The sequence below is a fragment of the Perna viridis genome, chromosome 14 (assembly GCF_037379345.1).
Source record: "Perna viridis isolate PV_CMFRI_1.1 ecotype Kerala chromosome 14, ASM3737934v1, whole genome shotgun sequence".
NCBI lineage: Eukaryota > Metazoa > Mollusca > Bivalvia > Mytilida > Mytilidae > Perna > Perna viridis.
This window is the reverse complement of record NC_142458.1, coordinates 15,463,081-15,594,985: the sequence shown is the minus strand read 5'-3', so window position 1 is coordinate 15,594,985 and position 131,905 is coordinate 15,463,081. Positions and strand designations below refer to the sequence as shown.

The window sequence follows — 131,905 nt, the reverse complement described above, 5'->3', positions numbered from 1 at the left end:
GGTGCTTCCTACCATTGATGACATCTTTTAATCTCAGTTTCCGATATATAGTTATTTATATATAGACGCTATATAGACGTATTATCTTTAAACAATCCGAATTTAGGGGATTTGATACATTGCATCTACCCCAAAAGAACTCGAGATAAAGAATAATACAGACACTGTGAAGTCAGCCTCATATCTTGACATACACTTAGAAATCGATGGTAAAGGAAAATTATTTACCAAACTTTACGACAAACGTGATGAATTTTCATTCAGAATGGTCAACTTTCTTTTCGTCTGTGGCATTATCCCTTCAACATCTGCGTATGGAGTGTTCATATCACAATTCATACGTTCTGCAAGAGCTTACCGAAACTACGCAGATTTTTTTTGTATCGTGCTAGAATTCTAATAAATAGGCTTCTGGGAACAGGGTTATGTCAAAGTCATCAATACAGACGTTTTATGGTCATCATCATGAACTCGTGGGTCGTTATGATGTATCCATCTGCGCCATGAAAACTGATTTATTCAACGTGCCATAGTTTTCCTTTTCCCTTTGTCTACCCCAGACTCGACTTTTTATGAGCAGCTCGGCGGGTGTTTCTAGAAAAGCAGAGGACGCTTACCCTATCCGTGCACCTGGCCCATGCTCCCATTTATTAATGGAATCAGAGTTGCTCATTCATGCTTTTGTTACTTTGTATGTACGATTTTATCTACTTCATGTTCTTTGTTGTGTATGTTTGTTTTCCATGTCTGGTCTTTGTCCTTGGATTACATTCTTTTGATTACTGTTATAACCTTGGTTCCCTTGATTACTCTTTGAATACCTTAGAAACTTGGTTCCCTTGATTATTCTTTAACTTTGAGGTTGATATATTGATTTTTACATGGTAGTCTCTCGTCCCGGCAGTGACTTTTTGTCTTATGACGTAGGATTTTGATTTTTTGCATGGGGGGTAGAACACCTCCAGATGAGGTGTCACATACTATAGTGGATTAGCCTGAGCTTTGAACTTTGACCTTAAGGTCAAATTATTTTATTTTCCATTCCTTTTTTATTTTCAAAATATTTCCTCTCACACTAATCCACAATGGTATGCATGTGACAAATATATATTATCTATCCACCATGTTGTGCAGGTGACAAAGACAAATAGTGAGTAGATATTGGTCATCCATTGGCGGGGCCCGCAGAGAATGTGGCAATCCCATCGCTCTCTAGTTGTGTTTAATGGGTTGTGAGGGAATAGACAATGGGTTATGGGGTAATGTTGGAATGAGGATTGTGGCATAAGGAAACGGTCATGGGGAATCGTTATTGGTTAGGCAAACATTGATGATAAACATTCGTTTTTGTTAAACAAATATGGTAAGCTATATGGTAACACACTCTCGGTGCGGTTTAACGGCCGCTTTAGCTGTGTTCGCTACAAATCTAAAACATTATATCAAATAAATATTAATAATACAATTTTTGTGAATCAGGTTATGCATTATCTGTTTTAATGTAAATGGGGTGAATGTGAATATGAATAGACAATACAGTATAGGATATCAGGCATAAACGTATTGAAATGGGGTGAGGAATTAGATTATGGTGACAGTGTCGAATTTACCCCAAAGAATTTTACATATAATAGATTATAGTTTGTGATGTATCATATTCTACCTGTATGTTTTACATCATGTAAACAAATCATGCTCACCGTGGTTGAATTGTTTTAGGAGCGCAGTTTACCAGAAGCCTTGCACTTCATGACTACTACGGATGTAGAAGACATACAATGTCTATTTGACACCACACCTAACTGCTGGAAAAGAGCCTATATCAATGATTTGGCTGATGATCTTGAAAAGATAGGACAAATTTTTGCAAAGCTGAAATCATGTAAGTATTGCATGTGTGCAAGGGTAAGAAAGCAGCAGGTGTGTCTTCAATTTCTATTTTGGGAACATGGTTGCTGCAATTTCAGGAAGTCTACTTTACTAACAGAAATTTTACAATTTATGTAATGTCAATATGTAGAAGTAAACGAACTTGAAACATTTTAAATATAATAACTAAGAGAGGAAAGATGAATAAACAATTAATTTGTATTTTGTATGCATTTTTCTTATTGTGAAATTTACAAATTGCGAATCAATGGGGTTTATCGATGCATAAGAAAATACTTGTTAAATACTGGACACAGTGGTTTATCATTTAAAGTAATTTAGAGAGTAATTTTAGGAAGCACAGGTCACCAAGTTTATATATCGAGGAAATGCACCGTTTGTGCATTTGGTTTTTTAATGTCATGTAGACTTTTTTTTTACGTTTAGTGCATAAAGTGTTGGCCTTTTATTTATGTGATACAAGCCCATAATCTGGGGGAATTGATCAGTGACAACACTCCTACTATCACCCTTGAATATAGTAAAGAACTAATGAAGTCAGGAACATTTTCTTCAAATTACCCACCCTGACACCTTAAAAAACTCATGCGGCTACGCTTCTGTACTAAGGTCTTTCATTTGTATGTTCATTTCTAATTTGGTTAATTTAAAATTAGGTTCATTTACAATTTGGTTCATTTCCAATTTGGTTCATTTACAAGTAGGTTCATTTCCAATATGACACAAACGGATGCTCATTTTGGGAGATCTTAAGTTTATCAAACTAATAGCTAAAAAACTGTTTTTTATACGTTTGAATTGTTCTATTCCAAATAATGTCTATCCAAATCTAAATTCAGTTAACTGGTTTACCGAAAAAGACAAAATACCAAAATTTGAAGAATACGAGAGAGAACTAGGAGAGGATATTAAGAAAATACTAAAACTACTTCCTAAATCTGTGGGTTTTAATGGTACGTATCCTAAATGGGAACAACCGTATGATTTCTATGTGTGTTTTCAGTATGATTTCTGACTATTTTTTTATTTTGTATTCTTGCCTGTTTAGATTTACCAAATTGTTTCGTCTTGGATTTTGTTTAACCAAACATTATAATTCTGCATTTTTATATCCAATTTGATGCGGACCTTGCCTCCCAAATAAAAATCAAATGGTTGCTCCCTATTTTAATGAAGACTTTGTGCCTATGCAGGACAAAAAAGAGTAACATTTGACTTGTAGATTATGTACTGCAATATTGATAAATAGATGATGTTCTCGAGACTTCCCTATAACAAACGCTTTTCGTCTTCGTTAAAGTCCAAACAATCACTTCTTAAGAAGATAGACCTAGAGTAAGGCACACAACTGTTACACATCATTGTAACGCGTGTATTCACAACTTTACATCAATCTTACGTAAGCATCAAAGTAACTCGGACTGATTTCATTCTGTTTCAAAGGAAAGCTTGAAAGTCTTTGGTGAAATTGAATATGATACAAACATATCAGTGATTGAAAGAGTTATTTCCTTTACCTTAGGTCTACCTCCTTTAAATGTAATTGTATATATCGTTTTCTTAATACGCTACTTTCGACAGAACGATTTTGAGCCGTTCATGAAACTACATAAATTGGACGTCACTATAAAGTGCTCATGTAGCGTCCTCTACAATGGTAGGTAATGTAACTGATAACTTGTATTGTGCCTATGTGACAATAGTTCTGAACCATACGTCTCGATCAATTACTTGGGTTTTTTAAACTGTACATGGCGTACATATATATATAATGTATACATTAACATATGCATGTGTGCATTAAGATTGTATAAACTGTTATTCTTCAACAACCCAAATGCAATAGAGGGGGAATCCATTAACCGAATATGTATTTCCTAATTTTTATTTAGGTCTATCATCATATATCAATTTCACTTTCAGAGGAAACTCAACAGCATGAATATTTGTTCAATCGCGTGAATGTACCCTGCATTAGAGGTAAGTTTTTCGTAAAAGCGCGTAATTGAAATTCATCAATAAGTTCGATATATCCATTAAATTAGTTATGCTTATTCTTAATCCTCAAGTGTACCACCTCGATACATGGTCTCGTTGCAGAGTGGTTGTTGCATGAGACAATGGATCCGATCACGGCTGAGTTGAATATATCAAAATAGGTAGTAACTACTTCATTATTGGAGATACCTACGGAATGTTCTTCTGTGAACCACACATTAAAATCTAAATCAATTTGTCGGACTGGTACAAAGTAGGGTCGGTTCCATTGATCGAACGCTCTCATTATGAAACGCATGAAATATTTGAAACGGATCATAATCATTTAAGCAATTAATCCACTTTCATGATTGCCGTTGTTATTATGATAGGACAGTGCTTAGACATTATTGATTAAATTGTCATGCATGTAATTCAATTTATAGTTAACGTAGACAATATTAATTCTTAAAGTCATTATACATTCCTCCCTTTCTCAAAAATAACAATTTAATCAATAATGTCTAAGCACTGTCCTATCACATTATGTTTTAGTGATGAACACCAGATGAGGAACATAATCGCTGCTTCTTTATTTTTCAGAATACTTGAAAATAGATTTCAATGACAACTCTCTAGCCGATTTTGAAGCTGCAAGGAACAAAGCTATTCAACACTTTCTTAAATGTGAAAGTGATGGTTATGACAGGGCAAAGGAAGAATTAGAAAATATTTGTACGTATACATTACTCGAGACTGACTGTAAAAAATAACATGTTTGTAGGGGACTGTTGGAATCAAGACTTTAATAGGGCCGCTAGAAAAAAAAGTACTAGACTGAGACATTCAGGACTAACATAGTCTGAAACAGTTTAATTACAAAAAAGGAGCTCTTGTCTGAAGTATAATACAACATGGAAACTATGAAAACAAATTTGTAGCAGAGAAATTTAAGACTAGTATCTAAACGTTAAAAAGATGACAAAAGGTTTTACTTATAGCAGAGATATTATGGACTATGATATAGAATGTGACAAGGTCGTTAGAAAGAAAGGCTCTATATTGTACTGAACAAAATTAGCTGAAGAATGTTTCTTGTGTGTCGCGTAGAAAGGACCGTGGCTATTTTTCCAGAATTCCGACCACAAGTAGGGCCATTTAAAAAAAAATCATCAAATGTTCGAAATTTTCATGAGTATCTGTTTATTAAAAACATTTTTGTTACAAAAAATTGCAAATTGTGAAAAAAAGGAAAGGAACAAAAATTCGCCGCAAAATTTGTAGCAACCGTATTTCCGACATTTCTCAATATTTAAAAAAAAAACCACTTTAAGTCAAAAACTAACATATGACCTACACGATCGATGTTACATGACAAATATTGACAAAACTATAAACCCAATACTTTTCATTCAGTATTGTCAATTTTCCTTTCATCTGTGGCAACATCGCTTCGGCACTTTCGTATGGAATTTTCATATTACAACTCATACGTTATGATAAAGCTTGCTGCGACAACGTAGACTTTTTGTCTCGTGCTAGACTCCTTAGAATAAGGCTTCTGGATTAGGGTTATGTTACTGCAAGATTGAAGTCATCGATACATTGCTAGCAGTGTTATGACTGTCATCATGGACTCTTGGGTCTTTACTGTGTATCCATCTACACCATGAGGACAGATTTGTTTAACGTTTCATAGTTTTCCTTTCCTCTTCCGGTGCTCCTGGTCCATACTCCCAGTTTTAGTTGAGTTCGAGTTGCTCATTTACTTTTAGTAATTTGTTTGTAAAACATAAAACTCAGAAACAGTAAACAGTAAACATTATTTGAATTATTATGACATCATATTATATAGTACGTATATTCTCAGCCCAATTAATTCAACAGTTATAAACAGGTACTCTGCATTAATTTGTAAACCGTTTTTGGTTCGAGTTTAGTCATATGTTTTACTTATCTTGTTTTTATTTTTTTTTAATTAAAATGATATTTAATGTGTATTTTATCGTTATATCTGTTTTAAAAAGTTTAATTTGATTGTTTATTTCTCATCCGGGCAGAATAGGGTTACCTATAAACTAACTTAGTTCTAAGATGTTTCAATACATCAAATTTCGCCAAAATTTAGCCAACGCTCTTTGAATCTAAACTTTAATAGGTAGACTTGAAAACAAGTTCTTACTTGTAACAGAGTTTCAGACTATGTTCCAATCTGAAAAAAAAATCGTGACTATGCAAATATTATTTAGATTATCACAGAGGACTACGATGATGTATTGACGAAAGAAATATTCATTGTAACAAGAAAACAAACAAAATTCGTTTTCAACTTTAGTTCATTGTTTATGTTACTTGAGTATATAGGGGCAGCTCTTCCACTGTACCTGTGTATAATGATGTTTCGTGGATGTTTCAAACTTTCCGTTTTTAAATTGATATTGTCATTTTTATACGTGTTTTCATTTTTTGATTATCCATGTTGACTGTTGCGTAGAGTTAATCGGTTCGGTGATATTTTTATTACCATTTTAAAAGTTATCTACTTCAAAAGAAGTATATAAGTCTGTAGACTTTAAGTTTTAATTATGACGTACAATCTTTGCCGAGGCCAGCATCAAGAGAGAGAGTAACAAAAAAAAAATGGGTAGAAATTATTGGTTCAAGATTATTTAAAGGTATCACGATATTATGATCTAGACTGTCATGAATAGAATAGTGTGATAGTATAGGCAGTAACAGGAAAACCAGGCTAATGATTATAAGAGGGATACAAGGGTGATAAGTCAGGCGATAACAGGAGGATTTGGGCAATGATGAACACTATGGCAAGAACGTTAGGGTACATGTAATAATTTATACTAAACTAAAGAGACCAGGATAATGACCACGTATATAAGAGGGAAACAGGAGTAGGATTAAATAAGGTATCAGGGAGATTAGGGCATTGATGGACACTGCAGTGACAAACAATATAAAGTTGATGATTTGGACGGAAAGGGAAGACTAGAGTGACGATTTATAATATAACAGGGATTATAGGAAAATAATAATAAAAAAACAAATTAAAAGCCTCTGATCCACATTTGTAATAAGATACTACAGGTTGAATTATACATGCACTTTCACAGGGAGCAGGCTTATATGGAAACTGCTACTCTACGTGTTCTACACAAACAAACAAAAATAAGACAAGTGATGATTTGTGTAGTTCTTGTATTCTTGAAATACATTTTTAAGTTTATTTTCAGGTCTAAGTAATGCAAATGACGCTATGAAAAAGATGAATCTGATTTTGGAACTCATGTCCGAGTTGAGGGATCTGAATGTACTTGTGTGGTCAATTATGTACTTAGACTCAAGTAATTATTCTTCTTCAGGTATGTATATATTTAAGGTAAAACTTTGATTATGAAAGTTCAACAACTCAGGAAATTCTGCTCAGGGAACCTAATTTCGCAAAGCAAAATATTTTGCAATTTTATGCAATGACCATCGAAATAAACCACAGAAACTTCATTGTACCAATAAGTATCTGGACCATTAAATTTCGTTAACCTTACTTACAGGTCTACGCATTTTGTACGTTCATAAAATAAAAGTCATGAACCAGCATAATTGTTAGCTTAGCTTGTAAATACAAAGTACTAACTCAGTTACGAATTGCATTCAATGCATCTTATTAGATGCAAGAGTTTCGAATAATATGTTTTTTTTTAAATTTGATTAAAGCCTCAGAAGAATGGAATACAGCCTTGAAAGAGGACGCGTTTGACCCACAAAATGTTAAGGATGCTGCCAAAATTATCGCCAATCCGTCGGTGCCTGGAACATCCGGTAATTCAGAAAAGCGTGGTGTCAACATACAACAACTTGTTTCAAAAATTGAAAATGCGAAGGAAACGTCATCTGCTGTACGAAATACCTATCTTTCTTCAAGAAAGAGGACAGAGGACGACTATTCATTCAAAAGGGATAATCATATCAGGGGTGACCATTCCTTCAACAGAAAGAATCTGAACAAGGCCGACTACTCTCTAAAGAGGGGGAAGCAGAATCAGGCAAACGTTGCATCAGAAAATTCTGCTAGGATAAAACAACGACTGGAAGAATTACTTAGAGAAAACAGTCGAAGAGGTTATTTCTGAAATGATTTAGTTATTATCGTATATGCGCTGTTATCACTTGCTTCTCACAAACCTAGATATTATTCGCAAAATCGAAATTCAAAACAATCTCTTTAAATACATTGATATTGTAAACTATATTTATTGCTAATTTGGTTTTTAGGTCAAGTAGATTTTGATTTTTAATTTAGCAAATATGACAGCTTCGAATATCAAGCATAATAATTCTCCTATTTTTCATACAATGCAGCATTTTCTTGGCAAGATTCATTTTTTCTTAGATATATTTCGAAAATTTTAGCACCGTTTTGACTCTTTTATATAAGCACACAATGTATACATACACTTAATTCTTTTTTTTTCTTTTTTTCTTTTTTTTTCTGTTCCACGGAAACTAACTTAAGCGCAGCCATATTTCTTTTTTTATATACATTGCAACAAAGTTAAGTTCTTGTAGATGTAATCTGTTTGTATAATGACAATAAAAACTATCTCCTGTATTATCTAGTGTCTGTTTTGTAATGGCCTATAATAAGATTAAGTTTATTAAACGATATCACATTTAAAACAAAAATGAACCATGGAACAAAGACTAGACCAAGAAAACATATCAAACAAAACACCATAAATAGCACAAAATATCCGAAAGAATACACAGAATCCTAAAAAAAACCCACAAATATAAACAACCCGGACGCCATTTAAAATAGGAGTTTTGGTACATAGGTATCCGTCCTTTGTTTTTCGGGTTAATGTCGAGTTACTCATATTGTGGTAAATCCAGGTTGGAACGAATAAAAATACCTACTATACGCCTCCAGTGTTTACGTGGCCACACCAACGATCAATAATTTCGTAGTAACAACCGTATAAGACATAACCTTTTTCGCGTAGGTTATTTTAAATAATTTGAGCGGTTAAAAAATTAAGGTAAACACATCGATGTTGTTACGGTAGACACTGGTATAATGTATGGGCTGTGATACAGATAAATTCCACACTGACCATGAGGGGCTTAAGGAATGTTACCACAGACAAAAAGGAAATGTATTAATTTAAATTAAAAGTCATCACGATTATTTTTTAGTAAATCCATGAGTCATCTGCCTTCATCGGTCACTTGTAGGAGGTTAATACACGAGACAGTCTTATCGATGTCTGTAGTGTCCTTTATCTTAAGTACTTTGTGGTAGATGCGAAGTAAAAATCATCACACAATGATAAAACGCCATCTTTATAGCGAAGAGTGAGGTGAAAGAACATTGTCAAGCTCCATTTTGTGTTAACTATCTTTTACGAAGTCTGCCTGAAAGCAGTGAAAAAAGGGAGGCGGAAGAGCACAATTAGTTTTAATCAATACGACGGTCTGTTAAAAGGCATGACCATATGGACAAATATGTTGTCAGACAAAAAATTAACATATCTAACACATGTTCGGTGTATTAAGAAAATCATTTAGACTCATTTGAACAAAGGAAAAACAAGAATATATGCAAATTACTATACTATTATTCGTAATTGGGTGTTCAATTTCGTTTTGGGTAACAGTGATATAAGACGTTTCTGAGTCTTGATTTCATCTGCTGATATAGAATTGTAGTGCAACATGATGACGAATTGAAGGTTTGCAGTTGTATTTGGATAAAACCCTGAACCGAGATTTTTTTTTTATTTTTATAATCCACATTTAAATTATACATTTACAATGTATCGTGGAAAATCCGCACACAATTGTTAGATTGGATAGAAGATTGCTAGTTCATTTTGTTGGTCCGATCCAGCTATAAAGCTTCGTGTGTACACATTCTGGAAATATTAAGATATCTAATGCATTCGTGTGAGATCACAATCGTCAACTTTGTAGAGAAATGGAGATAAATAGCTACTGTTTATCGAAAATCTGCTCCCTTAATAGCATATTGGCAGGGTGAATTTTGTTATTATCTGTTTTTTTGCACTTTTCTCCGGTACTTAACACTGGTGAATATACTTTAACAAAATCGATGTTATTTGGTGATTTGTCTGCTTGTACAGTGTACAACGGCTGAAGTATAATGACATAGCTTCTGCTTTTTTTAGATCGTTGAAAGTCTCATATGTTATTCAGCGCCCGTATTACTTTTAACACGTGTACTAAAGTTCGCTATTTGCGTGGTAGACTAAAATTAATTTGTATCCTTGTTTAATGTTTATCATGTTTTGAAGCTGAGAATACGTGTAATTTTGGTTAATCTATGTTCTTCATTGCGTGTGTATTTTCCCTGTCTAATCTTTATCCTGGGAATATTTTTTGCTAATTAACGCTCGAATCTTGTTTTCCCTAATTACTCTTCCAGACTATAATATGCTCGTATTTAGGCAAATTCTATACAAAGTAATAAAAAAGGATTTATTTCAACAAATGCGGCTCTAACTTGAATGATTTGACAGACAGTTTCGACTTGGAGTACGCCAAATTGAATTTGACTTGAAAATGTAGAAACTGAAAAAAGTATGCAGGATGTCGCTGAGTTTTGTGAGATCATTCATGCAAGTGTTCCATGTAAACCGTCTTCGAACCTGAGTAGTACTCAAAATGGCGTACTGCTGTGGTGCCACATGAAATATTATGTGACGCCTTAAAGATAAATTTGATGCTATTCGTAATCAGAATGGTGAATTCAAATGTAAGAGTATAGCATTAACAAATGCACAAACAAGTGCGCAAAAGAAAGCTAAATAAAAGGAAAAGAAAAATTATCATGCTTTAATATATATATTCAGCAGGTGATATCCCGAAACAGGATATAACATGAATTATTTTGAATGCATTGATAATTTTAATGGCGTTTTTGCACTTGTTAGTATTACATGAAAAAAATAAATAAAGAGATAAAGCTTGAAAATATCGCCCTGCACATCCCTTATAAAGTTCAATTATTTGTTAATAAAAACTATGCTCAAGATAACGTTATTTAAATAGTATTGCAGACTAAATGCATATAGAAAATCAACAAATTAAACAAAAAAATAAAAAAAAGCAGTTATATAATGACAACTTTATGTAATGTTGCATCACGTGTTGTATAGAATTGAACTGATGCATATATTCACCCGTAGCAACTATTTTTTAAATACTTACGGCTAATAAGCAACAATAAATCCTGGCTGTTTAGAACAGACAGCAGACAACAATGAGTTTCTATCTTACTTTGGTGTATGGGCTTGTGTATGTCCTTTTGGTAACGGGAAAACGACACAAGAGGAATTTCTCAGTATGTATATATCATAATCTATAAGTCATTTGAAATAGTTTCAGTTATTTCTAAATACAAACTGAATACAAATTATTTTTGAATATATATTTTTTTCTTTTGAGCATGACGTTTTGGCAACGTGTGGATTGTCCATGCTCCCAGTTTTGATTGGCGTCCGAGTTGCTCATTTGCTTTTGTTACTTTGTATGTATGATTTTTGTTGCTATAAGATTGAAATCATCACTACAGATGTTTTATGGTCGTCATCATGAACTGGTGGATCGTTATGGTGTATCCATCTGCACCATGAAAACTGATTTATTCAACGGGTCATAGTTTTCCTTTCCTCGTTTGTCTACCCCGACTTGACTTTTTATGAGCAACTCGGTGGGTGTTTCTAGAAAAGCAGAGGACGCTTACCCTACCGATGCACATGATCCATGCTCCAAGTTTTTAGTGGAGTCCGAGTTGCTCATTTGCTTTTGTTACTTTGTATGTATGTTTTGGTTACTTTATGTTCTTTGTTGTGTATGTCTGTTTTCCATGTCTGGTCTTTGTCCTTGGATTACATTCTTTTGATTACCGCTATAACCTTAGTTCCCTTGATAACTCTTAAAAATGTTTAAACTACATCATAATAAATAGAAAATGCATCATATCCATTTAACTACAATTAGCAGAATCCAACTTATAATACTATTTTCCATATCTAGTAGTAATTCACTCAAATTATCTGCATGTGTTGCTGACTACTGTCTATGCGCAAATATTATTCATCAAAATGTTCAATAATACAATTACCAAAATTCATAAAACACAGAGTTTTCATTCCTTATGTTGCACAAGGTTGAACTTCCAAGTGCTGGATTTAACTACTTATTTCGATATTTCTGGTTTTGAATACTTATTGATCTTCCTATGTATGTATTTTTTTCAGATTCTGCTGATGATAGGTTACTCCTTGATATGCTTGTACAGCTGATCTTAATCTGAAATATTAATATGATTGGCATTTTGGTAGTAAATACATTATATAACCTTGTTAAATTTTACATATTATCATAGACAATGTTAATGAAAGAAGAGAAGTTATAGTTTTTAGACATAAATTCTTATTTAGGCGTATGAAATGAATTTCAGGAGCGTAGTTTATCCGAAGCAATCTTCTTTATGAAAAATACAGATGTTGAAGATATACAGTGTATATTAGATACGACTCCAAATTGCTTGAAACGAATCTACGTCAAGGATTTGGCAGATGAGCTGGACAGATTAGACCAGATTTTATCAAAACAAAAGTCATGTGAGTTGAATTGTTTAAGTTGTTCTCCTTATGAAATAAAAAACGTAAAATGCTGTATGTTTTATTCAAAATGATAAATGGAACCTAACAAAGAATGTATAGACTTTATAAGCCATATTAAGTTTGATGTACTTACTAAAAATGTCACGAGATTGGTATCCAGAAACTTTACAATACATTACGTCCATGTTATTTGTAGGTCACCAAACTCAAAGAACTCGGTGTTTGTAATTCACTTCATTTAATATATATACTACGTGCTTTAGAAATGTGAAGTTCGTTCTCTTTCTCTAACATTTCCATATATTTGTTTAAACTTGAATCTGGTTTTGACGATGTGATAGTAAGTGAAATGTTATGTATTTAGTGCTGACAGATCCGCTTAAGATGTAACAATATGATAGTAACTTAAAAATGAAACCAGTGAAAATCACCTATTCACATTGTTACCAGTCAATAATTCAATGTTGATATTGTTACTAGTCAATGATCACAAATTCGCATGGCTACTACTCAATAATCACCTGTTGATATTTTTACTATTCAATAATCATCTGTTGACATTGTTACCAGTCAATAATCACCTGCTGACATTGTTACCAATCAATAATCCAATGTTGATATTGTTACTAGTCAATGATCACAAATTCCATGGCTACTACTCAATAATCACCTGTTGATATTTTTACTAGTCAATAATCACCTGCTGACATTGTTACTAGTCAATAATCACTTATTGTCATTGTTACTAGTAAATAATCATTTTTTGACATTGTTACTAGTCAATAATCACCTGCTGACATTGTTACTAGTAAAAAATCACTCATTGTTATTGTTACTAGTTAATAATCATGCACCCGTTGAAATTGTTACCATTTAATAATCACCTGTTGACATTGTAACTAGTCAATAATCACCTGTTGACATTTAACTAGTCAATAATCACCTCTTGACATTGTTACCAGTCAATAATAACCTATTCACATTGTTGCAAGTCAATAATCACCTGTTGACATTGTTAATAGTCAATATACACTTGTTGATATAGTCAATAACTACATGTTCACATATATTATTAAGTCTTGTCCTAGTTCTTCGCCAATAAGATTGTGCTTTTAATTTACTTGCACATTTTAGCCAATTGGTTCACTGGTTCAAGACCCAAATATGAAACATGGGAGAAAGAAATAATTGAAGATTTTACAGAAATGAGAAAAATGCTTCCTAAGACAACACCTTTTAAAGGTACTTTGTGGTCTGTGTCTTGCATGAGCATATGCATATAATTCAGAAAATTGAAATAAGGAGTACACAATTTACTGGGTTTGAGTATAGACATTGATTTCGAAGTTCTTACCTGACATTTTTTTCCTGACATAAAAAAAAAAAAAAAAAAAGTGAACAAAAAAGTCTTTATAACAAATGGCAGTATCAAGGTAAAATTGTTTCAGTCATTATCGATGGAAATCGTTAATCCAGGTTAACAGTGTTTTGAGAAAAAAAAACAGGGCTTCATTGAGACTTGGGATAAAAACTTATTGCAAAACAAACAGGCACAATAAAACTGCAGGGCGACAAAGTTGGTAAAATTGCATTTTTAAATTATAAAAGGTTAATTAGCAAAATCACCAATAATAAAAAGTATTTATTTTTTTGCAGATAAAGCACAACAGGATAGGCACAATTTTGCTCACGTGACCAAACCTTGTATGACCGGTAAGCATTATATATAACATACTTGTGTAGACAGCATATAAGTTTTGTGTGAATCTCCATCTATAGTAACATGACTTTCCTGATAAAAAAAATCATTTTTGTAGATTTTCAATTACTTTTTTGCGCATAAAAAACAATCTACAGAGTATTTCAAATGAATTACCGTAGTAAGTACTACTTTTTTTCAGAGTACGCTCAAATCAATTTTAATGACAACTCCTATTCTGATTTTGAGTCTGCAAGAACAGCTGCCTTACAGCACTTTGATGTTTGTGAAAGTACTGGCATTAATAAGGCAAAGGAAGTTCTAAAAAATATGTGTAAGTTTATTATGTGTGAGAAAAAATGTTTAGGACTGACTGTCCTGATGATAGGCAAAGAGTCAATAGAAAACTCTTTGACCGAAATGTCCGCAAAAAATTACCAAAGCGTCAACAATGGGGAAATTAAATTACGTCAAAATCAAACAAAAAAAAAACCCTTGCCTTAACGTGAATACATGAAATCTACATACATAATACTTGTAACGAATCGAATAAAAAGATTACACTTAAAAACGGATGGTATGAGAAACAAGACGTCATACAAAAAAAACTAAAACACTAGGAGTGACATCATGTGCTCTGTAAAGGGACATCCGCTTACAAATGACCTACAACATTCATAGGTCATCCACTACAAGAAGCAAGAATTATCCAGCCTTCCAGGACACCCATGTCTAACCGGGTTCAAGTGGTATTTGTTTTTGCATTATACGATTTGTTCTTTGCATGGTGTCTCACATTCCATTTTGTTGTTTTCTCACATGCCTCTTGTTGTTTTTGCAATATTTGAAAAACACACACACACACAGAACTTAATTGAGTCTTGGCATGAAAGGCTCCATCAGCTATATGGAATGACAAAGCCATGAAATAGCAATACAAGTAAATGCATTTTTCAATGTGAACATTTTTGAAGCGAAGACTTTTCGTGGTTTGCTGAATTAAATAATTTGCTTTTGTGTAAATTCAGACATTATGACGTTGTCCATTCAAATATACAATAGAAAAGGGAAAATATGTTGTGAAAAGCAACACATGTACCATCATTTTCGCTAGGAGGTTATTTTCGCGGACATTTCGTCATCGCGACTATATCGAAAGTTATCCTACGCTAAATAGCCTACGTTTGCATTTTACCAATTAGTTTAAAACTTTTTTACAATGTATTATTTGTTATTCATATTTACATACGTCACATATCCTCATAGGTTTAAGCAGTGCAGAAAAATCTATCAGAGAAACGAATGTGATCTTAGAAATTCTGGCTGAGATGAACGACCTGAGTTCTAAAGTGGCAGGAATAATGTTCTTGAACTCCAGTGCATATGCACAGGAAGGTACGTGCAGTCAGTCTAGAGAATATTGAAGAAGCAGAATAAAATTTTAATGCAAGAGGATCACCTATTATCAAATGGATTTTCTTAAAGAAATAATTTAATAATTGGACGTTTCGTAGTAAAATATGGTGTATGTTTTGTTTAACATAGATCATCATAGTCTGGTTTGACATTTTATCTCATTCGATAAATATAGATTATCTTTTCGTAATGAGTTGTTTGAATTATGTCTACATTTGTAATGGTGAAAAATAAGATTTTCATTAAGAGATCTTTACTATAAATCAAGAATGGACTGAAGGGAAATAAGTTTCTCACAGTATGAAATTTGCGGAAAACTCATGAATGTAAAATTATGGGGGATATCTCTCACTGAAATTTTAAACTTTTCATCATTGGCTTAGAAACATGAAAAAATGATTTTCATGTCAGAATGCGCATCAAATCTATATACCTACATTTGCAATGATAACGGATGCCAAAGATATTATTCATATTCTAATAACTTTCAATTTTCTTTCGCTAGAAATTTGATTCCGCTATATTCGCAAGCAAAAAGAAACAACTAGTACCAGGATAAATCGCCACAAAATAAAACAATATTTTTAAGAAAAAGAAATTGAATGGAAATGTTGAAGCGGAGTGACATTTTGTATTTGAAAATAATTATGTTAACTGTTAATGAACATTACAAAGGTGTATTATGATATTGCAAGAAGCACAGACTTGTGTTTAAAATTTGGTATCCAATGAAACGAGCAAGAATTTTATTTTAATAATTTTTAATAATATGTATTTATCTTTGTTTTAATTTCAGATGACTGGAATAAAGCTTTTAAACAAGAAGCGTTAAACCCTTTCAATATTGCAGTTGCTTTAGCAGTATTGGAGCGAAAGAAAGCCCAAGTTCCACAGGTAGGAGTGTTGAAGGGAGGAGATGAAGAAGTTAAAGGTGTAAAGGAAGGAGAGGGCAAGGGAGATGGAGAGAGTGGTGGTGCAGGAGGAGGAAAGGTGACGGAAGGTGAGGAGAGTGGCATTGCCGGGGAAGGAGATGAGGCAGAAAACGGAGATGTTGCCGGTGCAGGGGAAAATGTTGCGGACGGCGGAGTAGGTGATAACGCTGGAGTAGAAAAGAGGACGGAAGACAGAGAAATTTACGGCAGAAAGCGCATGTATGTATGGTGATAGTGGAAGTCTCAGCGGCGATGATGAAAATTTGCTATGTATTCAAGGAAAACTTAACTTGAAAAAAGCGAAAAGTAAAGATTTTCAGTAAATACAATAAACAATTCTAAACCAACCCAGACGAACACCGACACTATCAAGTAAATGTATATGAATCCATAAAATTTATCGTTTTAGTATCTTGATATTATTGTCTTTTTCTTCTTTTTTAAGTATTATATGATAAAGATAAATTAACTATATAATGTTGCATTTTCATTCATGAGGTCTAGTGTAAGTCATGACGCACACTCATTGGTATATTTTGTACAAAGGATCAATATCAGTATATTACAAGCAAAAATATATTTTGCAACTGAAAACTTTCATCGACAATTTACAATGTGTGGTGTTCAATAGATAACAGTGGTATGACATATACAAAACAAAACAAACTTTTTTTATATATATTTGCAATACACACGTTGTTGCTTTGTGTGAAGGTCCTTTAAACATATTGGGTTCACAATATATATTCTTTAGTAATCTTGACAACAAATGCAACGAACTCAGAACAGTGTCTGATGTTCGAGGCTCGGTTTAAAACTTTATTTTTATACTATACTTGCTTTTTGTTAAAACAAAATGTAACAATATCCCTACGTATATCTTTACTTCCACCCGTACACTAAATATTGTATTTTTTCTATAAAGTAGCAGTCTTTGTAAGAATCATGTAAATTCTGTAAAATGTGATACACCCAAAAAGGCTGCATATTTTTATTTTTGTTATTAAGTTGCTTAATAGATCTATATGATGAAATGTATAATTATTCATTCCAATCTGTCTGCTCTTAGGTGAAAATTCACATTGAAAATCTAACAGTTTTTATTGTATTTTAGTGTCATTTACAGTGTTATCTCCCTTACTTTTGAATTCCACGGAACATTCTATGGAATTTTTATCTTCTATGAACAAGGGTGAAAAGCTACATGTTAATTTCTGTTTAATTACACATTTTAAAAAAAATATCAAAAATAAAAATAAGTAGGCTTTCCAACCAAGAATTACATTTTGCATGACTCTTAGCTGGAGTACTACTTAAAAAAAAGAAAAAAAAGTTATGAATAATCTGTTTGCGTATCTTACAGAATGTAATATTGTAGCCTAATATGAGCTAATCGTTGGATAACATGTATGTGCGCCATGTTAATATGACCTGGACAAACAAGCATTGCATACTAGTTTATAATCTAGCATATTTACAATATCATTGAATATTAAATTTTTAAAACATATCATCGTCAACATTGTCTATAGAATACGTATTTATTCAGATGACAATCCACAGACGTTATCAATTCTTGATATTGCATGTTATCACAAGATCAGCTCTAACTTGTATGTGCATTAGCTAAAACTAAAAAGCATTAATGAAGTAAACCCTGGTTTTGGCGGCATTTGTAAATGTTCAACGGATGTCCCCTCAATTTAAACTACGATATTCATTATATTATTTTCTTATACATTGTGTACTTGTCATATTTCATTTTATTCAAAAGAGAAGCTGTAGAAATTTTTCATCCATGCATAATAATTTATTACAGTGATCGTTTTTATCGTACTCTTTTAATATCTATATAACCTTAAAAATCATCCATTTATAACAGATGAAAGAAAAATGTTAATGCATAAAAGCATTTTTGATACAAGTTTAAAAGCACTCATCATTAAATTTGTTGATTAAAATCTCAACCAAGAGTTATAATACCATATGTGTTTATTTCGGGACCAAACGGGGTTTCGGAGGTCCCACGACAAAACAATTCAGGTTACAGACCACCAATTCAACCAATGAGCATTTGGAACATACGCAAAAATAGTCCTACGCAGAAATTACCCCTGTTCCTCATAGTGCTGTGAAAAAAGTTCTCATCTTATTTAAAAAATTTAAACAGTTTCTGAAAGGAAAAACATTTCTGTACATTTTATAGGTGCATTTTGCTTCTTGTGATGTGAAGCCTAATCTCCATAATGATTTTTAAATATACCCCTATCTTGTGAAAACACTGGGATTTCCCATGCTATTTATAGACCCTTCACTTCCGGTGACCAGTACTGCACTGCAAGTCTGCTAACCCCACATGCCATTCTGAGGATTGTGAGCTGACATATGTAGAATCATGCTGATATATAGTCCTCTGCAGGTTAAAGTTAAGGTAAAGTCCAGAGAAGCCATTGAATATTGTGGAATTAGCATAGAAGCCTATGGGAAGTGGAATTAGTGGTTTTTAGCCTTAAGCTGAAGCCATGGCAAAATGAAAAGTTTCTTGAAATAGCCTTAAACTACTTGAAGATCTTGTTAACTTTGCCATGAGAGGAATACACTACAAAAATCCTTCAAAATATGCATTTTTTTAAGTTATAGGTCCAAATTATGGAAAATTGGTCTTTTTGGCTGATTTTTATGTCCTATCTTGTAAAAAGTGTAGAAAATTTAGTAAAAATATCAAATATTAAACTTTGAGGGCTATATTTACCTAAATATGGTGGTAATAAGCACTTGAAATCAAGTTTTGTGTAGATTTGAGCAAAAATTAGGTTAGAAATGAGGAAAAACTCACTTCCATTACTGCGGTTAAGGCCATATAAGCATTCCCCTATGGCAACATGGAAAATCCATTATTGAGTACTTTTTTTTGCTTTAGGTGCCCTTTACTGGTCATGTTTTAATGTGAAAACACTGTATTTACAAATTTAAAGCCAAATATATCACCTTTTGTGAAAATTTAAAGATTTAGGATTTTTGACATGTGATCAAGAAAAAGGGGGAGGCATGTCAGAAATAAATGTTTAAAAATAGACCAATTTCTCAGAAAATGATTACTTTTAAATCTATCTCTTTATTAATATTGTTAAAAAACAAGTTGTGATTGATTTTTTTTATTTGAAAAGTCAGAAAAAGTTCTTTGCAAATATTTAATGCATTTAAGTATGGTAGAATATTGTCACTTTTTTGCTCGCGCAACTTGGTTACCCTATATTCAAAAATCAAATATTTCAAAAAGTGCTTGTCACATTTCACTGAAACTTTGCAAATGCATTCAGTATGTGTGTAGGAAGATACCTGTATAGTTATTTATTTTTTCTAAGACAAAAAGTGACTCTTTAGGTTACAGACCACCAATTCAACCAATGAGCATTTGGAACATACGCAAAAATAGTCCTACGCAGAAATTACCCCTGTTCCTCATAGTGCTGTGAAAAAAGTTCTCATCTTATTTAAAAAATTTAAACAGTTTCTGAAAGGAAAAACATTTCTGTACATTTTATAGGTGCATTTTGCTTCTTGTGATGTGAAGCCTAATCTCCATAATGATTTTTAAATATACCCCTATCTTGTGAAAACACTGGGATTTCCCATGCTATTTATAGACCCTTCACTTCCGGTGACCAGTAATGCACTGCAAGTCTGCTAACCCCACATGCCATTCTGAGGATTGTGAGCTGACATATGTAGAATCATGCTGATATATAGTCCTCTGCAGGTTAAAGTTAAGGTAAAGTCCAGAGAAGCCATTGAATATTGTGAAATTAGCATAGAAGCCTATGGGAAGTGGAATTAGTGGTTTTTAGCCTTCAAGAGGACGAACAGGGGCAACTACCGATAGAATAATGAAGCCAAAATGATACTTGAAATATTAATGAGGATGTCAATAAGAGCAATAATAGAAAACAAATCTAAAATAAATGAAAAATAAATGAACCAATTGCAAAAGTGTACGAGGGTGTCTATATTTAAGTAACACATCTTTGTAAAGTTTGATAAACAAGAATAAAAAATAAAGAAGCATGGGAAGAAGTATTGGAGACGGGAAGTTGTACTTCCAATTCAATCCCCACCAGTCATATCCACAGTAAATGACAAAACGTAATATGAAGTCAAGAAATGGAATATCTTAATACATATGTTAAGTATTATATTGTAAGATTATAACCGATACATGAATACTTCTGTAAAATAAATATATTTTGAAAGAGTTTCGTATACCATAAACACTTTAAACAAGAAAGAAATTTAAATTAAGGCTATCTGACGTTGATATAAGGATTTGCATTCGCCAAATATGATACAAGAAAGATCTATCAGTATATATGAATAGGAACTAATTCATCTATAAACGATGCCAGCGGTTCAGCAAAAATTCGAAACTGCCTAAGTCGCTGTCAAAATAAAGACTGAACAACTCTTTACTTCGCTCAATTCGATGAGGATTGTGAGCATAAACAAAAAGTATAACCATTGACATGGTTTGTATTTATACTCTTTGACAAAAAAAAAATAAAGATATACATGTATATACTTACTATACAACAGTCTATATGACAATGGTTAATATTTACAACTCTTTAATGGCATTAATTTCCTATCTATACCATATACCATTCCCATTCCTCATTGAAAAAAAACTGTTCGCCCCCGTAGAATCCTCCCTGTATAATTCTTAATTAAATATTTACATAATCAATTGAAGTTTACATTTTTATACTCCTTACAACCTTTAAATTGTTATTAATAAATGAATTTAATACATTTCTAAAAATAATTAATACTTTAATAACTAACTTCCCTATTCAAAAATCTCCATTCCACCCTACACTATCCCCATCCCCCATCCCCATCCCCACATACCATAGAATAAGAAGTCTACCCAAACATGTATTTAAACTTGGTTATTCCTTGCAAATTCTTTTCCTTAAACTAGATTAATTAGAAATTACGAAGTTACAAATGAGGGAAATCACGAATGAGTTTTAAAAATATTCAAACAGGAAACATTATATTCAGGAATATATCGGGGAACACTTTCGCTATACCTTGTATAACTTGTTTTGGGGTAGCCAGCAGTTGTGGTGGGAGAGTTTTTCCGTCATTCATTGAAAACCCATGGGTGGTCTTGAGTTGACATTTTTCATTTGGTTGGGATTGTCATCCATTCTCGTTATATTTATATACAGTTACATACTAATTCCTAACTTATTAGCATAATTTTCTGTAGTATAACAGTTCATTTATGAACTAATAAGGGTGTGACCCACCAACTCCATCAGCCAAAAATTGTTCACCTTCACGCCTACAGCAGCAAAAAATCTATGCAAAAAAGAAGGAACAGTTTCAACTTCTAGAGCACTTGTTAGCTTTGAAAATAATTTATTTTGTGGAGTCTTAAAGTGTACATCAAATTCCTTTGTATTACAAGTATTTCTTTGATCGATTTGGATTAACTAAGTATTAAACTAACATTTGCTTAGCTATGATATGACTTAATGAATTCACAATCACATATAACAATAAACATATGATTGGATTTAAAATCTTGTCCATCATCTCATAGACCAAAATTTGTTATGTGACTGAGATGTTATCAAACTTTCCTAATGACTTCCTTGTTGAATTTTGATACTAAAATTAAATTGTAAGGAATGACGGTAATATTTTATCGGTCAATTTGAAATATCTTCAATGCCCGTGTTGCACATTTGAATATAACCTGCTACGTAAAAATAAAAAAAGCTATTCCTAAAATAAATAGTAAACTAACATCTGCTTAGCAATGATATGACTAAATAAATTATTAATCACATGTAACTATAAACAAATAAGCAAATGAAAAATAAAAATATTGATAATAATGATAATACATAAATTCAAGCAACTGAAAGTGAAATAACTCCGCAACAATTTGTATTTTAATGTTTTTTTTTCTCTTTTAATCTGATTTTTCTTCTGTTTTGTTTACTTCCTTAAAAGTACAGAGATATAGTTTGGCATGTCTTACTCTGAACATCAAATATTAATTTAAATTTCATGGCAAAGCTATCTGAAATAAAATTTAAAAGCAGAAATGATATTGGAATAAAAGAAAGTTTTTCATTTACAACAATGTGACTGACCATTGATAAAAATTGAAATAATCATTAAAAAATACAAATGCCCAACCAAACAGCATCAAAATAAAAAAAAATAATAATAAAAAAATAAAGTCTGTAATTAATGTTCTCTTTTCTTCATGGTTAAATTTAGATTTTAACACACTCCTGAAAGCTTAATGTATGTTACAAACAAATCAGTATAACTTTATTCAATATTGATCTAATTAAATTCCTTTGCACCACAAATCTTGCCACGAATAATGACTGTAAAACTGCTTTTTTGCTCTTGATAGTTAAATTTATATTTTAACAAACTCCCTAAAGCTCATTTGTTCAGCGCTCATTAGTAACTTTCTCAAGTTGAGAAATAACCAAAACTACTCCTGTCTACAAGATAATATAAATGTTGCTTATTTCTGCCACTTTCTACATAGTGAATAAGGGTAACAACGAAATTACTGAACCCTAATCCGATCCATAATCAAGCCAAGTTAAAATTAAATCAGACAAAATAAATACTTACGGAGTATCAAAATAATTGAAAAATAAAAATGGATGTAACCTGTTACAGAGAATACTTTTTAACAAGCATTGTAAAAATTATGTCACTAGTGCGTGAAATATATTGAAAATACAGTTAAGTTTGTAAATGCTTATTTGTATTTATTTGAAAATAGCGAATATAAAAAACACAGCTAAAAGATGCTATTCTTATATAAAAGGTTACAGAAAATACAGCACGGTTTACATTTTCCATATTCTGGTAAAAACATGTTAAATTATATGTCCATTTAAATGACAACATAGTTTAAGGTCCATTGTTACTAATTCAATGAAGTATTTTACTTGCCAAAACTGGTATTTACTTTTGGCTACCCCAGTTCAACAATGTCAGAAGTAAAAGTCAACCAACTGTAAAATCTAGGAATCTAAGAATTTTCATGTGAAATTTATTTCAAATCAAAGGCCGTACAAGAGATGAAAAAAGGAAATAACTACAGATACATGTAACATTTGCTCAAACCCTGCTAAAAATTTACAAGCTTTTTTTATCAAAAGGTGGGGTACTGACTCACCTGAGAAAATTTTCATGTGAACTTTATTTAAAATCAAAAGGGGTGTAAAACAAAAAGACGATAACTTCAAGTACATGTAACATTTGCTCAAACACTGCTCAAAATTTACTTATTTTCTATCAAAAAATGAGGTTCTAACTCACCCTTCAGAAAAAAATCCCTGGATATGCAAAAGATGTTGACGAGGATGGGGGTACAAAATATTAAAAGGATGTGCTGATAAAACCAATCAACAGTATCGTCTTGACAATTTTCGATACATCATAATTTGACTAGAATGTACACATTTAAGTCTGTAACAACAAAAAATCTGAATATCATTATCTAATAAAAAAAACCTTGATATATCATATTTTTGAAATGGTCCTACAGATAATATTGTTTCTTGTGTATAAAACTGAATCAAACTATTCAGAAACACTTTAATATACCAGATTACAATACAGAGCATTTTCTAAAAATACAATGTACCAGTAGTTACAATTCAAGATTCAAGAACTTTTATTAGTGTATAGCAATGTAATTTTCCCATAGAAAGCAATGCAACATCTGTGTTCAATAAATTTCCATATTGCACTAATGCAAATATAGTTAAAATTTCTCATATTTTCGTGGTGTGGTTAAATATACTTCTTGTATAATTCATATTACATTTTCCACTTCATGCATATTTTAATTTTTGTACTATACTACAATCAAATCACATAAAAATATTGCAATATTGTCTGATTTTACAGTGCAGTGGTTCACATTTTCTATGTGATTTAATGCTTCACATTTTCTATGTGATTCCATGCTTCACATTTTCTATGTGATTCCATGCCTCACATTTTCTATGTAATTACAGGCTTCATATTTTCTATGTAATTCCATGCTTCACATTTTCAATGTAAATCCATGCTTCATATTTTCTATGTGATTTCATCCAATATTAAACGAGAAGCAAATGCAATAGAGAAAGCAAATACCACTCCAACAATAGCATTGTAGTTCAAGGAGAAGTTGAATACCTGGAAATATGAAAAAAAATACAATCAGCTGGAGATGGCAAAGAATGAGATCTTTAAACTGCAAAGTACAAGGTAAGCCCATGTTCATCTTTAGAGTGTTTCAAGTCCTATCATTTGTTGGAAAACAAAATTAAACTAGAAAAAATGTCAGCATGCTCGCTAACTTGATACCACTCACTACCCCCTCCCTATTTGATAACATGCATCTTCAGACCTCTAAATTGGTTTGGATCAAAATCTAAAATAGGTGGTGCACAAAAAAGGAAGGATTAAGCTTCCTCACATCCGATAAAACAGTTTAACAATTAACAGCTTTGTCATGAGCACATGATACCCTGTGATCTTGTGAAAAAAAAAATCAAAGACTGAAGTCTTCAAAGTCGCTAATCGTAAAATATTCTTCTACCAATTTTAGCTTACTTTCAATATCCGAAGTGGCAAGAATGTGATATTCTCTAAAATTGGGTGACTTCTGCTAAAATCTCGGTTCCCTTGATATGATTGCGTACTCTTTCATAACCATGATGACCCAAATTACCCGGTACCAGATCAATGTTCAATTCTAACCAATCAATTCATGTAAACATCTTGTTCCCATACAAGCAAGAAACACACATACAACACACATGTATGATATTTAAGAGGTGCATTTCTATCTCATATGAAGCTAGAACTACCACGGGATGGCTGTAAACACGGCACAGATCTGCAGCATTACATGGAGTATAAATATATAATTAAGCAAATCATATGTGAATATAAAGTACTGAAATAACGAGTGCAAGAAGTCGCTAACAATATTATCAACCTAAAAATGTAATAAACATTTTTGGAATAATTTGTGTTTGTACATGATGTTCTCATAATCCAATAAAGCATTTTAGTTTTCATACTTCATTTGGACGAATGCACAAGCAAACTGACATTAAAAAAAAAATGATTAAAGAGGACACATTAACTTAGCAAAACTGTTTTGCATAGCAACTTTGTCAAAAATATATCATATATCAGAACACGCAGTAGACATTGCTAGTTTGATGATTCTGTCCTTATATTCCCAAATTTCTTTTCATTTTCAGGTTTATTTAAGGATTTTGATATAGATGAATAAAGCAGATTTTCCCTACTTTATTTTCAAATAATAAGAAAAAATATCCCTTATTCAAATATAACAATGTCAGGCAAGTACAGTCTATATGTGTCAGTCCCTGTAAAAATCAGGCAGTAAGTGAAACATGGAATGAAAAACCCCATAATTTTGTTAGTGTAATTTGACTATTTGCACCATCGGAATCAAGGAAAACAGACAAGATTTTCCATATCATGCTGGATCATTGAGTTACATTTCATTGAAATGCACCGAAAATGAACAATTCAAGAGCAGATAACTCTGCCAAAAATCTCAGTTTCCTAACATTCTATTGAAAAATTTCTGAGTAAAGCCATTGATGCAGAGATCAAATAATGGTCTTTTCAAATAGAGAAAGTATACTTGAGTGATATTATATTGTCAGATACATGGGGTTTTGACATGCAGGTTTCTGATTTTTCCCATTTTGCCTGATTCTTACAGGGACTGACACTTAATTCTTCTTATCAACCGAAATTAATATGTAAATTCTTATAACATTTTGTATAAACATGTAACTCATTTCCATGTGCATACCTGTTAACCTTCCCACATTAGAGGGAGATTCCCACAATACCAATGTAACATTTTGAATCTCCTACATAAAAATGTAAGATTTTTGGACATTACTATATTTTCTGTGAAAAAAACTAAATAAATGAATTTTTACATAATAAATAAAAAAATTCTTACATGCAACAGTGTCTACCACATTAACTGTTCCAAAGGTTAACACAAGGTATTGGTCTTAATAAAAATCAGTCAGAAGGTGATTCATGTATGTTCAAAACCTACCAAATTCACTTTTATTTCTTGTTCAGAAACAGGTACAGAAGACATAACCAGTTATAGTTTTTAATTTGGGTGTTGCAATTTTGATTTTCATAAAATTTATATAGACTGACATGATATCAGCATTTTGCAAGAGTTATCGTTCTTGATTTGGCCTGATTTGGTTGATTTTAGTTAGTATAAATGTATGATTTTTTCAAAAGTACAGATCTGAATATGGAAAGGACAGCTGTTATATAAAAATATAGCATATGTTGATTGAAAAAGAATTCAGTCTTTCCGAAAGTTTGTCTGACCGTTTGATATCACTGGTAAAAATGTGACATGACTGGTAAAAAAAATCTGGAACGACAGACCGGGACTCCGGAAAATTTCTGATATTAGTCATTCTTGATTCAGGTCAAAATAAATGGTAAAACTTGGTCTGGTCCTCAAAATAGTATGTCATCAAAGGGCCGAATGTCTCGAAAAAAAAAAAAACTGAACCTTTGGAAAGACTGGCATTGTTTGTTCAGAGGGTTTTTCTTAACACTTTGATATGGGCCATGTCTGAATTTAATATGGACTGGTAATTAAATACAGAAGAAAATACTTACTTGCATCTGTAATGGTTGTAAAGTCAGGAACTGTAGAAGTTTCAGTCTTTCTGTGGTCGGACAAATACACTGCAATACACCATTATACATTAACAAACATTTCTCCCACTCTAAGCTGGTGATTTAAAATAAAATGCATACAACATTTTAATCACTTGGCGGTGATTAAATTTCTGTGAGAGTTTTCCTGTCTTATACCATGTATACAATGCCCAAGTTTTTTTTTACAGATTTCATTGGAGAAACTGATTCTCCTTCAACCTATCATTAATCAAAATTATATCTCCACTATCTCTAGTTAAATTCAGATTTTTATATTCTCACTGAAGTTTGCATGTTGAAAACTCAATTTTTACAATATAGAGTAGAAAAAATAATTCAAACCACTCAAGAAGATTCTACAAGCATACATCAGGTAAACAATTGGCAATACTTGACCTTTTGCACTACACTTTTAAAAATAATCTCTGACCCAGAACTTCTTGAACTATTTGCAGTAATGTAGCAGTCCATATAACTTAAACAGTCCAATTTACCAGAGGCCACAGGCCAGTTACTAAAAGTTATAATTTTTTTATTACCAGAAATAAAGAATAATAACTCCTCCAAGAATTTGGATGCAAATAGGGGAGCAAAGAAAAAAAGTAATGGTGAAAAATTCAACCACTTTTACTATTCTACATTACAATAAACTGTTTCAGATTCCCCCAGTTACTGCATGTGAGGTTTTACGAAGTCTGAGTAGTTCCAATATATCAATTAATCTGACAAATTAAGTATAAGAATTTGTAAGAATCAAACAAATTCTGTAATATCTGATACACCCCAAAAAAGTCTACACATTTTTATTTTTGTTTCTAAGTTTCTTGTAGGTCTATATGATGAAATGTATGATTATTAATTCCAATCCTTCTGCTCTTAAGAGATAATTCACATTGAAAACTCAATGCTTCAGTATCATATTATAATGTCATTTAATCTCCCTAAATTTTGAATTATACAGTACATTCTATGTAATTCATATCTCTTATGAACACGGGTTCTATGAAAATCAACATGTTATTTTCTGTTTACTTAAGCATTTTAAACATAATATCAAAAATAAAAATATGTAGGCTCTCAAACAATGTATCACATTTTGCATGATTCTTAGCTTGAGTGCTACTTTACAAAAATGTGCTAGACAGTGTGCAGCTTTAAGATGCAACAGTATTTATTATATAATTACACCAATACTACAAATATTAGGATTCATGCCATTGCAATTAAGATTCAGAGACAAGTTTCAATGGAAAGGATCGTACATCAACAAATAACACCAGATATATTTTAAGAACCATTCTGTGTAAGAATCAGGCAAAGGGTGGCACATTATAATTCTTGATTTGGTCTTTTTTGCCCAAAATATATTCAATGCACATAGAAAACAACTGAAAAGCTATTCAAATTTATCCTGAAGTATCAGTGATATAGATATTAATATATGGAAAAAGTCCAGGAAAATTTTCTCACCTTTTTATCATTCCAACTAAATTTGACCTATCAATATTTTAAAAAGGAAAATTTTACAAACACACTGATGGTTATTTCTGAAGGTTATGAGGTATAAACACTTAGATTATGCAATAAAATCTCAATTTTTTTTCTTCATGTGCACACCTTACACAAATTTTGCCTGATTCTAAGACAGAGAAGTACTTAAAAGACAAGGAAAAAGTATCATATATCACTACAAATATACAAGATTTAACTAACCCTGATCATTCTTTGACCTTCACCATTGACCTCTGCAAAGGCTGATGCTAGTAACAGGAGAAGAAACAATGGCACTATGCACTCCAGTATGGCAAAGATTTCCACAGCATGTGACAACCAGGTGATCACATAATCACTGATCCATAAACATATAAAGAATATCCAGCTTCCTAGCCATCTCTGAAGGTACCTAGATGTCACTCGCATTCGTTTCTAAAAAATAGATGTATTGTTTTCATAGGTTTCTATTAAATAGACAATAACTGGGAGGTAGACCTAGGTTAAGGCATACAACTCTTACAAATGATTGGAACGTTTGTATTCAGCATTTCATATCAATCTCATGTAAGCATCAAAGTAACTCAGACTGATTCATTTTGTTTCAAAAGAAAGCTTGGGTTTTGGGAAAATTGAATATGATACCAACATATCACTGATTTCAAGTTATTGCCCTTACCCTTGGTCTACCTCTTTTAGTCAGCTTATAAATATTCTTCATAATTTTAGAGTCCGAAGGATATTCCTTGAACTGGGAATGTTCTTTGATATAACATCATATAAGATCTAAAGTAAAAAAAAAAACCTTTTTCATGCCTTTTTTTAAATAATATGAGGAACTGGTGAAACGTTTTAATGCTCTCAAAGAAATAATAACTAAAAACAGTTTGATTATTTTTGTCAGCTCTGATTTGATATATCATACTCATAACCTTCAAATATGGAAAATTTTGTAATGATATACCATTTCAATTGTCCTAAAGCTTTATCCTAATTGTCACTGTCTAAAATGTCTAAGGGCAGAAATCTCCACCGGCATTCATAAGGAATTATAGGTAGTCATGATCTGAAAGTTTTTGGGTCGAATTGTCTGGCATAGGTAAACATTATGGTTCTTATAAACTGTGAAACATCTTAAAAGATTTCTTTAATTTCCTTTAATTTCATTTCATTCTGTTTCAATTTGTATTGTTTAATTTTGTTTTTATTTCGTTTTGATTCACTTTTCGATTTATTTTGTTTCGATTCTTTTTTAATCAATTCTTTTTGTTTCATTTTGTTTCATTATCATTTTGCAATTTTTGAGTACCCAAGAATTATGGGTAATATTGATGACGTAATTTTCGTAAACATCTGGACGCCATACTGCAGGCTATTTCGGCCAACCCTATCTTGGATAAGCTATAATGATTTGATTTGTGTTTAATCATCAAAACTAGCAAATATTTTCTGAGACTGGTTTGGTTCTCAATCGCATTTACAAAGTATACGCAAATGAAGCTGCCATGTTGCTGTTTTTCAGCTCCTGAAAATGAACATACAATCCAGATATTGATGCTTTTTTTGGCCATAAATATGCAGAACCAAGTTGTTAATACAATCATTAACATTCCCTTCAAGAGCCAATTAAATGCAGTATAATACATAGTAATATTTTAATTTCTATGAAAATCTAAATAGTTCAATGTTATCAAGCAACACTGTCAAATTATACTGAAACAAGTATGTAAATTACAAATGATGCTATAGACTGACATTTGATGTCAATCAATCTATGTTGAAAGAATGTTGATTTAATATTAAAAAAGCAATATCTTGATATTAATTTTTGTCTTTTGGTGTTTTTTTAATTTAAATGTAAGAACTGTTTTCAATTGTATGTTAGAGTATTGGATAATAATGACTTTGGGTTGGTTTATGCTGCAGCATAAACTGCTGCACAGTTTATTCAACATTAACCAACCAAAAGTAATTTATTTCCAATAAGCAAACCAGCAATCGAAAACCTTAAAAAATGGCTAATGACTTTTTATGCCATGTATATTATACTTACCGATATTTTCCAGTAAGAACTAAGAATTTCTTCATTGGTCAGTATTACGGATTTGTTCTCTCTGTAACTGTCAAAATCTACCTCACCATTTGACTGTTACATAAATACACAATATCATTAATTAATTACAAATTCTGAGCCTGAATTCAATTGCAAAGTAACTCATATTTCTTACAGTGTAATTTCTATTTGAACTCATTTTATTTCCCTATTTTAAGGGAATGACTGAGCCACCAGTTGGTACATGTAATTAAATTTTTGTGAGACATTTCCTGCCAGTCTTCATTTCCCAAGTTTTACATATTTCATGCAAGAAACCAATTGTACTTAAACCAGTTTAAACTAATATTCCACTCTCTATGGTAAAATATAATTTTTAACATGCATGCTAAAACCCAGCCATGTTGAAGAGTAATCAAGGGAACCAAGATTATATTGGTAATCAAAAGAATGTAATCCAGGGACAAAGACCAGACATGGAAAACAGACATTCACAACAAAGAACATAAAGTAACTAAAATCATACATACAAAGTAACAAAAGTAAACGAGCAACTCGGACTCCACTAAAAACTGGGAGCATGGACCAGGTGCACCGGTAGGGTAAGCGTTCTCTGCTTTTCTAGAAACACCCGCCGAGTTGCTCATAAAAAGTCAAGCCCAAGGTAGACAAACGAGGAAAGGAAAACTATGACCTGTTGAATACATCAGTTCTCATGGTGCTGATGGATACACCATAACAATCCACGAGTTCACGATGACGACCATAAAACTTCTGTAGTGATGACTTCAATCTTGTAGCAACATAACCCTGTTCCAGAAGCCTATTTGTTAGAGTTCTAGCGCGATACAAAAAGTCTGCGTAGTTTCGGCAAGCTCTGGCATAACGTATGAGTTGTGATATGAACACTCCATACACAGGAGCCGAAGGGATGTTGCCACAGATGAAAAGAAAGTTAACAATTCTGAATGAAAAGTCATCACGTTTGTCGTAAAGTTTGGTCAATAGTTTTCCTTCACCATCGATTTCTAAGTGTAGGTCAAGATATGAGACTGACTTCACAGTGTCTGTAGTATCCTTTATCTCAAGTCCTTTTGGGTAGATGGAATGTATCAAATCCCCGAAATTAGGATTGTTTAAAGATAATACGTCATCTATATAGCGGAAACTGAGATTGAAGGATCTAGCCAAACGATATTCTTTATTTCTGATTAGATCAGCTATAAAGTCAGCCTCATAAGAGTGAAGGAATAGGTCAGCAAGTAAAGGAGCACAATTTTTTCCCATTGGAATGCCGACCGTTTGTTGAAAAACATGTCCACCACACTGGACAAATATGTTGTCGATTAAAAATTCCAGCATTTTGTAAACATCTTCCTCTGTATATTTGGAAGATGATTTGGAATTATTTCTTACAAAGTATGAGGAATCTCTACCAAGAACTATATACAGTATTTGTATCTAGGTGTATCATCTTTTTTGGAAAAACAATGCTGTATAATATTTTTAAGTCGGGATTTTAACTGAGTATGGGGAATAGAAGTATACAGCGTTGAAAAATCATAGGTTTTAATGCTATTATATTCAGATAATAGTCTTGAACTGACTGTCTCCAAAAGATCTTTCGAATTTTTCAGGATCCACATTGAATTAATACAACTACGGGAGTAACAAGTGTTGTGGTAGGACTGTAGACCCTCTTTGACAGTTGTAAGTATAGAAGTTAAAAGTTTTGAAAGAGGTTTGGTGGTACATTTTGCAGATCCAGCTATGAAACGTTGTTTGTATGGATTCTTGTGAAGTTTAGGAATCCAGTACATAGACGGTAAATCACAATCATCATCCTTGGTAGAGAGACCAAAAGACGATAGCACAGATTTATGGTTTTTCACAATCTCTTCTTTGGAGAGAGTTGTAGCAGTGTAGGTCCTATCACTGCTATTATTTTCTACGTCTACCTCTGATAATAAACATTGGATATAAAACGTTTTGCAGACAAAAACAATGTTGTTTTGGGCTTTGTCTGCTGGTACGACAACATACTTGTCATGTATAGTAGACAATGTTTTTGCTACATCGGGGTCTTTGAAAACTGATGTAGCCTTGGCACTCATTGACCTACTTAAAACCTTCATTCGTTTCAAAATTAAAGACCTCACGGCCTTTAACCACTCTGACAGAGAATCAATGTCTTCTTGTTCTCATTTTATCCATTTTCTTGCATAGTCCTCGACGGCATCCATAAGAACTTTAAAGTTATAATTCCAATTTATGGAGCGTGATTCACAGTACTTGAGACATTTAGAAAGGATATTACGCAGAGATTCGTTTTCGATAATGGTTAAATCTCCCGTAACGACGTGACCAGAAGGACCATATTTGAATGGAGAGGTTTTGCAAGAACAGTCAGGTGGTTTAGCCTTGAAGTCCTCAATCTCGAGGTTCTGCAACAGCCATTTATAATTGAAAATTTTGTATGCGATGGGTGAAGTATAGGAATATGAAATAATTGGTATGCATTTGTCTTTGAAATATGGGGGAATTTTGTTGGTAACGTTTTTGTGATGGAGGATGTTAGCCAAATTAGTTGCATCTATACCTTTGTTGACAAACGGTAGTGGAAGAAATGATCATTTTTCTTCATCTTGACTTTTCACACAAACTGGTTTAAAGAGTCTGTGGAAACCAATATCCAAAATGATGGCAACAAGTCTGTATAATGATGACGTGGGTCAGAAACAGGAGTGTCAAGACTTGTTTTGTAGGGGGAGTGTAGTAGAGTGAGAGGTATAGAATAAAGTTTGGTTCTAATGTAATGAAGTCCAAGAGGTTTTTGTATGAAAGGAAGGAGACCATCTATGGAAAATCCTTATTTTATCATTTCCATTTGAGAAATGATTTATACCACTCACTACTGATGGAGGAACTATCTTTTCTACCTACATGCAGATTCTTGTTCTTAATACAATGTAGTTGGATATAAACAATGCAATTTTTTGCTTGCAATTGATATTTTCTAATTTTGTGAGCAAAAACAAATACAACATACGAGTCCTTAATTTATGGAATGGACATTCAGACAGGGTGTAATTTATACAAGTGTGAAAAGCAGCAAAATAGAATTGATACCTTGAAGCATAAATTGGTATGAAAATTCCATATACTTGTAACTCTGTAATGTACATGTGTGTGACATAAGGTGGATTCTATGTGAAACTCAATTTACATAAATTGAAGAATTTTGCACATAGATAAAAATACCTGTGAATCCGTAATGCCTGGTCCCTCCTGTATACTGACAGTTCGTTGAGATGGTTTGGTTGATTGGTTCTCAAGTACGTCATATCCATGCATACTGCTATTATCATCCCATATAAACCATTCAGAACCTGAAAGGAGAATGCACTTCTGTTCCCTTGTCATGCATTAGCTCTTACCAATTACAATACACATACATGTACTCCATACATGTACTGTATTCACCATTTATATTATATCATTTCTTGTTTAGGATCAGTCATCTAATCCAAGAGGGAACAAACAAACTGTGTAGCAACCACCTGTCTTAAAAAACTGTGATTAAAATATCAATATGTAGTACATTCTACGTAAAATAAACCTGTATCGATAGACCATATTTCTTATGTGACCATGATAATTCTCTCCCTTTGAAGGTCACTTGCATATACATGTAAACAACTAAAGATGATTAGTTTTTACACCTTAATCATACTCAGTGCTAAACCCCAATTCCTCATGCAAATCAGTACAGTATATATAAACAGCTTATTGGATTTTTCATGAGCAGTGTTGATGCCTTGTGAAATATTTCACATCTTATATAGAGTGCCTAAAAGTTAAAAAGTGGGAAAAGTATTGGTAGTGAATCAGGAATGGGTCACAGTTACTGTGAAAGTACTATTGTTCATGAGGTACCAATTTTCATGGATTTCGTGGGTAAAGTAAACGAAATATGATTCCCAACAAAAAGGATTATTTATTATAAACTGTATAACAGGATCATCAAAACCACAAATTGATGAATCCACGAACTAGTGAAAATTGATACCCAGGAATAGAAACTTGTACTTTCACGACATATGTCTACGGAGGATATTTGTTCATGATCTAAGAATCCACTCTTGCCTGATCTCAGCAGGCAATGTATTTACCCAATAGTGAAATATCCTGTATACAAACAAAGTACTAAAATCTAAATGTCAGATTTTATTTTATCAGGGTAAAAATATATTGTTTGTTTGTTTGTTGGGGTTTAACGTCCAAGCAGCAATATTTCAGCTATATTCAGACGAAGGGGAAAAATATAACCCCAGCAACTCTGTAGTGTAGGCATAACAATGCTCATTCTTCTCAATATGTCACAATTATACTTTACACCAAAACCAGAAGCTTAATAAACGAAAAACCTGTCTGTTTGAAGTCCCTTTAATTTCCAGTTTTTCTCAGTTTTTATAACACAAGTATATAGAACAACTGTCTAAACCAAACAAATAAACAGTCCTAACGAGTTCATTTAAGACAATTGTTCTCACCTGTGCCAACATTATGGCTGATGAAGTTCATACTCATTGTAGACAGTGCTCTATGGAATTTTTTTGAGTTTTCCTGGTTTATATGTTCTAATGCTCTGGCATCTTTATCTAAGGTACTAATAAATCGTCTCACCACTGAAAGTATAATTAAAAAATATTGATTAATTAATTGATAGTTCACCCTGTGTCAGACATTTTTTGCATTTCAGGATGAGAATGTTTGATCAAACAAACAGATCCTGTTTTGGAAAGTCAGTCTGACAGGCTAAACCAATCAAATAGACCCTGCTTTGAACTAGATTGACAGGCTGAGTCAATAAAACAGACTCTGTCTTGGAAAGTCTGACAGACAAAGCTAATCAAACATACCCTGCTTTGGAAAGTCTGACAGGCTGAGCTAATCAGAGACCCTGCTTTGGAAAGTCTGACAGGCTGAGCCAATCTAACAGACCTTGCTTTGTACTACACTGACAGGCTGAGCCAATCAAACAGACCCTGCTTTGGAAAATCTGACAGGCTGAGCCAATCAAGCAGACTATGCTTGGAAAATCTGACAGACTAACAGGATTTTTATTACACTAGCAATCAGAAGAAACTTATAACTGTCTTCACCTATAACATACATGTACAAAATGTCATGCCACTCAGCCACATTATTCTTACCCTTGGCCAATCAGTCATCACTCTATATCCTATTATGCCACATGCTCAATGGAGAAGCAATGACTACCTGCAATTTTAAAGTCTTTGGTGTAAAATGGCCAGGGATAAACCTGAGGACCTCCACAGGATGTCTAATTCTGACAAAACTTAATTGTTAACAGCAAAACTGTATTTTATCAAAGCAATTTATCAAATTTTAAATCATTCTGTCCAGTATTGGTAGAGAAATATTCCTTTTGAAGTTAACATTTTTTGAGTTTCTTGTAATTCTGCACAAATTTGAAAAAAAAACATTCTTTTTGAAAATGGACTTCATTTTTAATTAACATATATATATATTCATGTAGGTAAAATCTATGCTTACCAATGGTGTGAGTTCTACAAACAGCTAATAAGGTGCAGCCAACCAAAACATTCCAAGACAATGAGATAAAGGTGAATGCAACATGTGAAGAAAACAAAACATGACAGACGTAGCGATTCAATTTCAGTTTGTCACAATGTTTAGGACCAAAGTTCCTGTAAGAAACATAGGTATTGATTCCCATCACACCAATTGAAAAGAATATAAATATCCCAGCAACACTGATCTTCAAGAATGTTCTAGAATGTAGACGAACACATTCAACAAAGTTACGATTGCTAAACAGCCTTGCGGCTAGTTTTTGTGAGTACAAGCCTAAACATATCCAAATGAATCCAATTAAAACATTTGTAATGCCCATCATAACTGAGGTATTGGTCATTTTACTCTTTATATCATAAATCTGATGTGTAATGCCTGTAACACAAAATGTAAGCCCAATGATGGTTGTTACAACTTGGATAATACGCGACAGCATTGATTGTTTATCGTTAGGAGAGTATGTCACACCAAGCACGTAAACAATAATCTTCCATGCCCATCCTGGTATTTTATTGGAATAGCCAAACTTTTCGGATCTTTGTTCCTCAGTTATATCAGAGTTAAGAAAATTTGACATGTATGTTGGGTCTGCTTCGATGGAATCCAAAAAGTCTTGTTGAAAGTTCTTAGGAATCTGGTTTGTTCTTTGTCTACAAGAATGAAGGAAATTGACATTTTAAAACATCTATAATAGTTTATCGATAGCTATTTATCATTACTAAAAGATGTAACAAAACTAGGTAACTGTGAGTAATGTTCACTAAATTGGTACAGCACAATCCCTCATTATGAAACATGCACCTTCTGACCTCCAAATTGACTTATAATCAAAATCTTAAATAGAAGGTGCACAATGGGAATATACAATGAGGATTCTGTTCAAGTTTCATTAAATTTTGGTTGTTGTAAGTCTGATACATTCTACCATTTCTTCTTTTTCTCTTTGAGTGCATTACAAACACATTTTTCCTTGAGTACTCTGTCTCACTCCACTTACATGTATATATATGACATCACATAATTTTCCGGCAAAGAACAAATCCTCTTACAAAAATAAACATTTTCGGGATTCTTTACAAGTTAATTTGTATTTTTTTTATATTTATATAACTGTGGTCATTTTATGATAAAACATGTGGCAAATATCTTGCATCTAAAATTATTGCATCACATTTGTATTGTACCCTATGGGAAGTTCTTTATAATATCACATATATAAATATAACATCAGGGCAATGTGATGCTGTGTGGTCTTGGGGAGTCACTGTGTGTATATATATAGTGACTCCCCAAGACCAAACAGCATCACATTGCCCTTATGTTATATTTATATATGTGATATTATAAAGAACTTCCCATAGGGTACAATACAAATGTGATGCAATAATTTTAGATGCAAGATACTATATTGAAAATAAGGGACTACCTAGGGATGCTATCTGTTAATCTCTAATGGAGAACACTGATATAATGTGAAACCTGTCTAAACCAAAACCTGAAAAAAATCTAAAAACCTGTTCACACAAGACACTTTTAAGAATGATTTAGACAGGTTTCACTGTATCACTTGATGCAAGAAACTCACTGGATAGATTTTGGATTGAACTATATACATGTATATATGTTGTTTAGATCAAGGAATTAGTAAAGATTGGACATAATCGTTATTATTGCATTTCAATAAAAATGAATTATCAGAAGAGACACTGTACCCCCTTTCAACAAAATGCAAGGACCATAGAAAAAAGAAAAAGGACTATGCCAAAATCATTTCAAAATGCTCCACGCTTGTGCATATAAAACAGGCAGTTCAAACCATAAAATATATATCTCTTCATTCTACAACACTTACAATACTTGTGTTCTCATATTAATTATTCTATAACTGTGTACCTGTGACTGTCATAAGAAGTGTCTGCTTGGCTGTTTGATGTGGACACCTTGTTCTGAAATACAGGTACACAACAAGATATTATGCCTGCAAGCTCATGAAAACATTCCCCTCCTTCATGCACTTGCATGGACTCGTACTTAACTTTTTTAAGTTAGATATTTTTCCTCACAAAAACAATATTTCTTTAACCTATCTTACTCCAGCAATGAAAGAGGTAGCTGCAAAATCGTAGCTCTTGATCTTTTTTTTTTATTTTGCGATCTAACGTTAAGAAAATACAGAAAAATAGTTAGAGCTACGTTTTGCAGCTAGGTAGTCTCGGAAGCTAGTTTTCAAAATTTATAAATCTGCATCTTCTGTAAAAGCAGCTAATAATACTCATGATATCTAAATTAGTATTAATCCCTTTCGGGATTCGGCTCTGGAAATATTTTGTGTGGTGAAAACAAAAAAAAATATCTCCAGCGCCGAATCCTAAAACTGGCAAAAGAGATTACATTAGAATTATCAGCTGCTTTTACATATATATGATTATCATACAAAATCGATTTCATTTGCAAAACTTTAAAAAAAAATATAATAATAATCAACAATTTCTATAATTGAATATTCATTTACACTTGGTTTAAGATGCTGATCATCAATTTTTCTCCCATAACTGTCCACAGAGTTGATGGAGGCAGTTGATGATGCATCGAAATCAATGGAGATATACGGATTGGTGACAGGACCTGTTGCAGCGTCAGTCTCATTCATAATGAAGTTCTTAATTAGTTTTCATCAGCCTCAGTCTACTAATATAAACAGATTCATTAAGACCTGGAAATGATTCATTCCATTTTCATTTGTCAACTCCCACATATTTTTTTGCGTCAAATTATCTCCCTTCCCAAGCGTCATCGACTGAAGTGTTGATTTAATGGTGTTCTCTACGACGTCCGCGCTCAAATGACAATAATGCACTTTTACTGTAAAATCAAGAAATGAACACATTTTACTAAGTGCACAAACTAGGACGCTCAGCGACATGGGAGATGAACTTTGATGACCTGAATTAAATCTTATCTTGTTTACCTTTCCAAGGGTTGTCAGCTGAGAAAGATGGCTACATCAAACGTCTCAAGGTTTTCTCGCCTCTTTCACAGAGCATGTTCAAAGTAAGACTTATGCTTTACTTTTAGTTTAAGTGGTAGCTTTTATGTTAGTGTGTTTTAGCTGCGAAATCGTAGCTCTTGATCTTTTTTTTTATTTTGATCTAACGTTAAGAAAATACATAAAAAAGTAGTTAGAGCTACGTTTCGCAGCTAAGTGTGTTTTAAATGCTTATTAATATTACAACAAATAAGTGCTTTTGCCAATAAAAATCCCACACAAGTATTTATCATTCATGTATTTACAGCAAAATGATGGATTTTTTTTTTTTTGTGATCATGAATATTAAAAAAAATCCTCAAAAGTATATATGTAAACTAATCAGAGCAATGCAAGATTTTTTAATACAGTACCTGAACCAATTCATGCAACTAAAATTGTGATCGTTCATCGATCCAACAACCCATTTTACCAGTGATTGTATCACGTGACCACTGAACAGTCAATATATTTTACGGATTCCTTTGTTTTGTTTGTAAATTTTTACACATATTTATATAATTTAATAGATTTAAACATCGTTCTATTACTTTTATTCTACATTTGGTTTATTTTTAACAATAATATATCTGAATTTAATGTCTTAAATTTAAGGTAAATTCAGTATGGTAGTATATTGGATCTGTTCCAATGGAAATTCTTTAATTTACATGAACTGATCATCTGTCATTTTACGTAACAAAACTGCAATCAGATTGGTCACCGGTCATCGGTTAACGATCATTCACCAATCAATCAGTCAGCGGTCTTTGATCCGTCAAATAGTTGCTCGGATTGGTTCAGGAATTGTTTGTACATGTATAAAGTACATTGTAGTTAAAGGCATGATTTACTGGATGAATGAATGAATATTGTATGGAAGCAGAGAATGTTACGTAAATAAATTGTAATTATAAATATCTAGCAAAATAGAACTGTAGCGTTAGCATTATTAAAATTATCTTAAAGATTTTGGAGAAATCTTGTCTAAATTTTTGTCATCTGTTATGTGTTTAATGTTTCAGGAAGCTAAGAAATTTACAGCTACCTGCTATACAACAAAAAGGTAAACACATTTTGGTTGACTTATGTTTTTTATTGAAGATTAATATCAAACAGCACTTATACATGTCTCTCCGTTCAAGATTAAAGATGCTTTTGAAGTCATAAGTAGAATCTTTATTTTTGCTATGTGTAATGGAGTTTTACACACTGAACTGACCAACATTGGTTTATTATTATAGAAAATGACGTGTATTAATTTACTTAGTAGCTGTTGTTCCAGTTGTTTCAAATTGAAAATTATAAACCATGTTAGCTACATTTAAAATTTCTTTACTAAATATTACATAGTTAACTATATTGTAATCAATTTTCTGCAATTATTTCATTTTTTAAAACTTTTGTAGCTAAATATGGCACTGCATCAACAGAGAAAGAGTATGCCTTTGAGGTAAGAATGATAAGATATATGTGCAGTCTGACGTTGATAAGTTTAAGTTTCAAGATAAGAATATTTGGTAAATTTCAATTGCTCTAACAAGACTACAAAAGTAAACTGAATATAAATATAAATGATCTCAGTGCCACCTTTTTATTGGAAAATTTGTAATTTTCATATGTAAAATTGACAGAAACTGTCAAATTATGTCCTAGAACCCCCTTTTTCTGAGGAACTCCGACTGTTACCCTTAATTTTTAAATGTCTGGATCGGGCCCTGTTTTTTTATCCATCATGAAAAATGTTAACCTCTTAATTATTTTATTTACACTATTATATAATCACCTGCACGATTCTTAAACTGCTGTTAATATTTACTTCTGGTATAAATCAATAACTTGATAGTGTAAAAGCATTATTTCTTTGGTGCAGACAATATTTCAAGGTAAAGTTAGATTTTGTAAAAGTTTTTTTTTACATTGCATCCTTTTTGGTTGTTGTTTTCACTATTTAATTGTTAAACTATAAAATTCAGTATGTGTTGCTTACTATGTTTAAGAAGATGGTAGTTATGACTAGAGTGATCTTTGTATATCTTTGGCCTAACTTTCTCAACAGGCCAAGAAAAAAACTTGTTACTTACCTACCCTATTTTTTTCTGCCTACCCTAGCACATCTCATCCATATATTTTTAGCTGAGCACTATTAAAGTCAAAATATCCTCCCATAAGTGTATGTACAAAATAGTGTTAAAAAAATAAAATAATTTGTCCTACCTGCCCATCCTATTTTTTCATCCAATTTAACCTTAAACAGACATTTTTTCTTAGCCATATAATTGTACAAAATGCATATACAGAGTATCACTTAGGCATATCACACATTTTAAGGGCAAGTAGCCACTCCTCTTTTATAGTACACTAATTAAAATTTTATTTTTAACATACTTATAACTGTGGTTATTAAAGATGGTCATGTAATAAAGTTAAGACATGCAGTTACATTTGTAACACACAATACATTTGTCATTTGTTACAAGTGTGTATTGCATTGAGTTACATACATATGTAAATAATTTGTCTCCATGATGCTTTACAAAACATCTACAGTGAAACCTGACCTAACTGAATTCTATTTAAGACTTAAACTTTCATTTGGTTAAATTTGGTGTTTGGATTATACAGGTTCTAAATGAATTAAAAATGACATCAGTAGAACTTCAATAGACAGATTAAACCTGCCTCTACTTATTTGAATGTTTGTTAGTGAATGCTCTTTCAAAGTTTATGTTTTGGAACTCTCATGTAGAAATCCCCCACAAATAATCACCCTTGGCAGGTATTGGTTTCTAGTTTATTTTTTCAGAATTTGGTCTAAACAGATTTTACTTTATTAATATGAGTTAGGCACAGCCTACAACCAAGCATCGTACTTATACATATTTTTTTTACATTTGTTAAGACATTGAAAACGATGACTGAAAGGGACTAGATTGGATAGATGTCCATTTTATTTAAATATTTCAGTGTACCAAATCTAGATACTGTAAATATTTTTTTTAATATTTTATCCTGATTTTCGAATTGTATATTTTAATTTTAAATCCATTTCTGCGGACCTATCTGTTACATGTACCTATTCTGGTTTGACTGAATGTCTATCATTAGCCTTGCAGTCGATGCTTGGTATTATTGGAGTACACATTGGACATGTTGAAGATTTACATGAGGCCAAGAAAAAAAATGCTGTTTAAGGTTACTTTTGATGAAAAATAGGGTTGGTATGTAAAATCATTTTTAGCTCACTTTGCCATAACTAAAAATAGAACATAAGGGTCAGACAGTAGTTTTTCACATATATTTCCATAACCATTGTTTAGCAGAATTCTGATGTAGGGTAAAAGTGTTCAGCATGATAAAATCTATTTGTGTGAAATTTTCTTTTAATCTGTTAAGCCATGTTGGAGTTTTTCGACAGTTTTTTTGTTGATATTTTTAATGTTATTTCTTTCAAAAATATTTTCCTCTGACACTACTTGACCAATTGGAACCAAACTTGGTATGAATGTTTCGTAGGGTATGCATGAAACTGATGTGGGCATTTTTGATCCATCGAAAAGCATGGCCACCTTTACTAAAAAAAGAACAAAGGGGTCAGACAGCAGTTTTTTACATATATCTCCAAAACCATTAGCTAAATTATTTCCATTGCTGAAATGATCCTTATTATAAGCCTACAAAAGTCTTCAGGGATCAAAGGTGTCAGAGGACTCCTTGTAAGAGGTATTGCCCTTGAAAGATGAAAAATGACAGGGTTTTTTTTTTTTTTTTTTTTTTACAGTTTTCAGCCATATCTTGAAAACTATGATAGAAAGAAGGAAAATTTCCATTGCTGAAATGATCCTTATGATATGTCCTGCCAATGTCTTCTTGAGTCAAAATTGTTGGAAAACTCCTTGTTCAACTGAAAGGCAAAAATTTAACCAGGTGAGCTATTCAGGATCTTGGGAGCCTCTTGTTTTTGTCTGATGGTGGCGATGGTGTCCACAAATTTAATGTTAAGTTTTCTGATAAGTTTATTTAAACATGATCCCCTTATGCTAAGTCAATGATATTTGGTGTACGGATGCATTACCATCATTGCATCACCTATTGATGCCTATTTTACGCACATAGCCCCGCAGTCATGGTCTGTTGACTATGAAAATTTATTGTTAAAGTTTAATGTTTTAATATTTGGTGTACGGATGCATCACCATCATTGCATTACCAATTCATGCCAATTTTATGCATGACTTTAAAATTTAATGTTAAAAGTTTAACATTAAGGTTTCTTATTCATGTAGATATTTTTATTAGTGGAATGGATAAAATTTACAGTGCTTCCTCACTTTAAAACCCCTCTTCAATGGCGGTCCCTCTTTTATTGCCTTAATTTCTTGAGACCACTTTTCTAAAAGTTATATAGATTCTATCCAGTTTATTGTCTTGATATATCCCCAACCTCTTATACTGCCACAATTTAGCCTGGTCCAGAAGGTGGCAATATAATATGAGTGCACTGTATTATTTTTTCACTGATTCTTCTTTTTTTCTGGTTCTTGTTTCTTTGCATTTACTTTTGTTTTGAGGAAACTCAGAGGAAACTTGCTTGATCTCTATGGAGGTTTTTCATCCGTGCATTTTGTAGTGGTAACACAAAAAATGTTTATTTTGTAATTTCATATTATTATACAAAGTATGAAAGCAACACAAAAAATAATATTTAACAAACACACCATTAATTGACAATATCGAACAAGCAAGACTTATCTCTGTGACAGCAGTTTATAAATTATTTTGTATAGACATTTATTGGAGGATTTTCTTGACATTAATATAGTGCTCAAAGGAAAAAAGGTAGTTTAGCAGCATTTCATAAAGGGTAGGCAGAAAGATAAGGTAGGTGGGTTAACCTAAAACAGACATGTTGTTATTTCTTTGCCCGACTAATGTTAATTTTTTTTTCAGATGGCCTGTTCTAATATTAGATATGGTGAAGGAGTTACAAGAGAAGTAGGTTTGGTAAGTACTAAGTTTTGCTGCAAAACATTCTCTTTAAAGCATTTGCAAATGAACTTATTTCATCTTAAGTAGGACACTTTTTTCACATCTGTAAACACTTGCAATGCTTGGATGAGCAATTATTGGCATATTGTCTGTCTCAATAATTTGATATGGCAACTCATCCTAAACTGCCCTATTGACGTGCATTAAACTTGAAAGGAAGATTTGGAATCATATGTTGATATGCATAATTGAAAATACTTATCATCGGATTACACCAAGGGGAGATAATTCAACTTATGAATTTTTACATGGTCACAGCTGGTAAGCACAACTTTTTGTAAACCATACAATGGATTTTGAAGAATTGTTTTAGGATGTATATGATATATAATAAAAGTATTTAACAGCCTACTTATGTGTCCTATGCCAAGGTTTTTTAGCTTGATCTTAGTATTTCTAGTTTGTAATGCATTGTATTGAGTCAAATTTCCTACATAGACATTATAACAACTGTTTTTTAGTTTACATATAAACATGTAACTGAATGTTCGATTCACAAAATTTCTGACTCACTGTACATACGTCATCATAGTACATACATGCATTACAATTCTACAATACCTTTTAATAACTTGAAATTTCCACAAACTAAATTATGAATTTGTGGAGTTTTCTCTGTACTACTAGCTGGGAGTACTGTCCAACTGTACAAATAAGCATTGGTATGGCAGAATTGTAAAGCTATGTGAAGTATTATCTCTGCACAATATATTTATGTGAATCTCATATGTTTTACAGGACTGTTTAAATATGGGAGCCAAGAAAGTCTGTGTAATGACTGACAAATATTTGGTTGGATTAGATTGTGTGAAGACAGTGCTCCAATCATTGGATGATAATAAAGTCAACTACAAATTGTATTCTGATGTCAGGGTAGAGCCTACAGATCAAAGGTACCTCTAGTGAATAAGTTACATAGGTAGGAAACAGGTGTGTCTAATTCCTAAAGCATGCTATCCAGGCAATAGTGTCAAAATTCTGTTTGGCTCTTCAACTTCTAATCTATGGTGCTTTCAAGTGTGAAAGTTGTATTTTCCCTGCAAAGTTGAGCAAATGGGATTATCCAGGTGGAGGTCTACTTTTTGTATGCACCCCTTAAACTAGAAAAAATATTGAGTTTACAGAAAAAATGAGAAAATCCTACCCAAAAATGTTCTTCCTTTGTTGCTTGTCATTTATTTCTATACACACCAGGATCTATCCCTGCTTACCAGCTGTTTGTAATGAGGTAATGGTTAAATGTACTTTAAACTGTCATTGTCGGCATCCAATTACCCGGTATTCACAATTCCATTACTTGTATTTTCAGTTTCCAAGCTGTTGTAGAGTATTTCATCTGTTTTACTGTCAGATTCTAAGCTGCTATAGACTATTTCACCAGTTCTACTTTCAATTTCCAAGATGCTGTAGACTATTTCATTTGTTCTACTTTCAGTTTACCAGCTGTTTTTGACTATTTTAATTGTTCTAATTTCAATATTCCCACTACTAGAGACTATATGATATGTTCTACTTTCAGTTTCCAAGCTGCAATAGATTATGCCAAGGCAGGAGAATTTGATGTGTTCATAGCTGTTGGAGGAGGTTCTGTGATGGATACATGTAAAGCTGCCAACCTCTACTCGACTAATCCAACGGCAGAACTTCTGGACTATGTCAATGCACCTATAGGCAAGGGATTGCCTGTTACTCATCAACTTAAGCCTTTGATTGCAGGTATATAGTCGAAACTACTATAAGAATCTCCTTATAAAGCCTGTTCGTCAAGCCATGCCCGTTTTTTTTTTATGTCATCTATACTTACTTGGTACATTTGTCCCACATTGATTAAAAGTTGACCACTTTCAATTGAAATGATTTGAATTTAATATGTAACTTTTGATTTTAATTGATTGGCAATACTAATGTACATTCAAGATGGACATTGAAAACAAGTTATATTCTATCATGCCTGACCAACGGTCATACAAATACCTTATCCTAACAGATTGATTGATTATGGTTTTACATCCTATGGCAAATATTTCATGCATTTCTGTACAAAAACTTTTATCAACCCAACAGATCCTGCTTTGTACTAGTCAAGATAATCATGACGTTTGCTGCAGAATTTTTTTTAATCTGATGTGGTGACCAAGCAAAAAAGAAATTAGCATCCAAAGACGGCATAATTTAGCCATCGTGACAAAGTTTTGAGACTTATTGTGTTTGCTTTTTTCTTCTTCTGAATGTTAAAATGTCCAAGTGATGACTCATAGACTGCTTATTCAATTAATACCAAAGTTGGAACATATCATTTTGACTCTGTGCTGACCAGTCATTGTTCCATCTCCTATATGCCTTAGGCTGAGAATAATCTTAAGACCAAAAGAAAAATATGTCTGTTTCTTGCAACCCTTTAAATTTGTTTGCACCTACCCTAAACATTTTATGGCCATTTTGACTCAAACATCACTAAAGACTAGATTGTTTTTCCATGAACTCAATGTAAAATGTTTTTTGAAAAAAAGTTTCCCTACCTTCTTAAATGTCCTATCTATCCTATTTTGTTTTGCTCTTAGCAGGAAACAAGACTTTTATTTTTTTTCTGGCTTAAGTTGTTCGATAACTCCAGGACATATTATGGATTTTTTTACTTAACAAACCACTGGGAATTTTATCGCTCTTAACTACTTAAGAGTTTTGTTACATAAAATTTAAGAATATTTTTAGAACTGAGTATTATTCTTAACTTTTGTGACTGTTTTAATTTATTCTTTTCTAATATTATTGTATGAATGTTTATATTTTAGTAACAACAACTGCTGGAACAGGAAGTGAAACAACGGGAACAGCAGTATTTGATTATCTCCCCATGAAAGCAAAAACAGGTAGGATTTTTATTAACTGTCTCAGTCTACCTAGACCAAAAAGTGTATTTGAAAAATTCCTTTACATTGTGGCAGTCATAGTGAAATTTCAGGTGAAATGTATAGATAAAACGTCATGCAGTCAGAGAAAAAAATTCTTTGAAAGTACTGATAGTTGTTTTAATAGAAAAAAATCTTAAAGTTGAGTCTTGGTCAGACAATACATGCACAAATTTGTCAGTTATGATTTCAGGTGATAATTTTTACATTTTTTTTCTTACTTAATTTACTGTCAATACAGTTACATTTTTTTACCTCGAGAAAAATATCTCTAAAAAAATTTGAATTCTGTTTCAGGTATTTCAAACAGAGCCATCAGACCAACTTTAGGTATTGTTGATCCTCTTCATCTGAGAACTATGCCAGAACGTGTTACAGCTTACAGTGGAATTGATGTTTTGTGGTAAGATGGAATAAACACGATTTCAAATTATTTTCCCCAACATTAAAAAAGGATGGTGTTTATTGATCATGGTATCCGTCAGTCCGTTCCTAGTTCTAGTCTGCAACTCCTCTGAATGGCATTAAATGAAACTTTCAGACTCTTTATTGCATAATACCATTGAGCACTTTCTATTTTGTTTTTCCATCTGAATGCATAAATCACTTATGGGGTATCCTATATGGTATCTTGGGAGGGAATTGGGGGTATCATCAAGTGTGCTTTGCTCACAGGTTTTCTTGTTTATGTAATATTTCCCATTTAAAAAAGGTTGTCATGTCATATTCTGTGCCAGATCCAATATTTTCAAAAAGTGAATATGGACTGTGAGATGCAGCTTCTAATCTTAAATCATAATGTTCAAATAATTTTTAAGTTATTGTGCCATTGAAGCTATGATTGATGACTGCATGCAGAAGCAAGTCTCTTGCTGAGGTGGTGACTACACATCTTTTGATGTCCATGTTCACCAAACAGTGATGTATATATAGATATGAATCATTTTATATTTCAGTCATGCCATTGAATCTTACACAGCTATACCTTATGAAGACAGAGTTCCCAGACCTGCCAATCCTAATCTAAGACCTGCCTACCAGGGCTGTAATCCAATCAGTGATATCTGGTGTATGCATGCTCTTAAAATGACAAATAAATATATTAAGAGGTAGGTACTGTTACAGAAACAGAGTTACCAAGTACAAGCAAGGAAAACAATTTTGTTATTTGTTATCGTCTTCAAGTAGTAGTTGGACTACAGATTTGTGTACCATTACTTGTAATGCATATTTATAGATTCTTTACATATGGTATATCAGGCTTCTGGAAATAAAATTAATACACAGAGTAAAATTTTACTTTAAATATGAAAGTCAAATGCAGTTGCACCACAAACGTTTTGGTTGTTCTAAATGAAGTCTATGTTACAGTTGATATTACGAGCAGTTTACATATATGGTAGGAACAGGTACATTGTCTCAGATTTGGATTTTCTAAAGAAAAGTTGAAATAGCCACAAATAATGAATTTAAACAATGGCACAAATAAAAGTTATTGAAACTTCAGCTTATCTTTTCTTCTATTTTAAAACAAAGTATCGGATTTTAATGTTTTTAACAAATTAAGGTCTGTTTCTTACAGATTTCTTATAACTTTGCACAGTATGTAAAAATAAATTCTGTGTAACTGTCAGATTGCCTTGAAGTCCAAATACATATGTATTTGCCCATTTTTGTAAAAAAAATTATTTTGTTGTTCATAAGAGCAGTGTATGATGCTGGAGACCATGAAGCCAGAGGAGTAATGGGATTAGCGTCAACTTATGCAGGAATAGGCTTTGGTAATGGTGGTGTTCACTTGTGGTATGACCACACTTTTATTTTTTTGTTTTTTGGTTGAGCCTGCTTTAGGTTTTAGGAACTATCTCTTATCTTTACTAACATTGTTTGCTTCTAATGCTTGATAAAACTAACATGTGACAGCTATTGGACTAGGTTTCTATGGTGAATACAGAGTGGCATGCATGTGGAGCCTCATTTTTTTGTGGCAAACTAAATGTTTATTTTGATTCTGGAGTCCAAACTCAAATTGTGTTTAAAGTGCACATGCCTGAAATATTCCTTTATTTATATTGCTTAAGACATGTGAATACATATCCTTAATAATGCCTGGTGCTTTCCCTCTTGCCTGAAAAGGGATCTTGCAGTTCTCAAGCTTTGAGTTGTTGATGGATATGTGATCGATCCCATATAGCCATATAGAATTAGCAATATCCAATATGAGCTAAACTCAAGTAGAAGAAAAGATTAATATTCCTTTAATGGCCCTTTTTATAGTGATTGTTTTCAAATTACAAATGACATACCAGGTGTACGAGAAGTAAAAGTAGATATAGAAAAGGTCAGGTATAGTATCTAAACTTATCTGTGTGACTAATTGCAATGGTTCATGAATTACCCATTAGTCATCGATCATTAATCAATCTGTTAAACCAGTGAATAGTTCTTTTTTACAATACATGACCAATGATGGGTTTATATTTTTTACGGATCAGTTTGTTTTCCATTTTTACACACATTTACTAAATTATATAAATTCAGACATTAATTAATTTACTTGAATATTAAATGTACTTCATGTTGATTTATTATTTTAAGCTCTAAATTAATATATTATGGGACTTGATTTGATTGGTTTGGACCAAAATTTTGAATTTACATGAACCAATCAACTGTCATTTTACGTAACAATACCATGATCAGATCAGTCACTTGTTATTTGTTTTTGATCTGTCATATAGTTTTGTGGATTGTTTCAGGGACTACATATGTATAAATAAGATCATTGGAGCACACTACAGAAAGGATGCCTGTCCAAGGATAGGAAATTTATATAAAAAATCATAAATAAGATAAATTATACCTTTTATCCCTACAGAGCTGTGTATGACATTGGCGACACAGAAGCCAGGGCTGCCATGCACATTGCCAGCTGTTACGCTGGGATAGGGTTTGGAAATAGTGGCACTCACCTTTGGTAAACACAATGTCCACTGTAACTACTTAGCAGCTAGCTCAAACAATCCAAATCTAAATATATGAGGGTACTTATGTAGTCAAAGTATTTCCTAAATACACTGAAATGTCAATATAGCACACATCTTATCTATTTATTTACTTAACAGGGATGATTTTTTCCACTTTTAAGAGGAATCCTGCTCAGCCAAATCCAGATTTTATCATTAAAATTCTTCTTTTTGCTGTATTTACTTCTGATTTTGGCAATTTACACTTTGTTTGTTACCACATAAAATCATCCTTGTCTTAAAAATCTAAAGTTGTATCAAGCACATAGTTCTTTAAAATTTTGCAAAATGAAGATTTTCCATTTTACCTTTAAGAAAGTGTACACTTACAAAAATCTGTTTGATGCTATTATAAATTATAAAAGGTTTTCATGTAATGGTTTTTATTGTACATGTACTATATACCGATTGAGAGAAGCCTTAAGGATCCATGGGTGGATTCAATGGTCAGTTTTTGCCCAATAAATGCATAGAATTAACAAAATGTTTTGAACAAAAAGGTGGGTTCCTAATGCATGAACGGTTCATGCATTCGGAACCCACCTTTTTGTTCAAAACATTTCGTTAATTCTATGCATTTATTGGGCAAAAATTGATCAATGATAAAATATGTAACCCCTCTTTCCAAAACCCTTATATTCACACAGTGACTCATAGACAATCCACAACATTTAGCCATTTACTAGTTGATATACCTACTTCATATATACTTCTATATTATATCTAATATCACCTTTTACAAAGCATGCAGTAAATGTGTTTTCTCTGTCCTGTAGTCTGTTTATCACTTTCTTTGTTTCTTTTTCGTAAAAAAATATTTCATGTATCAAATGTAATATGTTTCTTCTTTGAGGAGTTACAGAGGCAGAAGAAAAAGAATAATTGCTGCAAAATTCAACATTCTCATGTGTATTTCATTTTTAAAGATTATTAAATTGTTTTGCTTACTTGAGAAGTTCTACAATGATTTCAAAAGGACTTAACCTATGCATTACTTCTAATTAAAAGTTAGTGTACAATTTTCAGTAAATCTGTGGAATGAATTTTAATACTGAATCATGTTGGGTCATATAAGTGTGTTATAAAGATTTATTCCTCTACAAATGTATTTATATTCATGCAAATGATACATGTACATGTAAGTGCATGGATTAACATTGCTTCAATTATTAGATTACTTGTTCTATTTTTAGCCATGGGATGTCCTACCCAATATCTGGAATGGTGAAAAATTTTAAGTCAAAAGATTATGATGATGACCATCCTATGGTGGTAGGTTTCAGTCATGTACCTGATATATGACTTGGTCAAGTTTGTATTATAAAGTCAAATATATGTACATATACATGTATTATGGTTTCACACATTTTAAAAACTCAAAAATTACATTTAATGGATTTTAGTAAAACTTGAATATTGATCAAAAACTGAAGGTTATTAAATTCAGGCATGGAACAGAGTTAAAGCTTGACTCCTGAATATACAAGCATGAGTATTATACCAAAGGATGATTTTGTCAATGATTTTAAGCGGCGATAATTATTTTTGAATTAAATAATTCTTGCCTATTGAAACTGTTTTGTTTGGTGTGTTGTACAATTTTTCAAGAACCTTTTACATTGAACTAATAAGAAACATTTGTTTAAAAAAAACTATAAAAAGTTTTCAATTTAATGGTGTCTTATTTGAAGTAGTGTTCATGAAATAAATACCTTTTTGTTTAACTAACACATATATTTTTAGCCACATGGTTTATCAGTGATAGTATCTGCCCCTGCTGTGTTTATGTTCACTGCTCCAGCTTGTCCGGAGCGCCATTTACAGGCAGCAGAGTTTTTGGGTATGGATGGTTAAGATGAATTTCATATTTGGAATAAATACAAAATCAAAAGACAGAAAAGAATTATCCACAAGTCTTTTGTGAATATTTTGAAATGTAAAATCATTTAACACTTAGAAACTTCATCTTTGACGAGTACTGCTCAAATCATTGATCATGAGTACAACTGATATTGTTTTACACTTTAGTGAACAAGTGAAATATGATTTGTTATTGGTGATCTTGAAAAACAGAAGACAGCTCTGGGAGGTAACTATATAGAAGTATGTTTGGATATACATAATATTGTTAGTTACTTGATGACACCATCTTTTTTTTAAATTAATTTACTTTTTACAGGAGTTGACGTAACAAATAAAAGAAAAGAAGATGCAGGTCCCATCCTTGCTGACAGATTAAGGGAGATAATGCAGTCTTTAGAAATGCCTGATGGATTATCTGCCCTTGGATATGACTCGGGTGATATACCAGCTTTGGTGAAGGGTACTTTGCCCCAGGTATGTGGACACTTACTGTAAGATTTTGATTTACTTGTATAAATGCTGAAGGGGGCATCATGTTGGTGTAGTTGATGTCCTCTTCCATCTGATACAATTCCTTTCACATTAAGTATTTCTACTTTTTGTTCAGCTTACATATATTGTCCGGCCTCCTTTTTTTAAAATTTTCACAAATTTATATGAAATAACCAACTTTGGGCTGTTCACTCTTTATGAACCCTAAAGTGATTTATAAACAATAGGGCTTGTAAGTCTAGTTCTAGTTTCAGTTTTCCTTCCGGAATTTTAGATGTAGAATGTATTGAAATCCAAAGTCTGCATTTTATTGTCCACTTCCGGGAAATGAAAACACTGTATCACTATGCAAAATCTTCTATTTCTATGCTTTTCTTAACAATTTTATGCAATAGAACTAGATATTTGTCATTTTTTATCAGTATTTTTTCACAAAAATATATTTTGCTTTTAACAATAAACTCAATGCTATGCTAATGACAAATCTCTATGCATTTGAATGGGAGATGAGGACCCATTCTCATGAAATCACAGAGTCAAGTGACAAGACTTACATACCTTATTGTAAGCTGTCGCAAAGCTTGGTAATGCAAGCATGACATGATCAAAAATTAAAAACAATCTTTCAGTCAAAAGTAAGATTTGTTCCTTCATCAAAGCCTTTTTTTTCAGTTTTGAATTATTTGAATTGCAGACTCTGGACTGATTGACGTTAATGACGTCACAGTTCCAGGTTAGTCTTTGGAAAAATATAAGCCAGTGAAAAGTTTACCATAAAAGAATTATTGCTATATTATTTAATATGACCATTTGTACTGTTAGAAAAGATGCCATCGTTTTTATTTTATCAACGATACAAAATTTTCCCAACCTGATTATTCAACTAGGTCATGAACTTTAAACCAAGTCCCTTTTAAACGAACTACTTTTACCAATGCAATAACCCTGCCTGAAAAAGGCATGTGTTTTGGAATAAATTAATATGAATTTATCATATTTTTTGCCAGAATATTAAATTATAAGGAATGTAACTAGGATCTGAATATATGAAGTTATTAATACAGGATACTATATTCAGATATTAGTTACATTCCTTAAATAAATTTAATATTGATTGTTAGTACTGGGATTGGAATAATCAACAAAAACAAGTGAAATGCTTCATAGGGCACGTCTTGATATGGCCACAGAGGTCAAACCCTGAAGAGCTGGGCAAGTATGGACACACCATTCAAACTTGACACAGCTTTGAATTTTGATTATGATTAGACATTTGACACAGGGTTAAAATTTGTCCAGAACTGAAGTGGTCACTTTTTGGCCCTTATTCCTAAATGGTTCTAGTCAAAACCTGCAAAATCAATCCGAAACTTGCTGTGGGGATATGACCTCTTTTGGTACAATTTCATAGTGATTCATTCCCTTTCACTCAAGTTGTCGTCAAGAAATCAGAAAAAAACTTGTTTCTATCCATTTTGTGGCCCCTTATTCTTACTTGGTTCAAGTTGCAACCCCAAAAATCAATCCCAGTCTTTCTTTTGTGGTAGGGCACATTGTAATGAATCAGAGGGATAACTCAATCAAGTTTCAGTAAAATGTATTTGACACATTTTCACTTCTATATATCTTTTTTTTTCACTATTTTTGATTAGTTGTTGCTGTAGAAAGTAATGAACAATGCAAGTACTGTAAGCGTATTAATTTTCGCGGTTGCTAATTTTTCGCAGATTCTGCCAAGTGAACATATTCGCGGGTATCAATGTTCGCGAATTCAAAAAATGATAAGCCCTATATAGCGTTAAAAATCAATTTTGCATTACTATTTTTCACGCTTTTATGGTCACCGCAATAATAGCAAAAATTAGTACACATCGAAAATTAATACTTTTACAGTAATTTCATTTTACTTTTTCAGCATCGTGTGAACAAACTAGCACCAAGACCACAGACAGAAGATGACTTTGCCATGTTGTTTGAGAATAGTATGAAGAACTACTGAACGATAAACATTGGATCTCTATAAATACATGTAACACTATATTCAGATTTAGGGCAAAAATTTCATAATTCAGGGTACATTGAATAAATCACGAAGTCATGCTTTGCTACCAGTTTGTTTTCTTACTCTCATATGTTGCATTTTCATTGAACTATCATCACTATGGTCATGATAATTACAAAAAGGTTTTTATGTGCAGTTATAATAACAGTACTTGATTTCAGTCATGTGAACAAATTTTATGATTTGACAGTTGAAATTAATTGACAGAGAATAAATTCTGATTTTCCTGTTGAATTTATAAGTTTTAGACCAACCATAGAATTGTCCTTGGGCCACACTTGAAGTATTGTTCGTATCCCCTTACCCAGCCCTAGCTCTTTGCTTTGGGTATGTAAGTAGGGAAAATTATTTTTTTCCCCAAGTTCATTTAATACTGTTAAATCCCTGACCTAAGGAGTGGAAAATGTAAGGGTAACGGGAAACAAACTTAATTTTTGTTTTGGCCTTTACATTTTTTTTTTACAGTACAGTGATAATACACAATTTTAGACTCTTCGACAGACTAAAGCAACATGTAGTTGGTAGATTTATGAATTTTGATGTTGAGGTTTTAAATTTGTATTTCTCAGGTGAATTTATTAGTTAAAAGCAAACCAAAGATGTATAGTGCCAAATAAACATTTCTGCTGTAAATGTACATTGTTCATTCAGACCTGTCTAAATCATACTGTAAATGTACATTGTGCATTCAAACCTGTCTGAACTACACTGTAAATGTACACTGTATATCCAGACCTGTCTAAACCACACTGTTAATATACATTGTATATCAATACCTGTCTAAACAATGTGCTAAATGTTCATTGTACATTCAGACCTGTCTAAACCACACTGTAAATGTACATTATGCAATCAGACTTGTCTAAACCACACTGTATGTGTACACTGTACATTAAAACCTGTGTAAAACACACTGTAAATGTACATTGTACAGTTAAACCTGTCTAAACAAAATACTTTCTAATTGGAGGTTTTGTAGTTTACATAGGTTCAAATTGCATTATAATTGACTGATAAGGGATTCCAGGTGATGTCTGGTTTAGAGAGGTATCTTGTTTATTCAGGTTTTATGTAGTAAGACAGGATTCAATGTATTTTCCATTTTAAATAAGGGTTTACTGCTCATATACATGTATTAATTAGGTCATGAACTCTATATGGTTGAAATTATATGTGATGTTGTTATGAATGTACCACACTCAATGAAATTCTGAAGGGTTATTTTATTCAAACGTTGACCTTCTTTGAATATGTGACTGTTTTTGATGAGAAATAGAGATTTTGAGGATTTTATGTTCAAATGTGGATGTTATGGTAGCAAGAAGTGAATTTCATGAATTTGTCATAAGATTGTGATAAGTCAGAAATGTGTGAAATAAGTTTAATTTATGCTAGTACATTTGTACCATTTTCATGACAAATAATAGGAATTATGTAAAAGTGATGCAAGTCAAATAAATGGTTGCCAACCTTTACTGTGAAGTGACCTTTACATAGAAATGACCTTTTAAAATATTTTTGACTGCCCATTGGTCAAGGAGTAGTTCTCGCCAACCGATTTTTTGTCCTCTCCTGTGAACAAGTTCATGCCCAAAGTTTAAAAAAAATCTCTTACTGCTGATATTTTGCTCTCATAAAATGAGCAAACAAATATTCATAAAGGATTAAAATATTCATGAGCAGATTTGCAAGACTCTCTTCTATCTTGAACATGGCAAAATCTACTCTCTGACCAGTATATGTCAAGGACGATTTTCTTTCGTTTCTCTAGCTGATTTTGGCTTTTTCGTAATATATATGGATTTTACCATTACAAATTTTTTTAACTGTATATTCACTTAATTTTGTTACATATATTTTTAGCAATAATGGTATTTGTACCATTTAAAATTGCAGGTTTTCAGATCTAGTCATTCAACCGTGTTACTGTGTAACACAGTCATTCAACCATGTTACTGTGTAACACAAATTTGAAAATTTATGCCACAATTATTTTATACCAATAAATTTCTGCTGAAAATAGTTGTTAATTTTTGTCTGAATTTTGCAAAGAAAAATAATTTTCCGCAAAGGGGGTGGGGTTTAAATTTAATCCCTGGATCCTTTATCATGGATCGATCCTCCACTGTGTTTTTTTATTTATTTTTTTCTAGGAAAAGCTGATGACTAAGACTAAGAGTTCTTGTCAGATATAGCAAATATCAAACAACTACTTTGTTTGTTACGTATTGCGCAAATTTTAAATATCAAGATGGCTGCTTCCATAGTCTTGAGTGGGACTGTTCCTATGGTAACTTATTTTACTCTCGTATACAGCTTATAAAATCATGTGTCATTTGTTATCTTTTCGTTAGTGATAGTTCCTTGAAATTATATTGGTTCCAATATAAGTTAGGATGAAGATCATTATCCTGATTTCAGATGCATCTCAATTCTTTCTTTACAAAGTCTTAAGCAAAAATTTACGACTTTAATTGATATAAATAGAAAAAAATACATGTCAAGTACATTTATCTTTTAAATTTTACAATGTCTTTTCATGTTTTAATTGATATATCAAAGTCACACATATAAAAGAACTAAAACATATTTCATTGCCTTTTAGTCTCGTTTCAGCTTCACGGTGGTTAAAATAAAATACTAAATATGCATTTACATTGACCAAAGTTCATGTACTTTTGAGAACAGGTCTTGAAATATAAGATCTTCAAGCCAAAGTCTAAGTTGGTTACAGATGTATTGACCTATATGACTCTGACAAGCTCGACAAACCAATTTTTTCCTTCTGTAAATCGGGAACATTGTCTGATGGAAGAGATCCATTTTCTCTAGGTTTATCTCCCAGGAGCGCTATCGTATCTGACTGGGGTCTACTGTGGGCGTAAAAATACAACACGAAGTTGACCAGAATCACAAAGAACATAAGAGCTGCCCACTGTAAATATACAAGAAGATATTTTCAATTATAAATTATATATTAGTTTATGTTTACTTATATTGTTTCTGGCCTTCGAAGTTACAGTATGAGAAAAACCTATTCATCAGACAACCAAAACTGTAGTTCGTTTCTAAAAATACAAACACAATCTCTGCATGTGACTTAATCTCTAGTCACATAAAGGGCAAGCTCGAATTGGTATAAAGTTCTAGTTGTCTATTCTCTGATTCATTTCGCTCTAAGCCTCAACAAGAAAACCAAGTGACCAAAATATAGCACACCAATGAACATTCAAATACAAAAGCTCACCCAGGGCTTACGATGTTTTTTATTTAGTTTTTATGCCTTTTTCTTGAGATATCTGTAAGTTCATTGTTTTCGCATACGAGTGTTTTCTTATGTTTAGTGTATTTTCTCAGTATTTCCAAGTGTTGTGTAGAAGTTCGTCCTTTCCGTTTTTGTTTTCTTCCAGTGATGATTATTTTCTAGGAAAAATAACATGGTACGTTTTTCCATTTAATTGAAATTTCCCACATTGCATCTGACTGTTCGTCACCTAAAACGTACACTGTACCATGCGCATGTATACTTTAATCATCAAAACCTCCTCCTCCGTGTACTCACTTGAACTATGGTCATTACAAATGTCTCCCGTCCGAACTCGTACCACTTCTCCCCGTCCCCCGAATTACCGTCTATCAAATCTATGGCCCACCATACAATGATCGCAATACCTTCTATTGGCGCCAAATATCTACAGAAGAAATATAATAGTAAAACAAATCAAGGCTGAAGTGGTCCGCCAGGAATTTAGATCTGCTAGTAAAATTTGAATTACTGTACATGTAAGCAAGTTTTCAAATGAGACCCTTTTGGTGTTTACTGAGGAGTATTATGAGACAAATGTTTTAATACCCAGGTTTACAACAATTTATAAATCAAGGAGTTAAATGTAAGTCCTTGTTATAAACCGACAAATGTGTTATACAAGACGCCTGGAGACTCATTAGTCGTGACGACAGATTCGACTGCATGAACCGTTCAGGTCCAAATTATCAAATAAAAAAAAAACTCTTTCTCCCTTTGTATATTTCAACGTTTGACCACATACCTTTGTTGCTAATATCTGAAATACTTACTTGATCATCCATCCCCAAATTCGGGGAAGCTTCCAATCGTTCAAACTGAATCTGTTGAATATATTAGTTCTGAATTTCTCCGTCCCATAATATATAACCATGAACTGGAGCATCAGTCCGTTAATGACTAAGGCAAATCCCCAAACAAAGTCCTATATGATACGACGGTAGTCATTATTATCAATAAGAATGGTACAAATGTATTTTGTGCGATATTTAATTTTATAGTCGTTTTCACGTGGCTGATCTTTGTCTATCAACTATTGCCTGACCATATAGACGTCTAAATATTAATGCCCTTACACGTACATGTATAACTGATAAATTATGATATTGTCCTTTATGCGTTTAGACTCAGTAAAATAAACCCGAACAACGGAACCTTTTATTAAGTCTAACCCATTCCTTGAATTGTTTATATCATAACCCACCTGATAGTGTATGGAAAATCACGCTAAACTTCTTAGCTGTTTCGAAGTATATGGCACTTCTAATATACAATGATACTCCATTCCAAGGAGTTAAAATATAGATGTTATAAATAAATCCTTGATTCAGGAAATAACATATGAATTTTCGATACAGTTTTGTTCGAACGCAACTAAGTTACATGTATCAGTACATGTATTTGGTCAATCGGGAGACAGATTTGCGATCAGGTGACTTGCGTTTCCATAGAAGACCTTAAAGGGTCAAAAGGTAAAAAGCAAAACTATACCGGCTGTGTCGGAAAAACACATCCAAACCACAGTTCCTTAGGATTTATAACGATTTGATTATTTGATTCTAAATTATAAAATAAAACGTTGCATCTAATGAACAACTCTAAACATACCATCAGCAATATTGATTGGATAGTCACAATTACAAAAAAATGTACCAAAAATGGGTAAAATATAAAATTATACCCATATCGAGATATTAATTTCAAAGAGCGCTTGTAGTATACATGTACCTGATTGGTCAATATGTCCAAATCTAGGGCAGACATCAAACCAACCAAAAACGTAAGTACAACAGTGGCAGGTGTACCGTATTTCCTAGGAACTATAAAGAGACAAACTAATTGAACAAAAACAGAACTAAATCGGTTCATTGGAGTGCAGTAAACAGATGTACACACCATTATTGTGTTTTACAGGTTGTGTAATCGTTACATATAAAATGCAAATACTAATAATTAGTTCTGTTGACAATTACGAAATTCAAAACGAAAATATCGCTTCATTCTATATTTAAGAATAATTCGTGGAAGGGGTGGATTTGTACTCATTTTAATATAAATGCCAAACCCATGTTAAAATGAGTACAAACCTACCCCCGGAAGGAATTCTTTCTTTGTTAATATGACAAATACGATCATAATTTTTGTGACAAAAATTTCCCGAGTCGTAGCCAAAATAACAGCTGTTCCGTTTAACCTACCCCGTATAGAAGTTGGATTAAAGGATTAAATTTGTATATTTATGTCATCGTATGTGTTAAATGTGTGTATTTATATAATTGATTGATTTTAATAAGATAATCTCTCAGCTGTTAAATCATTGCGTAAACGTTTTTAAATGAGTGTTTTGTCTCGAAGCGACAGCGAAAGAAAAGAGACAGTGCGCAGGTGCTAAAGATGGGGTTGTACCGACATATACTGTTTGGCGATATAAAGACGTCATATTAGTACATACATTGATGAAGGATTACGATGTACACATTTTTATATTTCGGTCTTGACATCCAGAGGTGATTTAAGCTGAACGCATCTTTTTTTTATTTTTGTCTACTATATGTTCGTTTGGAGTAATTGAGGACCAAATCAAGCAATGCAAATGAAAAACAACAATTTTCATGGCGATTTCCGTTCAGTTCAAGAACAAAGGAATCCATGTGAAAAATAGAGTAATTTTGTTCCGGTATTTTGTCTTGAATTTTGCTTTGAATTTTTATCTTCATTTGAAGCCTGTTTTTGTATTTTTGCATTTGATTGGTGTATGTTACCTCCGAAATCTTGCATGGTATGCGAGACCAGTTCCATATTAGATATGAGAGACGTCACACCAGCAAAGGAGAGACAGAGAAAAAACAACACGGCCAAAACACGACCAAATGTGTCTATCGTGGAAAATAGAACCGGAATCCTGGAAAAAAAGGGATAATGATTATTACACTAAAAAAAAATAACAAATAAAATGCAACAACACAGAAAAGCACAAAAAAGATGAATGTCTATGTATTTACAAGTTCTACTGTAGCATTTCTTGGCGGAGGCAGCTAGGTAGTTGCCTTTAAAATTCCGTTTCTTTCCAAATTCTTGAAAACAAGTGTTACATGTATGGCAGACATTTACTCATATAAACCTTTTTTTTCAAATTGTACATTTTTGTGTGATTGACTGATTGATTGCTGGGGTTTAACGCCAAAGCAGCAATATTTCAGCTACATTCAGGCGATGTTTTTGTGTGTAAAATCGTTTATTAACTTTAATCTACATGTACGTAATCAAGATATTATGTTTGCTCTTCAATATTGTGACCTTGACACATACCTACCAAATGAAAGTCAGTCCTGTACTTGCCGGTCCGCTGTCCTTTATTATTGAAACATATTCATCTTTAGCTATTACACCACGGCTTAGAATCAGTGTAGAAAATACGGTGGCGAATATCATGATACCACAGATCAAACTGGAAAATAAACAACCCGACGGGTGTTACCGGTAATGCAGAACATGTTAGAGTCTTACTTAACACTTTCTAAAAAGTAAATTTACGTTTACTTAATCAGGGGCGGATCCAGGATTCCAGATTAGGGGGGGGGGGGCACAGTTTAAATTTTTTTAGGTTAAATTTTTGAAATATTTTTTTCTAGAGTGGGTGAAATGTAGATATCGTTTGTGGTAAAATTAGCGAGAAATTACAGTTTCACCCTAAAACCGCCTAAATATACACCTGACAACCCATGCTTTGTATTATTTTTTTTTGGGGGGGGGCACACACCCGCCACGCCCGCCTGAATCTGCCCCTGTAAAATGGGTTTTGTATTTGTCTTGACACGGATCCAACAACTGCCTTTACTTATGTAATCCTTTTAAAAGCGACACGTTTAACTAGACCCGAAACGTCTTGTCAGTCGAACATTGGACTTTTAAACAGACTACGCTATAGTACATGCATGTATGACTCAAACAAATGGGCTTTAAAAGAAACACTTTGCGAGTGAAACAAGACGATTAGTGAAAAATTAAATTGTATCATTCTTTCCAGAAAGCATCGTCGTGCTTCCGCAAGAATCCAACCTTGCTACATCTACAATATTCATTTCTGTTATAATACATGTACTTGTAGCTTGGAAGTACTTATTTTTACAATACCATACATAAATTTTATACTGCAATCGTTTATTTAAGCAACCAAAGTACATTGACAGTACAGCTTATCCTGTGATATGAGGATTTCCTCGTCGTTCATTAAAGACCAATAGGTGGCCTTGGGCTGACATTTTCATCCCGATGGGTTTTTTTGTCTCTTTGACATATATTCCGTACTTATTCTTGACATTTAATTGACGATACATGGTCAGTGACAGTCTATATAACACTTTGGCTCCGCTTTTACTTCCCAACTCTTGCACGAACTACCTGCTTACCGTATTTTCGCTATCGGGTGCCACTAATTCGGAAGAAATGTGATAAACACGTTGTATAAAAAATAAACTTGGTTATTGTTTTTATTTCAAGTCTAGAAAATGGTATTGTCTATATTTATCATTGTGTGCAATATACTTACCTCACTAAATTATTCAAACAAGGAATGAACAACCCATATTTGACGATCGAGTTTTCCACACTCATATACGAAGCATATGGTATAATAAGACCCATTCCTGCTCCTGTGTCGAAAGCATTCTGAGATATTGAATCTACCCACAGACGTGGCTCTCCGAATGATGCTAGAAAGAAAATCCACAATTACTGTCGCATTACGTGCATACACGTACATGTATGATAGAAAAGACTTTTTATTGAGCCATGGAATCACAGGTACAGTGTACATGCATATTTTTACATGTAGCATATTTGCTTAAAGTATAAATGATTGTTCATTTGAATATTGCCTATCAAATCTAACTGGAGAATTTTAATGTGTTTAAAGCAAATCAAAACAGAGATGTGATGCTATCTGCTTTTTGAACAAATAAAACTAGAAAAGCGGACTTTCGTCAAACTCAAGTAAAATGACATTGAAACTCTTCTTGGACTGCATGTAGTATAATAATAGAGCACAATATAAATACCCTTTCATTTACCCTGGCTAATTCGACATTGTAGCTAGAGGCTTCTTGGCAAAATACTGATAAATTTCAAATTAGCATGGTCATTTTTACACAAGGTAAAGTAAAAATGCTTCTAATATTACATTGCAAGTACTTACACCATTTAGGAGTAAATAAATACTTTATCCCAAAGTCAGCATAATCTCTTGTCAGGGACCAGATGAAGGTAAACAGAATGATGAGAAGGAGGAGGGGAACCAGTATCATATTGACTTTCTCTATCGTTTTGACTCCTTTGATGACAGACAGACCAGCTATTATCAAAGCTATTGCATGTGTCAGAAGAGGCCATTTGCTTTCCTGTTAAAATAAGCAGATTAGAACCATTTTATACAAAAGAAATGAAATTGTCGGAATGCCACCTCCTTTCCCCTTTACACATACATTCACACACACACACATGCACACGCACACACGCGCGCGCAACCACACACACACACACACACACACACACACACATACACAGAGTGAGGTTTAAATCATTTCGCCAATGGTATTTTTCATGTTTAAGAATCGGCTGATTTCCAATAGATCAAAATCTTAATTTCACATTATACTTTGTAAATAATGACAAGCGAGCCCGAATAAATTGCAAGAGGATAATGCATTTTTGATATTGCCCTCAAAATATCCCCAAAAATCTAAATCAAATCATCCATTACGATTCCCTTCATAAAAGGTTTAGCAAGTTGATCACCCGCGATTGCAATGCGATGGGAACAGGACCTTATATAAAATGACAAGCGATTTTGTAAGTCAAAGTATACCAAGATAGTGTCATGCCTTGTATTGATAGCGGAGGAAGCCCTTGGTGTTACGATCAACATGGAATTTCAAATTGTGCAATAACTCCAACATTACAAAATATTTCGTGTTTTTTCTTCTCATCATTTTGGTTGGCTTGCAATAATTCAGTTCACTGGTTCATAGCAAAAAATAACTCATTAGATTACTATTGAAATACCTCTGCGTAGTCCCTAAATATTTGACGGCTATCGTCGACATTGTCTGGAAGTTCGTTGGCAATGCAATAAACAACGTAGTAAAAGCACCATCCCAGTACAACTGAGTAATAGCATCTAATTTAAGTAATATATAAATATACAATATCAAGTAAGCATACAGCAATATAGTCATGTTGTAATGTAGTTAATATGCTAAATTTCGAATATTGATTAATATAATCACATGCAACGTGCAAGGAAAGTCTTCCCCATAAGTATATGTAAATAAACAAACGCTGTTTTTTACAATTTAAATTAAACGTCACCACGAATGTTTTTTTTCACCCCCTAATTTTGTAATATTAAAAATGTTTCATAACTGTAATAGTGGAGCAGGTGAAAACTTAATTTCAACCTGCGCCAGACTCTGCACATGAATTTACAACACAACAATTACTATATGGAATACGTGTACCCAATTGGCGCCTTTTTAAAAAAACTGTTTATAGTCTTTCTGAGAAATAACCATCTCTACAGCCTTTACACGTCAATAAAAACTTACGATATAAAAAATGCTACCATAGATATCCACGCCCCGCACCATCCCGCCTTTTCACCTATGAACTGTTGGAATGAACCAATCACAGCTTTCTTTGTATACCGTCCTGTCCCATATTCAATCAAACACATAGGTATGGACCAAATTACCAAGAACAGTATCCACGTAATGAGAAACACAAGACCACCTGAAATAAATTAAGAAAAAATCCCGATCCACATATTCAATAAATGTGAGGCTTCTATATAGGATTTGGTTTATCGTATTTGTCAAAATTATGCACACAATTTAAAACAATTACTCCAAAAAGTAGGGGCCCAACCTTTAGGCCCAATCCCTATACTTGCAACTGACAATACATTTCATAAACATTTCTTAAGTCAAGGACTTTTTAAATTTTCATCGTGTTGGCATTCCGCGGGCATATTTTCTTTCTTTAAGTAGTGTCTTTGTAAGAATGATGCAAAATCTGAAAAATATAATACACCTCAAAAAGGGTTCATATTTTATTTTTGTAATTAAGTTGTTTTATGGGTCCATATTATGAATGTGCAATTATTATTTCAAATCCGCCTGCTCTTAGGAGATATTCGAAATTGAAAATCCAATCGAATCTATATTGTATATGAGTGTCATTCACAGAGTTATCTAACTTAATTTTGAATTATACAGTGCATTCTATATAATTTTGATATCCTAAGAACAAAGGTTATATGAAAAATCGAATGTTAATTTCTGTTGACTATGGTATTTCAAACAAAATATCAAAAAATAAAAATATGTTGGCTTTTCACCCATCATATTTTGCATGACTGTTAGCTGGAGATCTACTTAAGTATTTCACATTTTAAGTAGATGTAGAAATGTTCTTACCTTCTTCGTCGCTGTTGTTAGCTATAATTCTCGGAAACCTCCAAATATTACCGGTACCAACAACACAACCTAGACAGGAACAGATAAGACCTATACGGGTTTTGAAGAACTGACCGCCAGTTTGAGACTAAAAGAAAAGATGTTAATACAAACTGAAAGAATTTCATCTCCGGTGAAAAAGATCCAATGACACGAGTTCAATGTATAAAGGATGAACCTTTCATAAGTACACGCACGTACATTATCATTTTTTTTATTTGAAACGTTCCTTTCTTGTGTTATGTTTGGTATTGTGATTTGGTAACTGATTGCCTAATGAATTTAAATAATTTAGATCATAGAGCAGAATTTCTATAGCAGTCGCCAGAGCCTTTAGATTTGCAAAACCTATTACATGTAGCATCTTCAACTATCTCTTACGTACATCACCACAGGAAAATATTTCCGTAACCCGTTTACGTTCAAATGCAAACACTTTGGTCCCCTTTTACAATTATTTCTAAAATACCAAGTTCAATTTCAATGTTGTTTACGCAAATAAACAAAACCAATAAACAACTCTAATTACTCGGAAATAAATAATTTGGTTTGGTTGGTACATAATACAGTTATTACGGTCATCGCCACGTGACATCGCAAGTAGATTACAAATCAAAATAAAACTTTGCTGATAAGGTAGCATAGTAATTACGACAATGCAATTTTCCAAAGAATGGTTTCAGACAGCAGTCTGGTGTTATTGTTGTTTGTAATAATCACTCTAGTTGGCTATTTGGCCATGTGATAAGAAACTATATGTATATATTATTTCAAAATAAGATGTACCTACAATGTAGGATATATGTGATGATATACATGCAGATGTAGGTGTTCAAGGGACTTAAAAGGGCATGGCTTGTTTTTTTCCCGTCTTCAGTCCTTATTGATGAAATCATATTCTAAAACATAGGCGTTTCTGCTAATGTATGTCTCATGCTAGAGCTAGACACAGGTGTCCAGAAACTTAAACCGCTTAATGTTAAAATTGCAGGACATATAGATGTCTATGAGACAATTTGCCGCACTTGAGCTACGGTTTTACAACTGTGATATAGTTGTACCTGTTGTACATGTATCTAAGAGCTGGATTGATTGTAATGATTGTAGTTTAAGTTTGATTGATTTGACAGACAGTTTCGACCTGGAGTTCATTAATTTGAATTTCGACCTGAAAATTTAGAAATCAGAAAAAAAAAATAGTAGTAACTGGAAGAAGTTCAGTTATGCAGGATGTCGGAGAGTTTTGTGATCATTCATCTTTGTGTTCCATGTAAACCGAAAATCGACCTGAAAATTTAGAAGTTAGAAAAAAAAAAAACTAGTAGTAACTGGAAGAAGTTCAGTTATGCAGGATGTCGGAGAGTTTTGTGATCATTCATCTTTGTGTTCCATGTAAACCGACAAAAGAACCTGAATATAACACAACCTGGGTACTGTGATATTTTAAAGACAATTTATCAGAACGGTGAATTCAAACTAAAGAGTTCAATGTAAACAATTTGCAACAAGAAGCTCGTGTTTAGATAAGTCGATCCCGGTTCTGTCCTATTTTATTTATTTTTTTTATCTTAACCCTATTTTTGTATTTTTATGATTATTTGGGCGTAACAATTAAGTACCAGTCCATATAAGATTCCGACACTGCCTGTGGTAAAGTGATTCATGGTAAAGAAAAACCCATGGATCAGATGATGTTTTTTTTTTTTTGGACAACATATGCTATATCTTTATGTGACAATAGTCCTTTCTGTATTTAGATCGGTACTCTTGAGAAAACTGCACTTTAACTCCACACCAAAATAAACCAAATGAAACCAAATCTAGAACGATAACTCTTGCGAAGTGCTAATTTCATGTACAATCTATATAAATGTTATCTCAAAAGCGCAACCCCCAAACGAAAAACTCCGTCTGGTTATGTGATCTATAATAGTTTCTGAACAAGAAATAAAACTGAATTTGGTGCATTTTTGACATGCATGAATCACTTCCTGTCTGATTTTTAGAAAGACTGCTACTTAACACAATCGATATGAATTGATTCAGTATATGAGTACTTTGTTTAAGTATTGTTAAACATAAACCATATTAAACATAAACCATAGATCCATACATATTGTAAGTAATGATAAACACGTGCACATTTTCTTTACATTGAAATTTCAACAAAAGTAATAAAAATGAAGGCCGTAAGAAGAATTTGTTGTGGGTCAAGATCTAGGGAACATTACATTTTATTCTAATTGGGCTGGGGGCATTTGGAACAGAACGATACCGTTTTTATTTAATAAACAGAGCATCTATGACCAAGAAAATCGAAAATCTTACTACAACAAGTTTAATATATTTTCGTCAGATCCTTAAAAAAATTCAGAGGAAAAATTGGATCTGTCCTCTATTGCTGACAAGTATTAGTTCACATCAAGTGGTTACATGTAAAATATGTATCTCTATGAAAAAAGACCTTACCTCGCCCCGAATGTCTACGTCCATGTTTGAGGTTGGCTATGGTGCTAAATTATGTGTTCAACTAATTTGTACTTTTCAGAAGCATAAATCATTTATTTTCATTTTAAAATAATATTCATTATCAAATCATCACCCATTGTTAATCACGTGAATATTAGGCGGAGATATCAATAATGATAACTTTATATCTGATATAATATTTACAACCGAATCACTTTTATCGTGGACTTTGGTAATAAATCTGTACATGGGTGTATCACAAATATTGCCACCATTACTTCTAAGGGGTTTTGGGTCTTGACTATCCATGCGGCTCTCGCACGACAGCCCATATGGGGATTCTTTAAGTATGTCTCTTAATAGATGGAGGTACCGGAGCCCAGCATTCGGGGTATCTGACCGTAGAACTAGGTCAGAGTATGTCCTACTAGCGGGTGGGCTGCTGAGTTGACATTCTAGCATACTCCCACACCCAACTTAACTGTTCGGGAGTACGTCAGCTTTAGAGTGGTCACAATCACAGTCGTCGTATGATATTAGAAGCGTTTCAACCGCTTTTAACAATAACATTACACTCCATCCACATGCTTCCCCTCACAGGAAGATTCGTTCGTCCCTAGTCGGAATATCAGCTTCTTACTTCTCTATCGTCTTGTCAACTCATTGATTCCAGTTTTTAGTGATTTGTCTGGTTAACATTTAATCAATGCGTAATGCGATTGTGTTGTACTGCATTCGTGCAAAATACGTTTTTCATAACACTGAATATAACAATATTATTAAATGAGTCGTATCTATTTTAAATCAAAATAAATAAGCCGTGTCTTGTGATACAAGTCAAATGACTTGGGGGAGGCAAAGAAAAGGCGGGAAAAAAAAAAAACAAAAACAAAAAACAAACAGCCAACAAGAAACAGAAACAAAATATAAACAACATATTCAGTAAGCAACTATTGTACTGACTAAAATATATTAAATCCTAGCGAGTTCCGAGTACTTTGTTGCCGCCGCCCCTGTCCCAGCAAAGAAAATGAGGGAAACGGGGATGCCTTCCGTCCGCATTGTTTGTCAATGTATCTTCATTCAAACCGTTTGGAGGACGGTTACCATGTTTATAATAATTAGGTGGATTTGATCGGTAGTAGTTTCCGTGTGGCGAGCCTAAATCCATCGAACGGGTTAAAGATGACTTGTACAGACTAATACCAGGACTCCGATGGACGGCGTGGTAAAACAATACATCAATCAAAACTTCACTGTTCGGTTGATTGATTGATTATGTTTTTATGTCCTAGTGTGAATACTTCATGAAGTTCAGAACGAGAACGTTTATTACTTAGATCAATTTAACAAAATCTTCTTTGTACTAGTCCGACCAACTGAGCCGGAATTTGTTGTTCTAAATGTATATGTAGCTCACAGAATGAAGCTTCATATACATTTAGAACAACAATTAACATTCCAAATAATTTCTAAGTCCTTGATGCGACTCGGGAATCGAATCCCCTAGGTGAGCATGCTTACATGCATCACGATACCCACGAAGTGGTGTAGTTATTCCATTGGTTGTGGCAAAACTTTAAATGCAATAAATAATACCACAACCAGAATAACCAAGATTTTCGCATTATTTTGTCTAGATAAGATAAATAATATGATAGTAGAAACACACAAAACATGTCTAGTAAAGAAACAACAAATTAAAGAATTTTATTTTCGAGTTCATTCAATTCTAATATATATAATTTCAATACAAAAAAGGTATAATATTATTATTTGAACACAGGTGCACGTCAGCTAAATAGAATTGTGTATAGAGAGATTCAAGACGATGTTAGAAAAAAAAATCATGGTTAGTATTTATGGCACATTTTGTGATTTAAGGAGGTAGACCTAGGGTAAGGGACATAACTCTAACAAATCATTGAAACGTTTGTATTCAGCATTTTACATCAATCTTGTGTAAGCACCAAAGTGGCATGGACTGATTTCACTCTGTTTCAAATGTTAGCTTGAAAGCTTTTGGTCAAAATTGAATATGATGCAAACATATCACTGATTTCAAGAATTATATCCCTTACCCTAGGTCTACCTCCTTAAACAGTAACATTTAGAATCATTTCATACTAACGAAAACTGAAAAGTTATCTATCAAAGTTTATTGATCACAAGATATTTACATTATCAACGGTGCATGTTACATCTCATGTTGAAAAATTGTCAAAATGCGTGATTTTGATTGTAATTTTTATTTCTGATCGATTGTGAATGTAAGGCAAGCCTTAACATATATATTTGACTACTTTCAATGATATCTTTGACATCGTTACCTATACATAAAAAGATCTTAGTAATCTGAACGAACATTAAGTGTACAGGTACTTTTCAATACACTGAAATGTACTGGACAGTGGCAAAGTCAAATTAAAACGGGTTTACACTTGTCAGATCTCATGAAAAATTTTACATAAAATTATAACATGCACATATTTTTTTTCAATTATACTAAACGACACCAAAATTAAAGACTTCAATCGCAAAATTATCCAAAATCGATCATTATACTAATCGTTCATCAACAATTGATCGATACGTGATCGAACGCTTTGGTATTTAATCGATAAACCTTAGAATTGTGCCTGATTAGTTTTCAACAATGAAACCTATCGATTATATGATATCTTAATTCACTACAAAAGATAAAAAAAATAACGAGACAGAGATGATAGATTAGCAAATGTTGCCAGGAAGGAGTTCTACTAGAACTGAACAAAATAGGCCAGTATATACTTTTGATAACAATAATTGATGATTAAAATGCCCAGCAATTGTAAAGAAAGAATGATCAATACCATGAGCAAGATTAAATGAGATTCTAGATAGTCAAATTTTATTAGACAGACATGTTTAAGAAATAGAATTTGTAGTATAAAATTTAGGAGCTATTTTGAAAAATTTAATGGCCTAACTTTGTAACTAAAGTAGATATTGTGTGTAGAAACTGGTATGCTGTCACTGTTATACAGCAGATCATTATGATACATCTTGTCCAGCTTCAGTTGTCAATCTTCTCAATGGAACATACCAAAATTAACTTCACTGGCCATTTCATGCCTACTTAAAAGATATTGTATATATCACATATAGTTGCCTTGCACATTGGAAAATCATATCACAGTCTAGTACAGTTTGTTCGATTTAATTTTTGTTTCTATGCATAGAAACTGTTAAAAAGTCACAACCTATGAACAATTATGTACATGTAGTGTTAATTCAATGCAAGACTTTGCAAGACATGTTGATTTTAGAATAGAAATTAAAATAAAGTCCGAGAAGAATGTCAATGCCAAAAAAGGAAATTAAAATTTAACATTTAATGATTCGATGATCGAAAACTTTCGATTAAAGAAAAAATACATTTTCCTCTCCACACAAACGGTGTCAACTTGATGATCCAGTGTCATGGAAAAGTCTATAATTCAGACTGTCCTCGACATGTTAAGGCAGACTAAAGTTTGGTCATAATTTTGTTGGGGAATGATTTAAAGAAACATTCAAATTGAGTCTTCACACATGTTTTCCGTGCTTCTTGTTTGAAAACATACATGTAAGATTACCAATATGGAAGCACAATGTTTTTTGATTAACTCAAAATATTACCATTTAAACACGTGGTTTAATGACAACCACAAGATTTAACGACCATAGTTGGGAATTTTTTCAGAACTACATTTAAATTGTCATCAAAATAGAGCACGGATTGTGCCCCTAATTTAGTAGGCGCACAACCCGGACTGGGTGCCTGTTTTGGATTCATTAAGTGAACCAGTGTCTGTACTATGGCATGGTTGGTAGCATTCATATGCGCCGCAAGAGGGAATTGGCACTCCCCTTCACAATAGAAAGCCTGGTATCCGTCAGGTGCAATTATCCAACTCTGAAATTTAACAAACAAATATTGAGACGTATTAGTGAACAAGAATATATGCAAGTAGCAATTTACAAAGATACTAGTATTTCTAATTTACTAAAAAAAATTAAAAAAAAACCTAAGTGTAACATGTTAAAGGGCAAATTTGAATATAAATCAAAGCGCCGACAGCGTTGAACTTTGGAAGTTATAAGATATTCATAGGTATTTTAAAAACTTTATAATCCGTTGATGCCAATATGTTCCTTCTGTATTTTAAAGAGGATTAATTATTTACAACGGGATCATCGTCTTCACCACTACTAAAACCACACACCCACACAATACTGATGATTCAAAATTTCGTATTACTTTTTTGTTTTGTTTCATTTCGTTTTTATTGTGTCTCAATGTGTAATCTTGTCAACATGTTTTTTTTTTAGTTTTAAACGTAGCCAATCACGTGGAATCCATATCAAAGGCACTATTAATATATATAATAACCAACTTGAAACATTTCAATATTCTTCCGCCAGATCTCATTCGCAGTGGAAGTACTTTTAAGGTGGTTATTAACCGGAAGTCCCTTTAATTGATGTCAGATAGTTTTAAGATTCAGAGGTCACATGACTTCCGAGTAAAAATTGCATTTGTATGAAATGTTTTCACATTTTTTTTCAACTTTCCCCCTGTTTAACATTTATTATATATTTTGATTTTTTTGTTTAACATTTATTATATATTTTGATTTTTTTCCTTAAATACATTTAATAAATATTTCACTTATTTTTTCTTCCCTTTGTTTAGTTCGAAGTTGTATTTCTAAAATCTTGTGGGTCACTTTTATTGATATATCTACAAATGAATACATTTAATTTGTAGATACCTTTAATTAAAAAATCTTTTTGTCGCTACTTTCGCTTGCAATTGATAATTTAAAACAGTGAGCTGTCTTAAACTTTTTTTTTGTTTTAAATAAAAATTTGTTAAAAATACGAAACTACAATTGTGGCTATACTACAGAATGACTTCCGACCAGACTGAAATCCAGCTCTCAGTGCCTAGCTCTACATGTAGGTCACAGGTTAAATTCGTGATTATTGCCGTTATGAGGTCTTCGTAAAATATAAACTAATTGGTCTAGCACAATTTATCTGGTTTTCTTTAAATTGCAGTCACAGTATATTTAATTTAGATCATTTTAAAGGTTTACATATTCAACGAATAAACAACTTTGTTACAGAACCAAGGCATGTTTACTTCCAACTGGTGTTATGTTATAGGAAAATGTATTTCCTATTACCAGCTGGGAAGAAACACAGTGCAATGGAGCTATATCCCTGCAGTAATCATATTACAGACAAACAAGCGACCGGACGAACTAGTCACTGTCGAGCAGTCGGTGGTTTTACGAAACTAATTGGATATTTTGAAAAAAAAATCAGCCTACAATTTACTAACCTTCCAACCCAAATCTTTGAATTTAACATACATGTGTTTTCTTTGACAAGGCCATCTCTTTATTCGCCGTCTGTACCCTATAAATATGAAATTATAATTTATTTGTATTTTAATTACATAATGCAAAAGCCTCAATTCTTTATTTGGATAAGTTTTAGTGTTGTAATTAAATGATAACTCCATTGCAATATTTCTCCATGGAACTGTAAATAATTTTAACCATCAAATGTATAGCTGTAAAAATTGCCCCTAGCATCCACAGAAAAAATTCTTCTTTAAATGGGTAAAAGTAAATGAAATTGACTTACTAAATGTAATTACAGGTATACAAAAAACTGTATGTCGTGTTTCATATTTCTACCTTTATATTTCTCTCGCATTTATTTCAATTAGGGAGCATTCAATTCAAATCAATGGAGACCAGGAAAATGTCTTTGACCAAAGTTTCTAATGCTGTATCCTGAATATTTTTGCCAGTTGTTTTGTCCCCCTCAGACTTTAAGGGTTAGGCAAAAATAATAATAGTCTTGTGTCTTGCTTCAAGCAAAAAAAATATGGTAGGTAGGCGCAAAAAACTAGGGTAGATAAGGTAGCGATAAACAGAAATATCTTTTGGCCTAACCCTAAAATCGAATGACTACAGGTACTTCCATATGTTCTATGCAACCATACTTACTTCCATATCTGAACGTTTCAGGCTCGTCGTTGCTCATGTCCGTCATCGCCCGCTGTTTTGATCGCTGGGCAGCACGAGTTCGGCGTATGTTTACTTTTTGTGATGACTGGAAGAACCCCGTTAAAAATGGTTGTCTATGTACTGCTCCTCGGTGACCAACAATCCCAAACTTATCGGGATTTACTTCAGAACCTTAAAACATTGGACATTCAAATACATGTAGCATAAAATATAAATGAGATAAACAAATGTAATTATCAAAGATTCAAATCACTTAGTAAGTCTGTACAGTCATATCTGAAATTCATTATTATTTACATGTAATTTGCTTTTTTTTTTGGTTGCTTTTGTTTTGTTTGTATTGACTTTATCTGCTTTGTTTGTCTTATTTAGGTTTCGATTCTGAAATGGAATACTATTACCTTTTCTTATGAATTTAATTTTCATAAAAAGTCCAAGATTTGCCCCGGGATAGTGCGTCCAAAGGTCCGCAGCCCTTGTGACGTCAATCGTCAACCATCCCACGTGATCAGCTTTGGTCGTCACATTTCCAACTGACTCGAGATATTTATCCCTTTAAGTAAAAAGAAGAGAAAGTCGATAAACAGTCAGGGACTCTCCGCTTTAAAATTACAAGTTCTATTTTGAATTTTAAAACTAAATTTTTTTCTTATTCTTATTTTTTTTTGTATTTGAAGGGGAAATATTGGGATTATAAAAGTAGACATAAAGAACATAATCCAATGATACAATCAAACAAGTAAAATCGACAAACACGACAAAGAACATGAAAAAAAAATACACACAAGAAAGGTAAGCGTTCCGAGTCTGCATTTCTAGAAACACAGGCCAAGTTGTTAAAAAAAATGTCACGTCTGGGGAGGAAGAGAGGAAAAATTTTACACAATGAAAAACAAAAACAAATCTGTTTTCATGGTCCAGATGGATATACAATTATATAACAGTCCACGAGTTTATGCCGACAACCATTAAACTTTTGTTGTGATGACTGTTATCACTAAAGTTTCTAATCTTCTTAAAGATAAATGTAGCGTTCTGAAAACAAAAGATCAAAGAAAGCGATGTTCTTGGTACATATAACTAATAATAAGAGCAAAATACTACAGATTTTAAGTTTCGAGGGAATCATGTGTGAACTATTATAAGAACCTATCAAAGTTATGGAGATGAACTTAATTAGAGTATGTAAAATTTTGTGCTCTCCTCTTCAACAAAACGGGGCACAATTTCTGATTACAGATGCAAGCATGGAGATATATTAAAACACTGCAGTAATACAAAATTTAAAGCAATTAATCAATCAAAGAGGTTGCCCATGTAAAAATCAGGCAGATCATATGATATGGTTGGCTGGTGGTAAATTTTATCCCACTGAATGTTTTGTTCCAATGTTCAAATAGTAAAAAATGTTTGTTTTTTAATGCGACATTGGATGACTCGGAAAACTTGTTTCCTAACGAACAACCAATTTCTACACTAAAACAAAGAGTTATCTCCCTTTGTAATGAATTTCAGTGCCTTCTTTGTATGTTTTTCTCTTTTTGTTGCGGTTAATCAAAAACTGACATGAGAAATGGCACATTTATGATAAAAAATAGATGAAAACCTTTGAAAACAAAATTTGTCATGTGCGACCCACTGTCTTGTTTCTGCATAAATACCCTCTTAAATAGACCAATTGCTTCTTACTTTGAAACATTATCTAATATCATGACAAAAAATAAAACGGGTAACATTAGAAAATTGGTTACATGTTTGATATCGCTTGTCATACACCGGTGTAGTTACTTATATATGTTAGCGGCAATAAGCAAAATCAGGCATGAAGGCTAAAGCCTAGTCAATAAGCTATTGACTAATCAATTACTAATTGCCTAAAAAAATCAGGCTTTAGGCTTATTTCCTGAAATGATAGTGGTCAAAATCTACTTATTTCCTAGGCAATAATAAATAATGAAAGAAAGAAAACATTGCATTTTAATCTTTTAAAGATTATTGTCTCTTTAACATATTCTCCATTTCCACTCTTTTCCATATAAATTATTGTTTTTTTAATTCTGTTAATCCTTAACTATAGAGAGAACATCAGATATTGCAAAAGGCTACTACACACAACAATGTACAACTAAATAAGTTTATAAGGTTCTGAGTTGTTTTCAAGTAATATTTAGTAAATGTTCTTTTCACTACTCACTTGATTTCCATTAAATGGTTTTCATTTGCACATCTTATATAATCGTGTCAACATGTCTCAATTCGAGGAAAAATTTAACAAAGAAATGAGAAATCGCTATGAGAAGGGGAAAACTAGGAAGATATATTCTCGTGAGAAATGTAATGAAATTTTGGAACTTTTTAAAAAGGAATCGACAGCAGCAACAAAACAGAAATCGTCGACTGAATATTACTATTCTACCAGATTTGATATTCTCTCTGTGGCTGGGATTGAGCGTCTAATAACCAAAGTACCAGAAGGTGATCAGCAGGGATTTAAGTTGTTCGCGTATCTCGAAGAGCTTTTCGGTGTTTTGGAGAAAGCCCATAAAGAAACTGGACAAGGGGGAAGAGACAGAATGCTCAAGAAAGTCAATGAGGGGTATGCTAATGTCTCCAGGGATAGTATAGAGCTTTTTCTCGCATATTGTGAAAACTGTTGTTTAAAGAAAAAACATTTATCCAAAGGAATAGTCGTGAAGCCATTATTTTCTAGTGAGTTCAATAGTAGGTGTCAAGTTGATTTGTTGGACTTTCAATCCAATCCAGATGGTGATTTCAGATTTGTGATGGTTTTTCAAGATCATTTAACAAAGTTTTGTGTGTTCAAGGCTTTAGTGAGAATGATACAAGTCGTGAAACATCTCTAAGTGTTAGAGAGGCTACAAATAAACAATAATTTTCCAGCGGTCAGGGTTTCCAACGTTGTAGCTGCACGACAAAATGCAACACAAACAGATGTAAATGCAGGAAAATGGGAAAGTTATGTAACAGCAGATGCCATTCTTCCAACACATGTGACAATAAGTGACAAAAGCACTAGCCTTATATACTTTTGTATTATAAAGTAAATGTGTTCAATTGTCAATGATTTAATTTCATGAGCTTTGGTTTATTTTAAAAGGCCAAAATTAAAGAAAAAATATGCACCAGGCAATAGGCCTATTGCGTGCCTCTTTTTTTTAGTCATTAGGCTTATTTCCTAGTCTTTAAGCTTAAAGCCTAACACATTTCAGTCAATAAGATTATAGACTAGTCAATAGCTTATTGCCTAGGCTTTAGGCTTAATGCCTGATTTTGCTTATTGTCGCTAACATATACATGCATAGTCTACTACAATTTAACAAAGCACATATGCCGGAAACCCAATCAAACTAGGTACATGAATACTTACTCGGGATCCGGACCTTGTTTTATCATGTATATTTCGACCTGAAAATCATTGTTTTTCCACTTTTTAGCTTTTTCTTTAAACAGTCTGAGTTCGGCTCTTACAACACTTTCTTCAATTGTAACCTCGCTGAAGTTGAAATAGAACGTCCGATCTCTCTTGCGTAGTAAATGGGGCATTTTCTTTGCTGAAAAGACAGTAAGATTTTATTGCACGAAAAATTGCAAAACAAAATTGAGACGAATCCTTGAAAATGTATCTACTTGTTACAGAAACAATGTGCTAACTACATGTAACAATATGCTAGTAACAACGTGCTTGTAACAATATGTCAGTACCTACTAACGTTATAACTATAAGCGCGAAAAAAAGAAGAGAATTATAAATTGGCGATTGCAAACCATTGGAGAGAAAGGTAAGACGTACTGAAAGGCTGACGAACAGGACAATTACATGTAATACAAAACAGTGTATCTACTCTAAAAGATCCATTTACGTTTCAATACGAGTTCTGCAGAAACAATTTTTACTGCGCGATCAAATATAGGACCGAAAAGTCCAGCATACGTAAGGAATTATCGTGGGTAAGACTCTAAAACTCTCTTGATCTTGTGGCTTATTTCTCTTTGAAAAAATCCATGATTCGATTTGTAATTATTGAATCTAATGAAAGTTTGCCGAGCTTAGTTAAAACAGTATACGAAAATAGATTTTTCACGACGCTATTTTTAAGAGAAAAAAAACAGATATAGATACTTGTTTTTTTTTTTTTTAGAAAATAAGAATAGTGAACAAAGTTAATGATGCAACCTATTTACGCTTCTGAAAAGGGATATTGGATTATTGGAGATATTGGTAGCACACACACAAGATTCTGTCAGACAACCAGTCATACACACAAACAAAAAAAAAAAAAAAACCAAAGATTTTCTGTAAGGATGTACACAAAATAATGGAAGGTACACTGTATATACACATGTCCAATGTATGGTATATTAAAATTGCAATGAATAATGTATGCTTTTTTTTCAAGCTCTTGTTTGATTTTTTTTAATTCGACAACGATTGAAAGGTATACGAGTGATATACAGATCACTGACACCAGAGGCGGTTCAAGACATACGGAAAAGGAGGGGAGCCAGCTGGGGTTCCTCCGAAAAAGGGGGGTGCTAGTACATACTTAACCAATTTTTTAGTAAATTTTGTTGCAACCACCCCCCCCCCCCGTACTCCATCAATGCTAGAGGTTGTCTGGCAAGCTATTTTCTGACATGGAGGAACGGAATTCCAACCTCTTACGTTGTAGGAGTACAACCCGCCGCCCCCCCCCCCTGCACCTCCCTCCCCAAGCCACCACTGGGAACACGTATATCGTTTTAGACATTACCACCTAAAAGGATGACACATACACTGTGATCTACATGTAGCTTTCAATATTGCTTCTTTTGACTCCCGCCATAGTTTAATTCTAAAATAAACTTCCTTAGACAAAATAACATATACTCATCACCTTATGAACTTTGCTAGACATGCACATGGGTCTACAGTTCACGTATAACGTACATATAATGTAAGTAATTGAATTACAAGATGCATAAACAGACAAGAAATTGCAATAAAAATAAATTGTAAGGTCGGCTTTGAGCCAAATGAAGAGTTGCACTGTATGTAAATAAAACTTATTAGTCTGGTACGTAATTCTCGATCATAAGGAAGACACATGCCTGGTTTATATATCTCCCGATTGTGGTTAAGGGAATACAAGATTGCGATACTCAAGTCTTCTTTAGTTCGTTAAGACATTTGTCATGCATCTTAAATAAGAATTTTGGCATAATAAATATTGGTGGATACAGGGTAGGGCTGTAAGGGTTTAAAATCCTTTTTGTTGGAAATGTATGGTGAATTGATGGAAAATGTAGACCCAATTGAGCTAACCATAGCATGAATAACCCTTCTCTTGAACACACTCAACCTTCATGCCCCCTCAAATATGGTCTCCTCCTGAGTCAGTTTTGAGTATCCTTCTTAGTCACGGTTCTGAGTCTCCTCCTAAGTCACGGTTTAGAGTCTCCTCCTAAGTCACGGTTTATAGTTTCCTCCTAAGTCACGGTTTAGAGTCTCCTCCTAAGTCACGGTTCTGGGTCTCCTCTTATGTCAGGATTTTGTGGAAACAAAATCCTAACTTAGGGAAGGAGGGTGCTTATAAATAACCAAATAGTATTATTTCGTTTTCTTTCCAGTGGATAAGGAATGATTTAATGGTGTTGAAAATTAAATTTTGACTGTTCATACTGTATATTTATTCCTCCTGACGTATTAGCAAGTGTGAATAGCCAAAATTCCCCTCGTACTTCATAAATAAGTAGAACCAATCCTTAAATAAATGTAAACTTGTAAACATTCTTCTCAAATTGAACTAGAAAGCCAAGTACCAAGGTACAAACGTCTTCAGACACCTGCCATTGAAAGAATAATTATCTAATAATTATACTTTTTATCGTTTGTACTTTGTATTTCAAGTACATGACATTTTACATAACTATATCTCCGAGAAAAGGCATTTCAGTAAGAACTATTTCGTCAAATTCGAAATATGAACGTTATACCTTACTTTAAGGACTGATTTCATTAAGGTCTGATTGTGCACCTGTGAATATAAACATGTATATCAAAAATCTAGATCTAAATCTGTTTTGTATGTATTTTAGTATAACTGTCTATTTTAAGTTAAATATCTTTCTTGCCGAACTTCCGCATTGACAATATGGACTAGCTTGAGATAGCTGGTTTTTTTTGTGTTCTTGGTAAGCCATGTATATGTAGAATTAGTCAAATCAACACCATGATATCATAAAGTTAGTCTATTTTTCTCTTTCTTTAGTTCCTTTTTAATGAATGAAATCGCACATTGACAGTTGTATTTTATTGCTCCATGTACATGTAAATAGATAAAATATTATTCAAGTAACAAAACAGAACAGTTCATACTTTATTCAAATTTAGTTATCTTTCCCTTCAGGCTGAGCTATAAAAAGGGATTGTTTCGCCAGAACATCGATGTTTCGCTCAATGGACCGATTCGGAAACTGTATGTAATATCTGGGATGTGTCATGACGTCCCTGAAGCTGATTGGTCAAGACGAATTTTACGAATATACGCTGTGACGGCGAACGGAAGTTGCATTTCTGAATTTGTCTATTCAAATGTACTTGTTTGTCAGCAACAGAACACAGCAGTCTTGTTACAGATATACAGACTAACAATGACTATAAACTTTTTCATTCATTTCCTGCATGCAGGATTCAACAACATTCTATTCTAATTGAAGTTCATACATAGTGCCTCTCGGTTCAACGGATCTAATTTCAACTTTTTTTATTCATCAAAAGAAAAAAAAAAATAATAGGAAAATGGGTGAAATTCTGAAATGATTATCTGAGGAAGGAAAGGACGATGGTAAGGAGATTTTATCTTGCAGGCATCTTTAAGTGTTCAATCCAAGGCAGGATCCTTGGCCCAATACACTACATGTACATGTAATATAAATATTTTTCTTTTATCGACAATATGTTTCTTTTCATTTTTAAAATGGTACATGTATATTCTACAATTATGCTGATGGCAATGACTTGTCATTTTGCAGCTTCTGATATCTGCACTTTAAAACAAATAATAGTGATTAATATAAACAAGATGGCTGCTTAATCTGAGTTTTTAATCCAAAACTGTGGCAGTACAAAATGTTTTCGATATACAGCATGTTATCTCTGGAACAACCACCAATTTTTATGGACTAAAATAGCTTTTCCCAATTTATAAATGTTTTGAGTTTTTGTATTCGATTAAAAACTCACTTGAGCTTATATTATATAGGACGATTTGAAAAACGTTCCAGGCTATAAAATCCCCCCCCCCAAAAAAAAGGAAAAAAGGGCAACCCTGACCATCCCAGTGGATCCTCTAGTATTCGTACATTGTATAAATCACAATGATACCTTTGGCACGACAAACGGACGGAGCGAACAGACACGAAAAATGTTCCATGAAAGAAGATAGCAAACGAAGAAGTTATGTCTATAGTATAGTATAGTATTTTTATAGTAGCGGAAATGACCGAGTACAATGTCATGTACATGTAGTTCCGATTGCAAACTTCATCAATCACATATGTTCTAGTGAACAATTACATGAAACAAGTTTTAATTAATGAAACAAAGAAAGTTTCCGTCGACAAGGTACATAGCTTTCGTATCAATGATCATGTTCTATATAAAATAAATAAAAAGGTATTTAATGTCAAAACAAAACCCATATTTGTTTTTTGTTTTTGTTTTGTTTTGTTTTTTTGCAGACAATACCGTTAAACAGCGCGTCTGATATTCATTAACCTTAAACATTTATTGTCGTCTTCTCCTGCAACGCGACGAAAGGACATGCATTGGCTGCAATGACTTGTGTCCGTCCGTCCGTCACATGTTCATGTTCTGAAAGACATGAGCCAAATTTCCCAGATTAAAATATATATATATATATATATATATATATATATATATATATATATATATATATATATAATTAAGGTCTTTAATACGTCACAAATCGATAAAAAGGGGAAAACATGAAAGAATGTAATTGCGAATAATTCAGTCTTACAATTTTATATACTCCAGCATAGCAGACATACCCAGAGTACAAACTACCAGGTATGGTTATAAATCATTTAAGTATTCAGCCCTTAAGATTTAGAATAGTCTCCAAAATGAGCTGAGGAACCAATTTAATCTGAACAAGTTAAAGACCTTCATTTGTAAATGGACATATCCTTCTTGTTCATGTGTTAGCTGTAAGTATTATATGGATTTGCTTTTTCTGTTTTATGTTTTTATAGTTTTTAGATTTATAGTGATTCTACTGTGTGCTTTTTCATCTGCTTAGTCTCATTTTGTGCTGCTTCAACTTGCTACTTGACTATAGCCTACTTTGTATTGTTTGTCTTATCTAAATTATGTATGTCTGCATGCTTATATGATTTAATATGTGTATGTCCTGTATCTCTCTCTTTTATGGACAAATCGCTATAAAAACTCGCGAGAACTTAAATTATGTTCAATGCTAATATGAAACATGACTATAAATAATAAAAAAAACACTTACTTACTTACGAAAGTTTCTTTGACAAAATGTGTGAACTAGTAACCGAAATTAATAAATGTCATTATTTATAAGAAATGTTGACATATTACAACAAATCTGAGACGGAGTCGATCCAAAAACCTGTACCGGACATAGTAATGGTATTACAAAATATAGATAGGCTACGTATGCCACGCTTCACTATCAGAAGATGTGTTCATCATTCATAGAATGTGAAAAAAACCTTGCCGTGCTACTTTGGAAATTCCCGACCTATCAACACCTTAAAAAGGCAAATTTTACAAACACTTTGATGGTTATTTCTGGAGGTTATCAGGTATAAATACTTGGTTAAAGCAATAATATCTCTGCGCCTTTTTCCATCATGTGCCACACCTTACACATATTTTGCCTGATTCTTCGACGGAGAAGTACTTATAGTGTCCAATGAAGATCAAATATAATGAAAATGCACTTTCAACGATTTTCTTAACTATTTGTTGTACTTTTCAACCATCTGATTTTTCACAAATTTTCATTTTTCGTGACACTATGTTTTTTTCTACAGATCAAAATGAAAATTTTGGCTTTTTGAATAGGTTTCGATTTTGGCCTACTACTGGTCAAAATCCTGGGAAAATGACCCAGGCCCTTTGTGAGATGGTCAAACCATTCACATAATCGTCTCACCCCGTTTAGTACTTCATTTTAAAGGATGCGCGGAACTTGAACAATTTCAACTTTGAAAATCGTCCTGCTTATTACTTGAATTGACAATTAAATTTTACGGGAGTTGCGGAATTCGAACAATTCACCAGTGGTGGAAAAAATATGGCTTTGTCTTTTTTTTCTTTTTTTTTCTAATAACATGCAGTCTAGTAAATGTTCCTTTTTTTACCATTTTGTGAAAGAGAGTAGCGCTTGAATTGAGCAATTATGTTGGATGTGTTTTCAACACAGCTGGTATGCCTTTCGAGAGCATCTATTTATGGGTTATATATTTAAAAGAGATATTCTTGAAAAATTCTTGGATGAAGATCAGTTTTTTTTTTGGTTACATGAATAAAATAGAAGTGTTTAGGGAATGATACCAAAATGTGAGACTTTTTCATTTTGCAATGACTTGTTCAGTCGAATGTACTTTCTTTTGTTGGAAAATGAGAACAATTTCTTGAAAAGTCGGGCAAAATGCGCCAATAATAGCCTGTAACTCTCAAATTAAAAAATAATCGGGATCCGACCATTGCTCTTAAAAAATTCCGCATCCGAACGACCCCCCCCCCCCACACACACACTCGAAAATATGAATCTGTGCATGGTTTCCTCGATTTTTATGCAACCTACAATGCAGCAGCGCATGGTACTGGGCACAGACTAAGCGATACATTCAATACCTAAAAGGCCCGTGCAGGTCCGGGTGTCAAAAGAATAGGCCTGCGGCAGAGCTAAGCTTGTCGTAAGGGACGACTAATGCTCAGAAACCTAGCAGGGGTTAGGCGCTCTGCCCATAGAGCAACTGGGTAACTAGGTTGTGTGCCCCAGGTGTTGGAATTGGGTACCCCTGGCGTGTTACATGCTAGGGTTGTCAGGCTATAATACGGAAAACCTGACCGCAAACCATAGTGGTGCACCATGTTGGGAAAGATGCCACGTTCCTCGCACGTTAAAGAACCCTGCTGTGGTATTCGATAGGGTAGGAATCTTTGCGCTCCGCCACAGAAGGCTAAATTGCCCGACCCTGCCCATCCCTCCTTTTTCTAGTGGCAATCTAAACTTGTCGACCTTGTTGCCCTTGTGTCCCATCCCTTTTTCATTTCATGTTCATTTTTATCAATTTCTAATTTATCGCCTGAATGTAGCTGAAATATTGCTGCTCGGGCGTTAAACCTCAACAATCAATCAATCAATCAATCAATCAATCAATACCTAAACATTGTTTTGTTATAGTAACAAGAGAAGTTAACATAAAATTAATATGGTTACTCTGTGTACCATACGTGTATACGTGTTGTATTACTTGACCGATTGACAAAATCTTACCATTATTGACGAAGCTCATGATGACATCGGCTCCTTGGATCGGTTCTATGATATTCCCAATGGAAATATTCGATGTAAGATGAAATGACGGCGTATCATCAGAATCCAATAAAATCCCATCTACGCCTGTGATCGTATTGTATAAATCCAACATAAAACGGGGTGCAGAGTACCCATTGGAATGCCTTTTAGGCTTCGGTCGATGATGAAGACCGAGTATAGTCAGGATCTCTTGCTGAAGTTCACGTTTGCTTCGTGGACTAATCTCATTCACCCGTTCGGTCTGGTCCACGCCATTGTCAATGTAATATCCCGAGGAGGTCCAACTATTCACATATTCAAAACACAAAGAGGAGAAGAACAATATGTGTAATCTCACCATGTTATGTGTTGTACCGATTTACCTGTTTAAATGTTTACGAATTCCTTTGAACTTAGTCAAGTAAACAAATTGAATATTTATTAAATCACCTTGATCATCACTGATTAAAATGTAATACGCAAGTTGATGATAAAATCAGTTATGTTTTCTTTTGATCTAATAAAGATTAAATTTCTCTACATTTTGACGAAACGTAATTACCCCGTCTAGATACACAACAAGGGGCACACACACACACGTATACATTGAACAGGTGGTTTACTAACTTAAAGGTGAAAACATGATCACCAGCGATAAGTTTTCGCTTCGTGTGTATTACAACCACACGGGATTCGTATGTATTACAATCACATGGGATATACACAATTGTTTTTAGATTGTGTAACTGTTTATAACGTTAATAATGATACATATTAAACCAATAATTTAAGAAATTAATTTAAATTCCATATTGGAATCGGAATCAGAGGAGGATTTCAAATTCGAAGTTTGGAGGAACACAAACTATACGAAAACGAATGTGTGAATTTTGAATATTACCACACGGCAGGATTTGGTATCATTTTGAAAATATTTAAAAGGTGCCTCGATTAAGGTCTGTCGGAGAAGTTTTCTGTGGTGCAATGTCTGAAAATTTGGTACATTACACTCGTCTCTTTTATATAATTGCACATGAATTTATATCCAAAAGTTCACGAAGAAAATGCGGCTTGAAACACCCCCTGATAAGAAATATTTTGTCTCCCGCGACGCATCGCGAGGGGACATGGAAATACCGGGTGCCCGCCGGTCTGTCCGTCCGCATTTTCCGCACTTTTTTTGTTACGCTTTTACCAAATAAGTTTGTTTTGTATGTGGCATTATTATGAACAGTTGCAGATTAAGTTCGACTATGGTTACGGTTGAATTATTTTTACGAAAGTTATGGCCCTTGGACTTAAAAAAATTCAGTGAATTTACCGTTTTCCGCACTTTTTTTGTAATGCTTCAAATTTTGTATGTAGTCTTACTATGAGAAGTTACACGATAAGTTCGACTTTGGTTACGGTTGAATGATTTTTACGGAAGTTACGGCCCTTGGACTTGGAAAATTTCAGTGAATATGAAGTTTTCCTCACGTTTTTTTTTCGCGGGGGACATTGGAACCCTGTTCTTTTTATTCCCCTTGATTTAACGTTTATTCGCGTAGGTTTTTGTTTCAAATGTAATTACTTTCAGCGGAAAATGAGCAACCCGAAAATATTTACATGCAATAGTGAAGAAATGTAGTTATTCCGAACCAGAACATTGTGGAAAGATACTGGATATTTTTTTAACCAAATATTTTTAGAAGCTGTACCTTTCTTTTTACAATATTCGTCTTAAAACTTCTTTATACTTTGAATGAATTGAATTTGTGCGTACAAGTTAAAATGTCATATCATATGTCAAAAATTGTCTGTTCATAATGAGTATTATAAACAGAGATATGAATCCGTTCTCCACACAAAATTTACAATGAATGTATCCAAAATGAATGATTGAATAAAAATTAATTCACTTACTACACATTGCTTATATGTACCAATGTCAATATGTTTTACATTAAGACAATTATCATCAACAGTAATATTTTGACAATATTGTTGTTTTGTTTTAAGATGTTATAAGATGGTTAAAATTTGACACTCACTTGTCCATTTGTCATTCAATCTTTCCACAAAATATTCGTCGAAAAAAAAACACGACTGGTTACGGTGCGTTGCCTTACCAACCGTGGGTTAGAGAGACTGCGCTGTGCGTAGTTAACCAAGAACATTTTGAAGAGTAGAAGTTGAGAAAAAATAGATTTCATGCAAACAAAATATGGGGTTACACCAATGTTCGCCCTTACGAAACCGCGCTCGCGCAGTTCTATATCATTAAACCTAACAATTGAAAGGATAGGTGACAATCTAGTATGCTTTTACTGACTTAACGTGTTTGTAAAACCAACCTACCAGGCCTTTCATTAAGAGGTGGCTCCAGGTACTTTTACCCTCCTAAGCTACTGAAAGGTATCTCCAGAATTTGAAAAAAAATCATATAGTTTTATAAAAGATAATTATGTGAAGTAACACCTGCAAAAGAAAAGGTACCCGAAAAAAAAAAAACGATGAAACCCCTGGCTTATGCATTATTGCCTATCCAAGTTTTAATCCCGGCTTAGGCAATGACAGGATGAGCGCACCGCTTCACCTCGGGTACAAAACTGTTCACGAGTAAGGGAAGAAACTGAAACAAAACAAAATTTAAAACAGGAATTAATTCAGCACGCGCACATTAATGTTTTTAATTGTTTGTATTTCATTTCTTTATCTAAACAGAACATACTGCTCCAGGGAATTTTCCTTTTGTTTGTAATTAAGTAAACATTAAGGATCAGTCATGACAAGAAATTTTTCCGTTGAAACTGAAGATAATCTTTTGAGTATATTGAACATTAATAAACTTTTCCGAACTATCCCGTTACATGTAACACGTCGGGTGTCAGACCAAAAATTTCGCTTATTTATTTGCAAATACTGCAATCTAGCCTTATTAACTTCTTCTATTTTTGGTCCAAAAAGTGATCTAAGCCTTTGTAAGGTAAGACTAAAGTTCTTAAAACAAATTTGCCGTATCTCTATCCTTGTGCTCATAGTCGAGCGGGAAAGACGCACATATAGTTAAATAACAAAAAAAAAAACAAACAAACAAACAAACAAAAAACAAAAAACAAAAAAAACAAAAAAAAATTCTTTGGGAAACAAAAACACCCAGTCAGTATATGCTAAAAATCGAGGTTTGGCTCTACATCAATTGAGGACAGAGACTCAGAGTAGAAAATCAATCTATCATATCAAGTGAAACTTCCCTGAACTTGATTTGTATTTGCTAGTTAACATCGGGGTTTATTTTTTATGCACGTTTCGTCTTTTACAAAAATGTAATAATTTAGAAAAGTGAATTACTTTTGTACATCGGCTTATAAAATCAATCACAAAACCCAATACACCGCTTTCAGTTTGAAAATCGCACAATAGTTGTTAAATTTCAAAGCACATTTCACCATTACCAAACCTGCTTATCCTCTACCTTACTACACAACACCAATACAAAAAGAATAAATATGGTGAAACGCAACAAATGCACCATCGTGTAACCGCTATAAAAATAAGTAATATTTCCAGAGGTCACCAAAATAAGTCTTCCATAAGTGCAGACATCCCTTTAAGTACATGTAAGCTCTGAAAGGCCCCGACAACAAGAGTAATGAAATCCATGGTATCAGAACGATAACACTTCTATAAATTAAACAAAAAGTCAAATAACAAGTCGGACATGAAAACGCATTAATGACCAACATCTCCTGAATGTTGACCAAGGGTCGTAACTTCCATTAAAATCATTCAACCATAACCAAAGTCGAACTTAATCTTAACTTCTCATAGTAAGATTACATACAGTTGCTATTACTTCTAACATCTATTAAATTCTGTCTTAATTTGTCAAGAAAACTGTTCTATGACAGTTTAGAACAGAAATCCTGAAAGGGTCTGACAGAGTCTGTCCTGGGTCAGGACACATTAAATTTTGCCCCATTCCCTAACAGAAACTGTCCTGGGCCGTGACAAAGAAAATACGAAAAGCTGTTCTAAACTGTCATACCCCTGGTCAGTTCCTGACACTAAATCTTTCTATTCTGTGTGACGTAATTTAGAACAGGAAGTCCGCGATTAAAAATGGAAACTGTGTAACTAATATAAATTAGCAAATCCAATTAGGGGCTGCAACGCATTAATGTGAGTCAAAATTCTTAAAAATTGCATATTCTTGCCATATGTATGAGTGTGCACTTATAATTTCCAATAGGGTCTAAAATCATTGACTAAAATGAAAATATTTTTCAATATAATTATCATTGGGTGACTGCCACTCATATATTTCAATCACAATTCTTCAAAAATTCTATATACCTACAAAATGTATGAGTGCGAGCTTTTTAATTTCCATGTGGGTCTAAAATTATTGACTAAAATGTTTTTTTTTTCAATATAACTATCATGTAGGTGCATGGCTGTGACACATTAATTTGAGTCAAAATTCTTAAAATTGACATATTTTAGCAAAATGCATGAGTGCGAACACTTTTAATTTCCATGAGAGTCTAAAATTAATGACTAAATTATCCAAAATGTGTCTAAAATAATTAAGTAAAATACGTTTTTTTTTCAATATGACTATCATGTGGGTGACATGTATTTCAGTAAAAAAAAAAAGAAAAAAAAAACATCTTTGGCTCTATTTTCTTCTTTTTTTCTAAAAGACAATCGGCAGACTTTTTAATTATCTTTTTTTTTTCAGTATCACAAATAAAAACCTTTTGGATAGGGGGTCTGATGGATGGTCGTAGGTGGCCGGGAACATTGTTAGGCCTTAACGGATGGTCTATTTATTACTCTAGCAGTGCTAGAGGTTGTCTGGCAAGCTATGTTCTGACTTATATGGGTATGGAGGAACGGAATTTCCACCTCATACATTGTAGTAGTAGTCTACATATATATATACAAATAGTACATGTATGAGGTTTGGGATTTGTGTTTTCAAAAATGGTTCTGAAATAGATTTTTTTCAATATATTTCAGTGGAAAAACTCTTATAAAGCAGTCCAGGAGGTAGGTATTTATTCTTCGCATTGCATTTTATTAAGAACACAAGTTGAATATGGTCCATATTTCTCCACATTTTGCTGGAGGAAAAACTTGGGGTCCAAGTTTAAGTATGACCTTCTACATATCTTTTATTAATTTCTGTTCCATGCACGTACTCGTATATCATGTATTTGAACTTTTCGACGTTTTGTTGCAAAACACATGGCATTGAGGAATCTATTAAGTTGCGGTAGTTGAATTAGGTGCCCATTACTGTAACATGAAGTTTCGGGGACTCTACATCATACATATAGAGGTTATGTGCACGTAAAAGTACAGTGTACAAGTAAGTACATTCCCGAGGAGCTAGCTCCAACGATTTTCAGTTTTGTTTTGCTATATATGTATATGTCAGACTGCATGTTCTGACAACTCTTAATATTATTTTTTTAATTTAACCATTTTTTTGTTTACAACTTCGTGTAAATAAAGTAAAGTTTGTACATGTACATAAAGTATGATTTTAGTCACTTTCATACTTAACAATTGTACATGTAAATATTACTCCTTTTTAACATGTTTACCATATAAAATCTTTTTTTAATATTCAAAGTTTATTCACCATGTTTTGGTTTAATTTCCGATTTATAAAACACCGGTACATTATGACTTTATGTACATATTATTGTGTGTTAATAGTTTATGAACTGTACAAGTACGACGGGTCCGTCGTCTACATTTTTTAAACCAAGTATGTTTTATACATGTACAAAAGTACATTAAAGGTAACCCGCGTAACAGGCTTTTGCAAAAAATTAAAACAAACACTTAAATACATGTATCAATACGAACAAAATCTTAATGCAATGTTCTTTAAAAATGTGTTATAGCCATGGTGATGTCAGATGATATTGTACAGCCATAGTGATGTCAGATGATGTTTTATAGCCATAGTGATGTCAGATGATGTTTTATAGCCATAGTGATGTCAGATGGTGTTTTATAGCCATAGTGATGTCAGATGATGTTTTACAGCCATAGTGATGTCAGATGATGTTTTACAGCCATAGTGACGTCAGATGATGTTTTATAGCCATAGTGACATCAGATGATGTTTTATAGCAGCCATAGTGACGTCAGATGATGTTTTATAGCCATAGTGATGTCAGATGGTGTTTTATAGCCATGGTGATGTCAGATGGTGTTTTATAGCCATGGTGATGTCAGATGGTGTTTTATAGCCATGGTGATGTCAGATGATGTTTTATAGCCATGGTGATGTCAGATGATGTTTTATAGCCATGGTGATGTCAGATGGTGTTTTACAGCCATAGTGATGTCAGATGGTGTTTTATAGCCATAGTGATGTCAGATGGTGTTTTATAGCCATAGTGATGTCAGATAATGTTTTCCTTAGAATATTCAATAGACATTGATTTTGAATTACACAGATTTACTGTATGATTATAGATGCGGAGTAACACCATACACTCAATCAACAAATGCAGGCATCAATATACAACTACATGTATGTAAAACAATTTTGATAAGTTTTATAAAGTATTAAAAATGAATACCTACTCTTTTTCTTATATTTGCAGATAGACAGATATGGATGAATGTCGTTTCTCTGTTTAAATGATGAGAGTTTTATTTAGTATCAATAATTTAATACTACATATGAAAAAATAACTAAGTTTGATTAAATTGTGAAGATTTACTGGATTTAATGAAATAGAGATTCTAACGAAAAGTTAATGACAGTGTTTTGAAGTGCTGAATGTATATTGCTCGTTATGTTGGTTCTGAAACCAAATGATACTGACAATACCTCTGGATATATTTATAAAGCTGCAAAACAAGTACTATACATACAGGTTTTGTTAAAGGAAACATTTTTCAATCTACAAATGTATATAGCTATTTAGAAGTTGATTAAAACTGTTAGATACAAGATATAGTTGAAGTATTGATTTTGAAGCGTTACCTGTGAGCCAGTATCGATGGATTTAGCCTTAATGTCCTTCATATACCGGTATTGTAATTTTGTTTCATAAGAATTTTGAATGTTTTCTGTTGAGTAATAAATATGTAAATGACTATAAATGGGACATTTTTCCATTATGCTGTTTTATTTTCTTTTGCTAGATAACTGTTTAATAACAAAGACCACCTTATAGATCTAAATTCTTAGCAAATCACACAATACTAAGTTGGTCCTAAGGAAGAATAATTGACGAGCCTTTTAAGGGAATTGAAAATGGAGCATACGAAAACTCCGAATTTGCCTATATATACATGTATGTATATATTTAATATAATAGTGTCAACGCAAAGCGTTGCGGTCGTATATTGGTATGCTGCTGACAGCGGCGTCATCGTCGGCGGCGTCCGTGTCGTCGTCCATATTCACTTGGATTTCGTGCAATAACTTTATAGTTAGGTTGATCAATTGTTATGAAATTTTGATATGATTTTACTAACTACTAAAGGTATGCTCCTATTTAATTTTGAGTTTATGGCCCCTACCATTTTAAAATAAGGGCCATCCATGTAACTGACAGATACCACACTGTAGGGTTCTATTAATCTAAAAAAAACTGAGAGTCCAAAATTCTACCAAGCTAACCTACATAAAGAAAAATGGTCAATCCTTAACACGACAAATCAAGTTCAGCACATCCATGCAAGTACACCTTCAAGGAAGAAGCATTGTAATATGTACATGTATATGTCTTGTCTCAAGGTTATGGCAAGTATTTGTGTAATTTGTTCCCCATTTAGATGTTGAGTAATATATGTCAATGGATACTTATCAACATGTGCATAATTCAATTATTGATAAATAGAGGAGTTTTCTAGACAATACAAACACGTTCAAGACAACATATGCATGTTCAAATTTGTTCTGCGCACAATACCAGTCTGTGTCCACACTAGTAATTTTTACAAAAAGAAATGCGGAAAACCCGAACGGACCGAAGGACACCCGGCATTTCCATACCCCCTCCGACGCGTCGTGGGGGACAAAAATGAACTGAAACAACAAATAAACACACCATAAAATTCACTCAGCAATATGTCGAATTCCCCTTCATGGAATATCTCAATATACAACGTACAACATATAGACTAAATGAGATATATGATGCTGTTTCTACGACATGTACGATACAGTTTTCAAATACAGCATTGGTATATGTGGCGGAATGTTAGGTTTAGTATCGATAGTATTTATTTGTTTTATTTGCTACCGTCGTCCAATAAACCTGACTGAAGGTAACAACAGTATAGTGCTAAGACAGGGGTCGGCTGCTAACCTCAATCAAGCTAAACATGTTAACGATGACATGTTGGTAAGACAGAGAACGGCCTTAAACTCGGTCCAATCTACATTATCGTACACTGTAACCACAAGTAAAGTAGAATATCATTGACATACAATGAAGCATAACTCTAGGAAGTAGTGTATTTAGTGACATAGATTCAGTCCAATCATAAATAAAAATTTCGTAGAATAATGTTTTTGTCGACGATATCTTACTTTAGCTTTCTACACTGAAGACAAAGACTGACACGTAGGATTGGATCCGACTTGAGCTCGCTACACTGACGACAAAGCTTTGCACCTAGGATTAGATCTTACTTTATCTCACAATACTGAAGACAGGGCATAGCTCGTAGGAGTAGATCTTTCTTTAGATATATACACTGACAACAAAGCCTGGTATGTAGGACTAGATCTTACACTAGTTCGCTACATCGACGACAAAGCATGGCACGTAGGATTATATCTTACTTTAGCTATCTACAGTATTGACAAAGCCTGGCACGTAGGATTATATCTTTCTTTAGCTCCCTACACTGAAGACAAATCCTGGAACGTAGGATTAGATCTTACTTTAGCTATTTACATTGAAGACAAAGCCTGACACGTGGGATTAGATCTTTCCTTAGCTCGCTACACTGCATACAAAGCCTGAATTCAGGGCCTAGCTCGTATGAGTAGATCTTTCTTTAGATATATACACTGACAACAAAGCCTGATATGTAGGACTAGATCTTACTCCAGTTCGCTACATCGACGACAAATCATGGCACGTAGGATTATATCTTACTTTAGCTATCTACAATAAAGTCAAAGGCTGGCACGTAGAATCAAATCTTTTTTTTAGCCCGCTACACTGACGACAAAGCCTTTTGCGTAGGATTAGATCTTTTTAGCTATCAACACTAAAGACAAAGGCTGGCACGTAGGATTATATCTTACTTTAGCTCCCTACACTGACGACAAAGCCTGGTATATGGGATTATATCTTATTTTAGCTCGCTGCACTGGAGATAAAGCCTGGTATGTGGGATTATATCTTATTTTAGCTCGCTACACTGACGACAAAGCCTGTTATGTGGGATTATATCTTATTTTAGCTCGCTACACTGACGACACAGCCTGTTATGTGGGATTATATTCTTACTTTAGCTCGCTACACTAACGACAAAGCCTGGTATGTGGGATTATATTCTTACTTTAGCTCGCTACACTAACGACAAAGCCTGGTATGTGGGATTATATCTTATTTTAGCTCGCTGCACTGGAGATAAAGCCTGGTATGTAAGATTAGATCTTTTTTTAGCTATCTGCACTGAAGACAAATCCCAGTGCGTAGGATCTTATCTTTCTTTAGCTCACTGCATTGACGACAAAGCTTGTTATAGAAGATTATATATTTCTTCAGCCCACTATACTGAAGACAAAGCGTGGTGCGTAGGATTACATCTTTCTTTAGCTAGTTCAACTGACGACAGAGCTTGGTATATAGGATTAGATCTTACTTTAGCTATCTACACTGAAGACTGGCCCTTAGGACATACTTTTTACGTGATGTATTAGTTTTCACACGACAACGTCATTTTTGAGAAAGAGTTAGGTACCAATCATTTTAATATTGAAAGGTAGGCTGGGATATTTTTGAAAAAAAAATATAATTTCACTTTGAAGAAAACTAAAAAAAGTTCTGTGGCAAGAAAATAGTAAATGAAGTTCCACAATGGCAAAATAAAAAATAATGTTGTATTCTGTTTCTCATAAAAAAGTTTACACATGTAGGTAGAAAAAAAAAATTAAAAAACGAAAAGTAGAGGAATATCATGTACATATAATGAATGTTTCATAAACTGCCATTCAACATGCTAAATTATGTATGAAGAAGTATGTAACAAATGTCTTTAATATTTAAATTTTACGGTTTATAGTCGCAAAATTCATAATGATGAGCAACTAACTGGATATCAATATCCAGAGACTTTTGTTTTATATTATTTCAGTATGGTAAACAAACTATTAGGAAGATGCACAAACATGCACGAACTACCACTAAACATTATAATTAATTTAGATTTTTATTTTCAACAGAGAAAAAATAAGAATACCAGACCGTCAGATTATTTCCCATTGTGGAAAATGCGTAGACTTCTTGACTACATTTTGCTTCTTAAAGTTAAAAATTAAGAAACTCGTGTAGAAGACAGCTTGGAACATTTACAGTTTCTAAATGACAATACATTTCCTAAGTACTTATGACATGATAAGCATGTTCACTGAACTAATTAAGGCGACTTTAAACGTCTACTTTGAAATGTAAAAAGAAGACCATTCTATACTTTTGAGCAAAAAGAACTTACTTCTAATATTAAAATTAGTTCATAATATAATGTGCGATGGGGACAGTCCTTAGCCCTGACATATGCGACCACTAAATCGGACTCTGGTTGGTCAACCCTTGATAATGCAAGAACAATTAAACCATAAATATTACTCCATACCACTTTTTATCTGTTTAAGATAAACTCATCACCTGTATATACCGTTCTTTAAATGTTCATCTTTTACATAATACACTTAATTACGAAACTAAATAATATTTTCATTATATGATCGGAAGCCAATGCAACATTCATGGCATATACTCGTGATATGTGTATATGTATTACAAAATACATTCGATTTTACTTAACTATAATTTTTCATCCACCAATGAAACTTTTCTCCCTTAAGACCGCCTCAATGATTGCGAGCTGGAACGTGAGACATTATACGAAACCAGAAAAGATGCCCAGACTGCAATAGAAAATGTCTATTGGAAATGGAACGCTACAACCTTGATAGTTTGGGACGAAGTTAGATTGACATCATCTGAAGCGGTCATACTATCTTCAGGGCAACCTCTACTGCACTCTTGACCAGCAAACGAGAATAGTAGTCATCAATATGGAGTAGGAATCTTACTCAACAAGAAGGTAAAATCATCACTCGTCGAATGGAATCCTGTGATTGAAAGAATTAACGTGACAATATTTATGTCAAAGATACAGAAAGTACCAGACATGGAATGATGCTACGCTCCTACCAACGTAGCAGAGGAAGAAGACAAAAAGTTTTTCAATCAGCTCCAAGCTACCCTAGATGGAACAACACCTAGGGACATCTTGATTGTCCTGGGTGACACGAATGCCAAAGTTTGAAATGATAATAAAAAAGAGAGAACTCATCACGGGGAAGGAAAGAAATTGGTAATATCAACGAAAATGGAGAACTCTTTGCAGATTTTTGCTCCCACAACGATCTGGTCATAGGAGGTACGTTATTCTCATTCCCTCACTAAGATGTATACAAAAAAAGCAACCTGGGTATCTCCATAAATGGAAACTAGAAACCAGAAAGATCACATCGCCATGAGTTGATGAAAAAGCATGACAGACATTAGAGTTTATCAAGGTGCCGATATAGCATCCGACCATCAACTTGTGGTGGCTCCATTGAAGATCAAGACAGACATGCAGGCAACTAGACAAAACCAGATTAGAAACAGAGTATAACATAAAGAAGAGGCGCAGTAGACAGACCACGGAAGAAAGTAAAATCCACATATAACACCATATGCCAAGAAGAACTTGGATTCTCAAAGAAGGAATGCACGCCATGGTTATCTGGTGATACAATCGAGACAACTGAGAAGCGTTGGTCTGTTCAGATAAAACTTGACCTGGTCAAGACAAGATTGCAGAAAGAATGGTTGACAAGGGAACAAATAAGCATCAGGAAAGAAGTAAATAGAAAGACCAAACAGGATTAAAGAACCGCCATCAACGAACTCGCTTCAAAAGCAAATAATGCAATGGCAAGAAATGACACAAAGAATATGTACAACATCACACTCCAACTGGCAGATAGAAAGACCAACACATCCAAACCTAGAAAAAGATGGCTATATGATAACAAACCTAGATCGACTACTTTTGAATGAAGAAGATATACCAGATACTCCTGATCTACCCCCTGGAGAAGACCTTGGTGTTGATACTGGCCCAATCACGAAGGATGAAAAACTCTTTGGAGAATCAGGACTGGAAAAGCCAAAGGACCGGACCAAATTCCATCTGAGGTCTTGAAGTTCAATCCAGAAAATATATACAACATCTTGATTGATTAGCTTAGCGCTGCCGCATGCCTATTCTTTTGACAGCTGGACCCGTATGGGGTCCTAAGCTATTTGGAAACATCTAGGAAACAGCGGAAATCCTTGAGGAGTGGAGTTAAGGTTACATCATTAAGTTTCCGAAGAAGGGCGACCTGAGCAACTGCCAAACACTGGAGAGGATTTCAGCTACTCTCACTTCCAAGTAATGTCCTAGCAAGAGTCTTTCAAGACAGCAATAGATACAAACATCCGTGATGAGCAAGCAAGATTCCGATGCGGTCCATCATGTATTGACCAAATTACCGCGTTACGGGACATCATCGAGCTGTTCACAGAATGGCAATCACCCCTCTACATCAAATTCCTTGACTTCAAGAAAACCTTCGACATAATTGAGAGAAATACACATTGGAAGGTACTATACAGACACTATGGAATCCCTGTCAAATAGTCAAGATTATTCAAGGACTCTACAAAAACACCAAATGCTAAGTCATCCACAATTCAACGCTCTCACCATCCTTTAATGTACATACAAGAGTACGCTAAAGTTGTCACCTGTCACCCCTTATTTACTATATAGGTCTGCAAGAATTTATATTATATATAAAATACAATCACGATTTTACTCATAGATTGCTTCTTGCTTTTTTGATATATTTTGGGGTTCTGAAAGGTCAATATATAAAAGGTGATTACTCTAGATTGGCAATGCATAGTTGATTCTGACATGGGCAGCTTAAGTTCTAGACTTTCTCGTGCTATTGTAGGGGAAGCTTCCCAGCCTACACGAGCCCCAGACTTTCTCGTGCTCTGTTATGGTTTAAAAAAAAGAGGCAGATTCTCGTCCAATTCCTGGCTACAGAGAAAGCCATGTTTTGTTTAAGCCAAGTAAATTTCATCAAACCCTCACCAAAAATATCGGATGGTTGGAAGGATTTTATTTTTTTTTTACTCCTCACCAGCCTAATTGAGCTGTTTGATATATGGACATGTTCTAAATCTATAGCCACATCAGTTTCAGAGAAGGAACATTTTTTTGGTCCGCAAAAATTGACAGATTTGTATGTTGTAGTGCCAAAATACAAGAAACTGATGTGAAAAAAAAATCACAATTTTTAGATTCCCATTTTGTTTTTGTTTTGTTGTTTTTGTTCTTAATATAGAAGCGGGTGGGGGATGTAAATCTACCATTTCATGACATTTGGTCTTAACAAGAATAAAATATCTGATTGAAATGAATGTTTACATTCATATGCCCTCCCTTGATATTTAATTAATATTTTCCTTTGATTGTTTATCGTAAAGTTGACTGACAAAAAAAAAAATCTGCTATAAACCTGAAAAATGTAATTCATTTGCTATTAAAAACAATTCTAAAACGAGGAGAAAAAATATTTAGCAACATTGAAAATCCCAGCTCCACCCCCTCAGCATACAAATGGACGGTACCAACATTCTAGCAGAAATAAAAAAAAAATGCAAATCAGGGGCGAAGACCAGTCAAGGAAAACAGACACACACAACCAAGAACATAAAATAACCAATATAACACACACAAAATTACAAGAGTAAATGAGCAGCGCGGAATTCAATAAAAACTAGGAGCATGTACCAGGTGCATCGGTAGGATAAGCGTCCTATGCATTTCTAGAAACACCTGCCGAGTTGTTCATAAATAGACAAGTCTTGGGGTAGACAAATGAGAAAAGGAAAACTATGACAAGTTGAACAAATCGGTAAGGATTTTGATGATTTTTTACTTGATTGTGAATTCAAAATACTATTTAGAATAGCATCTCATAATCAAACCATTGAAAATAGGAAATTATTGAAATATTTATATGTTCTTGGATCTGGTCAGAATTACGAGTTGGGTAGTTATGGATATGATTTAGGTATCAGAGTATGGAGATAAATAGTGTCATAGTGTTCACACTATTGTACATTTGTATTTATTTGCGATTTTCTCGCTTAATACATAATTTCTTTCATCCAGTTTCTATATAAAAATCATAAATTGTTTTTAGTCGTCTGGCATTTTTTCAATTTGAATCCTGTTCAAGTTTAAGAACATTAGTATTTGTATACCATATTATATTGGCGTATTCAAGAAAGGTCTGAAAAAAAAATTACATAAAGATTTACGAGAGTCCGTCTTTCCATTTCATTAAACGCTTAAGTAGTTGTAATCATATCGATACCGATAAACTACTATTATTAGACAATGAACGACCTCTGTGTTAAGTGTTAATGCTTCTTAACTTGGACTATAACGTCTGTGTTAAGGTACAGTTCTGAGGAATAAGATTTGCTGATCTTCATAAAAAAACATGGTCTTTTCATGGTTCTGTTTTACGGGTATTTGTTTGAATAATTACTTAAAGTTAAAGTAGCTGAGTCAGTTTTTCAACAATAACACCATGTGTTACATATTAAAGCGACCAATGAATATTGAGAATCCTCATGAAATAATAGGTAATAAACCATCCGACAGAAATGCATGAATGAATGCTATCAAATAAGTCGTGTGTCTTGCTTCAACACAAAAAAGTGTATTTCCACTGCGTATTTACATGTACCCATAGCTTTGGACAGTCATAAGACGTTCAAGTCAAAAGTTAAGATGGAAATATATGGCTTTATAAAAATCTTCTTTATACAGCAGTTTTATTTTCAATAGTTCATTTCACCTAAGGTAAGTTATTTAACGATTTAACCTATAGTGGTTAGTTTTTTAACTGGCCACTTAAAATTAGGTTATATGATGAATGATGATAGTTAATGTGCCATGCTTGTAGACGATATCAGTCTTAACAGGCTGGTAAATGAATAAATCGTAGCAAATTTATGTCCATACTTGTCATACTTGTTTCGATTCAAAGGGCCGCTTTCGACTCCCATCAAACTACATTTGTACTTGTAATTAAGAATTACTCACCTGCTTAAGTGACCTGTTGTCATTATATGGCACCGGTCGTCGTCATCTGCTGTCCGTCCGGTATCTTTTTCAGGCTTTGGAATATCTTAACAGATGAACTTCAATTTCGACGAAAGCTCGTCATTTTAATAACAGTGCATGAGTACACAGCGGGGTAAATATCTTCTACTTTAAACATCAATTACAGGTTGGCCAGAGTCGGATTACCATCGGATATAAATTGTGTCCTTTACTTTACAATTTGTTTTTCGTCTAATGAAGAAAACTTTGTAGTATATCCCGGTTCAACAGGAATAACGACATTTAACCACACCCTCTATTCTAATTTCGAGATACATATGTTACATTCTTTAGAAAAGAGTAATCAAGGTAAGGACTCAGGCTTTTTTTATAGCGAGCTCTGCGAAACGGTATGGACTCATAGGTTTGTTCCCCCCCCCCCCCAAAAAAAAAAAAAGAAGTCATTACCCACCAAAAACAAAAACAAAAATCAAAACTTTCCCAAATAATAAAGAGGAGTTAACAGTGAACTAATCTGAAGAGAGACAATTGAAAGTCCCCGGTTGTACAATGTGTCTAAATGAAAATCGAAGTTCTTGTCCAATAAAGAGTAATCAAGGGAGCCAATATTCTAGCGGAACTCCATAAAGGTTATCCAGGGACAAAAAATCAGACATGGAAAACAGATAATCACAACAAAGGACATAATGTCACTATTATAATACATACAAAGCAACAAAAGTAAATGCGCAACTCAAAATGTATACAGTTATAGTTTGTATGATATTTATTCATATCAATATATCATGTCATATCATATCAGATACGCTTTATCTGTATGCCAAAAACGAACATTGTATGCTTTTATGACATAATTGTAATCTTACACCATTCTTGCAATAAAGTAAATTTTTGATGATGTTCTTGATGCGATTATTGAACAGGAAGTTCACATATTTTATTCTCTTGCAAGTCAAATAATGATATTCTTATTGTTGAATCTGTCAGACATGTTTGCTTGATCATAGCAAAGATAACCTGGGATTCATTACTAAAATACAAAAAAAAAAAAAAAGATATTAAAGAAATGAACCAATATCAATAAAGATACAAAGTGTCAGGATGTACACAAAAACTGTATTGGTACCTTGCTGATCAAATCTGTTGATAAAAGAATTTTTAGATTTTTAAAAAAAACATTCGTTTTATAGTCTAATAAAAAGACTTAGTACTGGTAGCAGATTGTAACCGGATTTGAATCACGGATATACGTAGGGATTTTTTTATCGTCGCTGAATGTAATTGTATAAGAGTACATGTATAAACGCTGTTCGGGCTAATTTTCTCATCATTCACAAAGTTTCAGATAATCAGGGTAAAACGTTCTTAATGTTAGTTATCATTACATTACATAGCTGCTTAAATATCGTATGATGTCTGCTACTTAATTAATAAACAACAACTAATTGATTCTTTAAAATTCTATTGTAAGTCTTTGTGAGAACCAGGTAAATATGACACATCAGAAACATGAATATCAGAAACCCACCGATCAGATAACATAATGTCACTCAAAGTTAATTTCTCTTTTCAAAAAGGTCATAACCGTACTTAAGCTCTGCATCACTGGATTTTTTTCCAGAACTTTGACAATAGAATGTTCAAAATTGAGGATTTTGACATAGTTTCCGGCTCTTGAAATGCTCCATTCAATGCATTTCAATGGATTTATAACGCAACCCACCAAAATAATATTGATAATCTTTCTTTTTTTCTTGATTCTGATGTGCAGATTTTAAAATTATTCCATCAAATTTGTGTTTGTTCTAATACCACATTTCACCCACTGTCTGACTGACATTAAGAACAAATATGAAATACGATTTAGATAACATAATGTAAAAAAACAATTTAGATAAACATACATGAAACGATGACTCCAAAGAAAAATGGTTACCAAATTTGTTTAAAACCTTAAATTAAGGTTTACTGAATACGTCAAGATGCTTGAAATTTTGATCGATTACAGTCAGTGTTCCAGCGGGCATAAGTTATTCTTTCTACTCGGCGATTTGTCAGTTTCTCTTAAGAACAAACTTCGTTGCAGATCTTACCACGAAGTTCAAATCTGAAAGGTCTGAAAAATTCCCAACGATGTTAGAACTGTCAAATTTGCAGTGTAGCGAATAGAGTCGTCACATTCTGAGACGTTTGTATAATATTGATTTGTTGTGACATGCATCATTAATTTGATCCTCTATCCTACATAATAACATCTAAAATGAACTGTCCCGTACTACCATACATCGTGTACTAAGTTACAGCCCTAGATTAATCCTACGAGGAGGAATGACCCGGCCAGCGAAAGCTATATTTTTATATAGCCTAGCTGGCCGAGTGGTCTAGGGCGCTGGACTTAGTGTAGGCGGTGTTTGTTGCCATAGATGTCACCCCGGTACGAGTTCGAGTCCCGCGGAGAGAACGACCAAAAATTTGCTTCGCAAATTTGACAGTTCTAACATCATTGGGAATTTTTCAGACCTTTCTATACGTTTATATATCTTTCCTGTATCAATTTGATCCGATGGAGCAGTGTAGCGAATAGAGTCGTCACATTCTGAGACGTTTATATATATATATATACGATCTCTTACAGAATAATGGGATGGAGACGCATTATTTGGACTTGGTATTATTAAACGAAATGGCAGGAATTAGTTCAATTAAAGTAAATATTCAGACAGAGAATTTGGGTAATGGAAAAAACATTGACTGATTATTAATTAACAAAATTGCAGGAAGTGCTTTTTTCAATGGAGTTTTGATAGATCAATTACTTTTGCAATCATTTTGGAAATTTTACGGATACAGGACATTTTGAAAAAATTTGAAACGAAAGTTGATTATATTCTACATATCACCTCTTTTTTCTATTTTTTGCATGATTCTTAGATAAACCTGTATATGAAAATTCATCTTTTTTCCAACCTAATTGGAAAGCTTCTGTAAAGACTGGACAATTTGCTTAACAAAATGACGTTTGCTGTTAAGTCTACAATACCCTGTTGTACTCAATACAGTGTAGTGCTATATTGTGAAATTTAAAATTCCCCATGACAATTTTGCGTTGACATATTTGTAACCAAGGGAACCAAGGTTACAGCGGTAATTAAAAGAATGTATCCAGGGACAAAGACCAGAATTTGGAATGATGCCTAAAATAGGATATAACACTGAATTAAATTTTCCACAAAACACAGTGCCATAAATAGATAAATCTCATGCAAACCCTTGTGACACCGTATGCTCGTCAATAACTTAATTAGCGCTTTTAGTGCAATTAAAAAAAGAAACTAAATTGGCTGATTTACAGTATAGATGTGAAGTTGAAAGTGAGTTTGTTATATAAAACGATACAAAGTTATTGTCAAATTATTTTTGATGTCAATCGAGGTAACCACATGGCGCGGTAGATTTTGTGTTATCAATAAAAACAGGAGTTTAAGTTTATTAAAAGGACGCTGTTTCAGTCTAAAGCAAAATCTTCCTTTTAGACCACCCCTGTGTTGATTTTACAACGCAGAAGTATTTATCAAAGTTGGAATGTGAGTATTTTTATTCACAAAAGTCTAATAAGATAAAGAAGGTGAATTGCTCATCACTTAAAAAAATACAAAAAAAAATTAAATTTCCACCTGAAACTACCTCGCGATTTTGTTGGTGTGTTTTACGTACATCACAGAACGAAAAAATGCATTTAAACTATTTAGTTTAACACTAAGTCCACATCAAATTGGAGAAGGATCTAAAGCAGTTAAGTGTTCCACATGCATATTAAAGTCAAAAGAGTTGCATATTTAAGTCAGGCTACTCATTACCATTTTCCATATATTAATGTACAATAGTCGAAGATTATGGTCACTGATACCTGTTTTCATATTATAGTCCGAAAATAGAGAATCGACCCATCTTTGTTTTCATAAAATCCTTAAAATTATTAAAATCTAAGAGGAGTTCTAATTATTTTTTTGCATAAAAAATAGTGACACCATTTTTGAGTTAGTGCGCCTTTAAGTGAGCGATGGACAATTAGAAAGACAGACATCGAACACGATATACCATAAGACGACCAAGCTAGAAGGACTAGTGTAAAAAATAATACAGATCAACTTTTTTCTTTTCCATTTATTTAAAAATCAGGAGATGATTCTAGATATCAAATTTATAGGATACATGACAGAGCGAAGAAAGGCATGTACAGGTTTTGCATTATATCGATATAAATTTATAATGATGTCTTGGAGTCACGTTTTATTGTTTTATCACTTTGGAGATACCCCTATAAACAACGGCACCAGCAGAAGTACGGGTATATCTATGAGTACGACTAGAAGAGGTTCCGAAAAGGTATATTGTGTAATTGTATTTTATTCTGTTCGCTACATTGTGTATGTAGATAGCCCGTGTTTCATATTTTCACGATTAAACCATGTACTTGGATTTAAATCTTTCTGAATTGTTTCATATTTTCACGATTAAACCATGTACTTGCATTTTAGTCTTTCTGAATTATTTCATTTTTTCACACTTTGATATATTTTTATCTGAATAGAAACATAGTTGATATAATATGTTTTATTTCTGCTTAAAATTATTTATTTGCAACTTGTTTTAAGGCAGAGAAATTTGTAATGGATATATCTTAAAACGAGATTTTGAATATGACATTTTACCTGCCCCAAGACATATCTTTTGCCTGACTGTCATTTTTGTAAAAATAACTCCAAGTGGTGTTGTGTCGGCTTTCCACAAAAAACAATATATAAAGGATGTTTTAAAGAAAAAAAAGACATTACGAATCACAATATAATAAATTTTGATCGATTAATGTTTCTTGCAAAGAGTACAATAATAAATTATTCATTAGCAGTTAATTTACACTATTAAATACACTTAAATTGAATTGAACAGATAGTTTATTTATGATTTATTTAATAAATGTATTCAATTTCTGATTAGTTTATACGCTATAACCTAATTTGTGTCTGTTTACGCTGAATAATCCTCGAAATCACTGGGAAATGTTCAGTTATTTTCCAAAATTGAAGACACAGTTATTAAAGCAGGAATTTGACATAAACCCGGCGGACATAAAGTTAGCTAATAATATATTGTCACAAAAACGTTTCAACGTTACATTGTGACTGAAAATGTTGTTTCGGATGTTGGCAAACAAAAAGTAGTTTTCGTAAAAAGTGGGCGTGGCCTAAATAGCAAGTTAGTTTATACAATTGAAACAATGTTGAATTTTGTCAACAAACCAATCAAATGGCAGGATTCTCATCAAATTAAAATATTATGCTATCATTTAATGTCTCATTGGTAAATACATCTAGATGTTTTTTTCTAGTTGTTTTTGTCATATAAAGTAAAACTGATGAAATTTGCTTCGAGTGATCATTTGATATCTAAACACATAACACTATTGTTTATGCGTATTATATGGCGCATACTATTGTATCGATTTGTGACGTTGATTTTTGCGCGAAATTCTCGATTGGTCTCCTTTTGACTGATGTGATTTATTAAAGAAAAACAAATGACTACGATACATTTCCTTAAAACTGTAATTTCTTAAACGATGTCTTATTGTACAATCTGATTATTTTTTTATTAAAACCCCTAGCTTTTTCCAGGCGACTTGTACTGTGGCTTTATATCTATTTATATCAGCTTGCATTCTATGTCTTCTGTAATCGCTGAGAGGTTACTCATTAAAACATTTATACATCATATTGAAATGAGCAATTTGTACATAAGGTATTTTTTAAACATGAAAACACTCGGACAATGCCACTGCGGATGGACCATAGGTCCCCGAAGGCATTCACCAACCAAACTCAGATTTGTCTAATCACAAACTAATTATCCCATTTTATCTACCCATCTAATTTTGCCTTTAACGCACAAACATGGAAACCTCTTTAACACGTAAGATTCATTCTTTGTATAAATACCGGGCTTGAATAATGTAACTGCTTTGAGACATTTTGATTGAACTAATCACTTCATACATGATGATGATACATATCATGCTTTAACAATATATACAACATATGTTTCCTGCAAAACTGGAGATATTCTTAGATATATTCTTTAATAATTTGTTTTTAAAAGATTCGAACTTGATATTATTGGTTAAGATAGGTGATGATTCATGTTTAAAACAATTAAAAAAAAATCAAACAAACAAACAAACGGACATAACAAATAAAGGGTGTACAAATAAAACAAACAAAATATACAGAAAGATAACTCTAGTCATGAACAGCCTCCTTTTATACTTATCTATTATAAAACGTCATACCATTGGATGACACTAATAAGGATACTGAAGGGTTAAATATGGGGTCGTTTCCGCCCAAACCTCATTAGATCAAATGTCCCCATGTTCCCTTCATTTGTTTAGGGTCCATGACTTAAGTCTCCAAATCTCCACTTCCAGTCTCCGCATGACCACTTCCGGCCCCTTCCTTCTCGTTTACTTTTGCTCTGCAGCAACCGAATGTGATGTCATGCACATGCGTCTTAAAGGCCTCCCCGTACACCCCCATTCATCAACCAAAATAAAAGATTTTCTGTTACTCTTATACATCCCATTTACGAATCATTTTGTCGCCAAAAAATAAACTGGAGCATTTTTGTATTTTTTTAGTGCTTATGTCAAAACCTACAGTTTTTATGCTTCAGTAAAACATGGCTTATGTTGTATTTTCTGTATAACTGCTTGGATTCTATAGATGACTTGTAGCGATTTTTCGTAGTCAAATTTATCAAACATTGCACAGAATGTGATTTTCGATTTTCCCATAAACATTTACTTTAAATTTGCAGTTCAGGAGGTAAACCAATAATACCATAAGGAGGTTATAGGTCAGAACGCTGTGTACTGTACCAGCTGAATTATTTGTTATTGCAATGTTTTACTTGCAAAGTCATTCCTTTATAGTCACTATTTAAATGATATGATATCTTTCAAAAGCCGACAATCTGTGGGTAGTACGTGGAATCAAATGCTTGTATCAAATGCACAAAGTTCATATCTTATCAAACAAGCATTTTTATCGGAAAATAATGGGCCTTCCTGACCAACAGTCGTTGAAGGTTTCTTTTGTGCAATAGTTTAGTCACGTACCGCAGTACGCACACGTTTAAAACTGTTTTTTTCTGTTTTTTTTTCAATTACACCGGATACGCAATACTAAATACTGAATTATGGTAATACAAAACATTTTACCTCTTCTGCGTTTATTTCTCTAATTAATTCTATATTAAAAATATTAACACTCAAATTTCGACTAAATTGCTTTGCACTCATCTACTTTATTTTGACAAAAATGTGCTTTAAAATAGGAAACTATATTTGTCATTTCAAATTAATATTGACTTTCACATAGTAATGCATCAAATCCTATACAGTGTGGTAGCATATTGTTGCCTGTTTTTCTTGACGGAAAATGTAGGAAACAAGTGCTTTACAAATAAACGACATAAATCGTTTAGTATTATTCGTCATATCGCATTGCAAAAATTGAATAACACATTTGTGATGAATCATTACATTTTCACAAGTTCAGTTTTTCTTGTTTAAGACTCCTATTCTTCTTCATTTAACAGCTTTCGTATATGTTAGTGTTTTATTGTACCGCAGTAGTATTTACATATGTGGCATGAAATCATAGGTCTGTCCGCTGATCTTTTAAGTATGATTTTGATGATATATTCTGGGTAGATACGCGCGTGCAGTAGTGGTTAATCAAGAAAGAGGACAAAATGTTCTTGGAAACAATTTATGCTTATCTTTTATATTAGAAGCATACTCTCTTTCATTGCTGTGCGGAATTAATCTAAAATAGTAAAGGAATTACCTGAGTAAAGTTAAGAATTGATTATTTTGGGGTTTCATAACATCGGTTTATTCAAATAAATTGGTGAATGATGAAAGTTGAAAAGTATCTGCTTTTACAAAGTTTTCGATTACGGAAATGTCTTCGGTTTTACTAGCAATTTCTGCTTAGTTGACGAGGTTAGCGAAAGTATCTTAAACGTCTTTGTTTCCTGTTTTCACGTTCATCCCTTGGTTTTGACGTATTTGACGAATAAACCCAGCACTGAAGCTTCGACATTTAAAAAAAACTTCCTTTCTTCTTTTTCTTTTAAATAAAATAATGTTTTGAAGCAAATGTGATGAAAATCAAGAATGTTAATTTTTCGTCCGGATACCGAAGTCGCCTTGCATAAAAAAACGGATTTATATCAATTAATCAATCGACTACTACAACAGGATGAAAGTTTGTCATCTAGAGGAGATTTAACCAACACTTAGATGAAACAATTACTACAATATGAGCATGAACAGACAGTAGGAAAGGCTCGATACAGGAAGACGCACTCTAACGACAAAAATCATTTTAATATGGGACATGTAAGAATAACAATGTTAAGTCTGACTTAACGTGACGGTCCCGGGGTATTTCTTTTACCATTACATGCAAGGAATACTTGATCATCTTAACAACATAATTTCGGGTTAGTTGAAAGATTCGGATAATCGTTTTGATTCATCTAACTTTGGTCTCATTAAATGGTGGTTTATGTAAGATTATATTTTTTTATTTAAATCTATGGATTTCCTAACATAATAGAAAGAAATATCAACGCAATAAAGATGACCTCGAGATTTTTTCCAGGAGGGGGTCATAATTTATTCACTTTCAGTCAATATTAGTTTGTAATGTTTGATATTGCACCTATTGAAACGTGATATATTTTATTTTTGGCGTGTATTGTGTTTTTTCTTACGTAAGTAATATCGTTTAATGTTGTAAATCTTACTGTAGATATCATTTGAAAGATAACAAATTTGAGTCAAACAATCGAAAAAGACCAAGACAATGAAACTAAAACAGAGAAATTTAAAAGACGAAATTAAAAATATTGAATGATCGAATAAAGTATATGAAGCGAACTATGAAAATGGAAGAGGTGAGTTTATCACATAAATACTACTTCAATCAAACCTCGAAGTGTACATTGTCGAAAGGGTCAATAGGCCAATGCACAATACTTAATATTTAGAATATTTTATTTAAATATGCAGATAGAAAAGCTGAAGTTTTATTAAGACCAGAAACATATGCATACAAATGTACGAGTTACTCTGCATTGGGAATATCAAGTATTCTTCCTGGTACATGTATTTATATATTTAAAATATTTTTGTTTTCTGTACAATGACATTAGTAATTTCTGCTTCTACGAAAACTAATATTCATATTAAGGACGTACTTAGGGCAAGAGCTTTTAGAAGGAAATATTTTATGGTTTCCCGTGAAATAGAAAACTTTCTTCATATTATATTGCGAGGAAAAGTATTTTATCTCAGTTGTAAATCACACTCGTTAACCCAATGGTTATTTTATTATAACTGTAATAAGGAAACTTGGGAAGAAGACACATTATATTTATCTCAATTTGGACAATAAGGTGTATAGTCTCATTTGGCTTGCTTCAGTTAATTTAACTGATATATTTTACTCTTTAAGGTCTAGTTTTTTTTTCATAAATCTTTGAGTTCAAGTATCGTAATGTCGCAATAAGGTTAAGATTAAGTTTAGGGTGAATTTTGAGAAAACTCAAAACAAACTATGAGCTGGCAAAATAAGACATTTCTACTATAACGCAATTACCTATTTGTAGTTGAAAAAGCTGATGAGCAAAATAACGGCAAATAAAAGTAGAAAGATAAAAATGTTTCTTGTTTGTTTATGAGCAAAATTCGATTGTTTTCTATCTAATATTTGATATTGCATTCTTCAAATATTTTTGTCCTTTAATTTATCGCTGCAGTCTATCTTGAATTCATTCGTTCCATGTCTGAATATGTTCTGTTTTTACTACAGACACTGTGAAGTCAGCCTCATATCTTGACCTACACTTAGAAATCAATGGTAAGGGAAAACTATTGACCAAACTTTACGACAAACGTGATGACTTTTCATTCAGAATTGTCAACTTTCCTTTCATCTGTGGCAACATCCCTTCGGCACCTGCGTATGGAGTGGTCATATCACAACTCTTACGTTACGCCAGAGCTTGCCCAAACTACGCAGACTTTTTGTATCGCGCTAGAACTCTAACAAATAGGCTTCTGGAACAGAGCTATGTTGCTACAAGATTGAAGTCATCACTACAGAAGTTTTATGGTTGTCATCATGAACTCGTGGATCGTTATGGTATATTCATCTGCACCATGAAAACTGATTTATTCAACGGGTCATAGTTTTTCTTTCCTCGTTTGCCTACCCCGAACTTTGTTCTTTGTTGTGTATGTCTGTTTTCCATGTCTGGTCTTTGTCCCTGGATTACACTCTTTTGATTACCGCTATAACCTTCGTTCCCTTGATTACTCTTAAATCATTTATTAAATTTCTGACATTGGAGACTACACGACGTTGAACTGAAGAATGACACGTATCTAGATGTTCAAAAGCTTGGGATCAGTATGCAATAAATACCCTCTGAAAGTTAAAATTGTCAACTATCTCTTACAAAATTGTTTCTAATGATAATACGTAAGATACCTGTAATAGAATAAACATACATATTATCTAAATACTCGATGGTATTTTTTTTATGGCCAAGTTTGTTTTATACAAGATCGATTTTACTACAAAATAGAAATAACCACGACAAATGAATAGGTCAACACTACACATTTTGTTAAGTTCTGTTGCAATGGAGTAATCAAGGGAACCACGGTTAAAGCGGTAATCAAAAGAATGTAATCCAGGAACATACTTTGTGAACGGTTGTGAATTTTCAGATAGCAGAAATATATATAGAGGTACTTGTGTACAATGTTGTTTTTTTGCACAAACTGTCCAGTGGGTGAGTGTTTCCTTGTCGTTCATGAATGACTTTTTGGTAGCCTTAAGCTAACATTTTTGTCTCTTTGACATATTCAGTCTGCTTTCTTGTGAACGATTGTTTTCAATTACATGTAATAATTGCTTGAACCAACTACTGAACAAACTTTAGTACTTTTGATGTTACAGGAGTTAAGTAACTATTAAGATAAGAAAAATTGTAGAAAAACTATTAAAAAAAAACAAGAATATAAAGTAATATAAAATATTATATTGATCGCATATTTGTAATACTAATATCAAAGTTCACCACTATATAAATATTAAGACTTTAGAATCTAGATAATTGACCTTAATGTAATGAACAGACTATAAACATAACCTTTGCAAGGTTCGATTCACTAGGAATGCTGAACATTATTAGATAACTTTAATTGATTTTAATATAACATGATTGTAAGATTTTAGTGGTAAAACCAACAACCAAATCAAAAAATCTTAAAGAATTCACTTAAGTTCATATACGTAAATATGGATTTTGTTTACATCTGAACTATCAATAATACGCTTTAAAGGAAATAATCGTATGGAGGAATTTTTCTCCGAAGTAGTTGAAAAAATTGCCAATTTGAACGATCACAGTAAAGAGACATAAATTTTTTTTTTTTACTGTTTAATTTTGTATTGTTACGACTTTGAGAAAAACGACTGAATTTTTCTCAAGTGTAAGGATGTACCATTTCATTCATTATTTCACTTTCCATGGAAATCGACAGATACATCATATATATTATTCTATATAACACTCAAGAAAAAAGTACGATGGACATGTTTCAATGACTCTCTACTAAATTTAAGATATTTATGAAACTCCTTCATTCAGACTGAAATAAACCAAAGATATAGTATCAATGATGGAAGGTAAATAAATTCTTCAATCAGTAAACTGTGTAGATAATACTTTGATTAAACACATGATTTCCAGGAACGAGATAATTATAAATACATATGTGAATGCAGTTTTGCTTTTCCTAAATAAACAATTATGAATCAGAATTTATTTGGTGCAAAATATGAACCAACATGAACATATGATAGCCTGTAACCACCTTTCAAACATTTTGGAAACTTTCCTGCATATCATTTTTTATTGTACATTCATTACGAAAAAGGTGTTGTATATTCCAGGATACCTACTGACATTATCACTTAAACTTTAACTTAATTACAAGTGTAAGACGGTCTTCAGATGCCAAAAAGTGATTTTGATATCATGTCAATTAACAAAATTATACATGTATTAGAAAGTCAACTTGACTTTTATCTGCATTACAATCAATATGTTACATTATTTCTTGTTGAAACAGGTGACATTAAACCAGATTTTGCACACCTTCGACTACTTTAAAGTGAAGATTGGACAATTTTGTGTTGCTGTAACATGTTTAAGGAAGGTGTTTATCTATCAAACACATTATTCAAAGAGTTTTTTTTTTAAGGTCAAGACCTTTTAACAACATTGTACGGTCCATGCATATCTGATATAGACGAAGTTTATGATATGGCCTGCTGTTTACACAGTAGAAAAGAGAGTCAAAAATACATTTAGTGTTATTCAGCAGGGTATACTACTGAACATACTACTCTACCAGCAATTCAACAAGATCATGTTTGTTATTTTTATCTAAATGTTCATATTCAAAAATGTAAACAATTGTCCAAAATACCGTCACCTTATGGCAGTTTATAATGATTTGAATATATTGAAATTTTGAATAACGATATTGACTTCGTATGTACTGGTGACAAAATAAATATATCATCAATTCATAGAATTGCACAAAAAAATATTTGTTGTAATATGCAGTCTCACAAACGAATGTATTTTTACATTGTGTTCGATGTATCTCAGTTATGGTAGAATACTTTCGAAAATTATTGTTAATGAGACCAACAAAATATACAGGCAGTACAAAACTATTTAGAGTTTACTAGTACAAAGTGTCCACACTGATGCAGTTACTGTATGGATGTCATTAGGTACTTTGTTTTATAATATGAATCTGTACAACGAAGCGTTGCATTTAATGGAGTACGCTTTTTCAAAATGCACATTTAATATGATACATTCAGGTTTTGATTTTAAGTTATCTATATCATTTTGAAAAGAAACTTCTATTCTACTTGATTTGCTCAGAGGTTTTACTTCTGTACTCAGATATAGATATGCCGCAGATATATGTCTTTCTCCCTCAATGCTTATCTCAGAAGATATATATCAAGACATCACATCATTACTTTTACGTTGGTCCGTAATTCCACCAGTTGTATATGAGCATTTTCTCTGTTTCTTGTGTCATTACCACAGAAATGATGTCAGACAGTACCGTTGTTCTGTCGGTGATCTCAAAGTTGTTATAGAAGAAAGATACTTTATTGGAAAAACATTATTATAATGAATTTATAGGAGTTAGTTACTATTTGCTTGGTGTTGCATTACAGATGATTGACGACAATATTATTGCATCGAATACATTTCGGAAGTCAATTTATTTCTGGCCGTTGGAACGTGACAATTCATCAATCCGGCGTTTATTAGCTCCAAGTTTCAATTGCAGACGCTAGATATGTTATGTAGATCATAATAAACATTCCCTGCAAAAAGAGTTATCGGTCATTTAACAAAATATCTTGTGTGTATTGTGTGTTTTCATACTAAGATCAAGGCACAATCGATACATTGAAATAAAAGAAAGGAATGATGATTTGTCATTTAACATAAATTAAAGTGTCGTTAAACATCTTAAGGAACTGTCAAGTTTGGTTCAGATTGCTTCAGGAACTTCACGGGAGAAGAGTTTAAAAAAATGTTTATGTCGACGACGAACACCAAGTGATGGCAATAGCCAACATGGCTCTTCGAATTATTGATCATTAATTTTATATCTATTTCAAAATTTCAGGAAATAAATACCACCTCGGAATTTCCTGTCATATCTAAAACATGTTTTCGTATTTAAGTTATGAGTGACTTAAATGCAAAATATCAAATGTAGAACGTTTATGTTTATGGTCACTTTTAAATTGATATATAATGATCAGGATATCCGTCCATACGTCCTTTTGTTCATTCGTTTCATTTGTCATGTCTGTCTTGGTCAGTATCTGGAGCTAGAAGACTCGTACCTAATTAGGCGGAACCAGTGTCATCATCAGGGGGATTCCCCAGACTGACCAGGATTTGGGTCAACCTAAACCTAAGATCACTACAGTATGAAAGTCTTGCTGAAAGTAATCTAAATCACTAGCTACATGACATGTACAAGACATACGAGTATCAAATACTACATATACGTAAGAAAAAAATGAAAAATATTAGGTCAGGAATTACTTTTAAATATGGTGATGTGAAGTACCGTCTATCGGTGAAAATTCTGTGACACTTCAGTTTGTTTGTTTGTTTGTTGGGGTTTAACGTCCTAACAGCAATATTTCAGCTATATTCAGACGATGAACATGAAATAAATGATAAAATGAACAAGAAATGATGAAATGAAAAAGGGATGGGACACAAGGACAATGGGGTCGACAAACTTTGATTGCCACTGGAAATAGGGAGAGATGGGCAGGGTCGGGCAATTTAGCATACAGGGAAGATAACGTAAACTTATAGAAGGGTCTGAAAAATTCCCAACGATGTTAGAGCTGTCAAATCAATTTGATCCGATGGAGCAGTGTAGCGAATAGAATCGTCACATTATGAGACGTAGTATAATATTGATTTGTTGTGACATGCATCATTAATTTGATCCTCTATCCTACATAATAACACCTAGATGAACTGTCCCGTACTACCATACATCGTGTACTAAGTTACAGCCCTAGATTAATCCTACGAGGAGGAATGACCCGGCCAGCGAAAGCTATATTTTTATATAGCCTAGCTGGCCGAGTGGTCTAGGGCGCTGGACTTAGTGCAGGCGGTGTTGCCATAGATGTCACAGCGGTACGAGTTCGAGTCCCGCGGAGGGAACGACCAAAAATTGCTTCGCAAATTTGACAGCTCTAACATCGTTGGGAATTTTTCAGACCCTTCTATAAGTTTACGTTATCTTCCCTGTATCAATTTGATCCGATGGAGCAGTGTAGCGAATAGTCGTCACATTATGAGATATGTGGTATATGAATATTTAGTGATTGGAAAAGTCATGTCAATAGCAAAGCAACCCTTTAGAGAAAAGTACCAGCAGTCGTCGCATTTACAATAGTGTTTAATTTTTTCAACTTCCTGTAATGTGAATACAGTATCTACTAAGGAACAAAAGTCAAGAAGAGCAGAATTACTTTACAGAGTAGCATATGCACATGCACAAATGTACATAGTTATGAAGGATTGTAATTGACATGGTTAAGTTAAGAAATTAGTAATACTTGTTATATAGCACTCTCAATAGAAGATGATGTCTATTGACAGTCACTAGATTGAGTTAATGGAGCCCATGGTATTAAACCAAGTACTGATTATGGATTTTTGTTCCATTTTCTTTTTTCCAAGAGGAATGTATAAAAGTAACTTTGTTATATACATATTACCAACATGTAACTGTATACATTTGCGGATTATTTTGTATTTCACTTCTAAACTGGGAGCCACAGTTTTCTCAACTCAGATGTGAATGTTAAGTTTATTTATTGATACATTGCAGTGTTAATTTCTATTTCAGGACATTAGAATCTGGATGATAAAAAATAAATGAGTGGGAATATCCAAGATATTATGACAAGTCATTCACTTTCTTTCTTGTACCTGGCTTGCATTTCCATATAGCTATTCTTTATTTAATGTAGTTGTGAGATTCAGTATTTGATTCTCATTTGATGCAGTACTTGAGTACTTTGATTTAAAATAAATTTGACAAAAACGTTTATTTAGTATTGATAAAGAGCCTTTGATTGAATGCATGTAATAGTAAATGAATATGTAATCGTAAACACAAATTAAAAAAAAATCATCAGATCTTAAATACATGTAAAGCAGAAACTACATGTACCCATCAAGCAAACTTCCGTAACACATTAAATGCAATGTACACGTCTTTTTACTTGTTAAATCACTTATTTAAACATTGTTTTCTCTTGGAGGAAATTCCAGAACTTCCAAGGCTATTTGATTTGCAGGAAGATAAGAAAGATAAAGAAAATATTCAAAAGTATTGTGAATCAGGACTAATTTTTATACTATGCATAGAAAGTTTTGAGTGTATCGGAACCCCTCTATAGATATGTCTGTTTGCTTGTCCTTCCACTAGTCTATCAACAGTTCTTGTAACTTCTCCAAAAACCTTTTATGATAATTTAATGAAACTTTATAGGAAGTTAAGGCATCATATTTCAATATGCATAAATGACTATATTGTCAGAAGTATCGCAAGAGAAGTAATCCAAGTTAAAAATTTAATATTTAAAGCATGTAGCTTGCCTCCAAAACTGCTCATTAGATTTTGATAATTCATTTGAGAATACCATAGGTATTCTGTTTGTGAGTTTTATTTTCTTCAAAATACCTCTAACTTATCATTTGCGACATTGTGTCAAATCCAAGGTCTGAAATCATTTTCGTAGGAATTTTTCTGTTTAGTAAAAGAATAGGCTTGCACACATATTTAAAACTGTAAAAACTGAACACTCATAAAAAGCCAATATTGGAGGGCTTTCTTTTGGCAGCTTATATTCTATATGCTGATTTACTTGGCTGTTGGTGGAAGTGCATTTTTACATGTATATATACAGTATGCAAGGAAGAAAATGTCATTCAAACCTCAGGTATGGAACCAACCGCATGGACAGCCAATATTGTTTTTTTTATATTTTATTTTTGTATGTAAAAATACCGTTTTCATACTATATGTGTAAAACTAAAAATACATGCGCAATACTATTTTGTACATACGTTGTTCATACCATGCGTAATACTTAAGTATTTTCTCTTGCGTTTTACATGTGCACAATGCATGGTGCAATTTTTCCTGTGTAGCTGATACAGGGTTTGAAATATTACGTTTCCAGTAAAATAAATTACTTTAAACAAACAATTTTCTACGATCGTATAAAATCTTTGCTTTTCAGATAAATATGTTTATCTATATTCTCCATATTGCCAATTGTTTGAAGCACAATAAAAATACGACACTGGAAAAAAAATTGTTCCCATTTCTACAGTATTGAACAATTGATCTTTGAATGCTATGTATAATGGTATTCTTAAAAGGATATTTATTATTATTTATAAAAAAAAATGTTTTTTTTCTTCATTTTTGTGTCAAGAGAAGCGTAGTTTAATTTTCATTTCATGTCTTAACTTAGTCTAATCATAGGCTTATGTATAAACAATAATACTAATCAATTACGAGTACAAAATATGTAAATATAAAATATGTAAATTGATATGTATAGTTTCATTTAAAAAAAATGAGTAGAAAGTTAAATGTTTCAACTAACCAATTTTAAATAATAAAAATGATAATAGAAATTAAAATTTTTGTTTACTCGTAAAGTAGACTTGTAGTTTAGATTAAAATATTTTTCATACGTTGATACATATCTTTTACAGACTGAAACCTGTGTTTTTGAATAAATAAATAAATGAATAAATAAAAAACAAAAAACATTAAACAAAGAAAACCAGCATACAAATGGAAAACAAGCAATAAAAATTATCAATATTTGACATCGAAGTTAAAGATGATCATCCCACCGAATAATTAGATAAATGTCAATTGAATAGTCAGAAGAGGTAGAAGTTGGTACAATGCCGATGGTTGCTTTTAAAGAAATACCCATCAACCTGGCTAGCCGAAAAAACACAAATTTCAAAAAACCAAAGTGAGTACAAAAAATGTCATATTTCAAGTATGCCTATTGGTACAAATGTATGTTACTCTGTTCGCCCATTTATTTTTCCTGCCGTGTAAATGTTTAAACAGAATGATCAGCGTGGGTAAAACGATTCGTCTTCATATACACATTTAATGGAAAAGATGAATATACTACTGCTATTTGGCAATTTTTCAGTGAACACATTATCAAAATGAATATCTGCAAGTCAAGGTAAAGATCAACATGAAAGTCATTATACTAGGAATACATTCAAATCTTGGTTCCCCTGTTTACTTTTCATTCAAAAGCGTAAAAAAAAAGAAAACGCATATGGAGGCATTTGTCAATGATTGAGATATTTCTTGTTTTCCCTCGTACTTTTTTCTACAAAATTGAACGAATATTCACTGTATGGCGTAATTTATGACTGCACGTTAACCAAAGGTTCCTTCAATAAATATGTATAGTTATCCATAGTTATTTATGGTAACTTTTTCCTTATGTTTGTGTCAAAAGTAGATTGAATTAAATACTTTATTTTGTTCAAACAAAAGTAATGTTTCTAAGAAATCATTTTTTTGTTTTCTGTGTTCAAGAAATTAAAATCAAGAACTTGGAGGACAAATTCATTTTATTTCACTTGAGGCAATACAATGTAAAGCTTACTTTGACCTGTTTCAGTTACTTTATCTGATATTTGTTAACTTTAAGGTCTCATATCATTGTATCTTTTGTTTTTGAAATTGAAAGACTATTATGCATCTATTTGAAAAAACTGACATTACGAAGGTCCACACTTAGAACATATGTGAAATTTAAGAAAGCATTTGAGCAAGAACCTTACATAAAACTGAGTTTAGATAAACATAGACTTTCCTGATGGCACAATGACGATGGGGAATACTTCAGATTAGTGTAGAAACTGGTAGATAAGTGTGTCTTATACAAAACCGATTTTACTACAAAATATAATTGATCAGGATATATGAACAGAACAAAGGTAAAATATTTGTCAGGTCTTTTGAGAAAGGGCAAACTGTGTAAATATTTGTGTTGCTGGGCTATATAGGGCCAACTTTTTCACTGTACGTGGTTTTTGGAAACGTTTTTGCTATAATGTTTTTTTTTGCGCTACCTTTAAAATGGCCTGTGCTTCCCCGTCGTTCATAGATGACCCATTGTCGGCTTTGAGCTGACATTTTTTTCTCTTTGACATATTCACAAAATTCATTCTCTCTTTTTTGTGAACGATTGGTTTCAATTATATCTATACTTTAGACTTTTTGTATCGCGCTAGAACTCTAACAAATAGGCTTCTGGAACAGGGTTATGTCGCTACAAGATTGAAGTCATCACTACAGAGGTTTTATGGTCGTCATCATGAACTCTTGGATCATTATGGTGTATCCATCAGCACCATGAAAACTGATTTATCAACGGGTCATAGTTTTCCTTTCCTCGGACTTGACTTTTTATGAGCAACTCGGCGGGTGTTTCTAGAAAAGCAGATGACGCTTACCCTACCGGTGCACCTGGTCCTTGCTCCCAGTTTTTAGTGGAGTCCGAGTTGCTCATTTACTTTTGTTACTTTGTATGTATAATTTTAGTTACTTTATGTTCTTTGTTGTGTATGTCTGTTTTCCATGTCTGGTCTTTGTCCCTGGATTACATTCTTTTGATTACCGCTATAATCTTGGTTCCCTTGATAACTCTTTAGTACTTTTGATGATACAAGGAAACGAGAAAAAAATTCAAATTAAGTAACTCATAAAAAAGAAACGTTTAAAAAAAAAAAACATTAAAAAAAAGAAGAATATGAATCAATAAAAAAATATTGTATTTATCGCTTATGTGTAAAGCTTATACCAAAGTTCATCACAATATAAAACTTTAAGTTTTGATTTTAGACATTTGACCTAAACGTTTAAACAGGCCATAAACATTACCCTAGCAAAGTTCACCTAGAATGTTGTACATTATGAGATGACATTATGAGATGACTTTGACTGGTTAGTTACAATAAAACATGAGTCACTGTAAGATTTTCGTGGTAAATTCCCCCTATTGTCATGAGAATATAAAAAAGATTAACAATTTTGAATGAGAGTTGTTTTTTCTGAAATGAAAAACCCCAAATATTTGTCTTTTATTAGTCACTAACGTTCAGATACGTACATATGGAATTTTTTAATTTTAAGTACCAGAATACTCCCTAAAGCGTATCTAAAGAATAAAGTTATGAAGGATTTTTCACCGAAATAATTAAAAATTTGTCAATTTAACACTCAGAGGAACAGAGTGAAGTGATATAAAAACAAGTTTTATTTGTATTGTTACAACTTTGAGAAAGAAACGATTGGTTTCCTATCAAGTGTAAGGATGTACCATTTTATTCATAGTTTCACTTTCTATGGAAATCTACAGATACAACCTATACATTATTCTATATGACACTTAAGAAAGAAATACGGAAATATTTCAATGTCTCTCCTATAAATTCAAGATATTTGTGAAACTCCTTCATTCAAGCTGAAATAAACCGGAGATATAAAATTAATCATGGAAGGTAAGTATATGCAACCATTAAGTCGTAAACTAAGTGTAGTAACAACTCTGATTAAACACAGGATTTTCATTTTAATTACACATGTGAATGAAATTTTGAATATCTTGAATACAAAAAATGCTCTTGTAAATACAGAAAATTTCTAACGTATTACAATTCTATTAATCTATTTCTCAAATAGGAACTTTTGTACGGAACATTTAATTACCAGTGCTAAATTTAAAGCACACGTTATAAAAAAGTAGGGGGCATATTCGAGAAAGGGGAGGCTAATGAATCATAATTGATTTTGTTCAAAATATGTACAAGTATAAACAGATGATAGTCTGGAAACACACTGTGTCAAACAGTCAATTTCTGGATACTTTAACCAATAGTATGTCTTTATAATCTAGGAGACCTACAGACATTGTCACTTCAACTTTATCAGCATCTATGTTACAGTGTCATAGGATCCGAGGATCTTGTCCAAACTCTTAGACTGTTAACGTCCATGTTTGATGAGGTCGTATCAACTTCGTTTTTTGCTGTGATAATAAGTGGAAGTATTGGAGAGGGTCTTCAAATGCGAGGAAGTGATTATGATATCATGCTAATTTTAAAAACAATGGATGTATCAGAAAGTGAACTTAACGTTTATAACCATTACAATCAATATAAAACATCATTTCTTGTCGAAACAGGTGACATTAAACCAGGTTTTGCACATCTCCGACTACTCAAAAATGAAAATTTGACAATTTTGGGTTTGTGTAAAAAGTTTAAGGAAGGTGTTTATCTATCAAACACATTATTCAAAGAGTTTTTTATCGTACCTCATGAGGTTTTATCAACATTTCACGGTCCATGCTTATCTGACATAGACGAAATTTTTGATATTGCTTGCTGTGTACACAGTAGAAACTTTATAACTACAGCAAGTCACTGGCCATTGCGACCTAACAATGGATGGCCGTCGGCTCATGTCAAAAAGATGATAGTAGATCACGGAGTGTTATTTGTTCCTATTGGAATAAAAGGATCAAGAAATGTAGAATTTGAGTGGAGGGTATCGTTCTCTGTCTCTGAAAAAATTTTAATATTTTCATTCAGCCACACTCAGCTAATATGTTACGCTCTAATGAAAATATTACTGAAAAAGGTCATTGACAGAGATCCGCGGTGTAAGGGTCTACTGTGTTCTTATTTCATCAAAACTATAATATTCTGGGTCTTTGAAGAAACAATAACAACCGAATGGAGGCCGTCTAATCTTATTCAGTGTTTTATGAAGTGCTTGAAAAAACTAATTTACTGTGTCAAGTATATGAATTGTCCTCATTATTTCATACCAGAGTATAATCTTTTTGAAAATAAATTTAGTGTTATTCAGCAGGATATACTACTGAGAATTCTCTATCAGCAATTCAACAACGGATGGTCATGTTTGTTACATTTATCTAAATTTTCATATTTTCAAAAGGTAAACAATTGTCCTAAATACAGTCACCTTATGGCAATTTATAATGATTTTAATATATTGAAATTTCGAATAGGGTTTTTGACTTTGTATGTGACTGGTTGCCTAGTAAACATAACACCAATTCGTAGAACTATACGAAAAATTATTTGTTGTAGTAAGCAGTCTCACAAACGACTGTATTTTTATGTGTTGTGTTCGATGTATCTTTGTTATGGTAGAATACTTTCGAAAACAAAAGTTGGTGAGAACAAGAAACTATATAGAGAGTACAAAACAATTAAGAGTTTACTGGTACAAAGTGTCAACACTGATGCAGTTACTGGATGGATGTCGTTAGGTACTTTGTTTTATAATATGAAACTATACAATGAAGCATTGCATTTAATGGAGTACGCTCTGTCAAAATGCACATTTAATATGATAAATTCAGGTTTTGATATTAAGTTATCTTTACCATTTTTGAAAGAAACGTCTATTCTACTTGATTTGTTTAAAGGATTTACCTCTGTACTCCGATATAGATATGCTGCAGATATATGTCTTACTCCTTCAATGCTTACCCCAGTAGATATATACCAAGACATCGTATCATTACTTTTACGTTCGTCCGTAATTCCACCAGTTGTATATGGGCATTTTCTCTGTTTCTTGTGTCATTACCACAGAAATGATGTCAGACAGTACCGTTGTTCTGTCAATGATCTCAAAGTTGTTATAGAAGAAGGATACTTTATTGGATATTATAATGAATTTATAGGAGTTAGTTATTACTTGCTTGGTGTTGCATTACAGATGGTAGGAGACAATATTTCAGCATCGGATGCATTTCGGAAGTCAATTTATATTTGGCCAGTGGAACGTGACAATTCATCATTCCGGCGTTTATTAGCTCTAAGTTTCAATTGCAGACGCTAGATATGTTATGCTGATCATAACTAATATTCGTTAAAAGAGTTATCGGTCATTTAACAAAATATCTTGTGTGTATTTTCTGTTTTCATACTCAGATAAAGACAAAATTGATACATTGAAATAAAGAATAAAAACAAAGAAATGAAGGGCGTGATCTCTTGATTTGTCATTCAACAAATAAATTAGAGTCTCCTTAAGCTTCTTAAGGAACTATCATGTTTAGTTCTGATTTCTTCAGGAATTTCAAGGGAGAAGAGTTTTAAAGTAAATGTTCATGTTAACGACGAACACCAAGTGAGCACAATAGCTCATATGGCCATTCGAACTATTAATGTTATATCTATTTTATGTTAGAAAAAATTAGTCACGAGTATAAGAGGAATACACTGAGGGCTTTTTTAAAAATTAAAAGGCAATAAATACCCCCACGAACTTTCCTGTCATATCTAAAAACATGTTTTCGTATTTAAGTTATAAGTGAATCAAATGCAAAATATCGAATGCCAAGTTTTTTATATGTTTATCACCACTCCGAAATAGATATATGATGGTCACGTTGTCCGACCATACGTCCGTTTGATCATTCGTTTCATTTATATTGCAACCATTTGATAATTTAACAAATGCTTTTAGTATGTTTGCATAATCGTTGCAATTAATTTCAGACTACAGCAGGGAAAACAACCTTCTGTGTGCCAACGTTGTTTGCTAGACGACCATCCGCTAATAGCCCTTGTATTTCTACTGTGATTTAAGACGTGAATGGAGTGATGGCCATCGCTACTATGCGTCACCCAAATAATATGATGTCTCCATACTTGGGCTACATCACATTATGACCAAACCCTACTTTAAAAAAAAAAAACAAATCTTGACAGTCCTGTTTCTGACACTACCTCATCATTATACAGACTTGTTTCCATCATTTTGCATATTGGTTTCCACAGACTTTTTAAACCAGTTTGTGTGAAAAGTCAAGATGAAGAAAAACGATTGTTTCCTCCACTACCGTTTGTCAGTAAAGGTATAGATGCAATTAATTTGGCTAACATCCTCCATCACAAAAATGTGACCAACAAAATTCGCCCATATTTCAAATACAAATCCATACCAATTATTTCATACTTCGCCATTGCATCCAAGATTTTCAATTATAAAAGGCTACTCATCCCTTCAGCACGTGCGTGTGGGGTGTTCATACCACAACTCATAAGTTATGCCAGAGCTTGCCGAAACTACGCAGACTTTTTGTATCGCGCTAGAATTCTAATAAATAAGCTTCCGTAACAGGGTTATGTTTCTCGAAGGTTAAAGTCATCACTATAAACTTTATAGTCGTCATCATTTGTCTGCCTATTTGTTAGAATTCTAGCGCGATACAAAAAGTCTGCGTAGTTTAAAGGATCTAGCCAAACGATATTCTTTCTTCCGGATCAGATCAGCTATAAAGTTTGCCTCATAGTACTGAAAAGGTCAGCAAGTAAAGGAACACAATTGGCCGAACAACACGTCCACCACACTGGACAAATATGTTGTCGATTAAAAATTGCAGCATTTTGTAAACTGCAGACCCTCTTCGAGAGTTGTGAGTATAGAAGTTAAAAGTTTGGAAAGAGGTTTTGTGGTATATTTTGCAGATCCAGCTATGAAACGTTGTTTGTATGGGCTCTTGTGGAGTTAAGGAATCCAGTATATAGACGGAAAATCACAATCATCGTCCCTGGTAGAGAGACCAAAAGAGGATAGCGCAGATTCATGGTCTTCCACAAGCTCTTCTTTGGAGAGTGTGGTTGCAGTATAGGTCTTATTACTGCTATTATTTTCTACGTCATCCTCTGATAATAAACATTGTATGTAAAGCGTTTTGCAGACAAATGCAATATTGTTTTGGGATTTGTCTGCTGGTACGACAACATATTTGTCATGTATAGTAGACAATGTTTTTGCTACATCGGGGTCTTTGAAAACTGATGTAGCCTTGGCACTCATTTCCCTACTTAAAACGTTCATTCGTTTCCAAATTAAAGACCTCACGGCCTTTAACCACTCTGACAGAGAATCAATATCTTCGTGTTGTCGTTTTATCCATTGTGTTGCATAGTCACCCATGGCATCTATAAGAACTTTAAAGTTATAATTGCAATTTATGGAGCGTGGTTCACGGTACTCGGGACGTTTAGAAAGGATTACGCAGAGATTCGTTTTCGATGATGGTTAAATCTCCCGTAACGACGTGACCAGAAGTACCATATATGAATGGAGAGTTTTTGCAAGAACAGTCAGGTGCTTTAGCCTTGAAGTCCACAATCTCGAGGTTCTGCAATAGGCTTTTATAATTGAAAATTTTGGATGCAATAGGTGAAGTATAGGAATATGATATAGATGGTATGGGTTTGTCTTTGAAATATGGAGGAATTTTGTTGGTCACGTTTTAGTGATGGAAGATGTTAGCAAAATTAATTACATCTATACCTTTGTTGACAAAGGGCAGTGGAAGAAATGATCGTTTTTCTTCATTTTGACTTTTCACACAAACTGGTTTAAAAAGTCTGTGGAAACCAATATCCAAAATGATGGCAACAAGTCTGCATAATTATGAGGTAGGTTTAGAAACAGGAGTGTCAAGACTTATTTTGTAAAGGGAGTGTAGTAGAGTGAGAGATATAGAATAGCGATTGGTTCTAATGTGATGTAGTCCAAAAGGTTTTTATATGAAAGGAATGAGACGTATAGTGGCGATGGCCATGACTTCATTCACGTCTTGAATCACAGTAGAAATATAAGGGCTCTTATCGGATGTACTTCTAACGCACAATGTTGGCACACAGATGGTTGTTTTCCCTGCGGTCTTAAATTGAATGCAACGATTGTGCAAACCTACAAAAAGCTTCTGTTAAATTATCAAGTAGTTGCAAGACAAATGAAACGAATGAACAAACGGACGTATGGATGGACATCGTGATCATTATAGATCTATTTCAAAGTGGTGATAAACATAAAAACTTGGCACGTTTGCACTCGTTTTACATTCGATATTTTGCATTTAATTTACTCATAACTTAAATACGAAAACATGTTTTTAGATACGACAGGAAAGTCCAAGGGGTTATTTATTTCCTGTTAATTAAAAAAAAAAGCCGTAAGTGAATTCTTGTTAGACTCGTGGCTAATTGTTTCTTAAACAAAATAGATATGACACTAATGATCAGTAATTCGAAGGACCATATGACAATGTATTGCCATCACTTGCTGTTCGTCGTCGACATGAACATTTTTTTACACTCTTCTCCCTTGAAACTCCTGAAGCAATCTGAACCAAACTTGATAGTTCCTTAAGATGTTTAAAGAAAGAGTAATCAAGAGAACCAAGGTTATAGCGGTAATCAAAAGAATGTAACCCAGGGACAAAGACCAGACATGAAAAACAGACATACACAACAAAGAATATAAAGTAACTAAAATCATACATACAAAGTAACAAAAGTAAATGAACAACTCGAACTCCACTAAAAACTGGGAGCATGGACAAGGTGCACCGGTAGGGTAAGCGTCCTCTGCCTTTCTAGAAACACCCGCCGAGTTGCTCATACTAAGTCAAGTCCGGGGTAGACAAACGAGTAAAGGAAAATTATGTCCCGTTGAATAAATCAGTTTTCATGGTGCTGATGGATACACCATAACGATCCACGAACTTTTCAAATTACATTAGCTTGTTCTTCTTTCAGTTCTACCTTAAAATCATTTTTAAATTTATCACTGTACCAAGTTTTGACCCTTTTGGAATCATATCCATAATAGACACAATGTCATGACAATAAAGAAGGGAGTGAATTACATGCAAGATAACATGTTTTTTATGAATGATTCTACAACTTATTTTCATCCAATTGATGAAGTATGGCCGTATATAATTATATTTTTATTGTAAACACGAGCAAAGTACGTTAAAAACAACGATTACAATGTAAAACCGGCGGCATCTTAGTTGTAAATAATAACACGTGTTTTGTCGGAATGCGGTCTATTTTTATTCGTCACGTGACCGAAAAACGGGATCTCGCTTAAACTAATATGGCGACGCAAAATCAAAAAAAAAAAAAGAAAAAAAGATCAAAAGCTACGATTTCTCAGCTAGCTCTGGCATAACGTATGAGTTGTGATATGCAGGAGCCGAAGGTATGTTGCCACAGATGAAAGGAAAGTTGACAATTCTGAATGAAAAGTCATCACGTTTGTCGTAAAGTTTGGTCAATAGTTTTCCTTTACCATCGATTTCTATGTGTAGGTCAAGATATGAGGCTGACTTCACAGTGTCTGTAGGAGAATCAAATTTATTTGTTAAATGACAAATCAATAGATAACTCTCTTCATTTCTTTAAATTGTCTATATTATTTCAATGTATCAATTTTGTCTTTATCTTAGTATGAAAACAAAAAAATACACACAAGATATTTTGCTAAACGACCTTATTACTCTTTTTGCAGGGAATCTTAATTTTAACTTGACCAGAATAACATATCTAGCGTCTACAATCTAATTTTAGAGTTGATATACGCTGGAATGATGAATTGTCACATTTCATTGGCCAAAAATAAATTGACTTCTAAAATGAATCCGATGCTGTAATATTCTATTCAACCATCTGTAATGCAACGCCAAGTAGGTAATAACGAACTCATTTAAAATTATTATTATATTCAACACAGTATTTGTAAGAAACTGACAGTCTTTTTCAGCCCTTAACAGCAGATCTATACCGAAACTAGTACAGTAAAATTCCTATGACAAATATGTAAAAAAAAATATAAAAGACTTGTGGTACTTCATTTGTTATTTCAATCACACTTTCCCACATTCTGATTTATTTAATATTATTATGAAATAATTCTTAAGTCTTTATTCTATGAGCAGCTCGGTGGGTGTTTCTAGAAAAGCAGAGGATGCTTATCCTACCTGTGCACCTGTACAATGGTCCCAGTTTTTAGTGGAGTTCGAATTGCTTATTTACTTTTGTTATTTTATATTTTTGTTATTAATGTTTTTTGTTGTGTGTGTCTGTTTTCAATGTCTTGTATTTGTCCTTGGTTAACATTCTTTTGATTTCCGCTATAATCTTGGTTCCCTTGATTACTCTTTCTTTACACTGTTTTAAATTGTAATTTCATATATCTATTTGCAAATCAGATTTTAAAGCATTATCGGTAGAAATACAGACCATTGGCAAATATATATGGGAAGAATAATATACAAATATACAATCTTAACTTAGTTGTGTCTAAATGTTCTATAGCCCAAAATGTATTAAGCAAGGTACGGTGTTTATCGATTAACTTTAAATAAAAATATCAAAAAATTACAACTTCTTAGCCAGTGGGCAGGATAAAATCTGTTTATTAAACATTGTTAATTTATTTTTCACTAAAATTGTTTTTTTTAAATATCTCAAACTATACGTTAAATGGTGTAAATTAAAATTAGTTGTCGACAGCAACACATGAGATGCTGAACTTGAAACATAAAATGTGGAAGATTTGTATTCTTTTCTATGTAAGTGAACAATCATTGGTTTGATTACTATCATTATTGAAACTTTCCCCAACAGCTTAATAATAAAGCCACAACTAAACCTTCCTAGCATATTACCCATCGTGTCGAATAAAAAAACGCGTAGAAGCGTTGCCATCAATATTCTGCGACAAACGTGACAGAAGTATTTCTTACAGTGACAAAAAAATCCATGTTAACACAATAATTCATGTTCAAATAAAACAAAATAATTTGTAATACATACAGACTAATACAATCACTATACTCTTAACGTACCATTTTTTTTAATTACAACATTTATATTGAAAATTTAATTATCCAATTTATTACATAAATGATATCACCCAAGTGTGTAGTACGCCGCTGTGTTCTCTAGGACGTTTTTATACGCTTAAACAGTGTGTCGAAGAGTTCCACTATTGTTGCATTACTCTTACCGAGTTTTACTCATTTTAATTGTTCCCGATGCGCCTTGTGCAACAAGACATGCTTATCAATCCAGAGGTACTTTCCGATTTGAATGAAGTGTTAACAAAGTTGGAAAAGCAAATGCAAAAATAAAAAAAGATAATAAAGTCCAATTTCGAGGTTTATATATTTTATCATTTTGTGTATTGTCTTCAATTAAAACTAAAGGGTTAATTATGATTAGTTGTCGATAGCAACACATCAAATGTTGAACTTAAAATGTGCGTGATTTTTTTCCTGTGTCACTGAACAATCTTTGTTTTGATAAATATCATCATTGAAACCTTCCCAAACAGCTCAAAAATAAAACCACACCTAAACCTTCCTAGTATCTTTACCCATCATATCGAATAAAAAAAAACATGAAGAAGCGTGAACATCAATACTCTACGACAAACGTGGCGGAACTATTTCTCATATTGTCAACAATCCATTTTAAGGCCATAATTAATGTTTAAATAAAATGTAATCCTCCTTTAGCAATATGTTATACATAATGACTAATACCATCGCCACAGGTCTTCAAAAAGCCTGAAAGTATCAATTGTTTAATTACAACATGATATAGAAAATAATTTGGAATTATCCAATCTATAAAACAAATGATATAGCTCAAGTGTGTATCGTGCCGCTGTGTTCGTTGAGTCCTTTTTGAAGTTTTAACGGTGTTTCGAAGAGTTCCACTATTGTTGCAATACACTGACCGCATTTTACACACTTCAAATATTCTCTATGTTCCTTATGAAATTTGGAAAATCAGGCACAAGTTAGTTTAGTAAGATAATGCTTCGTTTTCATAGCTTAATAATTCCGTTTACATTTAACAAATATTCCTTAAACTTAATACGCAGGAGTGGTAAAACTTAGAAAGGATGTTGTTTTTCATTTTTAATACATCTATTAAACATTTATTTTTTAGTTAATTTAGGAGTTTCGTTTCTCCTTTTCTTTTGTTTGGTTAATCTTTTCCTTTGTCTTAGGTTTTTTTCCCTTATGGCCATTACCATTATATACACTCTGAAAACAATAACCGATGCTTAAAATACTTTCAATTATTCTCTAGTTAAAACGGCTGGTGATTCTAGAAAAGCAGAGGACGTTTTGTATATATTATTTTAGTTACTTAATGCTCTTTGTTGTGTATGTCCGTTTTCCATGGTGTATCTATCTGCACCATGAAAATTGATTTATTGAACGGGTCATAGTTTTCCTTTCCATGTTTGTCTACCACGGACTTGACTTTTTATGAGCAACTCGGACGCTTACCCTACCGGTGCACTTGGTCCATGCTCCCAGCTTTTAGTGGAGTCTGAATTGTTCATTTGCTTTTGTTACTTGGTATGTATGATTTTAGTTACTTTATGTTCTTTGTTGTGTATCTCTGTTTTCCATGTCTGGTCTTTTGTCCCTGGATTACATTCTTATGATTACCGCTATAACCTTGTTTCCCTTGATTACTCTCTCAACTTACAGAACATATAATACCACATTAATGAACAAAGCCCTTATCAGGTTTAAACATGTTATGCAAATATTTATATTGACATGTAACTAGATAACGTTCCATATAATGATGTAATATGTCAATAATGATTAGTTCAATTGTTTACGAAATAAGTTTTAAGGCTATTTTGTGTGTGTAACTTTAAACTAGGCGAATTCATTTTACTTTCCAACGGAGAAATTGTTACATCTAATATGCGTTCCTATAAACCTTTTAAATACCATATGCTATCCTAATAGAATCTCTAGAAGTATAGACTCGGGTAACCAGCGATTGATATAAAAAATATATTAGTAATTTGCAGCTAAAAAAATTAAACAAAATCAAACATTTGGTATTATATAAATTCACTTATCTTTTGGATATTGATATATGCTATAGAATGCAAAAATATAGATAAGTAAAAAGAAATAATTTCAGGTTAAGGTTTTATTCAGATATCCAACGAACTATCCTATAATTGTACAAATCTTAATACCAAATAGAGGCTAGTAAGCTTTTACCATATTGTTTTTTCCGTCTGAAAGAGGAAAAACGAACATATATGGTGAAACGCACCATCGTATACCTTTTTTAAAATAGTTGAAATTTACAGAAACCACCAGAATGTCTTTAAAAGTGTAAACACACCTTTAATTAAGCTCTGAAAGACCCCAACAACAGAAGTAATAAAGTTTCTTGTAACAAATTGATGACACTTTAAATAACGACACGAAAAACATTAAAACCAACATCTACTGGCTGTGGGGAAGGTTCATATCGACGGTGAAATTAAACAGTGTTAAACGGTTTACTGGTAGGTCAAACATGAAATGAAACAACAAATAAATATACTATAAAATTCACTCAGTAATGTATCAAAGTCTCCTTCATGGAATACCTCAACATGCATAAACAAAATGTGAAGTTTCCTCGTCGGTTTGTAAGGGTATGGAAAATTATTGGAGAAGGTAAAACACGATACAGTAATATAAACTTACAAAAATCATAAGTAGTATCAAAATGTAATGGATGCCTTACAACTATATGGTGAATATACAGAGGAATATATCTTTCCATAGCTGATGACCTTAAACTCTTGCATGTTTATTTTTTTTAATTTTTTTTATTGCAAAATATCTTAAAAGGGAGCATCAATTTCTCATAAATATCATAACTGTCAGTCATTTTACTTTAACTTCACCATATGACCATGTACATATTAAAGTTTAACAAGATTCTTGAATGATTGTCCACTTGCTGCCTAACCAGTACAGAAGTGTGTGGTTACAATGTATTTCCTGCATCATTTTCTGTAATACTTGTAGTGCA

The 131,905-nt window shown here is 33.0% G+C and overlaps 7 protein-coding genes and 2 long non-coding RNA genes across 10 annotated transcripts in view; 5 read left to right on the top strand and 4 right to left on the bottom strand.

Annotated features, from left to right (window-relative positions):
* The window catches only part of LOC148598366 (uncharacterized), a 13,671-nt gene extending 5,180 nt beyond the window's left edge, over positions 1-8,491 (top strand). Inside the window, exons 2-7 of the mRNA XM_088561843.1 lie at positions 1,720-1,882; positions 2,730-2,843; positions 3,814-3,870; positions 4,471-4,602; positions 7,116-7,244; positions 7,597-8,491. Coding sequence (XP_088417969.1) covers positions 1,720-1,882; positions 2,730-2,843; positions 3,814-3,870; positions 4,471-4,602; positions 7,116-7,244; positions 7,597-8,012 — 1,011 coding nt within the window. The 3' untranslated portion in view covers positions 8,013-8,491. The remainder of the gene's footprint in view (positions 1-1,719; positions 1,883-2,729; positions 2,844-3,813; positions 3,871-4,470; positions 4,603-7,115; positions 7,245-7,596) is intronic.
* A 2,589-nt stretch (positions 8,492-11,080) lies between these two features.
* On the top strand, positions 11,081-17,057 carry LOC148598365 (uncharacterized). Its single transcript, XM_088560862.1, has 7 exons — positions 11,081-11,245; positions 12,368-12,530; positions 13,668-13,775; positions 14,190-14,246; positions 14,435-14,566; positions 15,499-15,627; positions 16,445-17,057. Exons 1-7 carry the CDS (start codon positions 11,165-11,167, stop codon positions 16,810-16,812), a joined length of 1,038 nt encoding a protein of 345 aa, XP_088416988.1. The 5' UTR covers positions 11,081-11,164; the 3' UTR covers positions 16,813-17,057.
* On the bottom strand, positions 17,055-39,325 carry LOC148598364 (uncharacterized). Its single transcript, XM_088560858.1, has 9 exons — positions 39,050-39,325; positions 38,431-38,483; positions 36,496-37,187; positions 35,469-35,603; positions 34,177-34,304; positions 30,916-31,008; positions 29,085-29,297; positions 27,330-27,398; positions 17,055-24,812 (listed from the first exon to the last, which is right to left on the bottom strand). The coding sequence occupies exons 1-9, from the start codon at positions 39,185-39,187 to the stop codon at positions 24,714-24,716; spliced, it is 1,620 nt and encodes a 539-aa protein (XP_088416984.1). The 5' UTR covers positions 39,188-39,325; the 3' UTR covers positions 17,055-24,713.
* Positions 39,326-39,425: 100 nt separating this feature from the next.
* On the top strand, positions 39,426-56,983 carry LOC148598363 (hydroxyacid-oxoacid transhydrogenase, mitochondrial-like). 2 transcript variants are annotated; one of them, XM_088560859.1, is made up of 14 exons: positions 39,426-39,588; positions 40,588-40,628; positions 40,972-41,015; positions 44,513-44,566; positions 45,350-45,504; positions 46,131-46,327; positions 47,404-47,481; positions 47,818-47,923; positions 48,477-48,629; positions 50,399-50,497; positions 51,740-51,818; positions 52,290-52,386; positions 52,726-52,883; positions 54,817-56,983. In XM_088560859.1, the coding sequence occupies exons 1-14, from the start codon at positions 39,533-39,535 to the stop codon at positions 54,898-54,900; spliced, it is 1,401 nt and encodes a 466-aa protein (XP_088416985.1). In that variant the 5' UTR covers positions 39,426-39,532; the 3' UTR covers positions 54,901-56,983. The 2 variants fall into 2 exon arrangements, with proteins under 2 accessions (XP_088416985.1, XP_088416986.1); XM_088560860.1 differs by lacking the exon at positions 50,399-50,497 and adding an exon at positions 49,225-49,323.
* A 435-nt stretch (positions 56,984-57,418) lies between these two features.
* On the bottom strand, positions 57,419-68,417 carry LOC148598362 (uncharacterized). Its single transcript, XM_088560857.1, has 12 exons — positions 68,248-68,417; positions 65,740-65,866; positions 64,870-65,053; positions 64,328-64,442; positions 63,462-63,663; positions 62,817-62,979; positions 61,581-61,715; positions 61,030-61,169; positions 59,996-60,087; positions 59,041-59,192; positions 58,526-58,655; positions 57,419-57,898 (listed from the first exon to the last, which is right to left on the bottom strand). The coding sequence occupies exons 1-12, from the start codon at positions 68,269-68,271 to the stop codon at positions 57,692-57,694; spliced, it is 1,671 nt and encodes a 556-aa protein (XP_088416983.1). The 5' UTR covers positions 68,272-68,417; the 3' UTR covers positions 57,419-57,691.
* A 1,510-nt stretch (positions 68,418-69,927) lies between these two features.
* LOC148598361 (bone morphogenetic protein 7-like) lies at positions 69,928-85,522 on the bottom strand. Its single transcript, XM_088560861.1, has 6 exons — positions 84,878-85,522; positions 77,704-77,887; positions 74,717-74,868; positions 74,295-74,486; positions 73,619-73,695; positions 69,928-72,184 (listed from the first exon to the last, which is right to left on the bottom strand). The coding sequence occupies exons 1-6, from the start codon at positions 85,257-85,259 to the stop codon at positions 71,924-71,926; spliced, it is 1,248 nt and encodes a 415-aa protein (XP_088416987.1). The 5' UTR covers positions 85,260-85,522; the 3' UTR covers positions 69,928-71,923.
* LOC148598360 (uncharacterized) lies at positions 80,350-92,007 on the top strand. Its single transcript, XR_015918419.1, has 4 exons — positions 80,350-80,507; positions 80,723-81,160; positions 89,906-89,935; positions 90,802-92,007. It is a non-coding gene; the product is annotated as an uncharacterized LOC148598360 (long non-coding RNA).
* A 28,666-nt stretch (positions 92,008-120,673) lies between these two features.
* On the top strand, positions 120,674-123,120 carry LOC148598359 (uncharacterized). The gene is made up of 2 exons (XM_088561051.1): positions 120,674-120,700; positions 121,096-123,120. The coding sequence occupies exons 1-2, from the start codon at positions 120,694-120,696 to the stop codon at positions 123,075-123,077; spliced, it is 1,989 nt and encodes a 662-aa protein (XP_088417177.1). The 5' UTR covers positions 120,674-120,693; the 3' UTR covers positions 123,078-123,120.
* Positions 123,121-131,020: 7,900 nt separating this feature from the next.
* LOC148598358 (uncharacterized) overlaps positions 131,021-131,905 on the bottom strand; it is a 2,613-nt gene continuing 1,728 nt past the window's right edge. The window contains exon 3 of the long non-coding RNA XR_015918474.1: positions 131,021-131,905. This exon is cut by the window's right edge and continues 90 nt beyond it. This is a non-coding gene — a long non-coding RNA (uncharacterized LOC148598358).

Bases quoted from the DNA above. Each gene is read 5' to 3' on its own strand.
- LOC148598365 (XM_088560862.1), top strand. From the start codon at position 11,165: ATGAGTTTCTATCTTACTTTGGTGTATGGGCTTGTGTATGTCCTTTTG. The intron at 13,776-14,189 runs GTACTTTGTGGT...ATTTTTTTGCAG, and splicing joins TAAGACAACACCTTTTAAAG to ATAAAGCACAACAGGATAGG. The intron at 14,567-15,498 runs GTAAGTTTATTA...ATATCCTCATAG, and splicing joins GGAAGTTCTAAAAAATATGT to GTTTAAGCAGTGCAGAAAAA.
- LOC148598364 (XM_088560858.1), bottom strand. From the start codon at position 39,187: ATGAATGAGACTGACGCTGCAACAGGTCCTGTCACCAATCCGTATATC. The intron at 31,009-34,176 runs GTATTTTTATCT...TTTATGTAACAG, and splicing joins CAGGCATTACGGATTCACAG to TCAAATGGTGAGGTAGATTT. The intron at 27,399-29,084 runs GTTAGTTAAATC...GGTGTATTGCAG, and splicing joins AAGGTCAAAGAATGATCAGG to TGTATTTGTCCGACCACAGA.
- LOC148598363 (XM_088560859.1), top strand. From the start codon at position 39,533: ATGGCTACATCAAACGTCTCAAGGTTTTCTCGCCTCTTTCACAGAGCA. The intron at 47,482-47,817 runs GTAGGATTTTTA...ATTCTGTTTCAG, and splicing joins CCCCATGAAAGCAAAAACAG to GTATTTCAAACAGAGCCATC. The intron at 51,819-52,289 runs GTAGGTTTCAGT...ATATATTTTTAG, and splicing joins ATGATGACCATCCTATGGTG to CCACATGGTTTATCAGTGAT.
- LOC148598362 (XM_088560857.1), bottom strand. From the start codon at position 68,271: ATGGACGTAGACATTCGGGGCGAG. The intron at 64,443-64,869 runs GTAAGTTTTTAT...TACTTAAATTAG, and splicing joins ATGGTAGCATTTTTTATATC to ATGCTATTACTCAGTTGTAC. The intron at 61,716-62,816 runs GTAAGTATATTG...TTTATTTTCCAG, and splicing joins TGTTTGAATAATTTAGTGAG to TTTGATCTGTGGTATCATGA.
- LOC148598361 (XM_088560861.1), bottom strand. From the start codon at position 85,259: ATGGTGAGATTACACATATTGTTCTTCTCCTCTTTGTGTTTTGAATAT. The intron at 77,888-84,877 runs GTAAGATTTTGT...CTGTCTTTTCAG, and splicing joins CATGAGCTTCGTCAATAATG to CAAAGAAAATGCCCCATTTA. The intron at 72,185-73,618 runs GTTAGTAAATTG...GTTAAATTTCAG, and splicing joins TCAAAGATTTGGGTTGGAAG to AGTTGGATAATTGCACCTGA.